The sequence below is a fragment of the Coregonus clupeaformis genome, chromosome 16, assembly GCF_020615455.1.
Source record: "Coregonus clupeaformis isolate EN_2021a chromosome 16, ASM2061545v1, whole genome shotgun sequence".
NCBI lineage: Eukaryota > Metazoa > Chordata > Actinopteri > Salmoniformes > Salmonidae > Coregonus > Coregonus clupeaformis.
The window spans coordinates 310,509-432,260 of NC_059207.1; the positions used below are offsets into that span (position 1 = coordinate 310,509).

The following is a 121,752-nucleotide window of genomic DNA, read 5'->3' on the forward strand; positions in this document are numbered from 1 at the left end:
GGTCAAAATGATCACAAGAACAGTGAGCAAAAATCCCAGAACCACACGGGGGGACCTAGTGAATGACCTGCAGAGAGCTGGGACCAAAGTAACAAAGCCTACCATCAGTAACACACCCGTCTGAAGTTTGCTAGAGTGCATTTGGATGATCCAGAAGAGGATTGGGAGAATGTCTTATGGTCAGATTAAACCAAAATAGAACTTTTTGGTAAGAACTCAACTCGTCGTGTTTGGAGGACAAAGAATGCTGAGTTGCATCCAAAGAACACCATACCTACTGTGAAGCATGGGGGTGGAAACATCATGCTTTGGGGCTGTTTTTCTGCAAAGGGACCAGGACGACTGATCCGTGTAAAGGAAAGAATGAATGGGGCCATGTATCGTGAGATTTTGAGTGAAAACCTCCTTCCATTAGCAAGGGCATTGAAGATGAAACGTGGCTGGGTCTTTCAGCATGACAATGATCCCAAACACACCGCCCGGGCAACGAAGAGGTGGCTTCGTAAGAAGCATTTCAAGGTCCTGGAGTGGCCTAGCCAGTCTCCAGATCTCAACCCCATAGAAAATCTTTGGAGGGAGTTGAAAGTCTGTGTTGCCCAGCGACAGCCCCAAAACATCACTGCTCTAGAGGAGATCTGCATGGAGGAATAGGCCAAAATACCAGCAACAGTGTGTGAAAACCTTGTGATGACTTACAGAAAACGTTTGACCCGTGTCATTGCCAACAAAGGGTATATAACAAAGTATTGAGAAACTTTTGTTATTGACCAAATATTTATTTTCCACCATAATTTGCAAATAAATTCATAAAAAATCCTACAATGTGATTTTCTGGAGAGAAAAAAATCTCATTTTGTCTGTCATAGTTGACGTGTACCTATGATGAAAATTACAGGCCTCTCATCTTTTTAAGTGGGAGAACTTGCCCAATTGGTGGCTGACTAAATACTTTTTTTCCCCACTGTATCATTCTGCCAGGCAGGCCTACTTTGCAGTCAACATTTAATTGGGACGTTTTTTGGGGAAGGCCTTTAAATGACTGTTTCGGCATGCTAAATGGCTAAACAACATACACAGGCATTACTTCAGAAAATTGCAGGAAATACAAATCACTGATGCATTATTTTCTATTCATGAATTATGAGAAACTAGTGCAATTAAACACATTTTCGAATAAGTTAAATACATTTTTTGAATCTGTCCACTTCGGACCATTCAACCAAGACCTCGGACCAAACTTTTTAAATACCTAGTTTGCATACCCACCCATTCTTGCCTTGGCATTTACTGGTAGGCTAGATATCATAACTTGAAACCTATTTTCTACCACTTTCCTATGCCTACCGCTCTTCTGTGAGCTGCTCCAGACTGCTCGACAACCAGTTGTTTAAAAGCTGCTCGTTCTTGCTGCCCGGTGATATTCCGCTCAAAGTAGGCAGTGTGTGGCACAGTGTGCTAAATCTTCAGGAATTTGTCCGTTTTTTTCATCAATTAGCCTAGATTGAAAATGGCATTGTACAAAAACAAATTCACTGGCCCAAGCGGGCCACTGACATGGATGATTGACTAGCCCGGATTGTTTCCAAAACCTCCCCGGACCAGCGGGCAGCCATGTAAGTCGAACCCTGCACCCTATTCACTATAAAGGGGTGCAATTTGGGACACAGCCATACAGTTGTTACTGGTACAATTTTGTGTTGTATTGAAAGATGGCTGTCAAACCATTCATTTACTGTAGTATAATGCCTGTATATTCCTCTCATCTGTAGGTGATGCGGAGGCTTACAGTAAACCGACAGAGACTTCTCTTCTTCTCTCTGTGGGAGCCTCAAGTGGACTGAATACAAAGCCCTCATTTAGAGACACTGAATCCAAGGATGAACCTATGAGAACTGTTGTTCCAGAGGAAACCGACAGCGGGAGAGACAGCCATGAAAAAGAGACAAGCAGCAGTACTGCTAATGGGACAGGATCCACAGAAAACGAAAGCCACGGAATACAGCAGAGCATTTCCAAACCAAAGAAACCCTTCAAGTGTGACATATGTGAGAAAACCTTCCACGCGAACTGTCTGTTGAAACGCCATATAGCAGTCCACAATAAACCGAAGGGGCCCTTTAAGTGTGACATTTGTGCGAAAACCTTCCGCCTGAACTGTATGCTGACTCAGCACATGCAAACTCACTCAAAAGAGAAACCTTTCAGTTGCAACGTTTGCGGAAAGAAATTCGGTAGTAAGACAAATCTGAAATCACATGAGTTTGTTCATGCAGAGGTGAAACCGTTCAACTGCCTCACTTGTGGACGGGGTTTCACATCAAAGTCCATGCTTGACGTACACCAGAGAGTTCACACAGGTGAAAAACCATACAGCTGTACTATGTGTGGAAAGAATTTCAGTATATCTCAAAACCTGAAAACGCATATTAGATCTGTACATATGGAACGTACAGAACGCCCACACCCATGCTCCCAGTGTGACAAGACCTTTTGGCGTCCTGCCGAATTGCAGGAGCACCAGGTAGTTCACACAGGGGAGAAGCCATTTAGATGTGAAATATGTGAAGCTACTTTCAGCTTTAAGGAAAACCTTACGCGACACCATCGAATTCACACGAAGAAGAGGCCGTACAAATGTGAGGTGTGTGGAAAGACTTACATTCAGTCCACCAATTTAAAAGCTCACATGCTAGTTCATGGGGCATTAAAACCATTTATGTGTGACATATGTGGAAAGACGTATCTTTACAATTATCAACTGAGAATTCACAAGCTATCACACGTGGCTAATGGAGAGGGGCACTCAAGAACCAGAAAGAACAACCAACAAAAACAAACCGACCAACCAAAACCCTTCAGCTGTGAGATATGTTTGAAGGGCTTCAGCTCCATCGGTTCTCTGAAAACACATGGAAGAATTCACACAGGAGAAAACATATACACTTGTTCCACATGCGGAAAGACTTTTCTCCATAAAGTTACTTTTGACTATCACCAGAAATTACACACTGGAGAGAAGCCCAATGCTTGTGGTTGTTGTGGAAAGCGATTTATTACAAAACAATCTCTTAAGATACATGAGCTGATCCATACAGGTGAGAAACCACACAAGTGCAATGATTGTGGGAAGACTTTCGGATTTATCGGTAATCTTAAAAGGCATGAGCGAGTCCACACGGGAGAGAAGCCTTTCAGCTGTGAGGTCTGTGGGACACGATTCAGACAAGCCAATCATGTCAAAACCCACATGCAAGTGCACACAGGAGTCAGGCCATACTCCTGCGAGAAATGTGGGAAAGGCTTTTCTGATTCAAGACACTTCAAAAAGCACAACTGTGTCAGTAGCTATCGCAAATCTTCTGATCGCACTTTCAGAAGTAGGAAATGATGATGTTGCAACCTGAATAACTTGGACATCGAATAACTTGAGTGAAATGTGTATGAGTCTGAATACTGAAAGACCTTGATGGTTTTTTTAATGAGTGGATTTCCCAAATTATTCCATAATCTTGGCATGTAAATTATTTCTATACTGTGATGATCACATCCCTAATATTCATTGTTCAGTGACGCTTTCGTTCTAATAGACAAATCCATATATTAACTACACTCTTTGTTCTTTGAAATAGCCTTTTTGGGTAGTTTAATTGGACAAATAATTTACTATTTGATTGTCTGGCTTTATGAGAATCTTTAGGTGCAGGGGAGGATTAACAAATACCATTTATGCAGGGTAGAAACTACGAGGGTGGTTATTATTATTATTATTTTTTTTTTTTTTTTTTTTTACACAGCAGTCATTTAGGAAATAAACTTTACTGTTTCAAGGTTTTGACAAAAATAAACCTGAAATAAAGACAATGATACTGTATTTTTGTGTTTCTGTTGTAGTCTTTCTTATTGAGCATCTCTGTGACTGTGCCTTCCACACTGTAGCATAGAAATCAAGTCTCCTCTCCAGAGTGTTGCCTCTTCTGGTGGCGTTTTCTGTCGTTCATTTGGGAGAAGCTTTGTCCACATTCTGAGCAGTGGTACGGTTTCTCTCCAGTGTGCATTCTCATGTGTATTGTGAGTGAGTTCTTTTGGAAAAATCTTTTCCCACAACAGGAGCACTGGAAAGGTCTCTCTTTATTATGGACCCTTCTCACATGACTCATCACATCACATGAACGAGAAAAAGTATTTCCACATTCCGAGCAGGGATAGGCTGCTCTTTCTCCAGAGAGTTTGAACTTGTGTGCTTTCTTGTGACACTTAAATGTTTTTTCAAGTGCAAAACTCTTCCCGCAATCAATGCAGTAGTACGGTTTCTCTCCAGTGTGTGTTCGCTGGTGCTCTTCCAACTGTCGCAAATTTGTAAAACCCTCCCCGCAGTCAGTGCAGAGGAATGGTATTTTTCCACTTCCAGTGTGTATTTTTTGGTGTCTTTCAAACTTTGCCTTGTTTAAGAAACACTTTCCACAGTCAGAACAGGGGAGTGCCAGGTCTACGGAATGTACTGGAAGGTGTAATCTTAGTTTCGCCATGTCAGGAAATCTTTTATCACACCTTGAACAGCGGTAACGTTTATTTTCTTTGTGTGTTAGTTGATGTTGTTTAAGCCTCTCCTGTCTTGCAAAGCTTTTGTCACAATTAGAGCAGTGGTAAGGCTTTTCTCCTGTGTGTGTTTCCTTATGTCTTTTAAGATGATATCCGCGAGTAAAACTCTTACCGCAGTCGGAACAGTGGTGACTCTTTTCCCGTGGTGAGATCTTCTCTGTGTGTTTTAGCTGGTGCTTTTTCAAAGACCATAACAGTTTGAATCTCTTCCCACAGTCGGGGCAAAGGTGAGGCCTTTCTTGACTATGTACTTCCATGTGTATTTTTAGTTCTCCCGGTTCATAAAAGCTTTTATCACAGTAAGGACAATCACCCTCTTTCTTATGTGTCCTCTGGTGACTTTTCAGAAGATCTGAGCGGGTAAAACTTTTCCCACAATCAGGGCAGTGAAAATGTTTCTCTCCCGTATGTGTTCGCTGGTGTAGTTTAAGTTTATCCACTTTAGAAAAGCTTTTACCACAATAAGAGCACTCAAGAAGCCCCAAAGTATGTTTTTGTTGGTGCATTTCAAATGCATTTAACAACTGGAATCTCTTCCCACAGTCTGGGCAAAGGTATGGCTTTTCTCCAGCATGTACATGCATGTGTGTGTTCAGATCTTCTGGTTTGGAGAAACGTTCTTCACAATGATTGCAGTGGAAGTATTTCCCTTTCATATGCTTTCGCTGGTGGTGTATTTTCAGATCATACGACTGAGAATAACTTTTGCCACATTCAAAGCAGCGATGAGGCTTCTCTCCTGTATGTGTTCGTTGGTGTCTTTTAAGATGATAAACTCGTGTAAAGCTCTTCCCACAGTCGGAGCAGTGGTGACGCCTCTCACCTCCATTAGAACTCACAATAAGGTCATCGGAAGTATCATGATGAGGCTTCTCTCTTTTCTCCTGAGTTGTTTGGGGTAGTTGTCTTTCTGGCTGCTGATTTTTCCCAAGGTCAGCCACACTGTCTACATTTGCTGCACTGCTGGTAGCTTTGAAGGTATTCTCCAGCTGGTGTTTTTCAAGCTTCTCCAATAGGACAAAGCTTTCCACACATTTAGAGGAGAGAAAATTATGTTTGTCTTTCGCGTGTATTTTTTGGTGGGATTTAAGATTATCTAATCGAGCAAAACTTCTTTTGCAATCAGAGCAGTGGTGAGGCTTCTCTCCAGTATGTGTTTGCTGGTGTCTTGTAAGATCCCTCACTTTTTGAAAGCTCCTACCGCAGTAGGCACAGTAGTGAGGCTTCTCTCCTCCAGGACTGAAATCCTCAATGAAGTCACCGGTATCTAGGGGCTCCTCTTCATTCTTCTGCGTTGTTTGGGGTTGTTCTTTCTGAGTTTTGATTCTTCTTCTCTGATTGGCACTGGGAATTGGCTGGGCATTGCTGTTTGCGATGTGACAGTACACTGTTTATATTTGCAGTGTTGCTGGCAACTTTGAAGGTATGCTCTGGCAGGTCATGTTGCTTTTTCACAAGTTTAGTTTGACGAATGCATGTGACAGCTTTATCCAGTGTTAGTTCTGGGTCCATTTGTAATTGCTTGGACAGTCTTCTGTCACGTAAGCCTGCAACTAGTCTGTCTCTTATCATCTCACTGAGCAGAGCTCCATAACTGCAATGTTCTGACAAACAATGAAGTGCAGTGATAAAATCATCAGCTGTCTCTCCTGCTTCTTGTTGTCTTTGGTTGAATTTAGTTCGTTCTAATATTACATTCTTCCTAACTGCCAAATGTCCATCTTGCTTCTCATTATTAGAACTGTGGAAGTGTTCCCGCTCGATCAGGTTGTCATCTTGCAGGTCTTCTGGGATGTCCATCTCCTCTGCCTGGAAATACATTTAAAATGTCATAATTACTAGTAGGCCTAGTATCATCTGTGTTCTCTAAAACAACATTCATTTTGTAATAGATAAAATAGCCTACTTTTAATTAAGTTAAAGTCCAAATTAGAATAGATAGCATATACAAACAGCTAAACAAATAACTGAGGTCGACATCTTTACAGTAGTAGCTCGGTCTAATCATTTGAAATACCTAGCAGTATCAACATGATAATGATGATTCATTTGTCATTAGGTCTAGAGATCACCATGATATAGCATATTGATTGCATAGGCTTGTGACCTAGGCTAGAGAAGGTAGTAGTGGACATTGCCATGTAAAAAGCCCCATGAGCACTAGCATGTGAAGTTCATAGGAGCACATCAAATTTGGTCCCCAATAAAGCAGAGTATTTGTTTTTTATTTATTATTAAGCAATATATCAATTTTTCAACCATTTTCCATCCTAAAATTTGGAATAGCCAAAGGCTTTGATTTCTGGTCAAACAGATGGAAATGGGGTCTTAGAAAACATCTAGCCGAAAAAGTATTAAAAGGTATTAGAAATACATAAAAACAATAATGTTGAAGTAAAGACCCCTGCCAACTAATATCAACATTTAGACTTGCAGAAACAATTTGCCTTCTGTAAGTTTAAGAAATATTGCCTAGTGTCTTGGATTCTGTTACCAAAAACCCACATCTTTAAAATATTTTATAATTTCTTTGCCTCATGAAGAGGGAGGCTAATGAACATTCACAGAAGTAATTAAAGTGCATCATTCTGTTGCCAAATCGGTAACAGAATGACAAAAAAATCAGTAACAGAACGACTGCAACTGAATTGGCTAAAATGGGAGTTCATAGTAGTCACAAACTGTCCTCCCTTCTGCTGGCATACTGTTATGTTCAGCTCATAACTGTTTTCTTTCTGTCACGTGGTGGTCAAAGCAAGAGTGTGACAATCTGGACAACCCCTCCCTCTCTGTCTTCCCTCTCCAGTTAATGTCACCTCTCCCGGCTCTTACTGACACCTACCCATGTGCCCCCTCTTTCCATTTACTGTAACCAGCCCTCTCACCCACTGAGCACCTACCAACACCGGAAGTCCATGGACATTGAAAAGTAGTTGAAATTTGGTCAGTCCAAATCTGAACCAATCATAGACTTCTGTTTCACAAGTTTGGACAGCACAGTACAGTAAAGAAAAGTAGGGTATAGGTCAGTACAGTATGGTACTCTACAATAGGTAAGTACTGTAGTGTACACTAGAGTAGAGTACATTATTTACTGTATTGTACTCTACTGTGCTGTACTCTGATGTCCAAACTTGTGAAACATAGATGTCTATGATTGGTAGACCTTTTATAAAATACAATTGATTGATTTGGTCCGGACCAACCAAATTTCATTTTGTTTGGGAGCTCATAAGAATAATGTCTGGTTAGACTGTAAACTCTCCTTCCAGACTCACATTAAGAATCTCCAATCCAAAGTTAAATCTAGAATCGGTTTCCTATTTCGCAACAAAGCTTCCTTCACTCATGCTGCCAAACATGCCCTCGTAAAACTGACTTTCCTACCGATCCTTGACTTCGGCGATGTCATTTACAAAATAGCCTCCAACACTCTACTCAGCAAATTGGATGTAGTCTATCACAGTGCCATCCGTTTTGTCTCCAAAGCCCCATATACTACCCACCACTGTGACCTGTACGCTCTTGTTGGCTGGTCCTCACTACATATTCGTCGCCAAACCCACTGGCTCCAGGCCATCTATAAATCACTGCTAGGCAAATCCCTGCCTTATCTTAGCTCATTGGTCACCATAGCAACACCCACCCGTAGTATGCGCTCCAGTAGGTACATCTCACTGGTCATCCCCAAAGCCAACACCTCCTTTGGCCGCCATTCCTTCCAGTTCTCTGCTGCCAATGACTGGAACAAATTGCAAAAATCTCTGAAGATGGAGACACTTATCTCCCTCACTAACTTTAAGCATCAGTTGTCAGAGCAGCTTACTGCACCTGTACACAGCTCACTGCACCTGTACACAGCCCATCTGAAATTAGCCTGCCCAACTACCTCATCCCTATATTGTTATTTAATTTGCTCATTTGTACCCCAGTATCTCTATTTGCACATCATCTCTTGCACATCTATCATTCCAGTGTTAATACTAATTGTAATTATTTTGCACTATAGCCTATTTATTGCCTTACCTCCATAACTTGCTACATTTGCACACACTGTATATATATTTATTTCTGTTGTATTTTTGACTTTGTTTTGTTTTACCCCATATGTAACTCTGTGTTGTTGTTTTTATCGCACTGCTTTGCTTTATCTTGGCCAGGTCGCAGTTGTAAATGAGAACTTGTTCTCAACTGGCTTACCTGGTTAAATAAAGGTGAAATAAAAAAATTAAATTAAATTAAATAAAATAGCCAGTCTATTGAATAATACCCAAACATGCAAAGGAGGATATTACATTTGTCTACCTTTGTGTCTATTCAGCATTTCTGTATAGTACAGATCAGGGACTGGGACCCATGATATCATTCTGTTACCGGGTGTTAATCCAATTCACTTACTGTAGTTCAAAAACCAAAATAGTTTTTTTCAAACTCAAGGTGTCATATCATAGCTCAAACGCATTCTTTCTGCAGACATCATTGAATATTACTTTGGAGTAGATATTTAAGTTTTAGGAAAATTTTGTCACATACAAAACGCAGGGAGATTTTACCATCATTCTGTTACCAAACTTTACATCTGCACTGTTCTTCGAGTAAATGTGTTTTTGTACAATTTTCTGTGGAAACTATTAAAGGAGTCCTTGTGCATAGCGCTGTATTGTTTGTTTAACTTTGCAATCAATGGTTATTGTTTGGCATATTTTTAAAGTGAAAAATAGGAGTCTCCGCGTCATTCTGTTACCATGGAATTGCCCGGCTCCTCTTCATCTCGGTTCTCCTGCATTGTTTGGGGCAGTCCTGCGTCTTTTTCAAGTTCCGCCATTTTATCTGAAGTGTTTTGAATCACAACAGTAGGCGTTCGGGTAAAACCAGAGCCTGCAAACCACTGAAGTCTGCTATGCTATTCTATACACAACAGTTTTGTCTGCTTTTGCTGGTAGTAATTTAAGCTTTTGGTTAGATTTGTATTAAAAGTGAAATAAAATAAAAAGCCCATCTCACAAGATCCTTATTGTTGCTGCTGCACGTCTATCCACTGTCTGGTTAGCTATTCCGCTCTCCATGTATGTCGTGAACAACATTAGCGTGAGCAACAATGGTGGAATCCGCGGTTCGCTTTCAAAATATAAGTCCCTCATTGAAATCAATGCAAACTAATAAAACATTTTTGAAAACATGCCACAATTGGACTACATAATGCTAAACAAGGTTGAAATGTTATATCAAATCATCAAAATACATTTAATTGGTTAATTTTAATTTGGTGAAATTGCTGTATTCGATGTATTTGAATTCAGAATTGCTTTGGGGGCATACTTATATGCACTGTACAGCCTAAACTATGGAATGTGCACCCATGAAAAGGGGTATCAGCCTACTCAGTGACATTTACATTTTAGTCATTTAGCAGACGCTCTTATCCAGAGCGACTTACAGTTAGTGAGTGCATACATTTTTATATTTTATACTGGAATCGAACCCACAACCCTGGTGTTGAAAATGCCATTCCCTACCAACTGAGCTACATCCCTACCCTACCCTACCCTACCCTACCCTACCCTACCCTACCCTACCCTACCCTACCCTACCCTACCCTACCCTACCCTACCCTACCCTACCCTACCCTACCCTACCCTACCCTACCCTACCCTACCCTACCCTGCACTGCACTACCAATTGTGCGCCGCCCCATGGGCCCACAGAACACAACTATGTAGAGTTTACACAAATATTAGCGTCCTAGCTCTTATTGCAGGACTTTGACTGTGGGAAATCACCATCCCATTCAGTCCAATGTGTATTGGCCATTCATATCGCACTGTACAGCCTGACCTATGAATTGTGCACCGATGAAATGGGGTATCAGCCGACCCAGTGATACCCACAAAACAAGGTTGGAATTTTATTTAAATTAAACTAAATACAATTATTAGGTAATTTCACAAAAACAAGTACAAATCTGTTTAAATCGCACTGTGGCTGTATTTTAAATAGTAATTGCATTGGGGGCACCATCCCACTTCAATACACACAATAGACTGACTGGAAAGGTGATTTCCCACAGTCAAAGTCCTGCAATAAAAGTTATGACGCTAATATTTGTGTAAACTCATAGTTGTGGCCGTAACGGGAGTAAATTAAGAAAGTTGCTCAGCGAAACTCCATATTTGGTCAGTAACAAACGTATTTTGAAATAACGCTTCCAGAGCCTGTCTAAGGGAGTGAATGTTATTAATAATAAAAATTACATGGAGAAAGTCGGACCTGAAACGAAAATGGATGGCCCTCCCTTCAGCAAAATATATTTTACCTAAACCCTCCCTGACCCCCCCTATACCCAAAATATTAAATAAAACAAAGTGGATAGCAGAGAACATGTCCACCGTTTACCATCACTTCTTGGACAGACCAGAGCCTTAGATATGCAGTTTTAGAAACTGTTCTTCATCCTGTAAGCATTATATGGCAACGCAGGAATATTGATAGTGCAAAGGGCTGCGGGCCAGAAGGTTGTGGGTTCGCAGACTACCGTGGACAACAGTAGGGGTGGAAAGCATGGCATGAATCTATCATCGTATTTGCAGGTCCGAGGAAAAAATAACCTTTTATAAACATTTCATGCAATTGTACTTCATTTTACATATTAGCTGAATATTTTTTTTATACCATACAAATTACAGAAATTAGAGGCTATGAATGGACAGCGAGATAGGCATATTTATTCATCTTATCATATATTATCCAATGCCAAATCAGTATGTCTTGTTTGCAACAAAACTGTCACTGTTTACAAATAATTAAATCTGAGCTATCATTAGGAATCTGAGCATGGTACTTTCAAAAGTTAGGTCTACCCTTCCACCTCAGACAGAGTAGACTTGTCTACGCAGAAAAATGTAAACGTTAACTGCTGGCTACTCTTCTTCTGTAGTTTAACCCAACGAGATAAGGTCAGAAGTGTTTCCTTAAAGCTGTCTGGGTTTAAATATCTTCTATTGTACAGAAAGTTAATAGCTTAATCAATTGATAGTGACAGAATCAGATAACTTTCCAAGCAAAGTATTTTTTTGTGGCTATAGAAGGCTGTAACTCATATGCATCTGAGTCACGTCTTTCCTGTGTATTTTATAGCTTGATTCTAGCATAAAGCATTGCGGACCAAAGCGCTGTTACAGATCACTTTATATAATCGGATCCGTTTTATTTTCTTCAACATCTTAAGCTAACAAGGGGTAGGCCTGCTTTATACCATTTTCATTAATAAAAGGCAGGCATACCCTCTCATACCCCCTCAATTCGAGTCTTGGTTTTAACTTAACAGCCCTCCACTGACACAGAGATAGGCTATTTAAAGGGAGCAGGAATTGACCTACAAATCTATGGATATACAGTTGAAGTCGAAAGTTTACATACACCTTGGCCAAATACATTTAAACTCAGTTTTTCACAATTCCTGACATTTAATCCTAGTACAAATTCCCTGTTTTAGGTCAGTTAGGATCACCACTTTATTTTAAGATTGTGATATGTCAGAATAATAGTAGAGAGAATGATTTATTTCAGCTTTTAGTTATTTCATCAAATTCCCAGTGGGTCAGAAGTTTACATACACTCAATTAGTATTTGGTAGCATTGCATTTAAATTGTTTAACTTGGGTCAAACTTTTCGGGTAGCCTTCCACAAGCTTCCCACAATAAGTTGGGTGAATTTTGGCCCATTCCTCCTGACAGAGCTGGTGTAACTGAATCAGGTTTGTAGGCCTCCTTGCTCGCACACGCTTTTTCATTTCTGCCCACAAATGTTCTATATGATTGAGGTCAGGGCTTTGTGATGGCCACTCCAATACCTTGACTTTGTTGTCCTTAAGCCATTTTGCCAAAACTTTGGAAGTGTGCTTGGGGTCATTGTCCATTTGGAAGACCCATTTGCGACCAAGCTTTAACTTCCTTACTGATGTCTTGAGATGTTGCTTCAATATATCCACATAATTTTCCTTCCTCATGATGCCATCTATTTTGTGAAGTGCACCAGTCCCTCCTGCAGCAAAGCACCCCCACAGCATGATGCTACCACCCCGTGCTTCACGGTTGGGATGGTATTCTTTGGCTTGCAAGCCACCCCTTTTTTCATCCAAACATAACGATGGTCATTATGGCCAAACAGTTCTATTTTTTTTTCATCAGACCAGAGGACATTTCTCCAAAAAGTAAGATCTTTGTCCCATGTGCAGTTGCAAACCGTAGTCTGGCTTTTTTATGGCGGTTTTGGAGCAGTGGCTTCTTCCTTGCTGAGCGGCCTTTCAGGTTATGTCGATATAGGACTCGTTTACTGTGGATATAGATACTTTTGTACCTGTTTCCTCCAGCATCTTCACAAGGTCCTTTGCTGTTGTTCTGGGATTGATTTGTACTTTTCGCACCAAAGTACGTTAATCTCTAGGAGACAACGTGTCTCCTTCCTGAGCAGTATGACGGCTGCGTGGTCCCATGGTGTTTATACTTGCGTACTATTGTTTGTACAGATGAATGTGGTACCTTCAGGCATTTGGAAATTGCTCCCAAGGATCAACCAGACTTGTGGAGGTCTACAATATTTATTCTGAGGTCTTGGCTGATTTCTTTATATTTTCCCATGATGTCAAGCAAAGAGGCACTGAGTTTTTGAAGGTACACCTCCAATTGACTCAAATGATGTCAATTATCCTATCAGAAGCTTCTAAAGCCATGAGAACATTTTCTGGAATTTTCCAAGCTGTTTAAATGCACAGTCAACTTAGTGTATGTAAACTTCTGACCCACTGGAATTGTGATACAGTGAAATAATCTGTCTGTAAACAATTGTTGGAAAAATTACTTGTGTCATGCACAAAGTAGTTGTCCTAACCGACTTGCCAAAACTATAGTTTGTTAACAAGAAATGTGTGGAGTGGTTGAAAAACAAGTTTTAATGACTCCTAAGTGTATGTAAACTTCCGACTTCAACTGTAGCAGCCTATAGCCTAATTTCGTCTGTCAAACAGGTAAGCCTACCTCTTCTTTCTTAAATAACAAAGCCCTCTTGGTATTAGTAAAGTCTAATTAAAATGAAGACTGTTTAAATGAATTATGCCTACTCGAATTTGCCTACTTACATACCATGAGCTGTCCATTTCCAATTAATTGTGCTGCAGCTGCTGCTTCAAGTTTCAGCACCACAATGCAAGTTACTCGAATCTGGCTTATTGTGAGGTCAATAACTCTGATAAATACATCATGGGCAAGAAACATATTGTTTTTAATCAAATAAATGATAGTAGTATCAAGCTATCAAAGTTGACCTCCGGTCCTCCTCATCTTCGGGCTCTCCTCAAACTGAACAGAACATAGGCTATAGGCTAGTCTGCATGAAAGAGTGCATTTTTTGGACTAGGCCTTATCAACAATTATTTTCGAAAGAAGCCTTTGACTCTCCTCCTGAACTGCCACCGTAGGCCTTCACAGCACAGCTATTGGCTAGGCAGCACACAAAAACGTTTTTGATCAGCAAGAACTGAGCAGGCTGGAGGCTCAGGGTTGGAATATCCATTGCAGTGTGTAATGCAGTCTAGTTTTATTTACACCATCAATAAATACACCTAATAAGCAACTCATTCCCGAAACACTGAGAAATATAAAAATGTAATCCATTACAAATTACATGACCCTCTCCTGGACTAGATATTTTTTTTTAAATACTAAACCCTACCCTTGACTGAAATTGAAAAAGCATGACCTTTCCCATTTACCTCCAGGTACCAATTATGTAAATGTTGATCCATCCCTAATGGGAGTTTGAATCTGAGCTTCCTGGGCCTTAGCTAGGAGACAGGTTATACTCATAGTCGACATCTCAGATACTGATTCAGCTGTACTGGTTAATTTAGCCATTTAAAGTTTAAAACAAGCTTCCTTATATTTGTGTTCATTTTTATTTAAACAGTGCATGGACGTTAACTTCTATCTAATCTGAGGTGAAGATAAAATACTGAAGGTATATATTTTTAAATACAAGGCATTGTATTAGCTAGTATTAATATTTTAAATACAGAGGATGTATTTACAGTACTTTCTAGTCTTTTACAGCATCTGACTGTATTTTTCATGTTTTGAAGATTGAAATTCACCCAGGCTTGAATGTTATGGTCCCAAAGACCGTCTGGAGGGCGGCAATGCAACCAGGCCAATAGTTTCACTGCGATAGCAAGAGCGCTGCGGTTGGGTGCTTTTGATATTGACACATTGCTGAAAAGCAACCTGATAGGTATGTACAGAGATTGTATAGACCGTTGAATTAGAATTACTAGAAGGGGCATACACCCTTAGACCATGGCTATAAAAGGGGCACAGCTTTGGGGGTGAGGGGGGATTTCTCAGGCTCAATAGAATTTCGTCTCTAAGTTCGAAGAAAATAATTGGGTCATTTTTGGGGGGTCTCAAAATGCACATATAAGGATAACAGGCGTTGTGAAAAGAGGATACTTACTGTTCACCCAAATCAACACTGTTTCGAATGGGAATGTCTGTTTTACTCATTTTAATTATACTGAACAAAAATATAAACGCAACATGTAAAGTTGGTCCCATGTTTCACGAGCTGAAATAAAAGATCCCAGAAATGTTCCATATGCACTTGTTTACATCCCTGTTAGTGAGCATTTATCCTTTGCCAAGATAATCCATCCACCTGACAGGTGTGGCATATCAAGAAGTTGATTATGTGCTGGGGACAATAACAGGCCACTCTAAAATGTGCAGTTTTGTCACACAACACAATGCCACAGATGTCTCAAGTTTTGAGGGAGCGTGCAATTGGCTTGCTGACTGCAGGAATGTCCACCAGAGCTGTTGCTAGAGAATTTAACATTAATTTCTCTACCATAAGCCACCTCCAACTTCATTTTAGAGAATTTGGCAGAACCTCTGTTGTGTCGAGAAAACGTTGCTAATTATGCTGTGAGAACAAGGAAATCCGCTGACACTGTACTTTGATTATAAAGGTTTATTCATAACAAAGGATTTCAGCGTCGATTTACAGATACCTGCAGGCATCTGGAGAACAGCCAACCCAAATTCTAAATATGCTATTCTGACCTCCTTTGTCTTCACCAAGTATTTATCCTATGTAATCTGATATGGGTGTTTCCCCTACAGACCAATCCCCTGTCTCCACACAACAGACTTCCTCTGTTCTATGGGGTGTCCCCATACAACTTCTCCCCAGATGCTCCCTCTAAGCTGAATAAACATCCTCTCAGATACCATTTGAAAACGTTAGCAAAGTCATAATTCCTCAGATACTACACCTCCAACAGGCCTCACAACCACAGACCACGTGTATGGCGTGTATGGCGTCATGTGGGCAAGCGGTTTGCTGACGTCAACGTTGTGAACAGAGTGCCCCATGGTGGCAGTGGGGTTATGGTATGAGCAGGCATAAGCTATGGACAACGAACACAATTGCATTTTTTCGATGGCAATTGGAATGCACAGAGATATCTGACGGGATTCTGAGGTCCATTGTCGTGACATTCATCTGCCACCATCACCTCATGTTTCAGCATGATAATGCACGGCCCCATGTCCCAAGGATCTATCTGTACACAATTCCTGGAAGCTGAAAATGTCCCAGTTCTTCCATGGCCTGCATACTCACCAGACATGTCACCCATTGTGCATGTTTGGGATGCTCTTGATCTATGTGTACAACAGCGTGTTCCAGTTCCCGCCACTATCCAGCAACTTCACACAGAAATTGAAGAGGAGTGGGACAACATTCCACAGGCCACAATCAACAGCCTGATCAACTCTATGCTAAGGAAATGTGTCGCGCTGCATGAGGTCACACCAGACACTGACTGGTTTTCTGATCCCCATGCTTGCCTTTTTTTTTTTTTTAAGGTATCCGCGACCAACAGATACATATCTGTATTCCCAGTCGTGAAATCCATAGATTAGGGCCTAATTAATTTATTTCAATTGACTGATTTCCTTATATGAACTGTAACTCAGTAAAATATTTAATTCTTGCATGTTGCGTTTATATTTTTGTTCAGTATAGTAAACTTGAAGGCAAAAAGGGAAGTATGATGTGAAATGGGAACCTTGTATTCCAACTGATTTTAGGCTACCAAAGCCAAGAATTTACCGCTGCGCATCGGAGTTTTGATAAAAACAGTGGCGAAAGAAAATGTCAATCTGATAATCACACGCTGCTATTTATTGTTGACCAGCAGACGTCCCTAGTGTTAATTTTGAATAGATAATGAAGCTCCGAGTAATGAACCGTTTTTAGGCGCCGAAACCTTCAGAAAGCCTTGTTAGAGATATTTATGTTTATTTATTTTCCATTTTGTACTTTAACTATTTGCACATCGTTACAACACTGTACATAGCCATAATATGACATTTGAAATGTCTCTATTCCTTTGAAAATTTTGTGAGTGTGATGTTTACTGTAGATTTTTTATTTATTTCACTTTTGTTAATTTTTTATTTCACTTGCTTTGGCAATGTAAACATATGTTTCCCATGCAAATAAAGCCATTAGAATTTAATTGAAATGTATATTAGAGAAAGGAAGAGATAGGAATGCCATTTGGTCAATTAATGGGGGAACGTATAACGTCATGCAGTTGCTAAACTAATCGTCACGCAATCCCTTCTCAAATGCCGCGTTCAAAACAACTGGGAATTCAGAACTGGGAACTCGGAAATCTCCGAATTCAGTACGTTCAAGACAACTGAGAACTCGAAAAAGCCCAATTGACTCCCATTCACTCCTTGAAGGAGAGCGCTCCTTGTCCCATAATCACCCAGAATGCACCACGCGTGGTAGCATGGTCAACGTACACAATGGGCGTTAATACGATTCCAATGGAGTTTCCCAATCTCCTCTAAATGATCAATTCAAAGGGCTTTATTGGCATGGGAAACATATGTTTGCCAGAGCAAGCTAAATATATTAGGTATCTATGGCCTCGTTTTCCCATCACTAGTTGTCACTGGTGGAAACCGCGCGGGCTGATCTCCTTCTTCGTTGGGGTTTAACGGCGGTTGGCATCCAATATTAAATTGCTTTACCGCCACCGCGCGGGCTGATCGATGTTGAATCAATTACGTCAGTCGTTTCTCTCCGTTTTTCGCTTTACGTCTTAGGGTTTCGTCCAATTAGTGCTGAGATTTACTTATCTATTTTTTACTTAACACTTATTTTTCTTAGAAACTGCATTGTTGGTTAAGGGCTTGTAAGTAAGCATTTCACTGTAAGGTCTACACCAGTTGTATTCGGCGCATGTGACAAATACAATTGATTTGATTTGAGACACAAAACACTTCTCTTTTCTAGGGTTTCCACTATATAGCACAGCAACAAAGTCAAAATTGGCCATATCTTAAAAATTTATGAAAAACTAAAAATACATATATTTTTGGTCATCATTTAAGTTTAGCCATAAAGTTAGCAGTGTGGTTAAGGTTAGGTTGAAAATCAATTTTTAAGAAAATTAATTGAAGAATTGGGCGGGGTTTATGACTTTGTGGCTATGGTAACTAGGGACGATTATAGTGGAATCGGTGAGGGTAACCAGAAGTGGTCTAGTGATAATTGTTTGTGTTTCTGTTGGGCAGAGGGAGAAGGTGCTCAGAGTTAAACAAATGGGGGAAAGAATTGTGAAATGTTTCGCTCTCAAGAAAAGGGCGCAATTGAAAGGAGTGATTACTGGGGTAGCAGTAAATGGTAAAGTGGACCAACTGAAGGAGAAGATTCCCGGTGTGTGTGAGGCTCGTCGTTTGGTGCGACGCAAACAGGGTGGCGAGAGTGGGGAAACAGAAGAGTCATTGTCTGTTCTTTTGAGTTTTGAAGTTGAGTCTTTGCCTGATAAAGTGAAATTAGGTTATATAAATTATCCTGTGCGAGCTTATGTGCCGAGTACATTACGATGTTACAGTTGTCAAACTTATAGGCATGTGGCAGCAGTATGTAGGAGGGAGATTCCAAGGTGTGAGAAGTGAACAGAAGGGCATGAGACAAAGGAGTGTGAAGCAGTGGGGAAAGTGGTGGTATGTGCTAATTGTAGGGGTGGCCATGGGGCTGGGGATCAGACATGTCCAGTGCGAGAAAAGCAGGTTGAGGTTTCCAGGGTAAGAGTAGAGAATAAATTGTCATGCGGAGGCAGTGAAGAAAGTAGAGAAAGAGGGGCCAAGGGGGGAAGTGGTGAGAGTAGGATATATGTACCAGTACAGTGGGATAGGCAAGCAAGTGATATGTTTCAGTAAGATTGGATTTTTAGTGTTTATAGCAATGGTTATTAATTGTACTTCAGGGATGGAACGTAAGTCGAAGAAAAATTAGGATGTGGTGGCAGCTGCAGAGAGATATTTGGGTGTGCGAGACTTGACAGCAGAATAGTTACAGGGAGTGTTAAGTGGTGATGTCTCATTATTTCAGGTTGAGGGCATGAGGTAGGAGTGAGTATATTTAAATAGTGGAGAAGGGTGGGGTTAATTATTAGTAATAGTTTTGAATTTGTGAGTGTAGTGTTAGATGGTAGGGTATTTCTTTGTTTTATTTTATTTTTCAAGGAAAAGAAAAGGGAGTTGTACTCCAGTCTAATAGGTGGCGGTAATGCAACAAATTAGATGCCAACCGCCGTTAAACCTCATTGAAGAAGAAGAAGAACCAGTGACGACCTCTTTCTAGTTTCGCTAGCTGTGGAGCAGTGTGAACAAATTCCAACCTAATCTGTTTTCGTAGGTAGCCGACCAAAAAGAGACCGACATCAAGGTGATATGAACACATAGCTCGTTAAAGACATGCGTGTTTGGTTACATCTTCTTCCTTGCGAAAGTGTGTCGTTGTATTTTAATAAAAAATAACGTTACTTGACATAGCTAACTAGTTGGCTAGCTAGCATGCCGACAAGCAGAATGAATGGGACTCAGGACAATTGCCTTACTAGCTTCTCCACATGTGTTTTAGCCTGTTTGCTAGTTAGCTGTCTGCTAGCTTATGCAGTTGGTTAGCTGCGCCAACTGGCTCGTCTGTCTACAGCGGAGGTGCCCTGTTCAAATTAGGTTGACGTTTGTGTCAACTTGAGTAGCTAGCTAGTCGTTGAACCAGCGATATGAAACCGGGAAGTTATCCAAGATAAATTACTGTTAGCTAGGTAGCCATGTGACAAGTCATCGCAGGGTATAGATTGCTGTCTGTATTCTTTGCCAGCAGCAGCATTCCAGACGCAACTACACACGATGGGGTCTAATCCAAGGCAACTGTTTGGCATTGCGAACCCAGCCTTGAATGTCATGTTTCCCTGCTAGTGTAGTAAGCCATTGATGTTGTAATCAGTACAAAAACTAGTGACAGGTCGTTGTCAGAGTAAAAGGGAAGAATATGCACACGGTTCAGAAATTGACCCCTGGCGTGTGAGCTAAACCTGATAGAATTGTCTGCCATGTAAAAATGTAATGTTGATATTAAGCATGTCCCATAATTTAGTAAGCTTGTAGGTTGTTTGGTTCAAGAGCTGTGAAGTGTTTCATTTCTGTTGCTAAATGTTTTGTTGCTGTTGCAGATGCCTCCAAAGAAGGGAGGAGAGGGACCAAAACAACCACCGCTGATTGGACGCTTCGGGACTTCTCTGAAGATTGGGATTGTGGGATTGCCGAATGTTGGGTATGTACATGGCTACAATTTAGAAGTTGCCCATAGTTGTAAAGTAGGTTGTTGGAGAATCATTAGCCTGATTCACACTATGGGGCCAACCCAAACTGTACTGTGCTGGCTTGGGTGTTTTCTTTTCATATTGTTATTTCCAGCAACTAAGAGTATCATCTTTTGTTGTTCAGAAGGCTTTACCATGCAGATGTCTTGGGCTGTAGAATAGTGACTGAAACTGCGTCTTGTCATTTTTGTCAACAGGAAGTCAACATTCTTCAATGTGCTGACCAAGAGCCAGGCTGCAGCAGAGAACTTTCCCTTCTGCACCATCGACCCCAACGAGAGCAGAGTGCCCATCCCTGACGAACGCTATGACTACCTCTGCACCTTCCACAAGCCCCTCAGGTAGGGTTGTGTTTGTGAGCAGTGTGCACATTCCTGTAGAACGTTACAAATACTTCTGCGTCTTCCACAAGCCTTGGAAATGTATGAGTAAACACTCTGTACCTCAAGTTTGTGTGTGTGTGTGCAACTTCTCTTTCTCATTGTACAGTAAGGTCCCAGCATTTCTGAATGTGGTGGACATAGCTGGGCTGGTGAAAGGAGCTCATGCTGGACAAGGACTGGGCAACGCCTTCCTGTCTCACATTAGTGCCTGTGACGGCATCTTCCACATGACACGTGAGTTTAACACACACTCGCAGAAATGCACACACATACACTTGTATACACACACTCAAACCCACACTGTAATCCTGGTGTACATTTGTAGTGCCAAAACCACAAGCATGTGAAGCTTCCATTCTAATCAATGGGGCACTCACACCTACTCGGTGCTAGCACAGTTCAGATGTGCATGAACAACAACAATATATTCAATTCCTAGTTTAGCAGTTTTGTGATGTCAAGCACCATTGCGCAGGCTGGAAATAATTGTGTGTTTCTGTGTGTGTAGGTGCGTTTGAGGATGAGGACATCATCCATGTGGAGGGTAATGTGGACCCAGTGAGGGACATTGAGATCATCCATGAGGAGCTACGGCTGAAGGATGAGGAGTCTCTTGGACCAATCATAGATAAGTTGGAGAAGACCGCTGTCAGAGGAGGAGACAAGAAACTCAAACCTGAATATGTAAGTAGAGTGTGTGTGGGGTGGGTGATGAGTGTCCCATTGGGTTTGAGACTGAGGTCTGAAGCTGTGTATGTGTGTGTGATTCAAGCGCTTGAAACACTTCCATGCCCTCTCATAGATTGTTTGAGACCCACAGGCGTGCCTAGGGAGAAGGGGCCATGGATTAAACCAGAATTCAGCATTTGTTTACTCTCATGTTCTCTCCTTTCATTCCCTTCTCTTGTTCCCTTTTTCCCTCATCCCTCACTCAGGACATCATGTTGAAGGTAAAGAACTGGATTTCGGAGGAGAAGAAACATGTCCGCTTCTACAATGACTGGAACGAGAAGGAGGTACGACTGTATGTGCTCGCAAAAGAGAGAGAGCAGAGTACCTTTAGTTGCAGGGGCCTGTATACCAGCACAGACTTCTAACCCAGTGTGTTGTGTGTGTATGCAGATCGACGTGCTGAACAAATACCTGTTCCTCACATCCAAGCCCATGATCTACCTGGTCAACCTCTCAGAGAAAGACTACATCAGGAAAAAGAACAAGTGGTCAGTGGGTTCTCTTTCTTCATTCCTTATTTCCTGTCTTTCTGAATCTTACGTTATTTGGGTTGTGATGCCTGGCAGCCATTATCTGAGGAGCTGAAATGCTACTTGTTGATGGTCTGAACTTTGCTTGCAGTAGAGGTTTATTTTGTGATTGTGGCATTTTGTGCAAAATAAACACTGACAGTTTTGTATGCGCCAAAAACCCTGATCATGTTTGGTTTATTAAAGAGCAACTTCAATCAACTTTGTTATTCTAACAGAGGATTTTTTTCTCTATGTATATACATCCCCCAGGCTGATTAAGATTAAGGAGTGGGTCGATGCCCATGACCCAGGAGCTATGGTCATACCAGTGAGTGGAGGTCTTGAGGCCAAACTACAGGACATGACCGACGAGGAGAAGGATAAATACTGTGAGGAGGCGAAGACTCAGAGGTACACACACGGACAGCTCAAACACACAATGAACACATTTTATGATATTGTAAACAGTTACCTTAATAACTGTGTGTGTGTGTGTATTGCAGTGTACTGACTAAGATCATTAAGACGGGCTATGCAGCTCTGCAGTTGGAATATTTCTTCACAGCGGGACCAGACGAGGTTAGAGCGTGGACTGTCAGGGTAAGAGACACACAGTTTGGTTCTCTCTCTCCCACAATGAGGTGTGGGTGTGACTATCAAAGCGTTATCGATTATTTCTCTCTGTCCTACAGAAAGGCAGCAAGGCGCCCCAGGCGGCAGGGAAGATCCACACTGACTTTGAGAAAGGTTTCATCATGGCAGAGGTCATGAAGTTCCAGGACTTCAAAGATGAGGGCACCGAGAATGCTGTCAAGGTGTGTGTACTTATGTGAGGCTGAGAGAAATAGTTACTGTGTCATGGGTGTGCGATGGCATGCCATAAATACTTGTCAATAGTTTTTTGTCTGATCTTATCTGGATAAAGACCGTCTGATAAAGATGGTGCTGTTCTGGATGGCTGCCGTTTTGCGGGCTCCGACCCAACTTTGCTATTTTGTGACTCTTTTGGCGTTTATTTTTACTTTATTTTCACGGAATGTATCCGTTATCATTTCTTATAACTGACAAGAACTTTTGAACATCAGATCAGCAGTTACTTAGACCAATTCCGGCTTCAATGTCGCCCCCAATTTTCCGAGTACCCAAGAGGAAACGCCGGTGTTACAGAGGCAAGAGAGGGGGAATCCTGGTGAGATTAAGGCAAAGGGAAAACCGGCCACCTCTTCCCTCCATTCTGTTGGCCAAAATGTATGACCTTTTGATTGTGTATTTGCTACCAACGGGACGCTTGTAACTGCAATATTCTCTACTTTTCTGAAACATGGCTTTTGGACAAGATACTCCCCATGGCTATCCAACTCGACTCCATTCACCGAGCGGACAGTAGAGTCAGGGAAATTAAGAGGGAGAGGGGTGTGCCTCTTCATCAACAACAAATGGTGTTCTGACTCGAGCGCAAGCACACCCCCATCCACAGGGCTGCAGTGGAGCGGGTCGAGCGCTTCAAGTTCCTCAGGGTCCAAATCACTAAGGACTTAATGGTCCACACACGCGCGCAGTCGTGAAGAACATGCTTCTTCCCCCTCGGGAGGTTTAAAAAGTTTGGCATGGGCCCTCAAATCCTCAAAGTTCTACAGCTCCACCATTGAGAGCATCTTAACTGGCTGCATCACTGCTAGGTATGGCAACAGCACCGCCCTCGATCCTATGGCGCTACAGAAGGTGGTGCGGACAGCCCAGTACATCACTGGGGCTGTGCTCCCTGCCACCCAGGACCTCTATATCAGATGGTGTGAAAGGAAGGCCTGATAAATTGTTAGACTCACCCAAGCCATTGACTGTTCTCTCTGCTTCCGCACGACAAGCGGTACTGGTACATCAAGTCTGACACCAACAGGCTCCTGAACTTTCCCCAAGCCATAAGACTGCTAAATAGCTAACAAAATGGCTACACAGACTGTCTGAATTAACCCTTGTATTTATTCCTATTCACACTCACAGGACTCTACACACTCACGCACACTGACACTCCAACACACACATAACATTCACACATTTATACTGACTCTACCAAGTCACCTTACCCATATACATATCTACCTCTATCACTCCAGTATCCCTGCACATTGTAAATATGGTATTGGAACTGACCCTGTACAGTTGAAGTCAGAAGTTTACATACACCTTAGCCAAATACATTTAAACTCAGTTTTTCACAATTCCTGACATTTAATCCTAGTAAACATTCCCTGTCTTAGGTCAGTTAGGATCATCACTTTATTTTAAGAATGTGAAATGTTAGAATAATAGTAGAGTGATTTATTTCAGCTTTTATTTCTTTCATCACATTCCCAGTGGGTCAGAAGTTTACATACACTCAATTAGTATTTGGTAGCATTGCCTTTAAATTGTTTAACTTGGGTCAAATGTTTCGGGTAGCCTTCCACAAGCTTCCCACAATAAGTTGGGTGAATTTTGGGCCATTCCTCCTGACAGAGCTGGTGTAACTGAGTCAGGTTTGTAGGCCTCCTTGCTCGCACACGCCTTTTCAGTTCTGCCCACACATTTTCTATAGGATCGAGGTCAGGGCTTTGTGATGGTCACTCCAATACCTTGACGTTGTTGTCCTTAAGCCATTTTGCCACAACTTTGGAAGTGTGCTTGGGATCATTGTCCATTTGGAAGACCCATTTGCGACCAAGCTTTAACTTCCTGACTGATGTCTTGAGATGTTGCTTCAATATATCCACATAATTTTCCTTCCTCATGATGCCATCTATTTTGTGAAGTGCACCAGTCCCTCCTGCAGCAAAGCACCCCCACAGCATGATGCTGCCACCCCCGTGCTTCACAGTTGGGATGGTGTTCTTCGGCTTGCAAGCCATGCCCTTTTTCCTCCAAACATAACGATGGTCATTATGGGCAAACAGTTATATTTTTGTTTCATCAGACCAGAGGACATTTCTCCAAAAAGTACGATCTTTGTCCCCATGTGCAGTTGTAAACCGTAGTCTGGCTTTTTTATGGCAGTTTTGGAGCAGTGGCTTCTTCTTTGCTGAGCGGCCTTTCAGGTTATGTCGATATAGGACTTGTTTTACTGTGGATATAGATAATTTTGTACCTGTTTCCTCCAGCATCTTCACAAGGTCCTTTGCTGTTGTTCTGGGATTGATTTGCACTTTTCGCACCAAAGTACGCATCTCCTTCCTGAGAGGTATGACGGCTGCGTGGTCCCATGGTGTTTATACTTGCGTACTATTGTTTGTACAGATTAACGTGGTACCTTAAGGCATTTGGAAATTGCTCCCAAGGATGAACCAGACTTGTGGAGGTCTACAATATTTGTTCATATGTCTTGGCTGATTTCTTTTGATTTTCCCATGATGTCAAGCAAAGATTCACTGAGTTTGAAGGTAGGCCTTGAAATACATCCACGGGTACACCTCCAATTCACTCGAGTGATGTCAATTATCCTATCAGAAGCTTCTAAAGCCATGACATCATTTTCTGGAATTTCCCAAGCTGTTTAAAGGCGTAGTCAACTTAGTGTATGTAAACTTCTGACTTCAACTGTATATAGCTTCTTACTTCTATCACTCCAGTATCCCTGCACATTGTAAATATGGTATTGGAACTGACCCTGTATATAGCTTCTTACTTTCTTGTGTTCTTCTTATTTTTATTTCTCGTGTGTTTTTGTTCTACCTTGTTATTTTTTTAGTACTACATTGATATTGATCACTGCATTGTTGGTTTTAGAGGTCACAAGAAAGGGATTTCACTGTACTTGTGCAGGTGACATTAACTTGAAACTTGCTAAATTACTTTGTATAATGTCGATAAATTTGTTCTGGTTTGATTTGTCCCGCAGGCTGCTGGGAAGTACAGGCAGCTGGGCAGGAACTACATCGTGGAGGACGGAGACATTATATTTTTCAAATTCAACACACCCAATGCACCCAAGGCGGCGAAGAAGTGATGGGACCAACGCGACCAGTACAATAACACAGTGTTCTTGTGTCCCGTCTCATCTTGTCCTTGAGGGCAGCAGTGTTGCTGATTTTTCTCCCTTCTCCCTAGTATAATGAATGGGAGGATAGAATTAGAATGAATCAATCAATCATTCTAATTCTATGTATGGTAGGATGAAAATCGAGTGCACACTGCAACCCTTGAGGTCAGTACCAGGTCCTGAAGTGTTTCCTGGTCAGGTTATTTGGTCAGGAAAAACTCTGGGCCCTAGTCAGGACTGATCGGAACAAGGAGGGACCATTATTATTTTAAGTAAAGTAGGCATCTCTGACAGTGCCTGACCAGAAACCACCGACGTGACTTCCCTATTTGCCCCACCATACAAAATCTGCCCAGGTGCCTTTTTTGGTTTTGCTTTGGGACCCTGACTATTGCACCTACCCATACACTATTATATTCAATCTATATCTTTGCCCACCTCACACAAGACATATCTGTAACATTGTGAATAAGAGGAAGATATAAATCAGTCTTCTGATACCCTGTCCATATATAGACTCTCACTCAGTAGCTTTACTTCCATGTCTCCTTCCCTCATCTCCTTCCTTTGAAATTAAGCAAGTGAATGGACCATGGAAATGAATCGATTCTTTGAGATCAGTATTGGAATGCAGCCAGAAAGATATCTGTTCATGATGATAAACTAAGTGCCAGGGCCCGGTTGCGTAAAACACCTTAAGTTAATTTTTCCCCTTAAAGTAGCCTTCACTTTAAGTCAGTTGCACAAAACATTTTAAGGTGAATTTCCCCCTTAAATTAAGTGAAAAAGTTAAGGGTGCCCATGATGTCCCTTAATTGCTTCATTCAGTATGGATATCAATGTAAACAGCATTTGTGGAGGTGAATATTGCTTTAATTTGCTCTGGTTAGAAAAGGAAAACATCAACCAGCTAGCTAGCTACTTAGCTAAACAATGGAAGGTGCACAATCCATGGCTACAAAGCTACCTGGCTAGTTAGCTATAGCTACTCTGTAAGCTAGCTTGACATACTAGAAAGTAATATAAACAAGTTGAGAAAAAAGTAACTACAAGAAACGTGGTTTATCTTCTGAAGCAATTTCGTTATCCTGTCTTGATTGTAGAAGTTATATTTTGCTATCTCACAAAATGAAAGCGATCTCTTTGAAGATACTTTTAATCAGGCCATATCCATGGTAACCAGATACTATTTTTTCGCTATACATGCCTTTTAAATTAAGTGAAAAGGTTAAGGGTGCCCATGAGGTCCCTTAAGTGCTTCATTCAGTATGGATATCAATGTAAACTGCATTTGTGGAGTTGAATGTTGCTTTCCTCTGCCCTGGTTGTAAAAGGAAAACATCAACCAGTTAGCTAGGTGTATAACTAGCTAGCTACTTAGCTAAACAATGGAAGGTGCACAATCCATGGTAGGCTGGACAATAGAACGAGTCAAAATTCACCCAAGGCTGAAAAGCGGTAATAGAACATTGGCTAAGCTGGAACTCTAGCACGAGCCCATATCAAATGATTTGAATCAAACGTTCGCAGAGCCTATTTTGACTGGAATGATGCATAGAATTCCATTTCGCCTTTGTCAGTGAATCATGTCGTCTCCATGTTAACCATACTCTTTCTGCCGTACAGTACATGCCTTCAAACTACCGTAAAACCCCTTTAAGTATGCCTTACCTAAGGAAAACGTTTGAGGGACTCTATGCAACGCCCCAATTCCCTTAGGGAAGGGGAAATTATAAGATGTTTTATGCAACTGGGCCTGACACAAGAATTTCCATGGAAACGCATGTACTGCAACCACAATATGGGTCAACAATACACTCAATAAAACAAGACAGATTCAGTTTGTGTTCAAATGGGTTTTAATTGATGAGTTTACAAAAGTGTGTTGACACCAGGGTTGATGTGCTGGCGGGGTGTGTGTTGTGTTTTGAAGTGACCGGGGATGCTTGTGACAGGCTGGGGGAACATGTTGATACTGCAAAATAAATTATATGAATGGTGACATAGGTTCTGTGCATACTAGTCTGCATCTTGGTCCATGCAAAAATATTCCTTGTTGCAATGACTATTTCCCAGCACATACACTTGAACGCTTTCAGCATAACTGAAGCAGTTCCTTCTAAAAAGCAGGGGCAAGGAGCAACATCTGGCTGGCAGCCGCACAGAACAATGTAGCCAAGATTTTCACAATGATCACTGCACTTAAATTTAGCTTAGTTGCAATGTTAGCCAGCTAACCTAGTAGTGTACCAACGAGGTGAATATGCGGATACATTAATACACAAATAAATATCGTAATTTAAATGGTGTTGCAGTTACATAATGGCCGTTTTCCCTACACTTCCTGCTCTTTAATTTCAACCATAGATTCCCAGATTTGAGGTTCTTGTCCAACAACAAACAGGAAACAGATATCCCATAAAAATTACGGATATATCGCTTGGCCATAGAGGTCTCACAAAACCCCAGCACTAACCAATCCATTTAGAGAAGAACGGCGGGACTTCCTGTTACGTGCTTGTTAGCCCCCACCCCCCTTTTTTGTGTTTCCCTCACCGTCAATCAAAATAGAAAAAAATCTACCCGAATTCACCGATCAACACAAGCCCGCCTTTGATAAAAGATAATCATGTTCGGAGTTTAGTTGATCAGATAATCTTTCGATTATTACAATTCACGATATGACTGGTACATAACATTTAACCAATCGAAGCATACAACCAACCGGTGAGTTTGTACGTAACAACCGATAGCAAAGCAAGCTAGCTACGTCTTTTAATCTTTTGCAGTAGACCTATGCTAGGTAGTTAGCTAGTTAACAAAAGTAAACATTCAATCTGTGTCGAAATCCGCATTGAAACCTTGTCGCAAAGTTAGGGTTTGCCGTTTATTCGTCATCGACTGAAGTTTGTTATCTCTTTGCAGCCTTTTAGGAGCGGAAAGCTGTGAGAAAATTTGTGTTTTGCTCAGTTTTCCTATCTCTCCATGCTAGCGCCAGAGCAACATTTGAAACAAGAGGAAATGGCTACCGCGGACGTGGAAGGCGGTCAAAGCGAATTCCTACAGCACGGCGGAGCCTCGGAAAACCAGGTACCCCAACATTTTCTATCTCGTATTTCTTCTCCTCCGGGCTACTACTGTGTAATGTTTTTAGCTAGCTAGAAGTTCACACGTTTTTAAATGTTGCAGGGGGTGTAAAGCTAGTATACTTCCGCCGCTGTGTTCCCCGCTATAACGGCCACCCACTTTACCCCTCTAGAACCCGCCCATAGTGGGTAGGACACAGCCCGTCACTTGGTCAGCTCGCCGATATTTAGCTCGTCTACCTGGGGCTAGAGGGGTACAGCGGGGAAAGGAGGGGCGAGTGGGGAAACTGAACTGATAATGTGGTAATCTGTGCACCGAACTACGAAATGTCTCCCCCAACCCCATGTAGCGATTACGTATTTTGTCTAGCCGTACTAGCTGTATTTGGTGGATGATAGAAGGGACTCTTCAATGTTTTTTGTCTAGTGGTGGTGACTAGCTCTCGAAAACCCTTCTACCTATGTAGGCTGTTCAGCTGTTACGTTCGCCCACATTTGGCTCCATGTGAACTACAATTCCGACGCTGTGTTTTAACATTTAGAAACGTCAATCATTGCTTTCAAAGTGGTTTTCTAAACATATGCTGATATCCGCCTTATCTTCATATCAGCGGGAAATAATCTTTCAAATAAAAAATATACTAACTGTAGCAGTTTTGCACAGATCGACAAGCTGTGTGCCTCCAGTTGATGAACTACTCTTCCTCCCCAGTTACGCATACACAAGTGTTCTGAGCTCGCTAATTAGCACAGGTGGCGGCCTATGTTTTCTGTCTGTCTTTGTAAACAAGCGATGTAACATGGAGAGTGTGTAGTAATTTGAGATTTTGTTTTAAACAAAAACAAATTCTTGCTGATATGAAAGATACTGCACGTTCTTTATGTTTCCAAAAATGTACCGCAAGCTATGCGTGTTAATGTTTAGACTAGCATAGGGGCTCTTAACAAAACTCTCCCGTCAGAATATGCTGTACTTTCGTCAATAGGCGCTAAAGCAGTTTGCGTCTATGAATGGGGTAGGTGGTGACATGCTTGAGGAAGTTTGGATCCTTTCATATTGGACCTTGTGAAATCAAACCACCTAGCTAAGCCATAGACTGTATAGCAGATTCAGAATTTATCATGTTGTTTTGACATTTTTGTCTTATTAATTGAAATGTCTTGATACTACTGTATTATTGCTAGTCCAATGTTGCAGATACCTATAATATAGGATTGGATATCTATTTTAACAAGATCAGCTCCACAATAATTGTCTTGTCTACTGACACTGGATTGTGATATCAAACCATACTGCATGTCATTTTGCCCTATTCACAGTGTGGAGCCTACACCCTGATATCTGTCTGTCTCAGTACCTCTCACTGTCACACTCTCGGATAGGACAGAGATGTCATTTCCAAATCAATCTGTGGCTTCTTATTCTTTGTGAACTACAATGCAACAGCGTAAGACTTATGACCAATGCCATCTGCATATCTGTAAATAGATCAACTGTTTGCATTACTCAACAGTGACCAAACACTAATCTGAATAATAATCAATGAATATGTGTCTTCTCTCTGTCAGACCACAGACATGACAGCCATCCAGCTAACAGGTTCAGACCGTTGGGAGTTGTTAACCCCGGTCTCTACAGGGAAGGATGCGCAGCAGGGAGTCGTCCACATTCCTAACTCTGGCATGATGACCTCTAATGGCCAGTATGTTCTCCCTATCGGGAACATGGACAGTCAGCCCATCTACGTCACAGCATCTGGCAACGACGGCTCAGCCAACGGAGTGTCCAGCATACAATACCAGGTAGTGTACTGTACACACACACACACGCAGATATACTACATGGCCAAAAGTATGTGGACATCCTTTCAAATTAGTGGATTTGGCTATTTCAGCCACACTGGTTGCTGACAGGTGTATAAAATCGAGCGCACAGCCATGCAATCTCCATAAACAAACATTGGCAGTAGAATGGCCTTACTGAAGAGCTCAGTGACTTTCAATGTGGCACCGTCATAGGATGCCACCTTTCCAACAGGTCAGTTCGTCACATTTCTGCCCTGTTAGAACTGCGCCGGTCATCTGTAAGTGCTGTTATTGTGATGTGGAAACGTCTTGGAGCAACAAACGTCTCAGCTGCGAAGTAGTAGGCCACACAAGCTCACATAACGGGACCGCCGAGTGCTGAAGCACGTAGCTAGTAAATATCGTCGGTCCTCGGTTGCAACACTCACTACCGAGTTCCAAACTGCCTCTGGAAGCAACGTCAGCACAAGAACTGTTCTTCGGGCACTTCATGAAATGGGTTTCCATGGCCAAGCAGCCTAAGATCACCATGCGCAATGCCAAGTGTCGGCTGGAGTGGTGTAAAGCTCGCCGCCATTAGACTCTTGATCAGTGGAAACGCGTTCTCTTGAGTGATGAATCAAGCTTCAACCATCTGGCAGTCCGTCGGACAAATCTGGGTTTGGCGGATGCCAGGAGAACGCTACCTGCCCGAATGCATAGTGCCAACTAAAGTTTGGTGGAGGAGGAATTATGGTCTGGGGCTGTTTTTCATGGTTCGGGCTAGGCCCCTTAGTTCCAGTGAAGGGAAATCTTAATGCTACAGCATACAATGATATTCTAGACGATTCTGTGCTTCCAACTTTGTGGCAACAGTTTGGGGAAGGCCCTTTCCTGTTTCAGCATGACAATGCCCCGTGCACAAAGCGAGGTCCATACAGAAATGGTTTGTTGAGATCGGTGTGGAAGAACTTGACTGGCCTGCACCGAGGCCTGACCTCAACCCCACTGAACACCTTTGGGATGAATTGGAACACTGACTGCGAGCCAGGCCTAATTGCCTAACATCAGTGCCTGACCTCACTAATGTTCTAACATCTAGTGGAAAGCCTTCCCAGAAGAGTGGAGGCTGTTATAGCAGCAAAGGGGGGGACCAACTCCATATGAATGCCCATGATTTTGGAATTAGATGTTCAACGCGCATGTGTCCACATACTTTTGGCCATGTAGTGTGTGTGTGTGTGTGTGTGTGTGTGTGTGTGTGTATATATATATGTGTGTGTGTGTATGTGTAATAAATATGTATATGTACAGTTGAAGTCGGAAGGTTACATACACTTTTGGAAGGCCAAATACATTTAAACTCAGTTTTTCACAGTTCCTGACATTTTAATCCTAGTAAAAATTCCCTGTCTTAGGTCAGTTAGGATCACCACTTTATTTTAAGAATGTGAAATGTCAGAATAATTGTAGAGGGAATGATTTATTTCAGCTTTTATTTCTTTCATCACATTCCCAGTGTGTCAGAAGTTTACATACACTCAATTAGTATTTGGTAGCATTGCCTTTAAATTGTTTAACTTGGGTCAAATGTTTCGGGTAGCCTTCCACAAGCTTCCCACAATAAGTTGGGTGAATTTTTACCCATTCCTCCTGACAGAGCTGGTGTAACTGAGTCAGGTTTGTAGGCCTCCTTGCTAGCACACGCTTTTTCTATAGGATTGAGGTCAGGGATTTGTGATGGCCACTCCAATACCTTGACTTTGTTGTCCTTAAACCATTTTACCACAACTTTGGAAGTATGCTTGGGGTCATTGTCCATTTGGAAGACCCTTTTGCGACCAAGCTTTAACTTCCTTACTGATGTCTTGAGATGTTGCTTCAATATATCCACATCATTTTCCTTCCTCATGATGCCATCTATTTTGTGAAGTGCACCAGACCCTCCTGCAGCAAAGCACCCCCACAGCATGATGCTGCCACCCCCGTGCTTCACGGTTGGGATGGTGTTCTTCGGCTTGCAAGCCATGCCCTTTTTCCTCCAAACATATCGATGGTCATTATGGCTAAACAGTTATATTTTTGTTTCATCAGACCAGAGGACAGTTCTCCAAAAAGTACAATCTTTGTCCCCATGTGCAGTTGCAAACCGTAGTCTGTACGTTAATCTCTAGGAGACAGATCGCGTCTCCTTCCTGAGCGGTATGACTGCTGCGTGGTCCCATGGTGTTTATACTTGCGTACTATTGTTTGTACAGATGAACGTGGTACCTTCAGGCATTTGGAAATTGCTCCCAAGGATGAACCAGACATGTGGAGGTCTACAATTTATTTTCTGAGGTCTTGGCTGATTTCTTTAGATTTTCCCATGATGTCAAGCAAAGAGGCACTGAGTTTGAAGGTAGGCCTTGAAATACATCCACAGGTACACGTCCAATTGACTCAAATGATGTCAGTTAGCCTATCAGAAGCTTCTAAAGCCATGACATCATTTTCTGGAATTTTCCAAGCTGTTTAAAGGCATGGTCAACTTAGTGTATGTAAACTTCTGACCCACTGGAATTGTGAGACAGTGAATTATAAGTGAAATAATCTGTCTGTAAACAATTGTCAGTGCACAAAGTACAGTGAGGGGGAAAAAGTATTTGATCCCCTGCTGATTTTGTACGTTTGCCCACTGACAAAGACATGATCAGTCTATGATTTTAATGGTAGGTTTATTTGAACAGTGAGAGACAGAATAACAACAACAAAATCCAGAAAAATGCATGTCAAAAATGTTATAAATTGATTTGCATTTTAATGAGGGAAATAAGTATTTGACCCCTCTGCAAAACATGACTTAGTACTTTGTGGCAAAACCCTTGTTGGCAATCACAGAGGTCAGACGTTTCTTGTAGTTGGCCAAAAGACAGCGAGTTGAGTTGATGCCGAAGAGCTCAATTTTGGTCTCGTCTGACCACAACACTTTCACCCAGTTCTCCTCTGAATCATTCAGATGTTCATTGGCAAACTTCAGACTGGCCTGTATATGTGCTTTCTTGAGCAGGGGGACCTTGCGGGCGCTGCAGGATTTCAGTCCTTCACGGCGTAGTGTGTTACCAATTGTTTTCTTGGTGACTATGGTCCCAGCTGCCTTGAGATCATTGACAAGATCCTCCCGTGTAGTTCTGGGCTGATTCCTCACCGTTCTCATGATCATTGCAACTCCACGAGGTGAGATCTTGCATGGAGTCCCATGCCGAGGGAGATTGACAGGTCTTTTGTGTTTCTTCCATTTGCGAATAATCACACCAACTGTTGTCACCTTCTCACCAAGCTGCTTGGCGATGGTCTTGTAGCCCATTCCAGCCTTGTGTAGGTCTACAATCTTGTCCCTGACATCCTTGGAGAGCTCTTTGGTCTTGGCCATGGTGGAGAGTTTGGAGTCTGATTGATTGCTTCTGTGGACAGGTGTCTTTTATACAGGTAACAAACTGAGATTAGGAGCACTCCCTTTAAGAGTGTGCTCCTAATCTCAGCTCGTTACCTGTATAAAAGACACCTGGGAGCCAGAAATCTTTCTGATTGAGAGGGGGTCAAATACTTATTTCCCTCATTAAAATGCAAATCAATTTATAACATTTTTGACATGCGTTTTTCTGGATTTTTTGGTTGTTATTCTGTCTCTCACTGTTCAAATAAACCTACCATTAAAATTATAGACTGATCATTTCTTTGTCAGTGGGCAAACGTACAAAATCAGCAGGGGATCAAATACTTTTTTCCCTCACTGTAGATGTCCTAACCGACTTGCCAAAACTATAGTTTGTTAACAAGAAATGTGTTTTAATGACTCCAACCTAAGTGTATGTAAACTTCCGACTTCAACTGTATATATGTGTATATGTGTATATATATATATATATATATATATGCACGTACACTCACACATGCACTTGCACACACACCTCTGTTAGCGGAATGTCCGGTACCAGGTCGATTATCATGTTAAACCTTACACACAATATTCTCTACACACAAATGCTGAAGTCTCTCTTCCATGTCATCCCTCAGATCCACAACTCCGATGGAACTCTGGCAGGCTTCTCTGCGCAGGGATTGGACGATGGCTCGGGCCAAATCCATCTCATCCAGGACGGTAGCCACGGCAATATCGGAATCAGCGTCGCCACGACGACAACCTCTGACCTCCTAACGCAGGCTGGGCATATGCAGCAGATTCAGGGCTTGTCATTGGCAGGGGGCACGGCCTATAGCGGCGCGGTTCCCATGGGGCTGTCGGGGGGAAACATAACTTTCCTCCCTATCAACAGCATCGACCTCGAATCGCTAGGGCTTGCCGGCGCTCAGACGGTTCCCATAGCAACGACGACCGACGGTCAGCTGATCATGGGCAGCCAAGCGCTGGACGGGCAGGAAGGTGGTTCCAAACAGCTAGCGACGCTAGTTAGTGAGGCTAACGGTAACCCAGACCTCTACGTGCCAACAACCTCCTCCTCATCATCCCAGCTGCCTGAAACCATCGACGGGACGGGGGTTCTGACCCAAGCTACTGCCGTGTCTGCCGGGGTTTCAGACCCATCCTCAGAGAACTACAACTCCCACAACCACCTGCAGCAAATACAGGTCAGTCCTATGACATAGAATTCCATAGGCTTATTAACAGCGCCGTACACCACATATAACAGTCATATTTCAGTGAGCCATGATACAGGGAAAAAGTTACTAGTCTTGTTTAGCTTGTCTTCAGCAGGTCATATCATATTACGATGGACACTGTTCTAAGAGCATGGCTGAAAAAAGACCATGACTGAACTAAGTCTATCTTTTATCCAGGTGTCCACCTCTAATGCCTCGTCCCTCTCCCAGCCCATCCTCCAGCTGTCGGGGGACAACCAGGGGGACCAGGGACAGGATCTATCCCAGTCTGGGCAGACGCTCCAGAGCGTCCAACTAGTCAACCCGGGAACCTTCCTCATCCAGGCCCAGACAGTCACTGCTTCAGGACAGATACAGTGGCAGACCTTCCAGGTAGGTTGTGTGTATATCTGTTTGACTACCGTACGTAGGTGTGTCTCAGGTGTGTGGGATCATACATGTGTAACTCTTTCGAACTCTCTCTCTCAGGTCCAAGGTGTCCAGTCTCTGCAGGGCCTCCAGCTCCCCCAGGCCCAAGGGGGCCAGCAGCTGACTCTAGCCCCAGTCCAGGGCCTCTCTATGGGGCAGGGAGGATCCATCACCCTGCCTAACCTCCAGACTGTTACAGTCAACTCGATAGGACAGCCAGGGATTCAATACACACAGGGAGAGGAGGCCGGCAGTCCTGCAGGTAGGAACATGCATACATACACACACACACACATACAAACTCTCCATCTTTCTTTTTCTTTCTTACTGTCTCACACTCCGTCTCTCACACACACACATACACACATTCTAACTCTCTCTCCCCATAGACATCCAGATAAAGGAGGAGCCAGACTCTGAAGAGTGGCAGCTGAGTGGTGACTCCACCCTCAACCCCAGTGACCTCAACAACCTGCGTGTCCAGATGGATGACGAAGACATGGACATGTCCACCGGGGAGGGCAAGAGGCTGAGGAGAGTCGCCTGCACCTGTCCCAACTGTAAAGAGGCTGGAGGGAGGTGGGTTAGAAAGACGAGCACAATATATTAACACAAATATATATAAAAAAGGGTGGATCCTAGGCTTTAGCTCAGTGGGTTAATGTGGTCGAACCTGGTTATATACTCAGTAGGGTCAGTTTCAACCATGACAATTGAAATTCAAATGACTGCAAGATGTTGACTTTGTGTGTGTGACCCCAACCCTCTCTCTCATCACCCCTTCCCCCAGAGGGTCGAGTCTTGGTAAGAAGAAGCAGCATATCTGTCATATCGTGGGCTGTGGGAAAGTGTACGGTAAGACCTCTCACCTCAGGGCTCACCTTAGATGGCACAGCGGAGAACGGCCCTTCGTCTGCAACTGGATGTTCTGTGGCAAGCGGTTTACCAGGAGTGACGAGCTACAGAGACACAGACGGACACACACTGGTAGGAATACACACGAACACCATCTTCACTACATAACACAACCTTAACCCTCACCACACTTATTCTTTCATCACTCTCTCTTTATCTTCCTTTCATCCCTCTTTCTCATTCCAGGAGAGAAGAAGTTTGTGTGTGGAGAGTGTTCAAAGAGGTTCATGCGTAGCGACCATCTGGCCAAACATATAAAGACTCACCAGAACAAAAAAGGTGTGGCTTCCTCCTCATTGTCTCCGCCCCCCAGCAACACCATCATCACCGCAGACGGAACCACCCTCATCCTTCAATCAGCTTCTGGCGCTCATGACCTCCTAGGCAATCAGGAGATCCCTCTGCAGCTGGTCACCGTGGCGCCCGGTGAGGTCATGGAATGAGGGCGTGGCTTATAGACTGGCCAATAAACAGGGACCTTGTGGGCTTTTTTCTCCCCGTCCCCCCCTTTTTTTTTTTATATATGAATATATATACGTAAATATATATGACAAATATATATATATTTTAAGTAAGAGTTATCATGACTTTATGTTAGTTATTTGCAGTCTTTTTATAGGCTGGCAAAACAAATGACATTCAATGTGGTCACTATGTACACACAAACGAAGACGCATACACACACACTCTTGCAAACATGAATACTCACACAATGAAATGCCTTATTTTGTATCATACTCTGTTGTATAAAATGCTGGAGATGCATGTGTTTTTTAAGCTTTTGCAGATCATGTAATTGTGTCTGTCAATCATAATGATGATGGTTAGGATGCAGGGAATAGGAAAAGTGTAGTAGCCCTCTGTCTCTCTAGAGCAGGGTTTCCCAAACTCGGTCCTGGGGCCTCCCCTGGGTGCACGTTTTGGTTTTTGCCCTAGCACTACACAGCTGATTCTACTACACAGCTGGTTGCCCAGGACCAAGTTTGGGAAACCCTGCTCTAGAGCAATCGATCGATTGAATAATTGATTATATTGAATCATCAATCGCTTTCTCTAGAGGGCCTGTGTAGGTGTCTGTGTATTGAGAGAGACTACAGGTGGCTTCATTAACTCTTCACCTGAAGCGACAAGCATAACACCTTTTTAAGACCTTCTGAACACTGTCATAGCCATAGGCATGATATAACACTTTAATTATAAAACACTATGACAGAGTTTAACAACCAATATCTACATAATGTCAGACCTTTGTAATGTAGTGGTAGAGTTGGGCCTGCACATTGATTCTCCAACGCATACCTTTATTTGTTAACAATGTTCTGATCAATTAATGTTTGGATTGATGGAAACTTTGCTAACCAATAAAAGTATGTCTGTGTGGACACTATTTTATTTCTATGTGGATTTTTTCCAGCCCTGCACCTCATGAAAGTGATGTGACCTCATGCTATTAAAGCTTGTGTCATGTGACATGCCCTGTCGTTTCAGGTGAAGCGTTATTAGCTGTTTGACTGAGTAGGTGGTAAAAGTTGTCCATACATGCTGATCTAGGGTCAGTTTAGCGTTAACCACCCCTAATGTTTGAGGTTAGGATTTGGAGAAGGTAAGCTGATCCTGATCCTAGATCTGTGCCTGAAGGAAACTTTGACCCACAGCAGAATGTTTGATTCATCAGTCTAGCCAACCAACACGAGCACACTTACACTGCTTGCTCAAGTCAAATGTGTCTTCTATTAACTGTAGTTTATTTTTGTTATATTTTTCACCTTTTTGTTGTATAGTCACATTTTATATTCTGTTTCTATGACTAGCGTAGTCTGGGTCCTGTCAGAAGGAAGCATTTCAGATCGGTTTTTACCCATGGAATTAAAATGAGTTAAAGGTCACAGGTCTGAAAATCAAGTCGATTTTTCTATTGCCCACCCAAAATGGCGGCAACATTTTGAACTTGCCATTTTTGCATTTCTGGAACAGTCGAGGTTCACTGACCAGTACATTGAACATTTGAAATGGTACATCAAATATGGCCGCCAGAGCACGCACCCACTGCAAAATATTTAGTGCAGTCCGATTATCTACCCTTCTCCTGAAGTGTGTACTCGTTCACTCACCCTAATGGATTTAAATGGAATGTATTGGATTATGGTGGAAACTTCCTCCAGACATCTTTCTACCAATCCAATGCACACATCTGGGTGAAGGGTAGAATCAGAATTGCAATATTCTGTTCTACTCATTCTAATTCTATAGTGTTTTCACTGCTCTCTGGCTAGTTGCTACTCATTGTAAAGGAAACAATCACGCCATTATTATTATTATTTCTAAATGTTATTGTAATCTTTCCTGTCAGTATGTCCATGTCTTAGTATCCACTTACCTGTATATTATTATCTTCTATTCACATTGTTTATAGAAGCCATTTTCTTTAGGTAAATAATGTTGTATCAAAAGCTTATTTTAATTGTTTTTTTAAAAGTGAAAATTTGAATGTTACTTTTTGTAAAACCTTTTTTCAAATGGATAATAATTAAAGTCTGAATCCTTCCAATGACAGACTGTGTGTGCGTGCTTGCCTGTGTGTGTCATACTAGTTATTGTAAAGTCAGTTACAGCAAAGATTATTCCTCTCTGGTTTCAACAATCTTTGGTTGCAGTACTTCTGAAAACAGTAGGTGGCAGCAGAGCCATGTGGGTGGCAGGATTACGTCCATTGACATCCACGAAGAAGAACGGTTTGTTTTCAACAATGGTTTTTACGAAGAAGAAACTGCAGGTTTGTTGTAGTAAATATGCTGTGGTGACTTTCGCAGTTGGTTGCATTATGTTCTTAATAGGTAATTTAAATAAGAGGCAAAGACAGTAAATGTAGCGAACTTAAACGTTATCTGACTGTCACTTCATTGCAAGAGCTAGTAAGTATCCTAGCCATATACGACTCAACCAAATATTTTTATAACTAACCGAAGATAGACCAGAGCCTGTGGTTTCCAATGGTAGCAAATGTATCATAGTGGGCAGAACAAGCAAGAAGGTGGGCGAGCCAAGCACGAGCTAATATTGTCGTATTTATTTGCATATTTCCGTTAGGGAACGCCTACTCTGTGATGTGCGCGTGTGCAATAACTAAATTTGCCCTTGCACTCCTTCAAAACAACGCCATTTAAATAAAAAAAGTTTTGCAAAGGGTAAAGTCTACAAAAACGCACTCCACTCTGTTTGTTAGAGATTGTAGTTTTTTAAACAGAAAACTGTATGGAGATCAAATGTTTCTTCAATTACAAAATTTGCAGAATGTCGGCCAAAATGTTATATCTATGAGTCAACAACAGATGAAAGGGGTTTAGTTTTATTTTACTAAAGTTGCTAGCTAGTAAGAGTAGCCTATTTTGTACCCGCGTGGGCGAAAATTGAATCCTTGATTTCAAGACGGCTGAAAATCGCTCGGTTCGCATTTTGATAGCCTAGGCAGCCGATAGTGCATGGGCTCTAGATCTACACTATCGGCTGCTGCACGACTCCAGGTCTCCTGTGGTTGGAGTCGACTCTCGCTCGAATCCGACTCTTGTGGTTGGAGTCGACTCTTACTCGACTCTCAAAACACTGAAACACATACGTACATACCACTTCATTATTACAGGCCTACTAGGAAGACTACATTTGCGTTCTAGAGGTTGACATGAGCATGATGCTGCCCATTTGCTCATCAACTTAATCTATAAAAGGCCTATTTTGTTTGAATATAGAAGGTGATGTGTTGGAACTACAATATGTAGTTCCTACACTTTGATTTGATGCGTGCTGTGTAAAGAATGGGATGATGCAGCTGATACGCCTATTATTTGCCATGCTTTAGCCCTATTCGGACGGGTATTACTAGAAACGTTGGTTTTGTCATTATTATCCAAGCATGTGCTTTGTTCCAGATTTCTCCCCTGAGAGTGAGCTAGGTGTTGCGAGGCGCACCACGTTTCATCAAATATGTTTTATAACTAAACCAAGATAGACCACAGCCTGTCGTTTCTAATGGGAACAAATTAGCCATAGTGGGCAGAACACGCAACGAGAGGGGCAGAGCCAAGCACGAGCTAGCGAGATCCTATTGGCGCGTTCTAGCATCTGCATATTTCCGTTAGGGAACGCCTACTCTGAAGTGCCATTGAGCAATAATTAAATTCGCCTTTGCACTCCTGAACAACGCGATTTTTAAAAACCTTTGCAAAGGGTAAAGTGTAGTCCACTCTGTTCATGACATATTCTCGTTTTGGGAACAGAAAACTGTATTGAGATCAAATGTTTCATCGATAAGAAAATGTGCAGAATGTCGGCCAAAATCCATCATCTTCCGTGTTGGTCCCATGTTTCATGTGCTGAAATAAAATATCCTAAGAATGTTCCATATTCACAAAAAGCTTATTTCTCTCAAATGTTGTGCACACATTTGTTTACGTCCCTGTTAGTGAGCATTTCTGGGATCTTTTATAAACGGACAGGTCTGTTGCACTACAGTAACTGTGCTAGCTTCCAGTGACTATCCTAGTTTCCCTTGGAAACTCACTTTTCAGCTATAACAATGCGGTCGTGCACAGTGTGTAGCTGGGGTTACTAGTTTTCTGTTGTACTTACAGTTAAGACAGTAACCTAGTTTTTCCTGGAAACTCACATTACAGCTATATTACACTGCTGTTTTTCACACAGTGCATAGCTGGGTTGGTGCATGATAGTTTCTGTTACACTACTTTATTGTACATACAGTAACTATCCTAGCTAGTTTCACTTGGAAACTCACAACAGCTCTCTTACACTGAGGGTTTCAGTATATAGCTGGGTTTCATATAGTTATGTTACACTACTTCACAGTACAGACAGTAACTATCCTAGTTTCCCTTAGAAATTCAAATAACAGCTACATTACACTGCTGGGCTTACGCAGTGTGTAGCTGGGGTTGCCATATTCTTTTGTTACACTGCAGGATATACACTACCCATCTCTTCTTCCCACAGAGAGAAACTACCATTTCCAGTATGGCTTTTCGCCTTGAGAAATGCAAGGTGTCCGTCCCTGCCCACAGGCAGCGGACTGCGTCTAAGAAGGATGGCATTCTGCAGTCATCCTGAGGTGCTTGCCGCTGGCATTGGCAGCTTCTCAAAAGGCCCAAAGGCCAAACTGAGAGAGGCAAGTGGAGTCCCCATGGGCACTGAATACAGTGATGGAAGGCTACGAACTCCAATTCCGATGCTGGCCACCGCTATCGTTCTGGCACCTCAAATGTCTCAGGGTCTAGTGTTGATGCCCTGGTTGACTGATTGTTTCCGAATGAGTTCAGATGAAGGAGCATCAACCTACATCCTAACCCCTCATTCTGGCCAAGGGTTCTGTCTTGACAGACACGTTGACCGGCCATTACAGTTGTCCACATACGCCCCGCTTGCTGTTGCGGGTGAACTAGGGGCTTCCCCCAGTGTGTTGTGCCCGGCTAGGGCAATGGACTCTTTTCACAGACGCAGGCAATACGAAAGCTTTATCCGTTTTTGTTTACTATGGTGAGAGTTCTGGGTCAGGGCCTATCCGACTGGACTCTCACATTGCATGCTGGACACTGTTACTGCAGCATTTCGGCTGGCCCGCCGGCCTTTGCCTTTTGCTGTGGTGGCACATTCTACTGGAGGAGTAACTGTCTGGACGATTGGATAGTCTGCCCCATCCAGGGAACAGGCCACAACGGACACGAGGACCCTCATGAACCACATTTGAGTTCTGGGCCTCACCCTAAACGAGGAGAAGATTCACCTGACCCCCTCACGGAAGGTGATCTACCTCGGGATGTCCATAGACTCGACTCTGCATGAGGGCACGTCTCCCTCAGGTGAGAGTAACAAAATCCTATCCTACCTCAACCATTTCCCGCTCGGACGAACAATGTCGGTGTTAGAATGCCAGCAGTTACTCGGCCTACTGACGGTGGCTTCACTGTTGGTTCCGCTGGGCATTCTCCACATTTAGGCCTAATGAAACTGATGCATTTGGCAATGTTCAACTTCAATTCACTGGCATTATGGAGAATAGCTTAGCCATACTCATTGATAGCCTAATATATACTTTTGGTGAATTTACGAGGCATTGCTAGACAAGACATTGCGAGAAACAGATAACCAAGATATAGCCTATGCGCATAGTTCCGACTGTCTGTCTGCCTGCCCCGATCCTCTCTCTCCCTCGCTGGCTCGCCTGCTCTTTCTCTTTCGCTATGAAAAACGCTAGTGTGTGTTTGGTCTCGGGCTGTGGTGTGTGGAATAGCTCAGCCTACTCATTGATAGCCCCTACTTTAGTGAACTTGCGCCGAGACATTGCCTACATGTTTTGATTACCGATGCACGGTTCTGACTGTCTGCCTGGTGGCCAACATGTCTAGTGCCTGGCTGGGCCCCTCCTCTCTCTCTCTCTCTCTCTCTCTCTCTCTCTCTCTCTCTCTCTCTCTCTCTCTCTCTCTCTCTCTCTCTCTCTCTCTCTCTCTCTCTCCCTCGCTAGCTTGCTCTTTCTTTGTTGTGAAAGATGCGATTGTTTCTGTTCTCGAAGTAGACTACGACAACTAGTTTCCTCCATTTGAAAAATACAGAATCTTAGGAGTCGAGGAGTCGATTCCTAGCAGAATCAAAGCTTGACACCCAGAAATGAGAGTCGACACAAGGAGTCTACGGGCAAAGAGTCGAGGAAATCGATTATTTTGGAGTCGACTCCCAACCACTACCTAGGCTACCATTTCGGAGTGTAGCATGAAAAGGGTATTCATTCTGTCAAACCATGCCGTGTGTGTTTTTGAATAAATATTATATTTCATATTAAGAGGTTGTGACCCCATGGAGTAGCTAGGGGTGTTGGGCTGACAATGAGAGTCACAAAGTGTAGGGCCCTCAAATTCCAATCTGGACCTCAAAGGCAGTTCCACTGCTTCCCTCTGATTTATACCTGGGACACTGCAGCATGTGGTTGCTCCGGACCTCATAGGGTAAGATTTGAATACCCCTGGTCTAGAGGTTCAAGCCCTGTTTGGGACTGCCCCTTGACTTTGCTACATTAGTGTCAGATGTGGAACACCCTCAGCGGGTTTGATACCAACCGGATGCATCAATTTTTCAGGGGAAATTGAAAGAGAGCCTGTGACGCGACTTCTGCTTTCGGACATTAACAAGGCGACACTCCATCTTAAATCCTCCTCCACATTTACTGGATTGGATGAGTAGTGCAGAAGAGAACTTCCCCCGACAGTTTCTTTCCCTCGTCAGGACCAGAAATAATTTACATCTGCTACGTTAGATGTTGGATGGCCCCCGATTGTGACCATTGAGAGCTTGTTCCAAGGGTGCAGGCGTGAGGATCCGTTCTCTGAGGGAAGGGGTTATCAGGCACAGGCAGTTGTTGGCAACTTAATTGGGGATGAAGTGCTCATAGTAATTACTGGAACGGATTCAATGGAATGGTATTAAACACATGGTTTCCACTTTCCATCGATACCACTCCATTCCAGCCATTATTATGTGCTGTCCTCCCCTCACCTCGGGACCTGACCTCGTCAATTGACAGTCGCAAGGTCCCAGGTTCAAGCCCCAGTCAGGATTACTTTGTTAGATATGAAACGGAGGATCAAATAATTATAATTTTTAAAAGATTGGTTGGATAGGTAACCATGTGACTGGCCCCTGTGCCCAACTTCTATGTCAGGCAAAATATATTAGTTACAAACAATCTGCAAAGATTGAGGCTGCAGGTAGCCTAGTGGTTAAGTGTGTTGGGCCATTAGCCGAAAGGTTGCTGGTTCGAATCCCCGAGCCAGCAAGGTACAAATCTCTGCATTTGAGAAAAGCAGTTAACCCTGAATGACAACTGCTCTCCGGACGCCGATGACGTCGATTAAGGTAGCCCCCCGCACCTCTCTCTTTCACAGGGTTTGTGTTAAATGCGTAAGACACATTTCGTTTGAATGCATTCAGTTGCGCAACTGACTAGGTATCAAGCAGATCAGACGGGAGGTAATGTTATGCTGCTTTTTGACTCCCCCTCTCTTTCTCTCTACATCTACTCTCCTGCTCCCTCTCTTTTTCTATCCCCTCATGTCTTTTATTCATTCGTTTTTTGGCTGGGACCACGTTAGACCAAGCAGGGTTTGAAGAAAAGCATGAGGGGATAAAAAAGGTGTTCATGTCTCTGGCAAGGTGACTCTTCACGTGAGCCTAGTTCACCACACCACCTCAGTTACACGTAAATTGGTTATAGTTTAGTTCAGTGCTACACATGGCCAGACGGGGCAAACTAGTTAGCAAGCACTGATCATTCTTATTTTGACAGAGAATGGCATTGGAGAAGGACAGGGAGGGACCGTTGAGACAAGCAAAGACAGCTGAGAATGTGAGATCGTTCTCCTGGGAGGAAGTTCTTGCATTCTAAGCTGTCTGAGGGCACTGTTGACCAAACCTGAGAAGGTCCGGTAAGTGTGTATGAAACCCAATGTGCCTCATAAAATTCATAATGCAACGTGAATGCAAAGTTGCAGCAACGCTGCATTCATTTTGGTGTCACATTTGGAAAGAAAGGGCTTTGTTGTGTTAATTTCTGTTTACAAACTGTAGCTATTAATTAATATACATATTTTAAATACACAATATACAGTGGGGCAAAAAAGTATTTAGTCAGCCACCAATTGTGCAAGTTCTCCCACTTAAAAAGATGAGAGAGGCCTGTAATTTTCATCATAGGTACACGTCAACTATGACAGACAAATTGAGAAAAAAAAATCCAGAAAATCCCATTGTAGGATTTTTAATGAATTTATTTGCAAATTATGGTGGAAAATAAGTATTTGGTCACCTACAAACAAGCAAGATTTCTGGCTCTCACAGACCTGTAACTTCTTCTTTAAGAGGCTCCTCTGTCCTCCACTCGTTACCTGTATTAATGGCACCTGTTTGAACTTGTTATCAGTATAAAAGACACCTGTCCACAACCTCAAATAGTCACATTCCAAACTTCACAATGGCCAAGACCAAAGAGCTGTCAAAGGACACCAAAAACAAAATTGTAGACCTGCACCAGGCTGGGAAGACTGAATCTGCAACAGGTAAGCAGCTTGGTTTGAAGAAATCAACTGTGGGAGCAATTATTAGGAAATGGAAGACATACAAGACCACTGATAATCTCCCTCGATCTGGGGCTCCATGCAAGATCTCACCCCGTGGGGTCAAAATGATCACAAGAACGGTGAGCAAAAATCCCAGAACCACACGGGGGGACCTAGTGAATGACCTGCTGAGAGCTGGGACCAAAGTAACAAAGCCAACCATCAGTAACACACTACGCCGCCAGGGACTCAAATCCTGCAGTGCGAGACGTGTCCCCCTGCTTAAGCCAGTACATGTCCAGGCCCGTCTGAAGTGCATTTGGATGATCCAGAAGAGGATTGGGAGAATGTCATATGGTCAGATGAAACCAAAATATAACTTTTTGGTAAAAACTCAACTCGTCATGTTTGGAGGACAAAGAATGCTGAGTTGCATCCAAAGAACACCATACCTACTGTGAAGCATGGGGTTGGAAACATCATGCTTTGGGGCTGTTTTTCTGCAAAGGGACCAAGACGACTGATCCGTGTAAAGGAAAGAATGAATGGGGCCATGTATCGTGAGATTTTGAGTGAAACCCTCCTTCCATCAGCAAGGGCATTGAAGATGAAACGTGGCTGGGTCTTTCAGCATGACAATGATCCCAAACACACCGCCCGGGCAACGAAGGAGTGGCTTCGTAAGAAGCATTTCAAGGTCCTGGAGTGGCCTAGCCAGTCTCCAGATCTCAACCCCATAGAAAATATTTGGAGGGAGTTGAAAGTCTGTGTTGCCCAGCGACAGCCCCAAAACATCACTGCTCTAGAGGAGATCTGCATGGAGGAATGGGCCAAAATACCAGCAACAGTGTGTGAAAACCTTGTGAAGACTTACAGAAAACGTTTGACCTGTGTCATTGCCAACAAAGGGTATATAACAAAGTATTGAGAAACTTTTGTTATTGACCAAATACTTATTTTCCACCATCATATGCCAATAAATTCATTAAAAATCCTACAATGTGATTTTCTGGATTTTTTTTTCTAATTTTGTCTGTCATAGTTGACGTGTACCTATGATGAAAATTACAGGCCTCTCTCATCTTTTTAAGTGGGAGAACATGCACAATTGGTGGCTGACTAAATACTTTTTTTCCCCACTGTACCTATATTTTATATTTAAAGGCCCAGTGCAGTCAATTATTTGATTTTCTTGTGTTTTACTGAGTATACAAAACATTAATAACACCCGCTCTTTCCATGACATAGACTGACCAGGTTATTCCAGGTGAAAGCTATGATCCCTTATTGATGTCACAACAATTCACCTGACACAAGACTGAATCCAAACATTACACTGTTGATTTTGTGCATTTTACATTTACTGTACTTTTCGCTGCATTTGTTGATAACACATCTGAACATATTCTGGAGACATTCAGTAATATGATAAGAATATTCCTGGAAAATGTGGTGTAGGTGCAACATAAGACAAAAACATTACAAGGATTTGAGTAAGAGGACCAAGTTGCCACACACCTCTCCAAAGTGTGCACAGTTCCCAAGTCATTTCAATGTCCTCACTATAAGGTGCTTTTTGAGCTCTCCTAGCTGTGCCGTTGAGGAACTAGAGCAAGCGCACTTGTAGTTGTTTTGTTTGGAACACAACCCTGCATCTCCGCCATCACACAATTATGTATTGTTGTTTACCCAGAAACGGCCCGTTATAAATCGCAATCTAGGTCAGCTGGAAAGCTTGTTCTATTGCCAACATGACTAGCTAAGTTATAGAATATGATCTTACAGTGTTAGGCTTTCACAGGGCAATTCAGATAAATGTTGGTGCGCATGGAAAGGAGTCATGAGTGCATTCAGGGTCGTGTTCTGAGGATAATTTTCTTCTAAATAGACAAACAGGCTCATTCTGTTCAGAACAACCCGGGGTATGACGCCATGTCATTCTTGTAACTGTAAATCAAACATAGTGATCATAAACGTTGACACTGTATATGACATGAGTTTTGTGATATGGAAATGTGAAGTGCACATTTGGACGTTTGGATGTTTGGTTTGCTTGTATGACATCAAAGCGGTATTTATTATAATCCTCAACATCTCATCTTTCAAAATATAGAGTCCTCTTAATTAACAGCATTTCCCTCACTCAGACAACAAGAAATGTGCAAAAGTTGCCCAATTAGCAGGAGGGATGGTGGCAACTTCTTGTCGCGTGCGGTGCTGAAGTTCAAAACGGCTGTCAGTCAAAACCCATACAGAGCTGTGAAGGACAGACCCAAATCTGCCATATTCAACCCGTATACAGGTATGAGTGTAAAGGGTTACTAAATCACAGTGGGAGCTTATCAAAGTTGTGAACGGGTATGCATCATTTTTTTGTATTTGACGTTCTGTCATGTTCTATCCAAAACAGCATGTCATCAGAGGGCAAGGATATCATCTACCAGAGGATAGGGCTTCTGCTGGCTATTATCCTCAAGACTAATGCGTCTGCATGTAACTTTGTCCTTTCTGGGATGGGAGTTTGAGACATGGCTGTCCTAAAAGCATGTTTAAAACCCTCTACGCCCTGGGGGTGACAAGTTCCATAAATGTTGCCAGAGCTGCAGCAGAGAGACTCCAGTCTGGGAGGATTATGGAGGAGAGTGGAGAGGATGAAGATGAGGTAAGGTCAAACCAGGGCCCCTTTCCATTCTAAATGAAAGGGACAATTCACTCCAAAGTTTTAATGTCACCAACAGTAGATTCCTGCTGGTTGTGGTTCTAATAAGTCTGTGGTCTGTCCCTGCAGGACTCCTCTTGTGGATCTGAGGAGAGTCTGAGTGCTTCTGAAGAGTCTCACAGTTCTTCCCCGATCCACTCTCTGGCCTGGACCAATCCCACTCCCCAGCTCCATAGAGAGGTGAGAACCACTTCCTGGAGTTGTGGTAACAGGATATTCTGCGTTGTGAAAACACCTGCTTCTATTTCATCCTTGCTGAACGTGCTACCCTAAGGCTCAATGCTGATTGAGTCCATGTACAATGAATGACTGTAGATCAGTGTGTGGTGTGCGTTTTCTCTCTCTCTCTCTTTATGCCCTCAGGTCCTGGTCTCGTTCCCGTTCTCGTTCCCGATCCCACTCCAAGTAAGAACAGTTCACTGGTGCACTGATCTCCGTGTTATGTTAGATCAGATTAGCGTGTGTGATAGTTTTCTTTCCCCTCAGGTCTGGTTCCCGCAGGCACTATTCCCGTTCCCACCACCAGCGTTCTCGACCCCACTCCAGGTGAGAAGTGCTCTCTGGAGTTTTGAGTCAGCTATGTTTCCAACATTGATTGGTAGAAAAACTGGATATTTTCTATTAATCCACCAGAGTGAACGCAACACATTTGAATTTTTGTTGTCCATCTCCAGGGGCCTCATTTATCAACCGTGCGTAAATAACAAATGATTGGGATTTATCAAACTGTTGCATGCAACATATACTCATGTTTTCATTGATAAATCAGAGCCATACTATATTTGTGCGGTCATGAATGAGCATTAAAACCCCACCTTGAAAACGCCCTCCATTCACCTTTTATGGTAACAAAAACAACCTCATTTGCTGAATGATTTGGAAATGTTGGAACTGGGCCATGACAGTTCCTTAAAGAAAGAGCAATGGCAAATGTTATCACACTCTGTGTAGGTGTCGGCAGAATGTTTCAATCTTTTGCAATGACTTTTTCATACTCAACATGCATGTGAGTGCCAAACACTGGCTGCACATTCTGCAAGATTGATTGTCTATTCAAGCAATTTAAAAGTAAATGCTACAGCCCACAAGTCTATGCAAAAGACAAACTGCTGTTCAATATTTTGTTTATCGACAGATGATTATGTTTTTAGCGCCTGGCTTGGTATAGGCTCTGGGATTAAATAGGCTATGACGTTGTGCACCTGTCTTCAAACACTAGAAGTTGAGCGTACACATGGTCTGAGCTGTGCGTGGAGATACACACACTTTCCCGTGAAGTTCAAATGTGATAAATACCAACCTTTGCAGGAAAACTGGCGCGCAAAAGGTTTAGTGTTTTTTGTGCGTACGCACCTTTGATAAATGAGGCCCCAGAACTCTTTCCCACAGAAGCTCCCGCAGGCACTACTCCCACTCTCGCTCCCGTTCCCACCACTGGCGTTCTTGGCGCCGTTCCCACATACCGTCTGCGTCGGAGCCACAGCCATTCCCCCAACCGCAACAGGCACATCGGCAACAGGGTATATGTACACACACACACGCGCACACACACACACACACTAAATGTTATGAGTGTAGTTGATGTGATGGTGTGTGTGTTCCAGGGTGTGGAGAGCAGAGTGGAATCAGACAGAGGAAGGAGACGAGCAGTTTCCTCCACCACTGAACCATCAGACACAGACCAGATCCCAACCCCAACCCCCTCAACCAGACACAGACCAGACCCCAACCCCAAACCCTGAGACCTCCAGTCCACAACCCCCTCAACCAGACACAGACCCCACCCCGGGACCTCCTCTGACCAACCAAAGCCGTGAGTGTCTTTTAAACAACATAAAAGCTTGCCTGTATAATGCAAAAATGAACTATATGAGTTTAGAATGACCCAACATTTTCCTAACCTCTCATGAAATGTATAAAAGTTTTAATTCTGTAAAAACCCTGAAAGCCAAAAGCCGAAATGCGTTGGTTCTACTTTTAACAATAAATGTAACAATTGTATTTAGTTCCATTGTCCTCATGCACCTCAGTTGGTAAGCGAGGTAGCAGCAGATATCCCTTCCCTAATCTCTCATGTGTCCATTCAGCAGAAACGGCTCCAAGACATATGACGTTCTGCATCTGACCAATGCCTCAAGGGCATACCACAAGATGTGCAAAGACAGAGGCTACTGCAGAGGACAGACGTGAGTCAGTTTTTGATGTTTAGTAATCCTCTAGTCCTCCAGATGTCTTTGGACATCTTCTTATAAGCTAACAAATATGTTTTGCTCTCCTCCTCATTTGCAGGGCCCAGAGTTGTTCCTGCTCATGAGTAGTGCCCAGAGTCTTTCCTTGACCACATGACTTGACCAGGAAAAACGTCTGCCCATGTCTCACTGTTCCCCCATGTCTCCTCAGGACTTTGCTGGCCCATTGGAAAACACCTGCTGAAGAACCAAAGCCTCCAAAAGGGAAGACAAAAAAGAAACCTGCTCAAACATCCCAAAAAAGAACAAACAACGAACCATCTCAGAAGCACAAAACACAACAGGCAAAGAAACCACACTGTAGTCGCAAGCCCAAGAAGAGGAGGATAAAGAAAGCTGCCAAAACTCCCCAAAATACAGACACAAACAAAGAATTTGCTCAAATACCAGACACAAACGAAGACGTCTCTCAAATTCTCCCAATAAGGGAAGTGGACATGGAGGCTACTGAAACATGGGACGCAGCGGACATTCTGACCTACCAGATTCTATGACATCCAATGGGTTCTCTCTCGCTTACTTACACACACACACACCAGTGCGCAGTACACAAAGACTCCTGTTTCAATCTTTTTTTACCAGAAATGTTGCTGAAGAAATGGTTTCTCTTTATTGATTTATATACAGTGGTGTGAAAAAGTGTTTGCCCCCTTCCTGATTTGTTATTTGTTTGCATGTTTGTCACACATAAATGTTTCAGATCATCAAACAAATTTAAATATTAGTCAAAGATAACACAAGTAAACACAAAATGCAGTTTTGATATGAAGGTTGTTATTATTAAGGGAAAACAAAATCCAAACCTACATGGCCCCGTGTGAAAAAGTGTTTGCCCCCCCTGTTATAACACAACTCAACTGTGGTTTATCACACCTGAGTTCAATTCCTCTAGCCACACCCAGGCCTGATTACTGCCACACCTGTTCTCAATCAAGGAATCACTTAAATAGGACCTGCCTGACAAAGTGAAGTAGACCAAAAGATCCTCAAAAGCTAGACATTGTGCCGAGATCCAAAGAAATTCAGGAACAAATGAGATCCATCAGTCTGGAAAAGGTTATAAAGCCATTTCTAAAGCTTTGGGACTCCAGCGAACCACAGTGAGAGCCATTATCCACAAATAGCGAAAACATGGAACAGTGGTGAACCTTCCCAGGAGTGGCCGGCCGACCAAAATTACCCCAAGAGCGCAGCGACGACTCATCCAAGAGGTCACAAAAGACCCCATAACAACATCCAAAGAGCTGCAGGCCTCACTTGCCTCAGTTAAGGTCAGTGTTCATGACTCCACCATAAGAAAGAGACTGGGCAAAAATGGCCTGCATGGCAGAGTTCCAAGACAAAAACCACTGCTGAGCAAAAATAACATTAAGGCTCGTCTCATTTTTGCCAGAAAACATCTTGATGATCCCCAAGACCTTTGGGGAAATACTCTGTGGACTGACGAGACAAAAGTTGAACTTTTTGGAAGGTGTGTCCCATTACATCTGGCGTAAAAGTAACACCGCATTTCAGAAAAATAACATCATACCAACAGTAAAATATGGTGGTGGTAGTGTGATGGTCTGGGCCTGTTTTGCTGCTTCAGGACCTGGAAGACTTGCTGTGATAAATGGAACCATGAATTCTGCTGTCTACCAAAAAATCCTGAAGGAGAATGTCCGGCCATCAGTTCGTGACCTCAAGCTGAAGCGAACTTGGGTTCTGCAGCAGGACAATGATCCAAAACACACCAGCAAGTCCACCTCTGAATGGCTGAAGAAAAACAAAATGAAGACTTTGGAGTGGCCTAGTCAAAGTCCTGACCTGAATCCTATTGAGATGCTGTGGCATGACCTTAAAAAGGCAGTTCATGCTCGAAAACCCTCCAATGTGGCTGAATTACAACAATTCTGCAAGGATGAGTGGGCCAAAATTCCTCCACAGCGCTGTAAAAGACTCATTGCAAGTTATCGCAAACACTTGATTGCAGTTGTTGCTGTTAAGTGTGGCCCAACCAGTTATTAGGTTGTAGGGGGCAATCACTTTTTCACACAGGGCCATGTGGGTTTGGATTTTGTTTTCCCTTGATAATAACAATCTTCATTTCAAAACTGCATTTTGTGTTTACTTGTGTTATCTTTGAGTAATATTTAAATTTGTTTGATGATCTGAAACATTTAAGTGTGACAAACATTCAAACAAATAAGAAATCAGGAAGGAGGCAAACACTTTTTCACACAACTGTATATTTATATATATATATTATTTTATTATTTTTCAATTTTTTTATTAGGGGGTAAATCAGCTTTAATATTGCAGATAGATTGTAACTTCCATCAATGTAATTGTCTGCATCACTTCCAATCCCCCATATATATTTTTTGCAAATACGTACGTACATACATACACATATAAATACCTACACTACCAGTCAAAAGTTTGGACACACCTACTATTTAAGTGTTTGCAAAGCTGTCATCAAGGCAAAGCTATTTGAAGAATATAAAATATGAAATATATTTTGATTTGTTTAGCACTCTTTTGGTTACTACATGATTCCATATGTGTTATTTCATAGTTTTGATGTCTTCACTATTATTCTACAATGTAGAAAATAGTAAAAAAAAATAAAGAAAAACCCTGGAATGAGTAGGTGTGTCCAAACTTTTGACTGGTACTGTACATATATACATACATACATACATGCATGCATGCATGCATATATATACATATACAGTTGAAGTCGGAAGTTTACATACACCTTAGCCTAATACAATTAAACTCTGTTTTTCACAATTCCTGACATTTAATCCTAGTAAAAATTCCCTGTCTTATGTCAGTTAGGATCACCACTTTATTTTAAAAATGTGACATGTCAGAATAATAGTAGAGAGAATGATTTATTTAAGCTTTTATTTCTTTCATCACATTCCCAGTGGGTCAGAAGTTTACATACACTCAATTAGTATTTGGTAGCATTGCCTTTAAATTGTTTAACTTGGGTCATACGTTTTGGGTAGCCTTCCACAAGCTTCCCACAATAAATTGGGTGAATTTTGGCCCATTCCTCCTGACAGAACTGGTGTAACTGAGTCAGGTTTGTAGGCCTCCTTGCGCGCACACGCTTTTTCAGTTCTGCCCACAAATGTTCTATAGGATTGAGGTCAGGGCTTTGTGATGGCCACTCCAATACCTTGACTTTGTTGTCCTTTTGCCACAACTTTGGAAGTATGCTTGGGGTCATTGTCTATTTGGAAGACCCATTTGCGACCAAGCTTTAACTTCCTGATTGATGTCTTGAGATGTTGCTTCAATATATCCACATCATTTTCCTTCCTCATGATGCCATCTATTTTGTGAAGTGCACCAGTCCCTCCTGCAGCAAAGCACCCCCACAGCATGATGCTGCCACCCCCTTACTTCACGGTTGGGATGGTGTTCTTCAGCTTGCAAGCGAACCCCTTTTTTCCTTCAAACATAACGATGGTCATTATTTCATCAGACCAGAGGACATTTCTCCAAAAAGTACAATCTATGTCCCCATGTGCAGTTGCAAACCGTAGTCTGACTTTTTTATGGGCGTTTTTTGAGCAGTGGCTTCTTCTTTGCTGAGCGGCCTTTCAGGTTATGTCAATATAGGACTCGTTTTACTGTGGATATAGATACATTTGTACCTGTTTCCTCCAGCATCTTCACAAGGTCCTTTGCTGTTGTTCTGGGATTGATTTGCACTTTTCGCACCAAAGTACATTCATCTCTAGGAGACAGAACGCGTCTCCTTCCTGAGCGGTATGACGGCTGCGTGGTCCCATGGTGTTTATACTTGCGTACTATTGTTTGTACAGATGAACGTGGTACCTTCAGGCGTTTGGAAATTGCTCCCAAGGATGAACCAGACTTGTGGTGGTCTACAATGTTTTTTCTGAGGTCTTGGCTGATTTATTTAGATTTTCCCATGATGTCAAGCAAAGAGGCACTGAGTTTGAAGGTAGGCCTTGAAATACATCCACAGGTACACCTTCAATTGACTCAAATGATGTCAATTAGCCTATCAGAAGCTTCTAAAGCCATGACATCATTTTCTGGAATTTTCCAAGCTGTTTAAATGCACAGTCAACTTAGTGTATGTAAACCCTGACCCACTGTAATTGTGATACAGTGAATTATAAGTGAAATAATCTGTCTGTAAACAATTGTTGGAAAAATTACTTGTGTCATGCACAAAGTAGATGTCCTAACCGACTTGTCAAAACTATAGTTTGTTAACGAGAAATTTGTGGAGTGGTTGAAAAACAAGTTTTAATGACTCCAGCCTAAGTGTATGTAAACTTCTGACTTCAATTGTATATACATATCCTTTAAAAAAATATATTTACCTTTATTACTTTCTAACACTACTACCCCTCCCCTAATTGGAGCAAACTAGTGAACAACAACGCTTAGGCCTCTACTTCCAGCTCATACATACTATATACATTTTATGGACACAGTCAATTTTACAATAGTTCTATTTTGTTTGTTTTTACTCCTGAACTTCCTCTACCCTCAACCTCTCCGATCATTTTTATGATGTCCATTCGGTTTGCTTCTATATGCCATATCTTTCAAACTGTGCTCTTTCACAAAAGTTCTTAACCTATAACCTATATACGTATTATGGACTCAGTATGGTTTCTCTTTATTTGTTGTTTTTCTTTTGAAAACTTATGTTGGTGAATGTTTCATGAAACAAAGTAAGATTTCAGAATCAAGAGTTGTACATAGATACTTTTTAATAGAAAACAAATGTAGACATACAGTATCTCAAACAGAGGTTGTTCTCTACTGGTTAAGACCATGGTCAGTTGTGGTACGTTGGTATCAGTTTTAAGCGTATTCAAACGTATTTTCTTAGTTTGACCCCCTGGTAAATGCAAGGACTTGGGACTGAAAACCTGAAAAACTAAACATTTTGTATAAAAACATTGTAAATATTTTTGTTGTTGAATTATTTATTGTGTATAGTTTATCACTGGATCAACACGTTTAGTGCTATCCGGGAGCCTTGGGCCGTCCCTACCAACGATTATGGATATACAAGATAATGGATATACACGTCTCTCTGCCATGACAATGGGAGTCGTTGTCCACAAAGCGGCACGGCGGTCTGTCTAGCTCCCGTCTTTCTTTGGATTGGTGGAGACATCTCATTATTGTAATCCATTTTTTGAAAATTTGATGAGGGTTGTTGACGTCAACCGCCGGTATTCAATGGACAGATATATGCTACAAGCCTCATAACATGAATATGGATAGCCATCTCCGATATAAAGTGTTTTTTCTCAAAGTTGCTGGAATGTCACGTGTCCTACTTATATCAGTACACTCGTAACAACTTAATCATTACCAAACTTATATTCGATCAAATAGACCTCAGGTAACAAATAAGCCATTCATTTTTTTGTTGACCACATTCGACACTCATTGACCTCCATACAAAAACTCCTTGCTTGGTGGGCGAAACAACGAAAAAAACGCCACCTGCTGGAGGGAGACCGGTTTTCCGCAAAATTGGGCCACTCTCTTCCAACAGGTGCTTCCTCTCTGGTTTGGACTTTTCATTCTACTCACTGTGGTTGTACATGCGTCACATCCGCTTTTGAAGCGCTCATGCGTCAGTGAATGCGGCGCTAAAGAAAAGGAGGCGAGTAGCAGTGTTTCGCTTCACTTGAGAACATATTATTAGCTAGCTAACTAAATACATTTGTTAATTATCTATCCTTTAAGTTTCTATCAACAAGATATGAGCGACAACGGGAAGGATTTTGGCGAGCGGGTGCGTATAATCAACTACGAACTACCGAAGATCTATTCTTGCTCTAAAATGAGCAGACTCAACGACGCCATTTTCCCTAGACTAGGCGGCTAACGTTAGTTAGCACAACCATGCTGTAGCTAAGAACATTGATTTGCATCGACTGTATGGATTTATTCAGGCAGCCAGTATTAATTTGTACCGTTTATATTTTCAAATGTAATGTCCATTTACCCATTTATGTTAACATTGGCGTCTTTTTATTCAGTATATTTTGTAACTTAAAGCTAGCATATTTGTTAGCCCAATCAGGCCAAGTGGTTTGCAGCTGTTGTAGCTAGTAGTTCACGTCAAGTACATTTAGATTTTACGAGTCTACTGAGACTGCTGGCGAGAAACCTATGCCAATGTACATTTACTAACAATGTAATGATCTCATCATTGCAGGTGAATGTAATCTATAAATAACTAGAACGTTTAACTTCGTCCTTACTTACTGCCGCAGTCTCACTTAGTTAACTACAGATTGTACGCCAGATAATGTGATATAACAAAAAGTGGTGGATAAATGATGGTTCACTCGGGCCGTTTACCACAGGCAAAAATGTCAGTTCTGGTCTACTTAAATGGGTGTCTCCCATAGACACCAATAGACGGGTTGGTTGTTTAGCGACAAAACTGACGCGTGCGCAAATATGGTGTAAAATGTGTCTATCGACATATCTGTAGACAGTTGTTGTAGTGACATCATGAACATCCTATTGTAGTCTGACATCAAACTTGTTGTCATTATGAAAAAGTATAAACACAAAAATGACAGGCTGCATGTCATCAGCTGCCTGGTGGTCCAAAAAAGCATAACTGCTGTATTTCAACACCAGTAAACCCATCTGTATAAAAGTTAATACATTATATTTCAATCTAGCAAACCAGGCAACTATAAGCAACTGTCTAAACAAGGTTTTTGTTAGTTTCTAGCATGTTCGCTAGCTGGCTAGCCAGTTCAAATAATGACCATATCATAGCTGACAATGTCTTTAAATAAAGCACATTTTTATTCATTATTTAGGGTGTACACACATACAATTATTTCATTCAATGTTTATAAAAATATATTAATTCAATAGAGAATTGCATCAATAGTCCAAACCCTATGTTTCTACTATATATCGTTCACAAGTTAGACTATTTACTCAGATAATTTAGCATGATTAGAGTGAATAGAATGCCATTATGGCCATGGTCAACTAACCTGTTCTTGGCGATACTTTTTCCACTGACTCGAGAACGAAGAAAGTATCACAAGAACTGGTTAGTTGAAAAATCTATGGTGGTGGTTTGTATGGGGCTTTTCTCTCATGACCAGTAATGGACACCAATAATCTTGGGTTATATCACATTATCTGGCGTACAGTCTGTAGCTATTCATTAGCCAGTTAGAATGTATCAAGCTCTTCAACATGGCACAACCCATGTAAGAGTACTGTGTCTTTTCTAAAGTTGTTAGTCCTATATGTAGTTGCACTGTAATGATCCTTCTGCAAAAGCATTTTTTTTATATATCACACATTAACAAATGTTATACTGAGTGGGGCATTGAAAGAAGTAACTAACTTACTTTAAACCCTTACTCTTATTTACTATAGCAGTTCTTCAATCTTGGTCCAAGGGCTTGATGAACCAGGTGTGCTAGTACTGGGCTGGAACAAAAGCCTGCACTCCTTGTGTGACCCTTGGGCTAGGATTAAAGAACACCATGATTTTATAACTTTTCTAGTCTTCATTCATCATATTCTGATGTTGTGCATTTCAGAGAAATCAATATATATATATATATTTCCTTAACCTTGCTTTGATTTAATGCTTTTCAGGTGAGACAACTTATTTAGTCTGATTTGAGTGTTACGAGCCTGGTTTTTGCACATTTTGACCTCTGTAGCTCTTATAAAAAACCAACACTTTTTATCATCCTTGTCTGTTTTTCGTTAAGGTTGAGTTGGGAAGAAGCAAAATGGCGGAAGAAGTTTCAGATATGAAGTTTGAAGTTGTTAAAGGGCATATTTGATGAAGCTGATGGTGTTGATGCATGCTAATGTAAAATGAAGCTGGCAGAAGCGAGCGGCCGCGCTGTCCACTGGTAGTGATGTAATGGGAGGAAGGAAGTGGGGGAAGAGGAGAGAAAAATGAAGTCAGAAATGGTGTGAAACGGAAGAAAGAAGAAAAGAAATGGTTGTTTTGAAGTTATGAAGTTAAAGAAGTGATGAAGTTATGAGAAGTGTTCGGGGGTATGGTTAATTCCCTATAGCCTGCTATGTTATTATTACTACAATCCTATTTCTCTCTCCTTCTGTTTTCTAAAGCAGTGTTTCCCAAGCCATCCCTCAAGGACCCCCAGTCATTACACCGGGTTGTTCTATTCCACCACTAGTACACCTGATTCAACAAATTCTCAAGCTCTTTCTCAAATTGAATCAGGTGTACTAAAACGGAACAGTGCAACAGTTGGGGTCCCCCTGAGGGATGGAGTGAGAAACACTTCTTAAGCATGCATGCCAACTGTTCCTCCATCTCAGACACATTACCTAGTCCTCAACACGCAAGGTTACTCTGCTACGCTGCCTAGAGTGTAAGAGAACAATCCGCTCATCATAGAACTGTGTTAAGATTAAACTAGATTAACACCTCTACTTTAAGCCTATATGATTTCCTCTGGTCGCCTGTAACAGGCAGATCTAGTTACCACAAATACCTGTCTTTAATGAAATGTTATTTTTTTCTTAAACTACTGGGGCTCAAATATGAGGGGCCTGTAGCAGGTTTGAGCGAGGTTCCTTCTGTACCTCCTCTCTCTCTATCCTGACCGTTTGTGTTTTGATTCTGACCTGTGTTTATGTGTATCTGGCCCGTTCAGGACTCGCGGTCCGCTTCCAGGAGTGTGAGCCCAAGGGGTTCTGGGAAGTCTGCCAGCCGCTCTCCGGCCCATTCCCCAGCCCGCTCCAAAGATGGCTCCAGACACTCCCGGTCTAAGTCCCACTCCCGATCCCGCTCCAAGTCCAGGTAAGAACCCCTACTCCAAGGAGGCTTTGAGTTTTGTGGTGACTCCTTTAGGAGCTGCTGGGTAGTGTAGTGTGTATTTTTGTTCAGGTCCACATAAAGAGCTCGTATTTTTTGTGTGTAATGGGTTTATTCATGTTATTTTTGTTTCTAAACTCTTTAAATCAGGGATCATCCGCTAGATTCTGCCGTGGGCTGATTTTTCTTTCTTGAGCGGATGGTCAGGGGGCCGGAACATAATTACAAATAATTTGTATACATTTCTATACGATCACGTATACCTCTATTATGTGTGGGAATACTTTGGAACAGATTTCCAAAATAAAAATCACTTGGAGCTGATGTGCTGGTGTTTTTACAGTCTTATGTTCAACAATAAAACATTACAATAATAAAAAAACACTTTATTTTTACTTGGGGGGGGCAAATAAAATCAGCCACCAGTTGGTAACCCTGCTTTAAATGTTTTTAACATGTCTTTTATTTTATTTTCCCCAGGTCTCGTTCCCACAGAAGCTCCCGCAGGCATTATTCCCGCTCTCGCTCCCGTTCCCACCGCCGTCGTTCCCGTAGCCGTTCCCGAAGCGGAGAATACCGCCGCCGTCGGAGCCACAGCCACTCCCCCATGTCCAACCGCCGCAGGCACATTGGCAACCGGGTACGTACACACACACCTCTGGAGACGAGACTCTCTTCGGCAAACCCCACACATAACTTCTATCCTTCTCACAATCCTCCTCTATAGGCCAACCCGGACCCTAACTGCTGCCTGGGTGTGTTTGGTCTGAGCCTGTACACCACAGAGAGAGACCTGAGAGATGTGTTCTCCAAGTACGGCCCCCTGGCTGATGTCAGCATCGTCTACGACCAGCAGTCACGACGCTCCCGCGGCTTCGCCTTCGTCTACTTCGAAGTCCGAGAGGACGCCAATGAGGTAGGAATACAGGGAAGGAGGATGGTTATATTGCAGGGGAAGAACAGAGAAGAATCAGAACTTTTGAGTGAGCATGGTGTTGAAGGGGAAATACTCTTCTCTAAACGTCTATTTCCCTCTCCTCCACCCTCCCTTTCTTGGTTTCAGGCTAAGGAGAGAGCTAATGGAATGGAGTTGGATGGACGGAGGATCAGGGTGGATTTCTCCATCACCAAACGACCACACACTCCTACCCCTGGGATATACATGGGACGGCCCACATAGTGAGTGACACTCTCTTAGACTCACAGATCTGGGATGGCCCACGTGATGCACACACGTTCTACATTCAGTGAATCCTCTAACCTCTGACCGTGTGTGTTTTCAAGTGGCGGTGGTGGCGGCAGCAGCAGCGGAGGCGGTGGTGGTGGTGGTGGAGGAGGAAGTGGCGGCCCCAGCTCAAGCTCATCTCGCCGTAGCTCGAGGGATTGCGACCGCGGCGGTGACCGTGGTTACGACAGAGGCTACGACCGCGGCTACGATCGCTATGAAGACCGAGAGTGCTACAGGTCCTACAGGTGAGACACCTGGCCTGGATCTTATAGTTAGTGGTTGCTAAGCAGAACCGTGGCGGTTGGTTGGTGGAGGCTTATTGTGTGTTGTCTCTCCAGACGCAGGTCTCCGTCCCCGTACTACAGCCGAGGGGCCTACCGGTCTCGCTCACGGTCGCGATCTTACTCCCCACGTAAGTCAACCAGACTTAGCACCGCTTAACATGGTTCACTTCACGGCTAATCTACTAGTGACGCAGCGGTTGGACCTGAATGTCTAAATGTCTCCCTCCTGTCTCCACAGGCCACTACTGAGCAGAGGGAGAAGAGGAACAATATGATACTTTTTGTGGGGTGAATGTAGGACAGGGTTAGGGCCAGGGGGGGTGGATGTGGGGTTAGGGCCAGGGGTGGGGTGGATGGAGGGTGGGGTGGGTGTTGGGTTAGGGCCAGGGGTGGGGTGCATATCTGGGGTAGGGGGAAGTTAGGGAAATGGTAAAGGATGTAATTGTGAACTTGATAAAGTCATATTTTTTGTTTCTTTTAGTAACATTTGTTCAGTGGGTGGATTTCTGTACATGAGCTTCTTTCTGTCAACCTTGCCCGTTGTGTTTAGAGAAGCTGTCGATTTGTTAATCCAGGGTTCTCCCCGGGATTTTTCAAGGTGGTGCTGCTGAGTACAGCGAACACCTGTAACTGCCATTTCCTGCAATCTACAGCAAAATGGCCTTAAATTATAACAAATAAAGTAACAACATATGTCTTTTTTTTACATAGTGGGCAGCGAGTCCACAAGGTGGCGCAGCACTCCTCTTACATTCTTTGGGGAGAACCCTGTTTAATCCATCTGATCTCTATTTTGTATCACCAGGCTCCTTTTTAATGGGTAGATGTGTTGAAGTACAGTGATATTTAGTGCATGATAGGCTCTAGGGGAGAGGGCTCTAGGTAAATCCAGATCTAGGATCTGATTACCTTACCCCCAAACCTAACCTTAACCATTAGGTTGATTTAAAAAAAATAACTCACCCTTTATCAGTGGTTAGGGGTAACTTCTTCCTGCTGTATGTTGGGAAGAAGAGCCAAGAGCTAGAAGCTCTACCCTAGTTCAGTGCTGTGTGTATGGGTGTACCTTGATTTTAAGTCTGCAGTATTCCAAGCAATAATAAAACTGCATATTTTCAAGTTTTTTGTCCGTCAATACTTTTCATGTCTCCTGTACTTTGTGTGTGGCAAACTGGTGCACATTCAGTGAAGAATATGTAAGGCTATAGGAATTAGTAAACCTCTTACTACAGAGAAAGGTCTTGTTACAAACATAAACAAAAGGCTAAGATAAATGTTTAGAATGATGGCACTATATTTATGGCCCACACATCCACAGGACCCCAGCAAAGGAAAAAGGGAGTTATTGAGATCATATTTATTTTTATTCAAGAATGACCATGTTTGCATTGCATCCTAATATTATAAAAAGTGGTTTGACAGGCAGTTAACCCGCAACAACAACTGCTCCCCGGACGTCGATTTAAGGCAGCCACCCGCACCTCTGATTCAGAGGGGTTGGGTTAAATGCTGAAGACACATTTTGGTTGAATGCATTCAGATGTGCAACTGACTAGATATCACCTTCCTCGAGGAAGAGCTGCCGTTGTTCCAATGTAATTGGTTGGATGAAAGTTTTCTCAATGGGTGCTTACAGTGACTGGGTCCAAGATGTCTAAACTACTTAAACAGCAATGGTGGAGTTTTAAGATCTGATCGCTGTACAGATGTGGGTTCTTAATTTGATCACCCTGTTGCAGGAAATTTAAAACTTGGGTGTATTTGAGGTTTAAAAAGGCTTCTGAAGTTTGTAATTTCCACTTTTAAAATTCAGACTTGATTTTCCCTTATGAAAAATCTATCAACCCCTACCAAAATGTCCATTAATTATAATCCATATAATTCACATTTCCTGTTGCTGCTGGATTATTTTCCTGCTGTAGCAAACTGGCTAACATTTAAATCCTACATCTGTACTGACAGGGCCATTTAGGGTATGCCACTTGAGTGCAAATTCAGGCAAGAACCGAGCTGCCCCCAGATGCAAAATGTGTACACCCAGAATCAGGTTGCCATGCAGCAGGTTACTGGTTCAAATCACGTTGGCGACTTCTTCCTAACAATCAGTGGGCAAAGCTTAGTGACTGGTGTACAGATGAGTGAAATCAAGAAACGCCTTAGTGGAAGTAAGTTGAAGGTGGATGGAGGACATACGCCTTTCCATGTGGTAGGTCCCTGGTTCAAATCCTGGTGGGGAGGGTGTTCTAAGGCCTGGATTCAATTCATAGTGCAGCACACTGGACAGCCAACAATGCAGCTTTTACAGGCATTTCCCCCAATATTTGCATATATTGCATTCAGTGTAAACACCGCACACGTCTAATCAATCATAAAATACCTTAAAGTCAACTTCGACTAGTTGCTCTATAGCACTCATTTGGATTGAACCCCTGCCTAAAAGGCCAGGATTCAATCCAATTCCCATTATAGAGCAGCGCATTAGAGCAGACTTTTAGGTAATTTACGCTTGACCCAACATGGGCAGTGTTTACCCTGAATGCAATCTCCGCAAACAGCAGGAAATATGCCTGTAAAAGGTGCATTGTTGGCTGTCCTGTGTGCTGTTCTTCTGTGTAACACGCCTTGGATTGAATCCCGGCCGATCTGTTTTCTAGCACAACTATCAGTGGGATGGAGCTCAGCCTCATTGCATTTTGGTGCACCAGTGCATTCTGTGTGGTACATACGTTGGATTTATCGAACGTATGCCTCAAACTATGCGTAGACAGCTTGACAGAAATAGTAGCAGAAGGTGAATTTGCGCAAAAACACAGTTGGTGTGATCGAGGTGTTAGAGCAACAGGGGACGCCTCGATCAGACCGACAGCATCATTGCATTAATGCTGCTTAATAAAATCTGCAGTCAAACATTTTTACTGAATGTGTGCAACATAAATTCACAATTCACCTTTTGCTACTATTTCTGTCAAGTCTATGCATACAATTTGATGCTTACGTTGGATATACACCACACAGAATGCACTGCTGAAAACACAGCATTCCATTTGAAATGAATGTACTTCTGCTGTACCAAAACCCAATGAAGCTGTTGGACTGATCGAGGCGGGATCACACCGACATCGTGTTGTGCAAAATGGTGTGCAGCGTCATCTGGATGTGTGCAACAAAAGTTCAACATTCAGCTTCTGCTACCATTTCTGTCAAGCTTCCACGCATACAATTTTTATTTAACCAGGTAAACCAGTTGAGAACAAGTTCTCATTTACAACTGCGACCTGGCCAAGATAAAGCAAAGCAGTGCGATAAAAAAAAACACAGTTACATATGGGGTAAACAAAACAAAGTCAAAAATACAACAGAAAATATATATATACAGTGTGTGCAAATGTAGCAAGTTATGGAGGTAAGGCAATAAATAGGCTATAGTGCAAAATAATTACAATTTAGTATTAACACTGGAAAGCTAGATGTGCAAGAGATGATGTGCAAATAGAGATACTGGGGTGCAAATGAGCAAAATAAATAACAATATGGGGATGAGGTAGTTGGGTGGGCTAATTTCAGATGGGCTGTGTACAGGTGCAGTGATCGGTAAGGTGCTCTGACAACTGATGCTTAAAGTTAGTGAGGGAGATAAGAGTCTCCAGCTTCAGAGATTTTTGCAGTTCGTTCCAGTCATTGGCAGCAGAGAACTGGAAGGAATGGTGGCCAAAGGTGTTGGCTTTGGGGATGACCAGTGCGATATACCTGCTGGAGCGCAGACTACGGGTGGGTGCTGCTATGGTGACCAATGAGCTAAAATAAGGCGGGGATTTGCCTAGCAGTGATTTATAGATGACCTGGAGCCAGTGGGTTTGGCGACGAATATGTAGTGAGGACCAGCCAACAAGAGCGTACAGGTCACAATGGTGGGTAGTATATGGGGCTTTGGTGACAAAACGGATGGCACTGTGATAGACTACATCCAATTAGCTGAATATAGTGTTGGAGGCTATTTTGTAAATGACATCGCCGAAGTCAAGGATCGGTAGGATAGTCAGTTTAACGAGGGCATGTTTGGCAGCATGAGTGAAGAGGCTTTGTTGCAAAATAGGAAGCCGATTCTAGATTTAACTTTGGATTGGAGGTGCTTAATGTGAGTCTGGAAGGATAGTTTACGGTCTAACCAGACACCTAGGTATTTGTAGCTGTCCACATACTCTAGGTCAGACCCGCCGAAGCAGTGAATCTAGTCGGGTGGGTGGGTGCCAGCAGCGTTTGATTGAAGAGCATGCATTTAGTTTTACTAGTGTTTAAGAGCAGTTGGAGGCTACGGAAGGAGTGTTGTATGGCATTGAAGCTCGTTTGGAGGTTTGTTAACACAGTGTCCAATGAAGGGCCAGATGTATACAAAATGGTGTCGTCTGTGTAGAGGTGGATCTGAGAGTCACCAGCAGCAAGAGCGACATCATTGCTATACACAGAGAAAAGAGTCGGCCCGAGAATTGAACCCTGTGGCACTGCCATAGGTCCAGACAACAGGCCCTCCGGTTTGACACATTGAACTCTATCTGAGAAGTAGTTGGTGAACCAGGCGAGGCAGTCATTTGAGAAACCAAGGATATTTAGTCTGCCAATAAGAATGCGGTGGTTGACAGAGTCGAAAGCCTTGGCCAGGTCGATTAAGACGGCTGCACAGTACTGTCTATTATCGATTGCGGTTATAATATCGTTTAGGACCTTGAGCGTGGCTGAGGTGCACCCATGACCAGCTCGGAAACCGGATTGCATAGCGGAGAAGGTACGGTGGGATTCGAAATGGTCTGTGATCTGTTTGTTAACTTGGCTTTCGAAAGGCAGGGCAGGATGGATATAGGTCTGTAACAGTTTGGGGGGGATTCTCGATTATTGTAGATTTATTGGTGGTGATAGGGTTTCCTAGCCTCAGTGCAGTGGGCAGCTGGGAGGAGGTGCTCTTATTCTCCATCGACTTTACAGTGTCCCAAAACCTTTTGGTGTTAGTGCTACAGGATGCACATTTCTGTTTGAAAAAGCTAGCCTTTGCTTTCCTAACTGCTTGTGTATATTGGTTCCTAACTTCCCTGAAAAGTTGCATATCGCGGGGGCTGTTCGATACTAATGCAGTACGCCACAGGATGTTTTTGTGCTGGTCAAGGGCAGTCAAGTCTGAGGAGAACCAGGGGCTATATCTGTTCTTAGTTCTTAATTTATTGAATGGGGCATGCTTATTTAAGATTGAGAGGAAAGCACTTTTAAAGAACAACCAGGCATCCTCTACTGGAGATTGATATCCATCCAGGATACCTGGGCCAGGTCAATTAGGAAGGCCTGCTCGCTAAAGTGTTTTAGGGAGCGTTTGACAGTGATGAGGGGTGGTCGTTTGACCGCGGACCCGTTACGGACGCAGGCAATAAGGCAGTGATCGCTGAGATCCTGGTTGAAGACAGTGGAGGTGTATTTAGAGGGTAAGTTAGTCAGGATGATATCTATGAGGGTGCCCATGTTTACGGATTTAGGGTTGTACCTGGTAGGTTCCTTGATAATTTGTGTGAGATTGAGGGCATCTAGTTTGGATTGTAGGATGACCGGGGTGTTAAGCATATCCCAGTTTAGGTCACCAAGCAGTATGAACTCTGAAGATAGATGGGGGGCAATCAATTCACATATGGTGTCCAGGGCACAGCTGGGGGCTGATGGGGGTCTGTAGCAAGCAGCAACAGTGAGAGACTTATTTTTAGAAGTAGGAGCTCAAACTGTTTGGCACAGACCTGGATAGTATGATAGAGCTCTGCAGGCTATCTCTACAGTAGATTGCAACTTCACCCCCTTTGGCAGTTCTATCTAGACGGAAAATGTTGTAGTTGGGAATGGAAATCTCTGAATTTTTGGTGGCCTTCCTAAGCCAGGATTCAGACACTACTAGAACATCAGGGTTGGCGGAGTGTGCTAACGCAGTGAATAACTCAAACTTAGGAAGGAGTACAATGATGCATACGTTCGATAAATCCAACATATGCACCACACAGAATGCTGAAAGGCAAACGCCACGTTCCATTGGAAATGAATGTACTTCTGGTGTAACGAAACGCATGATGCTGTAGGTGTGATCGAGGCCGAGAGTCAAATATTAGAAAAGCCTTTTACACTTAGATCACACCGACAGCGTTTTTGCGCAAAATGGTACACAGCATCATCTGGATATGTGTGCAAGAAAAGTTCAACTTTTGTTTCCCAACCTTACCCAATATACTTCACTTATCACATTTCTAATCTACTAACATTCTAAATGACTAACCGACTGAACAGCTTTAAATATGTGAAAAAACTAAGGTTGTCCCTACCCCTGATGGCACAGTGGACTAGCTACTGGGATATGGACCAGGTCACTGGTTCTAATCGCGCTGTGGTTGTTTTTCTAGTTTCAAATATGTTTTATGAAGCACTGTTATCCATGTATACAATTAAACTTTATTCTGTGAGCTACGTTTTTACATAAGACAACAGTAATATACACAAAATTATCACAAGTATTACCACAGGATATTATTGCAAGAGTTGAAATGTTTAAACAAAATGTATACAGCAAAACGGTATGAAAGGAAAAACCCTGAGTCAATAAAAACGCTGTAGTTGTTTTCTAACTATTTATTTTCTAGTTGAAAGATTAGTGGGCAAATCTGTTTTGCTTTACACTCTGTTTTTAGTCAAATGACATTCGTAAGTGTAATGAAAACAAATACCCTGAAATTAGCATGGATACTAAGACATTTACATTTACATCATTTAGCAGATGCTCTTATCCAGAGCGATTTACAAAGAGTGCAGGAATTCCCTTTGTACAAAACATACATGTTTAATACATTGTCAACAACCACAAAAGTACAGTCCGAACAACTAAATACAAAATGGGATAAGATTAACAAATACACTAAATCCACAATGACAAAAACACAAAAGAAGGTTGCTGGGATTATGTACATATCAAATGAACAAGGTGGAGAAGACAATTGTCAGCGTTTTTCAGTAAGATCTTTGAGAAACACAATGGAGAAGAAAGTGGCGTTCTAACACATTCTCAAGTTAAAATTCATTTCATTCACATACGTGAGGAATTCATTTATATAAAGAGCATTTATATAAACCATTTTCTTTATTTACTAAATAAAAAAAGCAACATATGGATGACCATCTCTACCTCATACAAATGCAAAGACAAAGGCCTGGTACATACAACTACATTAAAACGGTAATCCAGAAGAAGACAGGGGCAGACTATTCCCCACCCCTCCATTCCCCTCTGGTTAGGGTTATACCCTTTGACTAAATTTTTTTCCCTTCTGAGACATCATGTTGTGAAGTTTGTTATATTGAGAAGTAACACGCATCTACCTATCTAGCCATTCTCTTCAGCAGATTTAATATCTAATGGAGTACATTTAGCAGCTACTTCAGCCAGACACTCCAGGCCTTTCCGGGTTGGACTACAGATGTCTGCTGCTATCCTCCTGTTAACAACTATTCTCACTCGCTTGGGTTGTTTGTTTGTGTAGCTTATTTCAGGTGTTGCAGCAGGTTCAGGGTCCTGGTTTGTCTGGTGTACTTGAGGCACTGAAACAGAATCTTTGTTTGCCCTCATCCTAGTGTCAACTATTCTTATTACCCGGGTCTGAAAGTCACTCATTTTGTACATTTTAGCAAGTTCCATGTCTGTGCAGCTTATTTTGGGCACGGAAGCGGTTTCCTTATGTGTGTTGGTTACTTGAATGTGTTCCTTTATCATTTCCTTTATCTGAGACGTTTGAGCAAGTTCTGCATTTGTTTCTTTTCCTTTAGGCCTTTGAACGGGTTCTTTGTCAGTCGTTTTTGGCGTTGAAGTGATGTTCCTGCCTAACTTACCAGGTTCCATGTCCGTGCCGCTTACTTGGGGCATTTGAACGAGTCCCTCCATTGACCTCCCTCTCGGTCTTTGAACAGGTTCAAAGTTTTCCTCACTAACTTGAACAGGTTGATTGTTCATCTCATGTATTTGGGGCATTTCAGCAGCACTACAGCTTTCCATTCTATTGACAATAATTTTTATTTCCCGGGTAAGAGCAGGTTCTTTGCCGGTGTTGTTTATTTTGGGCATTGAAGGGGTTTCCTTGCTTGTGTTGCTTACTTGAGCAAGTTCTTTCCTTGGCCTGCCTCTTTTGCGCTTTGGAATTAATTCCATTTGAGCTAGTTCTTCAGGTGTCTTTGCAGGTTCTTTCTTTGTCCGATTTACTTTACGCTTTCCAGTGAGTCTTTTTGGCTCAGCAGGTTCCTTATTTATTTCACGTCCTTCGACACGTTGCTGATTTGGTTTACTAACTTGAGGCATTGAACCGGTGTGTAAGTCGGTTTCTTGGGACTTTTCAATTGGTCCCTTCCTTGTCCTCCCTCTTTTAGATGTTACAGCAAGTTTCATGTGTGTGTCCATTTTTTGAAGCGTTTCGGAGGGTTCCTTGTTCGTTTTGGTTATTTTGGCCATTTTAGTTTGTTCTTGGTCTGTGCCGGATACTTGGGTAACTCGTCTGGGTCTCTTCCTTGATCTCATACTTCCGAGCATTAAAGTGGTGTCCACGTTTACCTCACTTAGCGGAATTGGTTCCATGCAAGTGTCGGTTAATTGTGGAATTTGAACGAATCCCTTCTTTGGCCTCCCATTCTTGGCCTGTACAACATACTCTTTGTTTGTCTCAGCAAGTTTCATGTCTGTATTGCTTACTTGAATGGGTTTGTTTTGTGTGTCAGTTACTTGGAGCGTTTGGACAGGTTTCTTCCTTGGACTTCTGAGCTTGTGAGCAGGTTCCAAGTGTGTGTCGGTTATTTGGGGAGTTTGAGTGTGTTCTATGTTTGTTTTGCTTACTTGAGCAAGTTCCTTCCTTGGCCTGCCTCTTTTGGGCATTTTCATTAGTTCCATGTTTGTCTCGCTCATTACGGACATTTGAGCAAGTTCTACATTTGTCTCATTGATATGAGCACGGTACTTGTTTGAATCGCTGAGTTGAACGGGTTCCATGTGTGTGTTGTCTACTTGAGACATTTGAATGACTTCTATGTTTGCCTCACTTACTTGAGAAGTCTCCATGTCTGAATGGTGAGCGCCTGTTGCGTTTATTACTTGAGGCGATTGAGCAGGTATCTTTTTCGTCATATTCCTTCTCTTGGGGTTTTGAGCAGGTTTTTCCTTTGCCTCCCTTTTGTCCTCACTGTTCTTCGTCCATCGACTCAATGTAGGTCTGTGAAGGCATGAGAGGGACAGGAAGACATTAGTAGGTTATAGGCTTGAGATAAGAGCAAATGGTTGAAGTGAAAACCTGTACACACAGGTCCTCAACCCAAATTTCAGATTGATTACTAAAGGTCCATAGAGGATCACATCTCTATAACTTACTTTTGGACTTTGTGGTAGCCATGTTCTTTGATCAGATTCTGGTACTCCCGGGAGATAAGCCTCTGAGTCGGGCCTTGGAAGTCGTCTTTCCTGCATTGGACACAAGAGGGCAAAGGTCAGGGGGCACAAGGAGAGAGGGATCATCATCAAACACAAAAGCACACACATCAAAAACACAGACTCTCACTCACCTGGAGCGAGATCGGGAGTCAGGTCTGGAACTCAGATCGGACCAGGACCTGAGTGCACATAGATGGAGGAGATAAATAGATGAGAATCTCAAAATTAGCTCCAGTTAATCCCACCTTTCTGTGCGAGGTAGTTTTATGGATAGACTTTGTGGTAACCAAAATAGTAGCTACGGACTGCTAATTTTGAGCAACTACACTACTAGAAACCCCTCCCTCCAGGAAATGGTTCTTACCTGTCTATGGAGTGTGCTGGGGAGTGGGATTGGTCCGAGAACCAGTTCAGAGAGCGGGTTGGGGTGGAACTGGAATACTCTTCAGAACAACTCAGAGTCTGATTCTCATCCTCAGATCGACAAAAGGAGTCCTGCAGGGACCACAAATGAATTAGAACCACACCAGAACAAACCAAGGGGTAATTCTTTTCAAAGCTCATTTAATACACAGACACCAAGAGACATACAAAAGTAAACAAACAGAATACTTTTTCTCCTGAGGGAGTAGAACTTACCTCAGGCTCCTCCACCACCACCACCCCCTCTGTCCGGTCCTCCTGAGGTGGATCAAAGCCGGTTGTCAGGCTCTCTGCGTGTCTCCTGGTGGAGGCCGCACTGGGACACAGCCCCAGGGCATTGAGGGCTTTTAACACGCTGAGAGGACAGCCCTGTTTCCAGAACTCGACCCCCAGTGAGGCCTGGATGAAGTTACACTTCTGCATGGAGGTGTAGAGGACGATGGCCAGGATAAGCCCTGCCCTCTGGCTGACCACATCCCCTGCCTCCTCTTCTGTCCTCGGGCTTCAGAAGATATCAACGGAGAACATGTTATAACCAATTTATGCTTTCATGAACACAGAGGGCAAGTCATTAATAATGAACAGCAGTCACATAATTCAGCCCTGTGGAACACAGGTACAAAACAGAACTTAAAATGGAAAAAATAAAAGTTGGGTAACTTACAATATAAATGTTTTGATCATCTGGAAAAGTGCCTACAATCAATGACTTTTAATTGATCATCTCTTGTTCTCTCACCGTTTTGTTTTCCTCGCTCCCATCATAACCTGTGTCCTGATGGTGTTGGGTTTGGGGAACATGGCCCTAAGACAGGCCAGGGTCATAGGGGCCTTTTCATCCCCCCACGCTAGAACCGCGTCCCAGGAAAACCCACTCACACTCGCCTCAGTCAGCGGCTGACGCAATGGCCCACGTTGGTCCTTCATCAATACCTTACTCTGGTAAATCAGACAGACGGACACATACATTTCTTTGTCAAACACATCTATCTTCAACAACGATACACTCACACCTGATTAGCCATAAATTGCCGGTAGCCTATAAACAAATACATTCTTCAAATGAATTATGTTAAAAGAACAATTACCTCCTGGGCGATGACCTCGGCGAGGAAAAGGGTCATGGCTTCTCTAGCTTTGGTCTTCATCAGGGACCTGAAGGCCTTCAGGTGCTGGTGGCTGTGCATGTAATACAGGGCCTTGGCATGGGGGCCGAATCCATAGCTCTGCTTAGTCTTGGAGACAGGGAGCTTCTTCTTCTTGGGCCTTATACCTTCTTCAATGGGGAACGGAGACAGGAGTGTGGAGTGTGTTGTAGATCGAGGCGCCTTCGGACAGCTTTTTGTTTTCCGCTCTCCAGTGGAGAACAGAGAACTGATCTGATTTGAAGTATGACTTGATAACGTTGAGGAATTTACTTGATTTGATGGTGTTGAAGAGGAGTGTGTGGTTGGGGCTATAGGCGTTTGAGGTCGTGTGATGGTTGTTGAATGGGATTCTGGGGAACGAGAAGTCATGGTGGTCCATTTCTCCCCGTCCCACTGACGAACTGGCCTCCGTTTTTTTTTTTTTGAAGCAATGCACTCTTCTTTGGATAATGAGGATGGGTTGGTTATAATTGGAGTTTGATTGGATAATGTTGTGGAATCAATCTGATTTGGAGTTTGGTTTGATAATGGTGTAGATGAGCTTGGTATTTCGGCCCTAGTCTTTCGTGGTCTGCCAACTTTTGGTTGGTGTTCGGTTGTCCAAAGCTTCCCATTCTGCATGGTTTTCCTTCTGAGCACGCCAAGACAGATCAAGCAGAGGAAGGAAGAGTCATCAGGAGTGATGTCAAAGACTAGCCGGAAGGTTTTGGGGCTGGTCAGCGTTGTGACCTTCCTCCTGTTGTACCCCTTGGGCCCCCTCACAAACCTCACCCCACAAATGCAACACCTATCTGACCGAGACATTGTGGGGATACACAAAAGCAGGTTAAAAAAATTTATTTTTTAAAGAGCTGATGGTTGTTAATCGAAGACTGTTACCCTATTAATAAAACGCACATTGCAATTGTTAAACATACAATTCTCCTGTGGGGAGCAGATAAAATGAATGTAGCTATGGTTTGAGAAACAAAAGCAACATACCAGACTCACAGCAGAACCTTCCAGTGGGACGCTTACTACTAGAAAAAGCCCCGGTGCAAGTACATTTCTCACATTAATCGACCGTGATTTTCAAAAACATTAAACGGGGAACGCAGTGGTTAAAAATACGTATTTCCTTGGCTAATTGATGAAAATATCGTAAAGGGAGAAATATTATAACATTTTCACTTCCCGTCAGCTACATGCGAAATATTGCAAACAAACTACCACAGAAGAACAACGAATTTGCACTAGAGATCACACAAATACTGTAATGTAAAATGACCGCCTTTTGTAAGGTATATCAAAGATAAAGGCAAATACATTACATTTCAAACTACTTTAGATAGGATAACTTGAAAGTAATATACTGTAGATGTCGGTCAGGTTTGGATGGTCCTTTTTTGTGCAGTCACGCATGCGCGGGGCTTCTCCTTCCCATGCGCGGGGCTTCTCCTTCCTGCCAAAAAAATGGTTGACTAGACGCCAAAAGTCACAATACTGCCACCTGCAGGTTTGGAGTATAATGGAACATAGCTCTGGTTTACATATTCCATAAACAAAATACATTTGACAGTGACTAGTCAATAACAGGAGCGGGTCCATTTCTTTCCTTCTGACATTTATTACGTACAAAAATATGACCGAGGTTGTCAGCACGGCTCTATGCACACATGAATAATAGCTGCAGAAATACACGCAACGTAATAAGCAGTGTAATGACCAGGGCATAAGCGGTACTAGCCTGGTCCCAGATCTGTACGCGCTTTAGCCAACTCAGCTTCCTTTGCCATCCCATACATGTTAGCTACAGGCTTACCGTCACACTGAACACTACAGGGGTGTGAGCTAAAGCACATACAGCTTTATGGCCAAGGGCCTATTGGAAATGGAACCCTATTCCCTATATAGTGCACCACTTTGAGTCATAGGGAGCAATTTCGGAGGCAGACCCAAGCTAAAGCAGTACAGACTCATTGGCAATTCTTCTCTACATGCCTTTAACGAAAACACTCATAAAATCCAATAGAACTGTTATAAAGTTTATGGCAAAAACATCTACATTGATGCCTTTAATGCTGGATTAAATAAAAATACATACCATAAAGAAAAGCCTTCCGCATCAAATAAATAAACTATTGTTACACATTTAGGATTTAAATTATTTGTCCATATCTGTTGGTGGTGGTGGTGAGGGATTAAGATGGGGCCCTGCTCTGCTTGAGATGGCGCACCTCACACACCGGTCTCTCTTCCAGTCCAGCCAAAATGAAAGCAGCTAAACTCACCTTCGCACCCCAAGACGTTTCAGTCAAAAAATAACTATTTACATAAATATAGTACACACACATGCAGCCTTCTTATGTCTGCCTTCTCCTCAATGATGAGTCAACCATCAATTAAGACATTCAATAACATTCATAACATATGCCTCAGTTCTCACTCAACTTTCTACTAATCATAAAAATAAAGTACCTAATATAGACATCATATATACACAACAAACATTAACAAAACACTCTGGTTTCACACAGAAAGCTTGTTTTAAGTTTAAGTTAGCATCAACGACAGCAGGGATTTTCAAGTGTGTACCTGATTCCCCATCTAGTGTTATCTAGAAGTATGAAAGACAGACTCCCTCTGTAGTCCAAGGCACTTCAATTCAAAACCATCCCTTTGTAACGTCTATGCTTCGGAGAGCACCCACCCTGTCTTCACTATAAGGACTGCACTTCTACCCACTGCCAGAGGGTAAGAGGTCGTTCTGTGGTCCATAGCATTGGTCCTTTAAGTCATCTTTTTTATTGCTTTTGTGCTTCTAGCTGTTCGCTGTAGTTGTCCTTCCTGTTGTAGTTTGGAGGCTGTGTAGTAGTCGTGACTGTTGTAGTTGCTTGTTATCACTTCTGTTGTAATGGTTGTTTTGCAGTTGCGTAGCTGTCATTTCTTTTTGTGTAGTCCTACAGAAGCCTCTGGTTGAGAATCTCCCAGATCATCAGCTTCCTGAACAGGGACATGTGACACTGAGGAGAGATAGTGAGTGAGAGACATCAGTGTTTGAGTGAAAAAGCGAGATTGTATGAGTTTACCCCGAGTGAGTATGATAGCCTGCGAAGGCCTATGTACCTGTCGGAAGTTGAGAGGCCGCCCCTGGGCGATGTAGTCGGCATATTTACAGGAAAACACTCCACAGTCACTGCCATTCTTCTGCTGAGGGATCTCCTACACACACACAAAGCAAGAAGACACCATGAGGGATCCTGGTCAAAATCATTTCACTAGAGAACGGATGCTATTTCTGACAGCCATAAGCGCACTCTGTATGAGTTCAAGATAAAATAACAACAAAGATGATTCATCTGTATTTCTGTATGGGTAATTTACGCTGGCCCTCAAGCTGCCCACTGTCCACTTGCACACGTCCAGATCTTGGTCCTTCCTGGCCTTGTGCTCCTCACTCAGGTACAGCCTGGACAGGGTTGGACCAACCAAATACATGTAACAGGATTACAGAACGAAATTACAAAAAAATATGGTCATCAGATTACAGGTACTTTTGTCAAACCAAATGATTACTGGGAGGGGACTGAGGACTCACAGTAAGAGGCTGCAGATGTCATCATGTCTCTGTCCCATAGAGTCATAGGACCTCACGGTCCTGGAGTTAAAGTTTATCACCTAGAGAGGGAGTGGCAGAGAGAAATAAACTAAGTCCACAGGTATCTACAAATGACCACAGAGAAGTACCAGTAGACTTTCTAAAACAGTGGTCACCAACCTTTGAGTCAAGATCACTTTGAGTCAAAATGCAAGCCGAGATCTACCGCTCAGATTCTTTTAAAAACATAACTTAAAAAACATAAGCCTATGCAACACGAACCACTTAAAAACAGTTCTGTAGCAATGAGGGTTGTGCAGTAGGCTATAGGCCCAATATATTATCACTGCATATTGGCTATGCTTGAATTGCCCTGCCAATGTCCTTCTCAGAAGACTTTTCAATTGTATTTAAAAAAATAAATAATTTAATTTTAACTCTTTTTTTCTTCCCAATTTCATGATATCCAATTGGTAGTTACAGTCTTGTCTCATCGCTGCAACTCCCCCACGGACACGGGAGAGGCGGAGGTCGAGAACCACGCGTCCTCCGAAATACGACCCTGCCAAGCCATATTTAAACATGTCAGGTATATGATCACACTGGTAATAGATCATGTGTTACATTACGTGAGGCACAGTGAGTGAGAATAACTAACTTTTTTTTAACGGACTGATGGCCTGCATCTGATGGTCAGTCTGAGTGGAGGGAAGGAGCAGCGGTGAGGCTGCCTCTCACCCGACTCACCGTCCCTCCGCTGAGAAAAGGGGACTTCCAGCTGATGGCGAAACTCAAGTCGCACTGCATTATTTCTGCCTTGTGCACAAATTCATGTTGTTACTCCTATGACCAGAGAAAGTGAAATATTCCTTGATATTAAAAAAGACAAGTCGCTAATAATAACGTAAGCTTATCGGAACACTTTGCTATACTCATTCATTGCAGCTGCAGTGCTGGTTGTACCGTGAGTGGAAGTAGGCAGAATACAACATTGCCACAAAAAGCTCTTTACTCGACTAGCTTTTACAAAGCACGTTTTGTGCTCTTGTAGGAAGCAAATCACTCCCCCATTGCTGACTACAAATGATCTATAACTGAGCTAATAACTCACTAACTAGCAAAGGATATGAACAAATGTGCACACGTGGTTACATGCAGCTCTCGCTCAGTTCCAAAACAAGCGCATCTACTCACGACCTCTCATGCAGTAAACACAGTCCAGTTCAAAGTGAATGGCACAGATCGATATATGGCAATGGTCTATTTGCATATAGGCCTACTGCAGCGCTGATTGGTTATGCCACAACAGTCTGTGTAGAGTATGGGCTGAGTCGTGCGTGTCAATGCAATAGAATCCTACTATGATGCATTCTGCCTACAACAAAATCACACTTGCAGAGTTAGTTTTGCATACTAATAAGTCTTGCATAGTTTGTTTTGTTTCGGTATGTTGCATTGAAAGTGGCTAGTACTGCATTGATTCGATCACAATTTCTACAGTAAAGGGAAACGTTGATAGTGTTAACTCTAGAAAGTTGAGTGAAGTTCAATCTCGTGCTTTTCTGCGCATGCCGATATTTCAGCATGCTGCTTAGAGGGAACCTATAGGTGCACTTGATTTGCTCTCTGGGCCTGCCGGGTAGGCAGAGTTCTACCTTAAGACACATTAAATGGCTCAAAATGGGAACACTTAGCCTTCCTAGCGCTAGGGCTGCCGAATTAAGTGCACCTACCACCAACAGCCTAAACAAAAATAATATATATTTAACCGTAAGGCTTTATCGTTTGTTTTTTTACAGCAATGTTTGGTGATCGACTAGGAATGCCTTGGAGATTGACCAGTCGATCGACTGGTTGGTGGTCACTGTTCTAATGTGAATGAAGCCCCGTCAATCTGGGGCGATTTACAGCCAGTGACCAGTGGACTCCCAGGTGCAGCGGAACCAGGATGATGTCATACTGGAAGAGGTCCACAGCTTTGGTCCATCGCTTCACGGCGGCGTGCCCCCCTCCACCGTGTAGTTTGGGGAAGAAGAAAGTACTGAAGGAGTAGACCTTCAGCCCTCGCCCTTCACTACTGCTACGAGCCATCACTAGGGACAGGTAGAAGTTAATCACCTGAGAGAGAGAGAGAGAGACAGAGAGGGAGAGTTTTTTGTTAAACGCACACACATCTTACACTCTCTCACGCAGGCACACACTCCCTCACTAACTCACACACCAACAACCTCAAACTTAACAGCCAACAACCATACACACCTCATCGTTGAGCCAGCTCCCCTCCTGTAGTGAAGCCAGGTCTCTCTGTGTGATGCATAGCTTGAAGGCTGAGCTCAGGACCAGGTTAGGATCCCTATGGGACAGGGCACGACTCACCTCCACAGCCATCTCCTACACACACAGTTCGAAATAAACAATGAAAACAGACCCATATAATACCTACACTCATATGTCAACGCCTAGATCTCTTACACTACACAGACATAGCGTTATAGGCAAAAATAACACTCACCTTGGTGAACCTGGGGAGCTCCTCAGTGCTGTTGCGTCTGTCAGTGTGTGTTGGTGTCTCTCTGTCCACCAGGTTGAGTCTTGCTGCTACCTCTGCAGAGAGATCCAGCTCTGGCTGCTTCTGCTGGAGGGAGAAAGACTTTATAACAACCTTATGACGCTTCATAGCAGTTTTATGACTATTCATTGCACACTTACTACAGTTCATAAATGTGTCCTACCGTTGCATTGATGGCAGGTTGTGTGTCCACAGCTGCGCTGAGAGGCTTACTGAGACATAACTCTCCTCTCCTGTCTCTAGTCTGTTTGGCTGAGGATACATCTCTCCACATATACACACTGGGGTTGGCTGCAGATAGGAGAAGGAGAATACATTAGCCTAGGTCAACAGCATCCGATACATGAGAAGGGGGGTGAGAGAGGCTGTGATAGTAGTCTACCTCTGAGGGGTCCTGTCTTTGGGGTCACAGACTCATAGGTTCTTCCCAAAATGGCCACCCTATGTCCATTCTGTGTGAGTGTTGCGCTGTGAGGAAGCGAGGAAAACAGAGGTTCGTAAAAGCTAGCTAACAGAACCACTAGAATTTAAATTATAACCACAGACTCTCCATCACCACTCACCCCTGGGGTTTGGTGCGGGTGAAGGGCAGTGGTTGGCACTTGCTGTATTTCTCTGACACCATCTCCAGTAGCCGTCTGTAGTGCTCCTTATCACTCTCCTTCAGAGCCTGGAAACAGAACACACAGAACACCTGACTACTACTGACATACCTGGCGTGGCATTTAATAAAAACCAGGATCAATCACAGGGTTGATTTTAATTTCAAACTCATTCTTAACTCACCTCCTCCACTGCCAAGCACTGTCTGTGGCTGCGGTTAGGGGCGGGCAGGGGTAGTTCTGAGCTGGGGGTTCCTGTCCCAACACCCACCCCCAGGGTAGGCCGACTGGGCAGCAGCTGGAGGGAGCGCCTCTGGGGCTTGTCTCCGTCTCTTCCTCTGTCTGGGTTCCCTGGACCCAGCACCGAGCCACTGAGGACACAAAGTTTACAGGAGGAACATTCCACATTTGTATAACCTTTGTATTAAATCCCCAGAACTGAAAGTATGCAGTAGACAACAGAAGAGGAGACCTACGTGTGTTTCCTCACCAGAGGAGGAGAGGCTCCGTGAAGGAGGCCCAGCCCCCCTCTCTCCCTCTCACTCCGTCCGCCTACTGTCGGTTTCTCTGGAGATATGGAAAGAGGGACAAAAAAGTTGAAGTAACTACTTCACCTGTCCCCTCTGCTGTTACACAGATATTATATACCATGATGTTGTAATGTACAACACAGCTGTCCTCCTTCCTTATCGATCAAACAATCAGAGCCCTCGTTACTCACCCATTTTCCAATCAGAGCTGCTCATCCATGAGGTGTGGAGTTCATCTATTCCCATCAGTCCCACGGGGCCCTACATTTGTCATAATAGGAGTGATTTAGGACATAGTCAGATGTGAATATTGTGCAGCTATTGCACAAACATTTTAATGTTTGTGTACTGGTATGGGTCTCTCAGTCAGAGCAGTGGTTTATGAATGTGTTGTGTACGGTACTAGAATTCATCACTGGTACACATTCATACCTGGCTTGTTGTGTACCTTCTGTTCTTCTCACTGGCAGGAGACAGTGGGTTCCTCAGTCTCAGCAGTCCAGCCACCCCTGCTACAGTCTTCTTCACAAAACTAACAATTATGTCTATGACAATGAGAGAGAGTACAGTACACACAGTCAGTTCAAGTTCAAAGCTGACTAGTTAGCTAACGTTAGTTACAATGACAATTACTGATAAGAACAGTGGCTAAAAATGATTGGTAATAAGTTACCATACCTCTTCTCTGTCTCTTGATCGCCACTGGTTCACTCTGGCTAACATTTTCTGAAACATGAACGCTGTAACAGAATGTAAACACGTTTAGTCAACAACAACGAACATTAATTACCTAACAGTAACTAGCCAGGTAGTAAAGTTACATTTGTTCGCAAGTTAGCTACAGTTAGTTTGTTATATTGATTCATTTCTACAGTACCTTGCTATTTGATTAGGAAATAGTTAGCTAACGTCTGGTAAGAGGCACGAGGAAAAAGTTACCTAGCCTTGTTTATTTTTGAAGCAAGCAGCTAACACCAACTGGAATGAATGACTAAGAATTAGCTAGCTAGCTAGGTTAGCGAGCTAGGAGTGACACGTTAGTTGTTAGCTAGTTGACTGGCTAGCGTTTGCCAGCTAGCTAACTGACGCGTTGCATAAACAACTACACAGAGCACACTAGCACCAAAGACAGTACATGTGCTAGCACCAAGCCAGTCACCGACCTCTGGTAGTTCCTTTTGGTCGGCCTGGCGTTGCTATCCCGCCGTTGCGAGTCTATCTCCCCGCCAACGTTCAAACCAGGCCAACCGGAATGTTTTTGCCCGGTTTTAGGCTCGAAGAGCGACGATATTCCGTCAACTACCCATCCGTACATCACAGACAGATACGAGAGAATGGAAACTTCCTCGTACGGTCGGGCCAGGACTATCCGCGGTTTAAAATATAAGCTCCGTGGGCACGAAAGTTCTACCTGCGCCACAACACCATTCACTTTCTTCTAGCTAGCACAATTAGCCTAGCATTTAGCTTCGTGTTGAAATGAGTGACGTGAATGTACACAAACGTGAAGACCGTCAGCGCACGTAGGGGGAAAACATCAGTGACTTCCTCGTACCGTATACTTGGATATGCTAATCTTATGCCGCGTTCCCGAAATAGTCGCAACTAGGAAACTCGTAAATGTATGACTTGCTAACTAGTTGACAGCGGCACGTGTATAACTACAACCAGTTAGCAAGTCCGACATTTCCGAGTTTCTTAGTTCCGACTAGCATTTGAACGCTTTGGATACTGTGGCGTGTAAAAACATTTCAGGCGATTTTTCTCGGTCTGCACGGGTTCAGTTGTCCATATCATGGGTGTTGTGTGATGATGTTTTCGGTGGATTGTCAAACAAATCATTTCAAAAAGTAGGCTACATGCGCAGTTCGATCCGCCATAATAATTCCATAATAATTTATTTTGCTGATACTCGTATAGCCTATTTTCGCCCCTAATTTAGACAAGTTTCTGCTTATAATTTCCGACATTTGGTACGCCATATTATAATTTCCAACGTTTGATGTGGCCATTTGTTTGTCAACTATAGTTACACATGCAGCTTCTCTTCCGTCATAACTTGTTGCCCTAGAAGACTAAATAAAGTAGCGTTCGCCAGAATAATGTCTTACATCGATAGAATTAATGCATTCATCTAGTTACCACCGGTAAAGTTTTCTGTTTCATTTAGGGACCCGCAATAACTCCAAAAATGTGGAATGATTGGTCCTGTGCAAAGTGTCCAAATGGCATCAGTTTGACCGGTTTGAAGGAAATTAAAAGCTGATGAAACACGTTTCTGAGAAGACTTCAGTCCGTCTTGGGTGCATATTTTATGTGGTTGAAATACTGTCTGCTTGCATAACAGTGTCAAAGATAACACATTCGCATTTTCTCAAGAGACGCTGAAAGAAAGAAATCATACACAGAACAAAAATATAAATGCAACATGCAACAATTTCAAAGATTTTTACAGTTCATATAAGTAAGTCAGGCCATTGAAATAAATAAATTAGGCCCTAATCTATGGATTTCACATAACTGGGAATACAGATATGCATATGTCGGTCACAGACACCTTTAAAAAAAAAAGGTAGGGGAGTGGATCAGAAAACCAGTCAGTATCTGGTGTGACCACCATTTGCCTCATGCAACTCTCCTTCACATAGAGTTGATCAGGCTGTTGATTGTGGCCTGTGGAATGTTGTCCCACTCTTCTTCAATGGCTTTGCAAGTTACTTAGCAGGATATTGGCGGGAACTAGAACACACTGTTGTACACGCTGATCCAGAGCATCCCAAACATGCTCAATGGGTGACATGTCTGGTGAGTATGCAGGCTATGGAAGAACTGGGACATTTTCCTGGAATTGTGTACAGATCCTTGCGACATGAGGATGCTATCTCTGTGCATTCAAATTGACATCGATAAAATGCAATTGTGTTCATTGTCTGTAGCTTATGCCTGCCAATACCATAACCCCACCGCCACCATGGGGCACTCTGTCAGCCATCTGCCCGGTACAGTTGAAACCGGGATTCATGTGTGAAGAGCACACTTCTCCAGTGTGCCAGTATCCTTTGAAGGTGAGCATTTGCCCACTGAAGTCAGTTACAATGCCGAACTGCAGTCAGGTCAAGACCCTGGTGAGGATGACAAGCAAGCAGATGAGCTTCCCTGAGACAGTTTGACAGTTTGTGCAGAAATTCTTCGGTTGTGCAAACCAACAGTTTCATCAGCTGTCCGGGTGGCAGGTCTCAGACGATCCCACAGGTGAAGAAGCCGGATGTGGAGCTCCTGGGCTGGCGTGGTTACACACATGGTCTGCAGTTATGAGGCCGGTTGGATGTTCTGCCAAATTCTCTAAAACAACGTTGGAAGTGGCTTATGGTAGATAAATTAAGATTCAGTCCTCTGGCAACAGCTCTGGTGGACATTCGTGCAGTCAGCATTCCAATTGCACGCTCCCTCAAAACTTAAGACATCTGTGGCATTGTGTTGTGACAAAACTGCTAATATTGTCCTAAGCACAAGGTGCACCTGTGTAATGATCATGCTGTTTAATAAGCTTCTTGATATGCCACACCTGTCAGGTGGATGGATTATCTTGGCAAAGGAGAAATGCTCACTAACAGGGATGTAAACAAATGTGTGCACAGAATCTTGTGCGCATGGAACATTTCTGGGATCTTTTATTTCGGCTCATGAAACATAGGACTAACACTTTACATGTTGCGTTTATATTTTAGTTCAGTATATTTCTCCACTCCAGTTCCAGAGACAAAATTAAAAATGTTTCTATAATTTTACTGCAAGACATGGATAATTCTGCAGGAGTTCATATTATATTACGGTACATGTGAGCGGTTAAAGGCACAGTCAGTGTCCATATTTCAGTTACTATTCCATTTAACCCATATTAACTTAAATTAGGAATATTCTGCTTATTCATGTATACAGGGATACTGGTGAGCGGTATATCAAAGGTGCATGTAAACAGCTTATCCGGAATAAGGCCTTAAAGCAGGATATGAGCTACTATCCAGAATACTGTACATTTTACATTTTAGTCATTTAGCAGATGCTCTTATCCAGAGTGACTTACAGTTAGCGAGTGCATACATTTTCATACTGCCCCCCCGTGGGAATCGAATCCACAACCCTGGCATTGCAAACGCCATGCTCTACCAACTGAGCTACACGGGACCTGTACGCATGTAAACGTGGTCATTGGTTAGTCTAGTGTGGAACTGGCGGTCAGCTGGTACCTCCTACCTTGTATGCCCAAATTATTACATAATGTAATGGGCATCTCAGTGATTTAAGCCCCAGATGAACCAACTGATTTTGTTGCTGATTATATATACAGCTCTGGAAAAAATTAAGAAACCACTGCAAATGTTTCTTAAATCAGCATCTCTACATGTATGACAGCCATTCCATTCCAGTGTCTGTTGAATTCCAACACAGGCACACCTCATTCTACTGAATTAGGTACTGATTAGGTGATCATCTGAACTAAATCTTATTTAACGAGGAAAAGTATAAAAACCACTGCTGTGGTCATCACTATCCTCTTGCAATAGGACCAGCTGGATGGCAAAAACTGTGCTAATAGTACCTCAAAAGTAATATTAATCAAAAAATAACTATTGACCATGCCAAAACAGTTGAAAAGGAACGTTTTGAGTGAGGAAAAGAAGGGTTCAATTCTGGTTTTACTGGCAGAGGGATACAGTGAGCGTCAGGTTGCTTCCATCCTTAAAATTTCAAAGACGGCGGTTCATATGAACAAGGTCAAGCAGCAGACATTGGGGACAACAAAGCTACAGATCGGCAGAGAGCGAAAACGACTCTCTACTGACCGGGATGACCGCCAACTCATTCGAATGTCACTGAACAACCGTAGGATGACATCAAGTGACCTACAAAAAGAATGGCAAACTACAGCTGGGGTGAAGTGCACGGCGAGGACGGTTCGAAACAGGCTCCTAGGGGCAGGGCTGAAGTCGTGCAAAGCTAGAAAAAAGCCCTTCATCAATGAGAAGCAAAGAAGAGCCAAACTGAGGTTTGCAAAAGACCATAAGGATTGGACCGTAGAGGACTGGAGTAAGGTCATCTTCTCTGATGAGTCCAATTTTCAGCTTTGCCCAACACCTGGTCGTCTAATGGTTAGACGGAGACCTGGAGAGGCCTACAAGCCACAGTGTCTCGCACCCACTGTGAAATTTGGTGGAGGATCGGTGATGATCTGGGGGTGCTTCAGCAAGGCTGGAATCGGGCAGATTTGTCTTTGTGAAGGACGCATGAATCAAGCCACGTACAAGGTTGTCCTGGAAGAAAACATACTTCCTTTTGTGCTGACATTGTTCCCCAACTCTGAGGATTGGTTTTTCCAGCAGGACAATGCGCCATGCCACACAGCCAGGTATCTCAAGGTGTGGATGGAGGACCAACAGATCAAGACCATGTCATGGCCAGCCCAATCTCCAGACCTGAACCCCATTGAAAACTTCTGGAATGTGATCAAGAGGAAGATGGATGGTCACAAGCCATCAAACAAAGCAGAGACTGGTGGAGAGCATGCCAAGACGCATGTAAGCTGTGATTGAAAATCAGGGTTATTCCACCAAATATTGATTTCTGAACTCTTCTTAAGTTAAAACATTAGTATTGTGTTGTTTAAAAATGAACATTAACTTATTTTCTTTGCATTATTCGAGGTCTGACAACACTGCATCTTTTGTTATTTTGACCAGTTGTCATTTTCTGCAAATAAATGCTCTAAATGACAATCTTTTTATTTGGAATTTGGGAGAAATGTTGTCAGTAGTTTATAGAATAAAACAACATTTTTAATTTTTACCCAAACACATACCTATAAATAGTAAAACCAGAGAAACTGATAATTTTGCAGTGGTCTCTTAATTTTTTCCACAGCTGTATATATATATATATATATATATATATATAGAGCGAGATAGACAGACAATTTCTATACTATATTAGAATGTGTTATATATAATTACCAGAGCACCAATACATGGCATATCAGTGATTTGACCCCTAGGTGAACTGCCATGATATGCAGTGTAACTAAAGACAACTACCAAAGATTTAACTGGTTATTAAGATTATAGTTTCCCCCTTCTGTGAAACTGCTGTCAAACTACACTGGACTGGAATGACCGGTCTAAAAGAAGAACTAGCCTACTTAGTAGTTACTATTTTCCTTGCAGGTCTCATTTTGAGTTGGTAATTACATGTGAGTCTAAAGCTCCCCAGAACTAATCATCAGTGTTAATGAATGATTAACAAAGTAAAATGTAGGGGTGTTTGTATTAGTGTCTTCACCAAACCACCATCAGTTTTTGATCAACCCCATAATCTAACAATACTGTAAGTATTGCTTTAGGTCTGTGCATGTCTGATGCTGCCTATGTTCGGCCCTGCCTTAAAAAGATACACACCCAATGCTCAAGTCAGGTAATCACATAATACAAATATTTATTGATTTTGTAGAAATGGTGATCTATAAAAAAAATAAAATAATTGACAAAACATGTTCACCAGCTTTGATCTATAGCTCGGAATTCCAGTGCGAAACGTTACACATTTATCCACATGTGAAACTAACAAATATTAACAACCGCGAACATATATACAGAATCAGAGATACAAACTTGTATAAAACTCAGGTAGAAAAATAGCGATCTAATACTTTCTTAGGAGTTCTTCTTATAACTCGGAGGTCGACAGTAGAAATATCTGTGTAGAAAAAAACGAATCTTAAAAAAATAATTTATGTCTTTTAAAAAAATCTAACGTTCTAAATCAGATAATAGACAAATACATTCCCTTGTATATTTGAACATGGATCATAAGGATGTTGGATTGAAAGGAGGCATTCATACATTGCTTCATTCCTTCCTTCAGCGGTCAGACTTCTTGTGGTAGGAGAGAAGAGATGGAGAGTCTGGAGGAGAGAGAAAACAATGTGTCAGAACCAGATAAAAGAGCAACACACACACAATCTCTCTCTCTCACAAACAAACAAATGAACACTCAGGTGCCTGTGAAAAACACCCCCAGTACAGAAGAAAACTATTCAATGGACCATTGTCCATTTCAGAATGGCTATGTAGTGACTATCCACACGTGCCTGCTTACACCAAATTGTGCCCTACCCTGAGACATCCTGGTACTTGTAGTTTGTTCAGTACGGTGAGGGTGATGTGGGGAGATATTAACGAAGCAGTGTATTCTGGTACTTGTAGTTAGGTCCTCACCTGGGCCGTACAGGTAGATGGGGGACAGACAGCTGAGGTACAACCATGTCCTGTTCTCTTGCAGCCACCGCTGCCGATAGCCAATCATATCAGAGGAACTTGGAGGCGGGGCTAAGTAAGCGCTGCTAACTGGGTCAGGAGATGGGATTGGAGGTGGTGAGATTGAATGATCAGTTTGTCAGAGAGGAAGTGTGTCCATGGTAACAATGCCGTCCCCTAACCCGGGGGATTGTGGGTAGTGGACTTGCCGTGGTACGATGCCATCACCAAGCTAAAGCCCCTCTTTCTTCCCTGTCACCTCTGATCTCCCCCATCTCATTCAGTGAGTGTGTGCTCAACCAGTATGTGCAACCAGTGTGTGTGTGTGTACCTGGCCGTGCAGCCCCCAGGCGTTGCTGTACGTTCTCCAGGTGGTGGATGTAGTCTGTCAGAGACCGCTCTGCATCCTGGGACAGAACACTGGACGGAGCACGCTCAGAGGACAGGACCGGGTTGGAATACACTCTAGGGGGAAGAGGAGAGGAAGAGAGGGGAGAATAAGAGAGAAGAGGAGAGGAGAGAACAGGTAGAAAAGGATAGAAATGAAATATCAAGGTATGTCGTTAGAGTTTACTATGGAAGGAGCAGTACCGGTTGTGCAGCCTGAAGGGTGATTTCATTGGTGGAACCAGAGGTGAGGCCACGCCCTTATGGTTAGGGCTGCTGTCTCTAGTGGGTGGAGAGGAGTTGTGTGGCTGCTGCTGCCTCAAAACCTCAGTTCTGGAAGCTGAGAGAAATAGAAAGGTCACACACTGAGCTGTCGATGTCCCTTACCTGTGTGACGTTGGTAATCCTACCTTCATAGCTCTGGCTGTCTGTCTCATACGCACCTGTGCTATGTCCGTTGACAGTGACAGTTGTCGTAACTCCTCTCCTGACGACTCTCTGCCACTTCCTGGTCAGGAACTTCAGCCTGGAGGAGAAGGACAGGAAAGGGTTAACATGCATAACACAAAGACCCATAGCTTTAACATTGAACACCCACCCACCCACACACGACCAACCCAACACCCTCACACCCAACCCACCGTGAGATGGCGATGACAGCTCGTACTGCAGCTCTGAAGCGTGAGAGGGGAGAGTGTGTGTGGGCGTGGGGGGGCGAGGGGTGCGCCCCCATCCGGGCGATGAGACAGAGGGTTGCCTGTTCACAGTCCTGGAAGCCCCCCAGTAGCAGCAGGAGGTAGCGCTTCTGGTAGACCAGAGACTTCCTAAAGCTCTCAGCCCGCAGGTAGCGCTCATACAGTCGCTGGAACTAGAGGAGGGCCAGCGACAGAAACACAGGGTTAAAGGTAAGTCAAGACAAGGGACTTTACACCAGGGGATCCATGGGGACTTTCTGCCCAGAGGTTGAGTGTGTGTGCGTGAGTGAGTTTGTTCGTTTGCGTGTATCTCACCTTGCTGTTGCTGAGGTCAGTGCTGGGCCTGTTTTCAATCTCTGCCTGTCGTAGCTGTCGTTCCAGACAGGACAGGGTGTGTTTCAGGTTAACCCTTTCCTGACTCAGCTCCTTCACACGGGCCGACAGGTCAGAGTTCTCCCTCAACAACCTCTCCACCAGCGCTGAGGAAGAGGAGGAAGACTGCAGGGAGAGACAGAAATTGGTTATCACGGTCCTTATCAAACTCATTTATTGTAGTCACAAATCCCCCAAAACAGCATAAATACATTTTAAAAACTGCCGTCTAGCTTGTCTCCAGTGCTTCATGTTGCTATGACCAGCCATTTAAACAGCGCTCTGGTACCTGGTGGTTGTATAGGGCTGGGCTGGTCTGGTCTGGCCCAGACGAGGTGCTGTTCTTGGGTTGGAGTGGGCTGGAGTTGTACTGGTGTCGGTTGGACAGTCTCTCTGTAGCCATCTCTCTCTCCTCCCTCTCCAGCTCAGCCAGAGTCTGCTGGAGATCTCTCATCCTCTGCTGGTCCTGCTGCCGCAATAACTCCAATTCACACTGCAGAGAGAAAGAGAGAGAGAGAGAAAGAACACAGGAGAGTAAATAAGAAAGATGGTATATAAGTGGCTGAGACACTGTTGTATTACCAGTCAGACAGGCAATGACAAAATGTTGTGTGTAAATCTCACCAGTTTGTTGCTTGTCCTCTCGTGTCGCCTCTCTCTCTCTGTCTGCTCCTGTCTCTCCTTCCTCCTCTCCCTCTCCCTCTGTTCCTCCTGCTCTCTCCCCTTCTCATTGACCAATCGAATCCTCTCCCTCAGCTCGTTGAGCTCCGCCCCTAAGCGACCAGAACGCTCTCGCTCTATCTCCAATGCACGACTAGCCTCCTGCTTCTGCTCCTTGAGTGTCTCCATAGTAACTCTGAGGCGGGCTGCAGCATCCTGATCTCTCTGTGCCTCCTCACTCCTCTTCCTCTCTTCCTCCTCTACTCTCCTCCGGTTCTGCAGAAGTTCCGCCCTCAGCCCGTCTGTCACGGTGGCTAGCTCTTCCCCCTGCCTCCTCTCCTGCTCCAGCTGAGAGCGGAGCTCCGAGATGAACTTCCTGTCTCGGGACGCATCCGCTTCCTGTCTGCGTGTGATGTCATCGAGACGCCGGGCAGAGCGCTCGCGTTCCTCCTCCAGTTCCTTCATGTGTGCGTCGGCTAGGCGGGACTCAGCCTCTTTCAGGAAGTGTTCCAGCCGACTCTTTTCCTGTGACTGGAAAGTGTCAAGTTGCCGGGCGGAACGGGCGCACTCCTCCTCGAGCTCCTTGTGGGCATCGGCTAGCCGTGTGTCGAGCTGTGATTGGAGGAGGTGGCCGCGGGAGAGTTCTATCTGGAGTTCCTGTCGGAGGTTACTGGAGGTCGTCCTCTCCTGGTCCAGCTGACCCCTCAGGGTCACGACCTCTGATCTCTGCTGCTCCTCCTCCTTCTCCCGGAGGTGTGTGTGAGTTCTCTCCTGGTCCAGCTCCTGCTGTAGCTGCTGGACTCTGGTCTGCTCCCTCCTTACAGCCTCCTCACACTCCTCTATACACAGCCTGGGAGAGGACACACACATCACTATTTATTTATTTATGTGTGTGTGCATACGAGAATGTATGTATGTGTGTGTGCGCGTGCGTGCGTGTACCCGAGTTTGTGGATCTCGTTGTGTAGTTCCTGCTGGGTGCTGTGGGAGGAGTTAAGTCGTTCGCTGCTCTCCTCTAGTTCCGCCCTCAGCCTGGATAACACCTCCCCTTTAGATGACTCCTCCCCCTGGGAGAGCTGCAGCTGCAGACCGTGTCTGTCTGCAGAGAGCAGACGCTCCACCACAACACGCTGCTGCTCCTCCTGGAGAGATGAGGGAGAGCGAGGGAGGGGAGAGAGAAGGATAGCTTAATTTTTTTTACCCTTTCAATTAAGCTAAGCAGATACAATGAAGCTTTTTTACAGTGTACAGGAGTGCCTTAGTGGAGACTACTCCAAACACGCTCGTGCAAACACACACCTGTCTCTGTAGCAGTGTTTCCAGCTGACGGAGGAGGTGGGTGGAGTCTATCTCAGGGCGGGAGGAGAGGAAGGCCTGCAGCTCAGAGCGAAGCCCCGCCCTCTCACAGTCAAGCACACCCCTTACTGCAGCCTGCAGCCCTCTGCTCCAACCAGCATCCACAGAGTTCTCCTGTTAAACACACACAGGAGGGTCAGTATGCACACATGCAGAAGTTAAGCACACATCTCACACACACACACACACACACACACACACACACACACACATCTTACCGGCCTCTGTGCCATCCTACAGAGCAGTTCTCTCAGAGCGATGACAGTTTCCTGTAACGCCCTCTTCTCCTGCTCCCAGCCCATTGGAGGAGCTTTAGAGTCTGACTGACAGATCGTCTGGTCCAATGAGAGGTGGTTAGAGGAGGAGGGGGCGTTACGCTGGGAGAGGGCGAGAACCCTGCAGCTCTCCTGGTACACTCTCTTCAACAAACCCTGGAAACACACCCACAGTTTGGTATAGGGTTCATTTGTAACATTTAAGGTGTGTATGTGTGTGTTCATACCTGTAGTTCAGGAGACAACAGTTCGTCGCTGTAGCTCATACTCCCGGCGGCGCTGTCGGTGTGTGTGTTGTCGGTGTGTGTGTTGGTTGCGGGGTTCATGCCTCGACAATGCAGGTACTCCAAGAACTGAGCGTCCAGCCTCTCGGTCTGCTCCAACTCTACCTTGAGTCTTACACCGAGCTCTGAACTGACATCTACAGAGAGAGAGAGAGAGAGAGTGAGAGGGAAGAGAGAGAGAGGGAAGAGAGAGAAGTTAGACACATGAACACAGACAGACAGACCAACAAAATGACAGACAAACAGACTTACTGCTGCCATATCCGTCACTGGCCCACTCCGGGGCGGACAGAGAGGAGGCGGAGCCAAGAGATGAGGGAGGGGCCGTCAGGTCCAGGGCTTCCAGCTCATTTACCTGACAGCAGAGAGAGAGAGGTTTAACAGATACTACCAGTCAAAAGTTTGGACACACCTACTCATTCAAGGGTTTTTCTTTTTTTAAACTATTTTTTACATTGTAGAATAATAGTGAAGACATCAAAACTATGAAATAACACATATGGAATCATGTAGTAACCAAGTAGGTGTGTCCAAACTTTTGACTGGTACTGTATGTGTGTATGTGTGTGTGGACACTTTTCCCAACATCCCACCCACCTTGTCAGCGTCCATTGAGTCCAACATGGAGAGGTTGTCCGAGGCAGAGATGGACCCAGGGGAGCGGGTGCTGTGTGTGCCCAGCTCTGGGCTGATTGTCCCTGGGCAGGGCTGGTCTTGCCGTCCCCTGGGGGAGGCTTTAGCCTGGAGCTCCAGGCCTGTGCTGTTTAAAGCACTGAGGTCAGACAGTCTAGAACCGTGTAGAACAGAGTGCTGGAACCGGTCCTCTCTGGTTCTCTCCTCAGAACAGTCCAGTCGACGGAGAACCTCTGGGGAACTCAGGGACTCGTTGCGAGACACACCGTCCTCGAATCCTCGAGGTGAGACGTCTGGAGGAGGAAGATGATCACTGTCATCCAACAGCTCTGCACTCATTAGAGAAACACCATTGTCTGTGTAGCAGCTTGAATGTGTACTCACCCTTCAGTGAGTGTGTCTGTCTGTTGTGCGGGTTGCAGGTCTGTCTGAGCTGCAGCAGTTCTCGTTGCTGATAGGCCAGCTCCTCTTCCTGCACGGCTAGGTCTTCCTGTAGGCCCCGGAGCTCCGCCTTCAGATGCTGGTTATTGGTTTCCAGGTCAGCCAGGGCCCGGTCTTTGGTCTGATTGACAGGTGAACGAAACAATCAGAGAAAACAGTGTCATTTACAGTCCTTTTAAAATGTACAGTAGAAAAACAATTTTGCATGTTCAGTTTAAAATGCGCACACACACACAGAACATACCTGTCCCTCCTCCAGTAGTTTCTCAGCTCTCTCTGTGCTGGAGCAAAGACCCTCCTTCACAGCTGCTAACTCTGCCCCTAGGGCTTGATGCTCCGCCCCTAGTCGCCGTAGCTCCTCCTCCCTCTGTCTCAGGGCAGCGTCAGCCTTCGCCAGAGTCTCCTCAGCACACGTCTGTAAGAGAACAGCCTTCATCATCATCATGAGTATGATCAATATCAACAGCACCATCAAATATGTAATCAGTCTATTTCGCACAAAATCTTTCTTGCAACCTGTTATCCAGGGCTTTGATTCATTCAAGAACAGCATTAAAAACCATGAAAAGACAGCACAAGAAACATGTGCAAAACACACACCAACACAAATCCCTTCCCATTCCTACACACAATATGCAGAAAATGCAGTGTATAACTAACCCTACTCAACACCATCATTATTTTCCCCAACCACAAATCTATAACAAACTGTTCACCAAGAGTGTTTAAAATAGCAACTCCCATTCCAGAACACATGGCAAGAAAATTATACTCCATTCTCCATTTTCAGAAATAAAGTAAATAAATACCAGTGTGCAAGAACTTCACAACACGGAACTGTTTTCTGACCTCTACTGACTTCCTCTTTCTGATGAGGTCACTTCCTCTGTGAGTAACACTCTTCTGTTGGGTGCAACACATCAACATCTCGTAGTTTCTCCCTCTCTTTTACGCCAGCTCTTAGTCTCTCCCTCTCTATAAATATACCATTTAGCAGATGCTTTTTCTCCAAAGATTCACTTTCTTGCCCACCCTCTTTCACTCTCTCCCTCTAACCATAGCCAGCTGTGGTAGAGGGAGCTGATCTGACCTAAATTAGTGAAAGCTACTTAGACAGCGTTGCAAGTTAGACTTAGTGAGGCTAAATTGAATGGATTTACTCAAGTTTGAATATAAACATCAAGGCAGGCTTTCAAAGCAGACAACTTAACCTTTCTGCGTCAACCTTCACCTACCAACTAATTCTACAAATAACTAATCCTACTACAGATACCACCGCTCCTACATGGCTAGAAAGAAATGTGTTTAAATTGATGCCACATGTTGAGTCAATCTGATTGGCCGACGCTGCCGCCACTTACCAGCACTTCCTTCTGAGCCTCCTCCTGGTCGGCTCGCCTCTCCTCCAGCTGACGGCTGACTTCCTGGAGACGGGCCCTCTGAGAGGTCACTTCCTGCTGGAGGCGTTCTATTTCCTCCTGGAGTCGGCACTCCCTCTTCCGCAGCGCCTCGCGTTCTGACGAAAGTTCTGCTTTCGCTGTCTCGAGGGCCACCACGGTCTGTAGAACGGCTTCCGTCTCTTTCTCTCTCTCTTCATCCCTTGTTTTTAGCTCCAGGACCAGGGAGTCTAGCCGGGATTTCTCCCCTCGCAGGGAGCTCGTCTCCTGAGCAAGAGCTTGCCAGCGAGCACTCTCCTCCACAGCTGCATCCCTCTCCTCCTCCAGCTCTTCTTTCCTGGCTCTAACCTCTTCAAGCTCAGCTTCTTTTAGATCGAGTTGTCTCTTTACCTCTTCCCCTCTCTCCCTCTCGTCCCTGAGCCTCCTCCCCATCTCCTCCCCTTGTCCTCTGTACTCTTCCTCCTGAGAGAGCAGCAGTCTCTCCATCGCCTCCTTCTCTCCCACCGTCACCTCCAGCTGCCCCTGCAGGGCCTCCACACGAGAACGGAGAGAACGAGAAGAGGAGGCGTGGAGGAGACGCATCTCCTGCTTAAGACTGTCGCCCTCTCCTCCTCTCGGTGCTCCTCTCTCTTTTTGGGGGTACTGGGGGTAGTTGGCAGGTTCCGGGCTGGGAGCAGGCGAAGGGTTAACACTGTCGCCCTCTTGTGATAGGTCGCTGACCTCGTGGTAGGCGGGGCCAAGGGTGTTTAGCTCCGCCTGTAGCGTGCTGATGACCTCGTGAAGCCGCTCCTCCTCTTCCTGCTTGTCCTGACGCACCCTGATGATGTCACAGCGGAGGTGCTCCACCTGGGAGCGCAGGTCTTCAAGTTCTGTCTCGAACGCCTGTAGAGAGACCGGGAGAATGGCTTCAAGTTCAGGCAAAAATAAGGAGAGTGCCATCGTGTGTGTAGTGTGTATTACAATGAGGTCACAGTAGTTTGAATTCTGACAGATTATGTCGTTATATAACGGGGCTGGATTACGGAGGTCTGTGTGTGTGTGTACCGTGATGTCCCTGGCTGTCTCCAGCTCCAGCTCCAGCTTGTGTATCTCCTGGGTCAGGTGATCTATCTCTTCATTCTTCTCCTCTAACAGAGCAGACGGGAGACTCTCCTCCTCTCTCTCCTCCCCTTCAATCTCTCTCTCCTCCAGGCGAAAGGTAAGGGCTGAAACTGTCTCCTAAACAGAGAAAGACACAGGGGGGAGATTTAGAATACACTGGGAAAATCATTGTTGGTGTAAGAGAGGTCTAACAAGTACTAGCGTGACTGAAAACTGTAGCTGACCCACCTTGAGAGAAGCGACTTGGTCGTGTAGCTGGGTGACGGTAGCCGTGTTCTGATTGGTCAGGAGCTCCAGCTGGAGTGTGAGGTGTTTTAACTCCGCCTCTTTTATGGTCAGGTCTCTCTGAGTCTGCTCCATTTGACCAACCAACACACACACCTAGAACACCCACAAGTTAACAAATCAATCCAACCAAGCAAACTAATCTTCTCTGGCCAAAGATCTCTATACACTAGCCAGCAGGTAGCAGTGAAGCTCTTTTAGGCCTTTCACTAAACAAACACCCCGACACCGACACACACCTGTTGCTCCTTGTCCTGCAGGTCTTGCTGTGCTGTGTCCAACGCGTCTCGGAGAAGCTGGATGGGGTCGGGGGTGCTAGCGTTGTTGTTGTAACGGTGACGGGTCTCGTCCAGTTTAGACTGCAGCGCTGAAATCTGGAGACGATTTGACAACTGCTGCTGCTGCAACGACTCCTTATCCTGGAGGGAGAGAGAGTCATTTAGTGTGTGTGTGTGTGTGTGTGTGTGTGTGTGTGTGTGTGTGAGAGAGAGAGACAGACAGAGAGAGACAAAAAAAAAACGAGAAAAGAGAGAAAAACAGAGAGAACAGAGAGAGAGAGACAGAGACAGAGGAGAGAGAGACAGAGAGACAGAGAGAGAGAGAGACAGAGAGAGAGAGACAGAGAGACAGAGAGAGAGAGAGAGACAGAGAGACAGAGAGAGAGACAGAGAGAGAGAGAGAGAGTTTACCTGTGTGAGCTCCTCTTCTCTCTGCTGAGCTCTGTGTATCTCCTGCTCCAATTGACTGACAGCTCTGCTGCTCTCTGAGCTGCTTAGCAATGCCTGTTCCAGCTCCCTAATTCGCCCAGCCAGCTTGTCAATCTCCTCATTGCGCTCGGCAACCTCGAGCTGGACCTGTTGATTGGCTGCCAGCAGGGAGGAGTGGTCTTCGGTCTTGTCCCTGATGAGGGCTTGAAGGCTCTCCACCTGGAGAAAGCAACACAGGGAGGTCATGTTGGATCTGAGGGCTCCAGTTGCCAGGGTACTATGGGGTTTCCCATGTTAAGCTACACGACGGGTTTACTAAAGCCATTCCGGGTCTGCAGCCACTACAACTACTGAAGCCATGCGACAGAGCAGCAATACAGAGGAATGGTAGAGAAAGGGAGAGGAGGATGATAGAGCAAGATGGAGAAGAGGGGGATGGAGAGATAGAAAGGAGACCGACGGGGCGGCGCTCTAACGGCAGATGTATCTACAATGATTACGTAACAGTTATTCACGCAGGTGTGATCACAACACACACACACACCGGTGGGGGCAGGCAGAGGAGTCAAGGGGGAGCTATAGGAGTCACTAGTGAGATTCCATACCTGCAGAACCAAGTCCTCAATCTAGAGCATTCCATAAAATAAAACACAAAACACAGCAAACAGTCAGCAACAGGTCCATTCAACTCTTAACATTAGAAACATCCAATATCTATAATGACTCAACATCAGATATTGTCTTCAGTAAACACTGCAGTATTAAAGACGTAACACATGCCAATACACTAAGGTAAGGATGCGTGTTTGTGTGCGTCTTACCCTCTGGCCCTTGCTGGCCCCAGCAGAGTGTCTGGCTGGCTGTCTGAGCTGAGCCTCCAGACTTCTGATCTCCTGTTGGAACTCATCCCTCTCATGCTCCCTCTCCACTGCCTGCTCCTGGAGACAGACAGAGATAAATGTGAGTGTGTGTGTGTGTGTGTGTGTTTACACATCCATACGTTTCCCCAAAGCGTGACACTTACGTCGATAAACTGCCTGTTGTGTTTGAGCTGCTTCTCGAGGGCCTGGACGCGCTGCTGGAGGTCCTCTGATTGAGCCCTGTGCTGCTGCTCCGCCGTGAGGCCCTGGCTTTCCTGTTCCTCTAGCTCGGTCTCCAGAGCCCTGAGGCGCAGCGACAGTGAGCTGCGGTCTTTCTCCGCCTGCCGCTGCACACACAGCCTCTCCTGGGCCAGACGATCTGCCTCAACCAGAAGGCCTTCACACACAAAAACACAGGAGGTTAGGAACACGCATGCACACACAAATGTTCACAAATTCTACAATGACACACACACAATCCTTCCACACATGCACTTCCTATAGATAAGGGGAAGTATAGAATTGGTCAGGGGAAAAAAACCTTGACCACAAGTCATAGCAAACAAATACAACCACACAAAAAAACACACTGCATAAATCGACTCACACACTAATCCCCACGCCATGGCCTCTGTCTGAGAAATGAGACGGGGCAGTTTTTAAAGCGCACAAACACAGACACACACAGGACTCTGAGCGACAAACCTGTGTCCCCCTCTATACTCTGACAGGACCCTACAGGGAGAACGGACAACTAAGAACAGGACTTAACATAACCACATACACTAAATGTACAAAAACATATGCAATATATCAAGATTATAATCAATCCCAGTTTAGTTTAAACTACAATGTCTTCTCTACCCCCTCCCTCACCCTTTTCTCTCTCTCCCAGTCCGGCGGTGAGATGGACCTTCTGGCGCAGGAGGAGACTGTGCTCCTCGCTGAGCTCCTGCAGCTGCACCCTGAGGTCCTCCAGCTCCGAGGTGAGGCCTTCCTTCTGGTGCAGCTGCGCCCGGAGGCCCTCTAGCTCCTCAACAAGCCGTTCTTCCTGAGCCTCCTTTTGTTGTAGAGATTCTTCCAGAGTTGCCTTCTCAGCCACATAGCCCTCCAACAGACCTACACACACAAAGTATACACACACAGATACATGAATGCACACACAATATCCAACTGTGTTTACAAACAAAGATTCTAAAAACACATGGAGATACACAGTATCTCTACTGACCCTCGGCCTTGTGGAGCTCCAGCTGGAGCTTGCTCTTTAGCCCCGCTTCCTGGTCCAGCTGGTCCAATACGAGCTGGTGTTGGAGCAGCATCTGGGAGGAGTCTGAACGGCCCTGGGAAAATCTCTCCTCCAGAGACAGATGGACTGAACAAGACACCTCCAACTAGAGAGCGAGACCGAGAGAGAACGAGAGAGACAGAGAAAGAGAGAGAGAGAGAGACAGAGGAACACAAAGATCAGTGGCTGAGTTTCATACAAATTCAATGCATAGAATGTTGTGTTGACCCCCCCACTAACCTCTCAAGCGTTCATTGTGAATTAAGCGATGACTCTGCATACCAACAAGCTAGTGTGGGTTACCTGTGTGTTAGCGTGTGTGAGTAGCTCCAGGAGTGTGTCCACAGAGTGGCGTAGTCGGCTGCAGGCTCCCAGGGCTGCTTCCTCTCCTCCAGAGTGTGTTTGTGACTCTGCCAGAAGAAGGCTCTCACACACACGCTGAGAGAGATCCAGATCGCCTGTCGACATATCTGCTACAGAGACACCTAGTGGAGAGAGAGGAGACTGGTCAGGTATTACACACAGTTATCAGTCCTTTCTTCCCAAGCGTGTACTTGTTCACTTCCTGTCACAAATGTTTAAAGGACACAGGTACAGTTGTTAGATTCAACCCACCCGTCTCCTGATTGGTTGTTTCCTTTCCTGGCCTCTCACTCTGATCATGACCTTTGACCCCAACACACTCGCCGACACGGCGGCCAATCAGCTCCTCCATTGCCATGGTGCTCAGAACCACCTCAACCAGAACCTTCCTCAGCTTCTCATTGGCTGACTGGAGAGAGCGCCTAGGGGTCAGAGGTCAAAGTGAGAGGAGAATGACCAACAAACACTCCATAAAAAATAAAAAAAAGGCATTTTTGTGTAGTCAGGCCTACATTCATCCAGACAGCCTCACCTCTCCTCCTTGGCAGTGTGTAGGTCCTCAGTGAGCATGTTGAGGAGGTTGCCTCCCTCCTGACTCTCTCGTTCTCGCCGTTGGAGGAGTGTATCCAGGGTCTCCATCTCTGATCTCTTCCCCTCCAACTCCCCCTGTAGACTGTCCACCTCCACTCGCAACTAGAGAGAGAGAGAGAGAGTGTCATAGGACAGCAGGACTGATACAAAGACAGACAGAGACACATTCAAAACACAAACCTCAGTGTGTGGCTGAGAGCCAGAGAGAAGAGAAGCCAGAGACAGGAAACCAGTCATCACTAAACATGATCAGATAATCGTCCTCCCAGTCATAGATACCACAGTTGCATTCAACATCACACTCCCTTTACATAACATGACCAAAAGCAGAACCATGTGTCTCGTAATGTCCAATCAGAGAGAGTGAAAGGGACAGAGTCTCCAATTCCAGTCACCATTAGTTTAAGATTTGCCTGTTTAGCCTTCCAGGAAGCACTCTCACACACACGTAGAGCTACACAAACACAAACGACGGTGTAATCCTGCGTGCCTGGCAGGCAGCAGCTCTCTGCCTCAACATCAACTGAGTGGGAGTGAGTTGAAAGCTGAACTCCCTCCCTCCCTTTACCTCCCTTTACCTCCCATTTCTTCTCTCTCCCTCTGAATCCCTTTACCTCTCCTTCCCAAAGCTTTTACTTGGCTCCTCTCTTCATCTCTCCCGCAGTCTCGCTCGTTCTCTTACAATTTCTTCCCTCTCTTTCTCCCTCCCTCTATGTCTAACAACCAACACTAGTTGCCTTAGCAACATCCCCCCGCCATTATCCCTTATGATTAAGGAAGGGGGTGTGGGGGGTAGTTGTTGGAGCACAAATACCCCACACTACCTGATCCATGGAAACAAACACAATGGAAACACACCCCACACCCCTGGGGGGTCTAAAATAGCATTAGCATTGAACGGATTGTCTCTATGAATAAGGTTGGATAGAAAGCAGAACTGGTCATGGTTAGCATGGGAACTTTCCCATGATAAACATACTGGGAGTAATGGATGGATGAATAGATTAACAAAAATAATTGATGGATAGACAAATGGACGAATGTGCATGTAACTGAAATGCCATCATGCATGATGAGAGATTAGAGATTTTCATCCAGCCAGCAGGGTGTGTGCATGCCGGACAGAACACACACGGGATTAGTATTGAGATTAATGAGGAAGATAATCCCTTTAGAAGAGCCACTGGGCTGTGAGTGTGTGTGTTTCTAGACATTATGAGTGAAAAAAACAACATCCTCCCCTCTTTTTAAATCTCTTCCTGCAAGTCTCCCGCCACAATCACCCTCTTCCCTTCTCTCTTTGTAACCCAACTCTCTCCTCTCCTCTTATATATCTCCCATACTCTCCCCTTTCTCCCTTTGTTCCCCCCTCTCTAGCCCTGTTGATAGTTGGGCTTGTCTGGTCTTGCCCACAGAATTCATTTCCTACTAACAGTGTGTGTGTGTGTGTTAGAGTATGTGAGTGGAGTTGAGCGGTTGGAAATCCTGCTCATGGAGTGGGATTTCGCTCCAAGTCCTTTCCAACCGCTCTGCTAAAAACCGCTCCGCGCTCACAGGAAAGAAAACGGCATTTGCGCCATTCATTAAAATCACAATTTAACCAACACCCATCTATTTTTGTGACTACCTGGACCTACCATTTGGTTTTGAAGTATTGAAACCAAACTATATGATTTGAATGAAAAGTATTCTAATAAACATGAAAAGGTGAATGTAAGAAGCGCTCATCATTTCAAATAGGCTACATGTCATATTAAACAGCATATAAACACTCTAAATAGGTCAGACAGGGAGTCTAAGGAGGAACGGAAATGACTGATTTAGGCTATATTATTTACATTATTTCAAGGCTATAGCCTACAAAGAAATACATTGTGAAGCATTTGTGAGTGGTAGGGACATAAAGTGGTGTATTAAATCATTATAGTCTATAAATTGCGCATACAGGCTGTGACTTACTTAGAATTAAATACAAATTAAATGAAAAATGACTTATTAGTGCCTTTGAATTCATTTTTAGAAACACAAGTTTGGCCACTCTGTGGCTTCAGGCTCATACGATGATGCCTGGAGAACAGGCCAGCAGCGGAGAATACCCTCTCCACACTTGCAGAGCCACTGGGGATGCAGATATTTATATTTTTATATAGGTAGGCCTAAAGGTTTTTAGGCAAAATAACCCAATCAAAACGGAAAGCTCCTTGAAAGTTGGAATATGCCAGGCCTATTGGGCCAAAATCAATTACAGCCTATTGTATAGATAATAGAACAAACATGAACGAAACGTTTAAGAGATCAGATTTTTGGTTTATAAATACTTTACTACAATGTAACACTTAGTTATCTACCCACCTCGTTTCTTTCTTTTAGCATGTGCATGTAGTAAGTACACCATCACGCTTTCTCATATTCCACAATGAGTCTTTAGTTGTGGACACTACATCACCACTACATCTTGATTTTGCACCTGTGTGTTTTATCAGTTTATGAAAATATTTAGCGAACTCCATGACAGTAGATGAAGCAAAGGGCTATAGCAGCACACAAGTACACTACCAATGCATGCTGGGCCGGGCATGCCCTGAGCTGGTGAAGTGAGTGCTACTGGAGAGAAATTGGAGCCGGCAAGAAGGCCGACGCTCCAGCCAAACTGGGCACGCTCACATACTCTGGTGTGTGTGGTGTGGGTTACCTGTGACACCACAGTGTCCAGCTGTAGCAGTTGTGCAGTGAGCTGGCTCATCTTGTCGGTGTAGCTCTGTTCCTTCTGCTCGTGCTCAGAACTGAAGCTCCGCCTCTGTTCTGCTAGCTCCGCCTCCTTCTGCTCCTCAAACTCCGCCTTCAGAGGAAAGAGATGTTGGTCATGTTGTCCAAACTGCCAGACAGACCGCACTTCTGTTCTAGGACTTGTTCTAAAACTCCCCCCCAAGGTTATTGGGTAACAGCTCTCCCCTTTTCCAACGTTCTACGTTAAAACTACAACCAAAAACTCCCAGGCTGATTTGGACTGACTGACTAACAGACTGCTAGCTTTCGCTCAGCTCAAATGCATAATTTTTTTTTTTTTTTAAAGGGTACAAAATAAAACCTGCATCTGAGGATCAAAAGCTAAAATCCATCCCATTTAGCCACTGTTCACGTGGCAGTAACACACACCCACAGAAATACAGATACCAAAAACACACACTGTCCTATATGAAGGAAGGATTATGGTTGTGTAAATCTCATGGGACACTGGCCAAGCATGGGCTAACCCTGGGAGAGAACTGGTCCTGCTGGGTTGTGTGTGTACACACACACACACACACACACACACACAGAGCGAGAGACCTCCAAAATACAGCCCCATTATATAATGTAATCTGTCAGAATTCAGTTTCTCTCAGTGATCTACACATGGAGCACCAATGTCAGACTACTGTAACATCCTGACAGGAAAAGGGGAAACGGGATAACTAGTCAGCTGCACAACCGAACGAGTTCAGCTGAAATGTGTCCTAAAAGACATTCCCACACCACTGTTGCATATGCTCCTGTATAGTTCATTGCAATGTTTTAGGCTGATGAAGACCTCACTCCGTTTCCCCCACCCTCTCTCTAAGTCCCCCTTTGCCCTAGGCATTTGTATAGATATGAAAGGATTTGGTGGCTTCAAGAAATACGATGAATATTTCCTCTAACTTTTCAGACAGCAAGTTAATTCCTCTTCCTCCACCTGTCATCCATCCTTCCTCCTCATCCCTCTCTCCATCTCTCTCACCTTCAGTTGGCTGATCATCTGCTGAAGTCTCTCCTCTGCTTGGGCCTTCAGAAGCTCAACCTCTTCCAGGAAGCGCAGCCGTTGCCTTGACGACTCCTCCTCCAGCTCCCGGCGACACGCCTGTAGCTCCCTCGCAGATGCACTCTTTAGCTCCTATACACACACACACACACACACACACAATGACCCCTCGTCTAATACAGTTTGTGAACGCACAATGAGAGAGTAATCCCTTCGCTTTTATATGCCATTAGAGACACAGTCAGCATTAAGACTACTGAGAAGGGGAATGGAATGTTCCGGGATGGTGTGTAAGTATGTCAGACCTGAAGCTGCTGCTGGTGCTGTGTGTTGAGTTGCTGTGTCTCTGAGGTGTAGGTGTGTGTGAGCTCCTCTAAGGCGGTGCAGTGCTGTTGTGCCAACTCCATGACCTGGGGACAGACACAACGAGATCAAACACCTGAATGGATGGACGGATGGTCAGATTAATGGATGGACCAGCCAAGAGATAGAGGGATGAGTACCTTTTTCCTGAGGGCCTCCAGAGCCGTGTGGTGTTCAGCCTCTAAGGCCTCTCTCTGGACAGACAACTGAGCTTCTAAGGCCTCTTTCTGGATTGTCAACTCATTCTGAGAGAGAGAGAGCGAGAGAGATCGAGCAAGAGAGCAAGAAAGAGAGATAACATCAGAATTGTCTAATGAATATACAATACATCTATTCTTTTTTTGTGAATTTGCATCTTTCCTTGACTTCAAATGACCACTTTGTTGTCTCACCTGGTGGGTGTGGCTGAGCTCTGTTGCCATGGCGCTAAACTTCTCCATGTGAAGCTGAGCCAGCTCCTTCCTAAGCTCCTCCCTGACAGACTGCTGCTCCAACCTTTCACGCTCCACTTCCTGGTTAAGCCTTGACCTTTCACGCTCCACTTCCTGCTTATGTTCCGTCTCAAGCACAGACTTCTGATCGCGCAGAGTCTGAGATATGGGAACATGAAGATAAAATAGATGTGGAATATAGATTCCTTGAGTGGCGCAGCGGTCTAAGGCACTGCATCGCAGTGCTAGAGGTGTCACTACAGACCCGGGTTCAATCCCGGGCTGCATCACAACCGGCCGTGATCGAGAGTCCCATAGGGCGGCGCACAATTGGCCCAGCGTCATCCGGGTTAGGGGAGGGTTTGGCCGGGGTAGGCCGTCATTGTAAATAAGAATTTGTTCTTAACTGACTTGCCTAGTTAAATAAAGGTTAATAAAAAATAAATAAATAGATATACAAGATTTAAAACTGTGTGTGTGTGTGTTCTTACCTGGATCTCCCTCAGGTATGTGGCCTCCAGGGTGTCCATATTACCCAGCATCCTCTTCTCCAGCTCTTCCCTCTCTTCCTGATGCCGGTGTTCTAACTCCGCCTCCTGTGCCTCTAGCTGAGCCTGATTGGTTTCCTGTAGGACCGCCTCCAGGCGATCGAGCTCTGCCTTGCGTTTTGATTCAAGGCTGATTTCCAAGACAACAAGCTCCTCCTTCTGTTTTGTTGTAATCTCCGTTGCCATTGCTTTGAGCTCAGCCTTGTGATTGGCCAACAAGGAGTCCAGTTCTGCTTTGTGATTGGTTTGGAGCGTGTCCATGTCCTTCGTGTGGTTGGTCAGTAGCGTGGTTCTCAGGAGTTCCATGGCGCCCATGTGTTCCTCCCTCAGCTCCCCCAGAGAAACCTCACCCTGCTGGGCCAGACGCTGCTCCAACTCCCCCCTCTCCTCCTGGAACCTACACACATGCAGAAGAGGTCAGCCAGATTCATTTCGAGACGAATGGACAGATACAGAGCGTTAACTCGCTCTGTGAATGTATTTGTTTACTATGGGGCAAACTTTCACTTAGATAGTGAGAATCTCTGGTATTATATGAAACACACTGTATTAACCTCCAGACCCCCCCCAGTCTCTCTGGGTGTTTTACCCCAACCAGGTCTCACCTGTCCTGGGCTTGGCGTAGCCTCTGGTCTCCCTGCTCCTGAAGCAGAGCGGTCAGCTCCTTGACCTCAGCAGCCATGGAGGACTTGGCCCTGGTCAGCTCAGCCTCGTACTGGGCCTCTAGCCTCCGTCTCACTGCCACTGCCTGGGGGTCTGGGGGAGAGACATGTGAGACACAAAGAGCAAAGACCGTACGAAGTGACAGGAGAACAAGGAAGTTGTTGAACTACACAAAACATTTTCGTGTACTTACTCTGGTCGTTGTTCAGTGAGTCTTGTAGACTCCTGAGTGCCGCTCTCGCCTCCTCAATCCCTTTCTCCAGAGCTCTCCTTTCCTCCTCCATCCCGCTCTCCAGCTCCTCTCTCAGGGCAGAGACCCGCGCCTCCTCCTCCTCCTGGAGCTCCTGTCTGAGCCTCTGCACCTCCTCCTCTCTCCTCAGGGTCATCTCCTCCATCACTCGCTCCCTCTCTTCCTTACGTTCCTCTGCTAGTTTCACACCCAGCTCCTCAGCAAAGTTCTGCTTCAGCTACAAACACCCGGGTCAACATACGGTCACTCAGGGTCAACATGTGGCAACACTCATTACCCTGTCACACACACTCATACAATAATGTATGTATGTACTTGCTATGAGTGTGTGTTTCTCCAGTGTGTGTGTATATTTTCAGTGAACGTGTAGCTCCAGTGCGTGTGTACCTCCTGGGTGTGTGTGTGAACCTTCATATTGTGTGTGTGAACCTTCAGAGTGTGTGTGTGTGTGTGTACCTTCAGAGTGTGTGTGTGTACCTTCAGAGTGTGTGTGTGTGTGTACCTTCAGAGTGTGTGTGTGTGTACCTTCAGAGTGTGTGTGTGTGTGTGTGTGTACCTTCAGAGTGTGTGTGTGTGTGTGTGTGTACCTTCAGAGTGTGTGTGTGTGTGTACCTTCAGAGTGTGTGTGTGTGTACCTTCAGAGTGTGTGTGTGTGTGTACCTTCAGAGTGTGTGTGTGTGTGTGTGTACCTTCAGAGTGTGTGTGTGTGTGTGTACCTTCAGAGTGTGTGTGTGTGTACCTTCAGAGTGTGTGAGCGTAGCTTCAGGGTGTGTGTGTCTGTCAGGGCAGCCAGTCGTGTCTCCAGGTTCTGGATCATGGTCATTCTGGTCTGCAGCTCCTCAGAGTGACACCACATCCTATGCTCCACCTCCACCTGTTCACATCACATGACATTAGAAATCCTACTCCCACTGGAAACTTAACAGAACTCTGATTCACCTCGATTTACAGAATCTAATTCATTCCCTGTCATCATTCTTACCTCCACCTGTCTGGCAGCCTCCAGACGCACCCTGGTCAGCTCTGTGTGGAACAGATTAGAGGAGAAGGATTCATTGAAGGAGAGAGAAAATCTATTTCTATGTTGAAGAATATTCAAATTGCTCGTGTGTGTGAGTGTGAGTCCGTATACCTCTGACATGGCCGTCTGACAGTTTAGCGCGGAGTTGTTCCATCTCGAGGGCGTGGCGAGTCTTCAGCTCCTGCAGGTCTCCATAGTAACGATCAGTCAGGTCCGATCGCACCTAGACAGAAAAGGAAAGAGTGAGGGAAAGACTAGGCCCGATCATGGTGGATCATAGGTGAGACAGCTCTTGTGTGTGTGTGTGTGTGTGTGTCAGGGTTTCCGGTAGCAAAATGTGGCGCCGGACATTTGACCGGCAACATTTTAAATGTATTTTTTTTTTTTTTTTTTTTTCATTTAGCAACGCTCTTATCCAGAGCGACTTACAGAGCAATTAGTTAATCCTTGCTCAAACATGACATTTTCCCTTTGCTGGGATTAGAACCAGCACCTTTCGGTTACTGGCACTTTACTCCCAGACCCATATGAATTGGGTGCTTAACCGGATTAGGGCATCCACCCCACAGTATGCTGAATGACAGAAATCCCATTTAGATTATGGTAGTTCATCTTAATAGAACTGCAACTCGAGGATGAAATAGCCTGTGTCCTTACCGAATTCCGATGTGCAATTTGAAGATGTTAGAATCACTGTCCACATTTACGTTTCCTCAGCCAACAAGAGGAGTAACGAACAGAAAAATCACTAGCCTACGTCAATCTACTATAGTAGAAAAGTTGACCTTTTCTATTGGTCAGCTTGTCGTTCTGTGGGATAAAGAAATAGCCTATTCCAAACTGACTCTGGGACAGTTGTGGGATGATAGATCCCAAATTCATCCAACCAGTAGGCCTAGGCTACTTCCCCCCAAAAAACGTTAAAAAGCAAATGAGGCTCATGCAACAGATCAGAACATTTAGCGTAAAATGTTGATAAACTATTCTTTCTTTACATTATAAGCGCAGCAATGAGCACAAGGCAGTAGGCTACGCGCAAATGTTCATTCCATAATGCAATTAGCGGAAAACACCATTGTCAAAAGAGCAACGCACATGCCAGCGATTTCAAGAGACAGATGAAAATATCCGTTCGAAATTTAGAAAGAGGGGAGATCTAAAGATGCAACAACTAGCATGGTTGCTAATATGACTAGGATTGTGCCTTTGGCTACTACTGGACAATGAAAGAAATTTGAAAACCAATAGAACATAAAATAAATAGGCTTCTGGTTTCAATGGCATATGGAAGTCTTTATAAAATAATTGCCTGCACATCTGGTTGGATTTTGGCTAGGCTACTTTGAAGCAAGGTAAGACATGCCTCATAATTAGTTCAGGTTTCAAACAATTAAGTATATGTTTTCAAAATGCATACTGCCTCCAGCGCATTGCAAAGTGGTGTGTGACGCGCTGAAGCCTGCCTAGTTGCCTATGCACTTGAACGGTGAATGGGAAGCGCGCTTCAATTACCAGATGAGAAATCAAAACTGCATTATGAATTGTTGCACAATGATTGGGTTTATAAAAGCACATTTCACTCCAGCAGCAACGAACAAACTGTTTGACGATCTGTAGCAGCAGCTCTCGCGCTACATCGACTGATGTTTCAATCAATGAATACCCACATTTTGGCAATGGGATTTATTTATTTATCCCGGCATTGCATACTTTTTTGGGGGCCAAAAGCCGGCTATTACCGGCTACCGGAAACCCTGGTGTTGTGTGTGTACCTGTAGAAGCTCCTCTCTGTAGGACAGGGCCATAGAGGACCGTAGGTTAGACAGCTCCTGAGTGTGTCTCTCCTCCAACTGGATTCGCAGCGAGTCAAACGCCTCCTGGTGTTTCTCCAGTTTCAGTGTGATCTCAGTCAGAATATCATTCCTCTCCTCCTCCCCTCTCCCTTCAGACAGGAAACTACACACACACGACAGCGGTCAGTAAGATGGCCCACCACTGGCCCAGGCTTATAGATTGTGTGTAATTGGCGGCTGGTGGGCAGATTAGCCAAGCAAGGCCGACTAGCATTAGCGTACCTAGCATCCTGGGTCTTGAGTACAGAGTCCTCCAGGGCTCCCTCCACCAGTCTCAGCTGCAGCAGGGCTATCTCCTCCCGGTAGCTCTCCTCTGCTACTCGCAGACGCTGCTCAAAGTACCTGACCAGGTACACATTAATGGGGTGTAAGTGTGTGTTCACTTGCATGGGTTTACATTGGTGTGTGTTCACTTGTATACCTTGTGCATCTATCTATCTACCTGTATAGGTGTGTGTAGGTGAGCACATTCATCTGCATAGGTGTGTGTGTGTGTACCTCCTCAGGTTCTCCAGCTCGACCTCGTTCTGCTCCTTGATCTCCCGCCTCTGCTCGTTAAACTCCGCCTTCAGACGCTCAATGTCATCAACCCGCGACGAACGAGCTAGCAGCTGCTCCTTCAACTCTAGAGAGAGAGGCGAAGGAAAAAGAGAGAGATGGAAAAAGAGAAGGTATCCGAAATTCTGTTGGTTGACCAATCGAACCAATTTGTACTACTTGACGAATTATGTTCTAGCATAGGTCCAGAGTGTGTGAGTACTCACCTCCCAGTTCCTGGCGGCTGGTCCTCATGTTGTCTATCTGAGCCCAGAGCTGAGAGACCTCCTGGTCACAAGTCTGTCTCAGAGTCAGCTGCTCCCCATGCAGACGACACACCTAGAGGAAGGGGAGAGAGAGAGTTTAGGAAAGGCACTATCCAAAGCATAAAGCAAATCTCAGAAACAGAAGAGCATGTGTGTTCACCTCCTGCTGTAGCTGCCGTGTTTGTTCCTCTCTCTCCTGCAGCACCACCTGGTGGCTGGACACCAGATCCTCCACTGCACCTGGAGAGTAGCAACAACACATTCATAACATCATTATCACATGCTTACAACATATGGACAACAGCAATAACACATAAATAAGACTTAGTTGACTCACGGGCGGCAGCGTCCCTGTCGGTCCAGGCCTGGCTCAGCTCCCCCTCCAGCCTCTGGAGCTCCTCCAGGCTTGCCCGGGCCTCGGACAGATCTGCTCCAGTCTGGGTGAGGGCTGCCTGGGTAGAGGAGAGTGACGCCCGAGCCTCTGACAGCCATGTCTGGAGCTCTGACTGGGCCTTCTCTGACTCCTGCTGCCACCGGGACCTCAAGGCCTCTATTTCTGCAGCCTGCCGCTCCTCCATGGACGCTCTCTCCTGGGAGACACGACTCTCACACTCCTGCCTCAGAGCATCTACACACACACACAACGACAAACAGTGTCACCAATGGTAGTTAACTCAATCAGGTAAGATGAAGGTCCATTTGTTAACCAACAGAGCTATGCATTGGAGCGTCTGAGTGAGAGGGCCCTACTCCACTACCATCATCCTCACCCATGTTCCTGTGATACTCCTGCTGTTCTCGCTGGATCCTCTCCTCACTCTCAGCTCTCAGCCGCTCCACCTCAAACTGCTGTCTGGTCTGCAGCACGGCCCTCTCCTGGGCCCATTTCTCCCTGAGGGAAGCCTGGAGCTCGCTTAGAGAGGCCTCCCGCTCCCGCTGCAGGTTGGCCTGGGAGAGCTCCAGCTGGGTCGTTTGGTGGTTGGTCAGGCTCAGACGCAGCGCCTCCAGCTCCAGGGACTGTTGGCTCTATAGAGCGATAGATAGGAGAGAGAGGTAGGTAGGGGGCGGGGTTTCCATTAGGAAAATGTGGCGCCGGACATCTGACCGGCAGCATTTTAATTGAACGGACATTTGAGAAATTTACCGGACCCATATGCATTGGGTGCGTAACCTGATTAAGGCGTACACCCACAGTGCTCAGAATGAAGATGCACTATGCAGAAAGTATAGTTTAGAGAATCATTGTACCATCTAAACCGCTGTGAAATATATTTTCAGCTGGTGTACAAAACCAAAAAAGACGCAAAAAATAAACTTAAGAATGGGAAGCATAGAAATAGCACACATAAAACCGATCTACCGCTTCTTAGAATTGCTTTCAATGAGAATGACAGTCGGGTTGCCCAAAAAGTTACATATCGCAGCTTTAACAGAACATGCAACTCGAGGCTGCAATGGCATGCGTCCTTAGCGAATTCCGATGCGCACTTTGAAGATGTTAGATTAACTGCCACAATTACTTTTCCTTAGCCAACAAGACGAATAACGAACAGCAAAATCGAATCAATCTAATCTTCCCCATAAAAAAGTTACGCTATTCTATTGGTCAGCTTGTCGTTCTGTGCGATAAAGAAATAGCCTATTCCAAACAGACTCTGGGACAGTTGTGGGATGATAGATCCCAAATTCATACAACCAGTAGGCCTAGAGTACATTTAAAAAATGTTTTAACTTTAAAAAGCAATGAGGCCGATGCAACAGATCATTTAGCGTAAAATGTTGATCAACTATTATTTCTTCACATTATAAGCGCAGCAATGCGCCAAGGCAGTAGGCTACGCGAGTATGTTCGTTCCATAATACAATTAGCAGTAAAACACCGTTGTCAAAAGCACTCATTCATGTGACAGAGATTAAAATATCCAGTCGAAATTTTGAAAGAGGGGAGATCTAAAGATGCAGCAACTAGCATGGGTTGCTAATATGACTAGGATTGTGCCTTTGGTTACTGGACAACGAAAGGAAGTTTATTTGAAAACCAATAGAACATTAAAGAAATAGGCTACTGGTTTCAATGGCATTTGGAAGTCTTTGCAAAATAATTGCCTCCACGTTTCTATGATCGGATTTTACTTTGAAGCAATGCAAGACATGCCTCATATATGAAGTAAAATGTTCAGGTTTCAAACTACTAAGTATATTTTTTCAAAATGCATACGGCCTCCTGCTCATTGTAAAGTGCCTGCCTACCGTTGTAGTTGAATGGCGAATGGGAAGCGAGCTTCAATTACCAGTAGCTATTTTTAATCGTGGCCATCAAAACATTTTTTAACACATTGCATTTAGAATTGTTGCACAATGATTGGGCTTATAAAAGCACATTTCACTCCAGCAGGAACAAATGAGCTGTTTGAGGACCTGTAGCAGCAGCTCTCGCCACTGTCTGACAGATTTTCCGCTCATATAGGCTCTGTATCTGTATGCTGTGAGTGTGTGATAAACATAACGACCAACGAAAATACACACGCGCCAATGTAATTCCACTAAATTATGCAAATTAACCTGTAGACCAATAAGCATGACCGGTCAAATGGATTTACATCGACTGGTATTTCCATCAATTAATAGGCTACAAATAATTATTTTGCAATGAGATTTTTTCTTCTTCTCCCGGACAATTGGCCGGCGGCAGTTTTATTAAAAACAATTATCGACCAAAAGCCAGCTATTACCGGCTAACGGAAAACCTGGTAGGGTTGGTTGTGTGTGTGTGCGTGTGTGTGTGTGCCTGTGTCTAGTTGTGTGTGTGTACCTGCATCTGTAGTAGTTCTGCTTGGTGGGCTGCCTCCATGCTCTCTCTCTGTTCCCCTGATAGCTCTGCCTTCAAACGGCTAAGCTCCTCCCTCTGCTGTGACATCATCTCCGACACCATCCTCTGGTGTTCTCTCTCGTTCACCTGGAGACAGACAGAACGAGATAGAGAGGGAGAGAGAGAGTGACTTGCAGCACACAGGTATGCATATAGGTTACTGTTGTTGTGGTGTGTGTCTGTGTGTGTGTACCTGTTTGATAAGGCTGATCTGTCTCTTCTGCTCCTCCTCCAGCGTCTCTCTCTGCTCACGCAGCTCTCTCTCCAGACGGCCGCTCAGCTCAGACACCTCCTCCTGGTGTTTCTCCTGCAGCTCCTGCACTTCCTCACTGTGAGAGCTCCTCAGTCTCTCTGTGGCCTCCTCCACAGACCGCATCTGCTGCTCCAGGAGCGCTTTCACCTCCTGCTCCCTCTCCCTCCGCTGCTCCTCCAGCAGACGTCGCACCCCCTGCACCTCCTCGTCCTTCTCCTGCCGCTCCTCCTCCCACTTCTCCCTCTCCTCCTCCACCTGAAAAGAGATTTCATATCATGTCTGTTCAGTACTTCCTGAACAGGTCCAAATACATATCATAGCCTAATCATCTTTATCCTCCTCCTCATCCTCCTCCTCACACAACCATCCTCCTCCTCACCTCTTCCTCCTTGGCTCGGAGCTGTCTCTGGAACTCCTCCAGCTCCTCCGCCATCACCTTCTCCATCCTCCGCATGGTTCTGTCCATCTCCTCCTCTCTCCTTCTGCCCTCCTCCCTCTCCCTCGCTCCCTGGGCCTGGACCTCCTCCAGGTTACACAGGTTCTGTCTCAGACACAGCAACTCAGACTCTACCTCTGTCTTCTCCCTCTCAGTCTGCTCCATCCTCCTCTCCCTCTCCTCCGCCGCCTGCCTCGCTGTCTCCGCCTCCTTCTGGACTCTGTCCATCTCTTTCCGAACGGTGTCGAGCTCCAGGGTTTTCTGACCGAGGAGGGCGGTGGTGGTTTTGTGCCTGGATTTAGTTTCTTCCAGTAGGGCTAGGAGCTGGTCCCGATGGGTCTGGAGAGGAGAGGTTATTAGCTTGGACCCAATTAGAACCAATCAAACCAATTAGAGAGAGAGAAAAACACAGGGATTAGCTAGTGGAAGATAGGGAGTTGAGCGAGTGAGAAAGAGGAGAAACAAAAGTGATAGGGGAGGAAGAGGGGAAGAAAAACTGAAATAGAAAGAGAAGTAGAGAAGGAGGAAGAAGAAAGTTCCTGGCCACCTGTAGTGACTGTAGCTGTCGTCCGAACAGAGCGTGGACTTCAGAGGAGACAGAGTCTCCTGCCTGTTTCACCTCCTGCAGAGAGGAGACCAGCTGCTCCTGCTGCCTCAACCTGGAGAGGAGGACACTCTTCTCCTCCTCCTCCACCTCCCTCAGCTCCCCCTCGTTCTCCTTGTTGCTCCCTTTCGCCATCCGGACAGAGGAGAGCAGCTCTTCCTGCTGTTTTAGACGAGAGAGGAGGAGAGATTTCTCCTCTTTTAGCTGTTCCATCACTCGCTCCTGGCTGGGGAGGAGGGTACCTCCCTCCTTCTCTAGGAGAGGAGAGGAGTTGAGTCTCTCCATCTCTTTCTCTCGCTCCTCCCGCTCTTTCTCTCTCTCCTCCAGTAAGGTGCAGAGTTTGTTCTTCAGATTGTCCTCCTCGTGTGTTTTCAGGCTGACCTCCTCCTCGGCTTTCCTCCTCTTCTCCCGCTCCTCCTCAAGCTCCCAGTGCACCTCCTGCAGCTCCTCTGAGACCTGGGCCCACCTACAAACACACAGGCACACCGACACACCATGAACATGAGCTGTACGTTCTCCAACACACAAAGATATGCTAGACAAGTACACACACACACTATAACACACTCACCTGGCCCTGGCCTCCTCCAGCTCCTCAGCGCTCCTCCTCAACTCCTCCATCACCACCTCCTTCTCCCTCTCCCTCAGAGCCACCTCCTCCCTGAGATCTCCACACTGCTGGATGAGGAGCTCCTTGCCCAAGTCTGAGACCTCCTGTCTCTCCGACGTCTCACTGAGTCTCTCAGAGGTCTCGCTGGCGTCACGTGAGACAGAGAGGGGGTCGTTCTGCCACTGGGAGGCGAAGGAGGGCATGTTTTCGTTCTCAGGGTCGTGGCGGGGGCACTGTGCAGTGGATTGTTGGGCGGAAAAGTGAGTTTGTTCTTCCTGCGAAAAGGACAGCTGGGATTGGTCACCACCACTGACGATGTCACTGTCCAGCTCAAACCTGTGGTGGGATGGAGGGAGAGAGGGATGAGAGATGTGATTTGTATTGGGGGAAAATCCACCATAAGGGCAAAAACACACACAATTCATTTCCCTCTGACCTGTAGTTGCCAGAGTTGTCCAGCAGGCTGTGCTCTTCCAGAAGGCTGCACTCCTCCAGACTTTCATTGGCCCAGGATGAGTGTGTGTTTGAGGGGAAGGCCGAGGACAGGTAGCGCTCCAACAGCGGGGTGCCATCATTGGGGAGGGACATGTCTAGAAGGCACTCCTCTCTCTCCTCCTCATCCCTCTCTCTCTCCTCCTCACTCCTCCTCCTCCTCTTCCTCCTCCACACTAGCCCTTGCCTGGTTCAGTTTGTCTTTAGAAGCCTTGAATCCCAACTCCTCCTCTCTCATCCTCTCTCTCTCCCCCAACAGCTGTCTGACTCTCTGTACCTCCTTTCCAAGTCTCCTCTTCTCCTCTTCCTGTCTTTCCCTCATCTCTCTCTCATCCTCCCTCTCTTTCCTTCTCTCCCTCTCCTCCTCCTCTAGTCTCCTCCTCAACTCCTGCAATTCCCTATTCAGCACCTCCTTCTCCTCCTTGTACTGGAGGATCTCTCTCCTCTCCTCCTCCCTCCCTTTCTTCTCCTCTTCTAGATGGGAAAGCATGAGATGGTTTTTCTCCCTCTCCTCTAGCAGCTCTCTCCTCAATGTGTGCATCACTACATCCATCTCAGGATCAATACATTGTTCTAGGCTCTCACACCCAGCTCCAGTGTGTTCATGTCCCATTCTGAGTGTGCATATTTGGTTCCCTAGTTCTTTTACTGGGACCTCCAGGTGGTTGGGGAGTGGGGGAAGGTCGTGGCAGCTGTGGCCAGGCTGGGAGGCCTGCTGCTGGGCTAGCGAGAGCTCCGAGCCCCCCTGGGTCCTGGAGCGAAAGAACTGAGAGGTCTGGAAAAGAGAACAGGGACATGGAAGAGCGTACATTCCCTACTTCATTACTAGCAGTGAAATAAAAACTTTTTTAATTCTGTCAATCATAATCACATGTACTGTACCTTTTTAATGTTTCTAGACTTTTTGAAGTGTGTGTGTGTGTGTGTGTACCTGCTGTAGCTGCATCTGCAGGGCCTGTATCTGTCCAGTGAGGGAGAGGGCCTCCTGCTGTACCTGGTCTCTGCTCTCCAGCGCCTCCTGCAGGTTACAGCTCAGTCTGCTGATGATCTCATTACGCTTCTCTACTGCTGCCTGTAACTGCTGCAGAGAGAGACCATAGAGTCAGACACAAATGCACGCGCACACAGACATAAACACACATTTTATTCTTAACACCTTATTTGATTACATTTTATTCTTATCACTTTGGATTAAAATTGTCTGCTAAATGGTAAATATATGATTGCAAGGGGAATGCATTTGAAAAGTATAACAGAGAGCGAGAGAGGAACAGGCAGAGAGGGAGAGAGAGCATAGTGCGAGGGAGACTGAGCAGAGAGAGGGAGATGGAGAGAGAGCAGAGAGGGAGACTGAGCAGAGAGAGGGAGATGGAGAGCGAGGAACTTAGGGAGGGATAGAGAGAAGTGTGGATGAGAAAGATGTACAGTGCCTTCAGATTCACTAGACTTCTTTGTTGTTGTGTTACAGCCTGAATTTAAAATGGATTAAATTGAGATTTGTCATCACTGGCCTACACACAATATTCCATAATGTCAAAGTGGAATGATGTTTTTTGAAATTTTTACAATTTATTTACAAATGAAAAGCTGAAATGTCTTGAGTCAATAAATACGCAACCACTTTGTTATGGCAAGCCTAAATAAGTTCAGGAGTAAAGATTTGCTTAACAACTCACATAATAAGTTGCATGGACTCACTGTGTGCAATAATAGTGTTTAACATGATTTTGGAATGACTACCTCATCTCTGTACCCCACACATACAATTATCTGTAAGGTCCCTCAGTCAAGCAGTGAATTTCAAGCACAGATTCAACCACAAAGAACAGGGAGGTTTTCCAGTGCCTCGCAAAGAAGGGCACCTATTGGTAGATAGGTTAAAAAAAAAAAGCAGACATTGAATATCCCTTTGAGCATGGTGAAGTTATTAATTACACTTTGGATGGTGTATCAATACACCACCCAGTCAATACAAAAATACAGGCGTCCTTCCTAACTCAGTTGCCGGAGAGGAAGGAAACCACTCAGGGATTTCACCATGAGGCCAATGGTGACTTTAAAACAGTTACAGAGTTTAATGGCTGTGATAGGAGAAAACTGAGGATGGATAAACAACATTGTAGTTACTCCACAATACTAACCTAATTGACAGAGTGAAACGGAAGCCTGTACCTACAAATATTCCAAAACATGCATCCCGTTTGCAACAAGGCACTAAAGTAATACTGCAAAAATAATCTAAAACATAAGGCCAAATCTACACTGGAGTAGCTTACCAATAAGTCAGTGAATGTTCCTGAGTGGCCGAGTTACAGTTTCGACTTACAGTACCAGTCAAAAGTTTGGACACACCTACACATTCAAGGGTTTTTATTTATTTTAACTATTTTTTACATTGTAGAATAATAGTGAAGACATCAAAACTATGAAATAACACATATGGAATCATGTAGTAACCAAAAAAGTGTTAAACAAATCAAAATATATTTTATATTTGAGATTCTTCAAAGTAGCCACCCTTTGCCTTGAGGACAGCTTTGCACACTATTGGCATTAAATAAAGAAAAACCCTGGAATGAGTAGGTGTGTCCATACTTTTGACTGGTACTGTAAACCTGCTTGAAAATCTATGGCAAGACTTGAAAATGGTTTTCTAGCAATAATAAACAACCAATTTGACAGAGCTTGAAGAATTTTGAAAATAATAATAGGCAAATATTGTACAATCCAGGTGTGGAACGCTCTTAGAGACTTACGTATTGACTCATGGGTGTGAACACTTATGTAAATTAGATATTACTATATTTCATTTTCAACAAATGTGCTAACATTTCTAAAAACATGTTTTCACTTTGTCATTATGGGATATTGTGTGTAGATGGGTGAGAAAAATAATATACTTAATCCATTTTGAATTCAGGCTGTAACAACAAAATGTGGAATAACTCAAGGGGTTTGAATACTTTCTGAAGGCACTGTATCTCTAATTAGTCAGAAACAGCCCCATACGAGCAAACATCCAACCCAATTAGGAGTAGTGTGTGTGTGTGTGTGGGTGGTGTGTGGGTGTCAAACAAGTGCATCTAACCATAAAGTTAAGAATATAACTACTGTTCCCTGAAGGAGGGAAACGAGGCACAACACACAAGTGAAGTGTGTGTGTGTGTAACCTTTGTTGTAGGGCATGCATATGAACACACACGTCTAACCCATTTCTCCTGGTACATATTTAGAACACGATTATGTAATTTCTCCAGCAATAATGAAAGTAGAATTCAAGCAGTTTCTCATCCATTCTCTGCAATAGGAAAAGCTTTCTATATTTCCTCATTCATAGACAAAGACTGAATGCTGATTGGCTGAAAGCCGTGGTATATCAGACCGTATACCATGTGTACGACAAAAAAATATTTTTTACTGGTCTAATTACATTGGTAACCAGTTTATAATAGCAATAAGGCACCTTGGGGGTTAGCGGTATATGGCCAATATCCCACATTTAAGGGCTGTATCCAGGCACTGTATCCTTAGCCATGGTATATTGGCCATATACCACACCTCCTCGGACCTTATTGCTTAAATAAACCATGTACAGTTAAGTACCTTGAGTTGATCTTTTCCAGTGCGAGCCACTAGGTCTTCCTCTCCCATAACCTCCATCTCCTCAGGCTGCTCACCGACCGCCTGCTCCCCCAGGATACTGCTTCCCTCCTGGGAATGGTGTTGCTCCAAGTGCCCCTGGCTCCGCTGGACCCCTGTAAGATGTCTCTGATCGGTCTCCCCTGGTTCCTTAAGGGTAAAAAAAAAAAAATTGTGGGTATGTAAACCTAGTCATATTGCACATATTCATAGACTACTTGCTTGGTTATCTATAAAATTAGACTAGTTTGATAATTTGGTTGAACTATACCTTTAAAGCAGCGTGACTATCTAACCTTAGCCATTGAGAGCTATAGGACGATGCAGATGGTGCAGGCTTTTGTTCTAGCATTGCACAAACACACCTCATTGAACACACTCAATTGATGGCTTGCTTTATTATTTCCATGAAATTAGGTGGACTTTCCCTTTAAAGCCTGTACATGGTTCACAGTAATCACGTTCACGTCGCTATGACAACAAGCCACCACAAGCATCTTTGTGTTTAGTGACCCATTTTATACGCTGTGTATGTGTTTGGAGGATGGGGGACGGGTGGTGTTAAAGCATATGAGGCTGCTGAGTTGACATCCATACGTTGAGACATATGGGTCCGACACCGTAGCCAATCTGTCTTGTGAATGGTTTTCATTTTGATTCCACAGAGAAACGAATGACCTGTTCTGACCCATGGAGAGATACATGCTCATAGAGAGTTGGGATTGGATTGGCATACAATCAAACCTGACAAAAACCTTATGATTGAAATGCTGCATTAAACTATACAGTCAGCCTATACAACAGTGTGGATATTTACATTCCTTTCATTCACTCAGTCAGAGGCTCACCTCATGGTTGCACATGTGGTCCTGCTGTGTGGCGTTGCCATCTGTCTGGAGGTCCATCCCTAAGGGGCGACCTTGCGCTGGGCCGTCATTCTGCGTTGGAGACGGGCCCTTCCTCTTCTGCGTCTTTTTCTGCGCGACTTGACCGTCGACTTTCGCCCTTTTCTGTCGGAAGCTAGCAAGCTACGCAGGAAGGACAGGGAGAGGTAGAGGGACACGTAGGTAAGGAGGGCCGAACACCACCACACTATCAGCATATTAGGGGTTAGAAGTCAGGGGTTAGAGTTCACCAAAGTCCATCAAAGTTAAAATCCATCATTCCAATCAATCAGAGTAGAAGGTCAAAGTTAAAATCCATCATTCCAATCAGGGAATATAAGGTCAAAGTTCCAATCAATCATCCCAGTGATTTAAGAAGTCAGAAAAGGCTAGAGGTTTAAGGGGTGAAGGTTTTCATCCGCCCAATGAGCAAGAACAAGAGTTTGATTCACATCATCTTCCCAACACTCAGGTAACATCCCTGATTGAACCAGCAGAGAGAATGAAAGCCCCAGCACATTGCCAGTCCAAAGCAGTCAACCAGCCACACGTGAGTCTCTACTTAGTCCTAACAGTCAACCTCCCAGCATCGCTCCATAGATCTCCCAAAACCACCATCACTGGACAACAAGGTTCCCAACAGAACGATCAGAAAAACATCCTGACATTTTGAAGTCCAAGTGCACTGATTCAGTCAGTGTAATTGTGCATCCAATCTCTCTACATCTCTTTCAGCATCCCTGTCTCTCTCGCTCACTCCCTCTCTCCCCTCTTCTATAAGCAGCTTAAATCAGATTACAGTGGTTCAGGGACCCTCGTATAACGCTCCACCTCTGACGCTCTGGCTCCCTTTCTCTCCCTCACGCTCCCTTTCTCTCCCTCATGCAGCCTTTCTCTCTCTCACACACAGCCTTTCTCTCTCTCACACACAGCCCTTCTTTCCCTCACGCAGCCTTTCTCTCCCTCACGCAGCCTTTCTCTCCCTCATGCAGCCTTTCTCTCTCTCACACACAGCCTTTCTCTCTCTCATACACAGCCCTTCTTTCCCTCACGCAGCCTTTCTCTCCCTCACGCTGCCTTTCTCTTCCTCACTCACTCTCCCTTTCCATCCCTTTCAAACCGTCAGACCAATCAGTCCTCACTCAACAGGCTATCAATCACACACAGATGAGACAACACACACACAGACACACAGCAGACAAGTGCACTAGTCTCAATGAAGTGCACCTCTCAATATGACACTTCAACCTCCAGCCAGGGGTTGGGATGGTAGTGTAATGCAATGAACGCAGGAGGAGCTTTGTCCAGAGCCCAAAGTGTGTGTCAGTGTGGTAGCACGTGTTTTGTTCCAACCCACGCAAACCCGTAACAAGCCGACCCATGCCATGTCCAGCCCCAGGACTCATGTTGCATTGAGCAGTGCTACTGAAACACGAGAGTGAGTGTGTGTGTGTGTGTGTTTCAATGCCTGATCTCGACATGTGGGCGGTTCTACTCGATTGAAGTCTGCCCTGCTTTCAGCAGATACTGTCCACACCCACTCTACTCCCACTCACCATCTTCCACCTCCTGTTTCTGGGTCTGTAGTAAAGTGAGGCTAGACTTGGCTGTAGTCGAACATGCTGCTCTACACAATAACACTATCAGACAGGCAGCTGTGTGTGTACGTATGTAGGCTATTTGTGTTCAAACTGAAGATGGGAGCTTGGTTTGCCTCACAGCAAAAGACAAATGATGCAGACGTGGCACGTCACCATAGCAACAGCTGCCATAAGTGGCTAACTGACGAATTCACAATTCAGTACAGCATGAAAAAGCCTACTGTAGCCTATGTCATGCTCATTTGTTGATTTGTTTTCAACTTTTCTAATATTGTTGCTATATTTGAGGGCATACTAGCTCCCTCAGAAGTGCCATGTGAGGGTTGGGATGCTAAGTGCAATAGAAGGCATACTGGGATCCAATGTGTTCTGTTATGTCTGAAACTGCACCCTTTTTCTATACTACTTAGACTATTCAGCCAGCTTTAGTGTCATGGCGCCATCTGATGGTGTGTGTTCACATTGACACACCTGCTATGACATCAGAGAGCCCTCCACTAATTCAACCATTAGGGGGGACATCTGAAGACTGATGGTGGATCAGTGTCTAAGGGGACAACTTCAATCATGTGGAAATAAATGAACAGAAGTCTCTGTGTGGTGCATTTCTATCTGCAACGTTTTATAAATGTGTCCCACCTGCAAAACAGAATCCCATTGAAAAAGAGAGAATGAGAATGAAGACCGTGATGATTCAACAACATCCCAAAACAGATCAATAGATCCCATAGATAGATCAGGGGGTGGCCAACCATCTTCCTGCAGAGCTACTGCAGGCTTCTGCTGCTAATCAGCTGCTCACCAGGACCTTGATTAGCTGAATCAGGTGTGTTGGAGCAGGGCTGGTGCAAAAGCCTGAATAATACCCGGTATCGCTCCTGGAGGAAGGTTGGCCACCCCTGTTCTAGATCAATAGACAGAATCACCACAACCCAAGAGCCTGTATCTCACACCACGCGACCCCCTCACTTCGCTTACCGACTGGCTGCGCTGCATGTTGGTGGATTTCTGTCATAAGGAATAACAGTGGTTTATCAATTAAGTTCCTGTGAACGAAGTCTTCATACCAACAGCAGCTGCCAGGTTTGAGGTGTAACAAAAGGTAGATCACGCATCCGTTCAAGACTCTGGTGAGGCTGTCAGATTCCTCATATTCTATAGCACATGCGAATCTAAATGAACAACAACTGTTGGGAGAAAGCCACCCCAAGCAAAGGTCATACCCGAAGCGATATTGACACCGTTGTGGGGAATAGCAGGTTTGATGCGCGCAGAGTGCAACGCTTGCTACTCAGGTGTTAGGTCAATACATTTTCGCTAAGGTCTGCGCGGATTATAGGGTCGTTATATTACATTGACCTGTCTGGTCCTGAGATTTTAAACCTTAGTGGTAGTGTTTCACACCTCTCCAGGCATTGCAAATATCGGATCATCTGCGCAGAGTTGTGCAGAGAATGTGTATCTTAAACGCAACCACATACACAGACGATCCAAATCCTGGCTGCCATCATCACCTGCATCGACTTGGCAAGCAGGGATGATACTCTCCCAGTAAGCGGCCCACACTAGTCAGTAAACAGAAGGGGAATATATTTGGGCTGGGGTAGCAAACTCAATAAGAAACCGTTTCTACAGCAACTAGCCAACTGCTAACTACGTTAATAAACAGTAGTAAACTGGGTGCATTTAGTTAAGTCAGTCATCAAAGTAAGTTATTAAAATAGTAGATGAGCCAATGGAGTAGTTGAATAGGCAATATAAAGTCAGCTGGGTTGGTGAGTCAACGGTAGAACAATACCTACATTTGTTTAGCAAGCCACAAGGAAGGGCATTATAATTCATGAATAACAAAGAGTTTAGCTAGTTACTGTAGCTAGTTTTGATTCGGCTAACCCTAACTACATGTAATGTAGTTAGCGAGCTTTGTTAGCGATTAAATTAATCGATAAAACTTGAACTTACTCAAGGCCCTTTATCAAGCAATTGCAAGATGTTACTTTATTGTACGACAATGTTGCTGATCCTGATAAGTTTAGCTAGGTTAGCTTGT

At 44.3% G+C, this 121,752-nt stretch overlaps 9 protein-coding genes across 22 annotated transcripts in view; 5 read left to right on the plus strand and 4 right to left on the minus strand.

The window, feature by feature from the left end:
- LOC121562922 (zinc finger protein 2) overlaps positions 1–3,871 on the plus strand; it is a 14,057-nt gene extending 10,186 nt beyond the window's left edge. For all 3 annotated transcript variants that reach the window (XM_041875058.2, XM_041875059.2, XM_041875060.2), the window contains exon 5: positions 1,770–3,871. In XM_041875058.2, the coding sequence (XP_041730992.2) occupies positions 1,770–3,388 (1,619 nt within the window). In that variant the 3' untranslated portion in view covers positions 3,389–3,871. The remainder of the gene's footprint in view (positions 1–1,769) is intronic.
- A 73-nt stretch (positions 3,872–3,944) lies between these two features.
- Positions 3,945–9,659, minus strand: LOC121562921 (zinc finger protein 814-like). Of its 2 annotated transcripts, XM_041875057.2 has the most exons (3): positions 9,604–9,659; positions 9,344–9,429; positions 3,945–6,408 (listed from the first exon to the last, which is right to left on the minus strand). In XM_041875057.2, exon 3 carries the CDS (start codon positions 5,253–5,255, stop codon positions 3,945–3,947), a length of 1,311 nt encoding a protein of 436 aa, XP_041730991.2. In that variant the 5' UTR covers positions 5,256–6,408; positions 9,344–9,429; positions 9,604–9,659. The 2 variants fall into 2 exon arrangements, with proteins under 2 accessions (XP_041730991.2, XP_041730989.2); XM_041875055.2 differs by having other exon boundaries at positions 9,344–9,651.
- A 9,635-nt stretch (positions 9,660–19,294) lies between these two features.
- On the plus strand, positions 19,295–27,821 carry LOC121587448 (obg-like ATPase 1). Its single transcript, XM_041904343.2, has 11 exons — positions 19,295–19,402; positions 20,193–20,293; positions 20,540–20,683; positions 20,832–20,959; positions 21,234–21,409; positions 21,661–21,741; positions 21,848–21,945; positions 22,240–22,380; positions 22,473–22,569; positions 22,662–22,784; positions 25,841–27,821. Exons 2-11 carry the CDS (start codon positions 20,193–20,195, stop codon positions 25,946–25,948), a joined length of 1,197 nt encoding a protein of 398 aa, XP_041760277.1. The 5' UTR covers positions 19,295–19,402; the 3' UTR covers positions 25,949–27,821.
- Positions 27,822–27,917: 96 nt separating this feature from the next.
- LOC121587447 (transcription factor Sp3) lies at positions 27,918–37,386 on the plus strand. 3 transcript variants are annotated; one of them, XM_045225494.1, is made up of 9 exons: positions 27,918–28,708; positions 28,907–29,071; positions 30,637–30,870; positions 34,909–35,481; positions 35,692–35,886; positions 35,983–36,184; positions 36,312–36,501; positions 36,713–36,909; positions 37,024–37,386. In XM_045225494.1, exons 2-9 carry the CDS (start codon positions 28,967–28,969, stop codon positions 37,278–37,280), a joined length of 1,953 nt encoding a protein of 650 aa, XP_045081429.1. In that variant the 5' UTR covers positions 27,918–28,708; positions 28,907–28,966; the 3' UTR covers positions 37,281–37,386. The 3 variants fall into 3 exon arrangements, with proteins under 3 accessions (XP_045081429.1, XP_045081430.1, XP_045081431.1); XM_045225495.1 differs by having other exon boundaries at positions 35,725–35,886; XM_045225496.1 differs by having other exon boundaries at positions 28,974–29,071.
- Positions 37,387–45,189: 7,803 nt separating this feature from the next.
- On the plus strand, positions 45,190–51,559 carry LOC121587235 (proline-rich receptor-like protein kinase PERK9). 2 transcript variants are annotated; one of them, XM_045225827.1, is made up of 10 exons: positions 45,190–45,317; positions 48,095–48,249; positions 48,358–48,609; positions 48,736–48,846; positions 49,030–49,071; positions 49,153–49,212; positions 50,056–50,186; positions 50,271–50,479; positions 50,757–50,852; positions 50,956–51,559. In XM_045225827.1, exons 3-9 carry the CDS (start codon positions 48,493–48,495, stop codon positions 50,789–50,791), a joined length of 705 nt encoding a protein of 234 aa, XP_045081762.1. In that variant the 5' UTR covers positions 45,190–45,317; positions 48,095–48,249; positions 48,358–48,492; the 3' UTR covers positions 50,792–50,852; positions 50,956–51,559. The 2 variants fall into 2 exon arrangements, with proteins under 2 accessions (XP_045081762.1, XP_045081761.1); XM_045225826.1 differs by having other exon boundaries at positions 51,067–51,559.
- A 4,973-nt stretch (positions 51,560–56,532) lies between these two features.
- tra2b (transformer 2 beta homolog) lies at positions 56,533–61,618 on the plus strand. 2 transcript variants are annotated; one of them, XM_045225497.1, is made up of 8 exons: positions 56,533–56,712; positions 58,682–59,748; positions 60,244–60,403; positions 60,491–60,679; positions 60,827–60,942; positions 61,048–61,236; positions 61,330–61,403; positions 61,514–61,618. In XM_045225497.1, exons 2-8 carry the CDS (start codon positions 59,582–59,584, stop codon positions 61,522–61,524), a joined length of 906 nt encoding a protein of 301 aa, XP_045081432.1. In that variant the 5' UTR covers positions 56,533–56,712; positions 58,682–59,581; the 3' UTR covers positions 61,525–61,618. The 2 variants fall into 2 exon arrangements, with proteins under 2 accessions (XP_045081432.1, XP_041760279.1); XM_041904345.2 differs by having other exon boundaries at positions 59,603–59,748.
- A 6,114-nt stretch (positions 61,619–67,732) lies between these two features.
- LOC121587450 lies at positions 67,733–73,713 on the minus strand. 4 transcript variants are annotated; one of them, XM_041904348.2, is made up of 8 exons: positions 73,303–73,713; positions 72,262–72,952; positions 71,913–72,112; positions 71,390–71,675; positions 71,115–71,245; positions 70,882–70,929; positions 70,691–70,780; positions 67,733–70,535 (listed from the first exon to the last, which is right to left on the minus strand). In XM_041904348.2, the coding sequence occupies exons 2-8, from the start codon at positions 72,940–72,942 to the stop codon at positions 68,669–68,671; spliced, it is 3,303 nt and encodes a 1,100-aa protein (XP_041760282.2). In that variant the 5' UTR covers positions 72,943–72,952; positions 73,303–73,713; the 3' UTR covers positions 67,733–68,668. The 4 variants fall into 4 exon arrangements, with proteins under 4 accessions (XP_041760282.2, XP_041760281.2, XP_041760283.2 ...); XM_041904347.2 differs by having other exon boundaries at positions 72,262–73,112; XM_041904349.2 differs by having other exon boundaries at positions 73,632–73,646.
- Positions 73,714–74,362: 649 nt separating this feature from the next.
- On the minus strand, positions 74,363–81,290 carry senp2 (SUMO specific peptidase 2). Of its 2 annotated transcripts, none has more exons than XM_045225502.1 (16): positions 80,763–81,290; positions 80,278–80,339; positions 80,032–80,144; positions 79,791–79,860; positions 79,546–79,636; positions 79,254–79,440; positions 79,031–79,137; positions 78,850–78,935; positions 78,631–78,758; positions 78,411–78,530; positions 78,158–78,289; positions 77,807–78,016; positions 75,899–75,978; positions 75,685–75,769; positions 75,427–75,522; positions 74,363–75,323 (listed from the first exon to the last, which is right to left on the minus strand). In XM_045225502.1, the coding sequence occupies exons 1-16, from the start codon at positions 80,912–80,914 to the stop codon at positions 75,261–75,263; spliced, it is 1,782 nt and encodes a 593-aa protein (XP_045081437.1). In that variant the 5' UTR covers positions 80,915–81,290; the 3' UTR covers positions 74,363–75,260. The 2 variants fall into 2 exon arrangements, with proteins under 2 accessions (XP_045081437.1, XP_045081436.1); XM_045225501.1 differs by having other exon boundaries at positions 78,411–78,533.
- A 4,770-nt stretch (positions 81,291–86,060) lies between these two features.
- On the minus strand, positions 86,061–113,890 carry pcnt (pericentrin). Of its 3 annotated transcripts, XM_045225499.1 has the most exons (54): positions 113,523–113,890; positions 113,048–113,422; positions 112,420–112,942; positions 111,816–112,211; positions 111,377–111,691; positions 111,127–111,270; positions 109,085–109,340; positions 108,652–108,942; positions 108,475–108,554; positions 108,276–108,387; positions 108,010–108,136; positions 107,734–107,853; positions 107,431–107,614; positions 105,770–105,881; positions 105,620–105,660; positions 105,377–105,511; positions 104,581–104,854; positions 104,330–104,480; positions 103,668–104,121; positions 103,138–103,335; positions 102,886–102,990; positions 102,688–102,792; positions 102,362–102,514; positions 101,294–101,440; positions 98,543–98,703; positions 98,263–98,432; positions 97,951–98,132; positions 97,591–97,753; positions 97,236–97,478; positions 96,524–96,756; positions 96,321–96,437; positions 96,105–96,125; positions 95,482–95,718; positions 95,032–95,211; positions 94,736–94,888; positions 94,451–94,624; positions 93,371–94,288; positions 92,254–92,424; positions 91,953–92,130; positions 91,533–91,861; positions 91,188–91,290; positions 90,879–91,072; positions 90,595–90,807; positions 90,320–90,490; positions 89,963–90,162; positions 88,985–89,870; positions 88,650–88,853; positions 88,304–88,486; positions 87,935–88,161; positions 87,737–87,819; positions 87,498–87,633; positions 87,238–87,371; positions 86,493–86,554; positions 86,061–86,346 (listed from the first exon to the last, which is right to left on the minus strand). In XM_045225499.1, exons 1-53 carry the CDS (start codon positions 113,672–113,674, stop codon positions 86,511–86,513), a joined length of 11,358 nt encoding a protein of 3,785 aa, XP_045081434.1. In that variant the 5' UTR covers positions 113,675–113,890; the 3' UTR covers positions 86,061–86,346; positions 86,493–86,510. The 3 variants fall into 3 exon arrangements, with proteins under 3 accessions (XP_045081434.1, XP_041760284.2, XP_045081435.1); XM_041904350.2 differs by having other exon boundaries at positions 86,061–86,554; XM_045225500.1 differs by lacking the exon at positions 96,105–96,125 and having other exon boundaries at positions 86,061–86,554.
- Between the last annotated feature and the right edge of the window lie 7,862 nt (positions 113,891–121,752).

Bases quoted from the DNA above. Each gene is read 5' to 3' on its own strand.
- LOC121562921 (XM_041875057.2), bottom strand. From the start codon at position 5,255: ATGAAAGGGAAATACTTCCACTGCAATCATTGTGAAGAACGTTTCTCC.
- LOC121587448 (XM_041904343.2), top strand. From the start codon at position 20,193: ATGCCTCCAAAGAAGGGAGGAGAGGGACCAAAACAACCACCGCTGATT. The intron at 20,294-20,539 runs GTATGTACATGG...TTTTGTCAACAG, and splicing joins GTGGGATTGCCGAATGTTGG to GAAGTCAACATTCTTCAATG. The intron at 21,946-22,239 runs GTCAGTGGGTTC...TACATCCCCCAG, and splicing joins ATCAGGAAAAAGAACAAGTG to GCTGATTAAGATTAAGGAGT.
- LOC121587447 (XM_045225494.1), top strand. From the start codon at position 28,967: ATGCTAGCGCCAGAGCAACATTTGAAACAAGAGGAAATGGCTACCGCG. The intron at 30,871-34,908 runs GTAGTGTACTGT...GTCATCCCTCAG, and splicing joins TGTCCAGCATACAATACCAG to ATCCACAACTCCGATGGAAC. The intron at 36,502-36,712 runs GTGGGTTAGAAA...CCCTTCCCCCAG, and splicing joins TGTAAAGAGGCTGGAGGGAG to AGGGTCGAGTCTTGGTAAGA.
- LOC121587235 (XM_045225827.1), top strand. From the start codon at position 48,493: ATGTTTAAAACCCTCTACGCCCTGGGGGTGACAAGTTCCATAAATGTT. The intron at 48,847-49,029 runs GTGAGAACCACT...TTATGCCCTCAG, and splicing joins CTCCCCAGCTCCATAGAGAG to GTCCTGGTCTCGTTCCCGTT. The intron at 50,480-50,756 runs GTGAGTGTCTTT...TCCATTCAGCAG, and splicing joins TCCTCTGACCAACCAAAGCC to AAACGGCTCCAAGACATATG.
- tra2b (XM_041904345.2), top strand. From the start codon at position 56,680: ATGAGCGACAACGGGAAGGATTTTGGCGAGCGG. The intron at 59,749-60,243 runs GTAAGAACCCCT...TATTTTCCCCAG, and splicing joins CGATCCCGCTCCAAGTCCAG to GTCTCGTTCCCACAGAAGCT. The intron at 60,943-61,047 runs GTGAGTGACACT...TGTGTTTTCAAG, and splicing joins TACATGGGACGGCCCACATA to TGGCGGTGGTGGCGGCAGCA.
- LOC121587450 (XM_041904346.2), bottom strand. From the start codon at position 73,125: ATGTCTCGGTCAGATAGGTGTTGCATTTGTGGGGTGAGGTTTGTGAGG. The intron at 71,246-71,389 runs GTAAGTTCTACT...TGGTCCCTGCAG, and splicing joins TGGTGGTGGAGGAGCCTGAG to GACTCCTTTTGTCGATCTGA. The intron at 70,781-70,881 runs GTGAGTGAGAGT...TGTCCAATGCAG, and splicing joins GACTCCCGATCTCGCTCCAG to GAAAGACGACTTCCAAGGCC.
- senp2 (XM_045225501.1), bottom strand. From the start codon at position 80,914: ATGTACGGATGGGTAGTTGACGGAATATCGTCGCTCTTCGAGCCTAAA. The intron at 80,145-80,277 runs GTATGGTAACTT...TCATTGTCATAG, and splicing joins GATCAAGAGACAGAGAAGAG to ACATAATTGTTAGTTTTGTG. The intron at 79,861-80,031 runs GTATGAATGTGT...TGACAAATGTAG, and splicing joins GAAGGTACACAACAAGCCAG to GGCCCCGTGGGACTGATGGG.
- pcnt (XM_045225499.1), bottom strand. From the start codon at position 113,674: ATGTCCCTCCCCAATGATGGCACCCCGCTGTTGGAGCGCTACCTGTCC. The intron at 107,854-108,009 runs GTACACACACAC...GTACCTGGTCAG, and splicing joins GAGCTGGAGAACCTGAGGAG to GTACTTTGAGCAGCGTCTGC. The intron at 91,073-91,187 runs GTAAGTCTGTTT...CTCTCTCTGTAG, and splicing joins CAGTGACGGATATGGCAGCA to ATGTCAGTTCAGAGCTCGGT.